The sequence below is a fragment of the Pinus tabuliformis genome, chromosome J (assembly GCF_031772625.1).
Source record: "Pinus tabuliformis cultivar Carrire ecotype Pingquan chromosome J, CPIR1, whole genome shotgun sequence".
Lineage (NCBI taxonomy): Eukaryota > Viridiplantae > Streptophyta > Pinopsida > Pinales > Pinaceae > Pinus > Pinus tabuliformis.
Genome location: NC_142295.1, coordinates 310,371,313 through 310,515,491, shown reverse-complemented (window position 1 = coordinate 310,515,491; position 144,179 = coordinate 310,371,313). Strand labels below are relative to the sequence as shown.

Here is a 144,179-nt window from a genome sequence, read left to right as displayed (position 1 = left end):
TAGCTAATTTTCTAGCTAACCTTGGCAAACCATATCAGGGTTTGAATGAGCTAATAATGCTCTGATACCAACTTGATCTAAATGTTTCAAAAACATGTTAATGCTATGAAATATCCCTCATCAATATAAAAAAAAATGTGTTTAGGATCATCTCAAATTAACCAAAATGACTATCCAATCTTTATAATTGGACTTCAGCTGATCTAGGCTTGATCTCATCTCTTGATGGCCCTAGGCTTCCTTAAACTTCAACATAGAAAAATTCCATACAAAAGTGCATTTTTTGCCTCTGCGGCCTATTCCATTGTGTTTAGAACATCCAAATCATCTAGGAATGACTCTTTCTGGGCCAAAATTGGTCAAATTTTTCAAAATTTATGTTCTCTTCAGCTTTCCCTAGGAAAATGCCACCAAATCTGGAGAAACATGAGTTAGCCCTGCCAAAATTGGAGCAGTGTCAGATTTATTAGGCCTACTAAAACCACCACCAACTTAATCCATGATTCATTAAGGGATAAGTATGTTTTAATTAGTGCTAATCCCCACTTATTGCGTTAAATGTGTGGTTATCATTAAGCGCTGGCCTTTGGTTTTGAGGTGCCGGTCATATGCGGAGGTGGTTGACCCACGGGGCTGGCCCTCTCCTCCCCCAGCCACCATGTGCTACCTCTTTAAAAAAATGTCGCACCCATTGTTTGTTAAGTCATATGGTTGGGGTATAGCGCTAAAGCATGGGGATTGTGTGGGCAAGGTCACGGGTTCGACTCTACCGACCTACCAAATAACATTTTACACGACGTTTGAGAGGGCACGTGGTGGTCTCTAGGCTTTCAACGTGTTAGCCTCTCATTGGTCCACCTCAAATGCCTTTAACGAATAACATGCTGACACTTGTCACAATACAATTGAGTCACCTGTTAGAATATTCTGGGAACATTCTAAGGAGTATTCCTTGGAATATTCTTTTTGCTAGCTAGGCTATAAGGATGCTTGGTTAGCATCCTAGTCAACTCTCTACCCAAAATTTTGCATGTTTGACAAAGCAGGTAGAAGTCTCTATCTTTCTCATACTGGCTCCGTTTTGAGTGAAACGAGTTGCGTTAGGATCATATCACTGAGACAGATGCGGTTGTTCATTTTTTGAGTGATTATGAGAACTTTGATTTTTGAGCAAATTTTTGCCCCTAATCCAGATTCCGATCAGACGACATGCTCTTGCCTCAAGGTCTAATGTTGAAGCTTCACTTTAATGGTTTTCATCTTCTTCTCTATCTCAGACGATACATTAGCATCATAACATACCAATATCATCATGATGGCCTAGTTTCATACAATGACTTCACAATGCATGTCTGACCTACCTTACTTGCATAACCATAACCATGACAATTCATGCATAACAACATATAGACACTAACATGCATAAAAAATGCATATAAAACCATACACTCATGATGACACATTCCACAACAACACCATCAACCTTCACATGACAACATCACTACAACCATGATCAAAACCATGGAAATGCAACAAGAACATGGACTATAAGCATAAGGAACACATATGGAACCGATGTGAATGCATGACAAACACACTGCCCATCCAGTCCGAGGGGTGAACCATGCTCTGATACCACTTTGTAACACCATCCTCCCACATCTACCCAAGTAACTGGCCAACTGGGGTAAACATGTGATGAGAAGTTACTATGATATGATTCGACCTCCTAAGTCAGATTTAGGAAGTGGAACTGATGGAAACACACAATAGCGACCTTCCACACCAATAATAGGACTCCTAAGAGCCATCCAAACCACTCAAGTAACCAGCCTATGAGACAAGCTAAAGTTTGAGACAACTAAACCTCCAGACACTCCCCTGATATGGGCAAGCAGGTGTCCAAGGGGCTCTAGGTGTTCCAACAACATGGGTTTGCATACATACATGGACTTTTCTTCCCAGTGTTGTGCCTGAGTCTCCAGGATTTGAGCCACCTTTTGAGGCCCAGAGCCCAAGTCACTACCCATTACTCAATGACACTTTAGGAAATGAATTTACGACATAACAATGACCAATTTGCAAAAACAAGGACAAGGTCTAGACTGGACCCCTACTAGCCATGATAGGCATTTCGTTAAACATATCACCAAGATGAAATCTATAGGCTTGAACAATAGATCTGAGAATAGGGGTCTCATACTTATATGAGAATAGCTAGAAGCATTGATGCGTTAAATATTAGTCACAATTTCCTCTATTAGGCCATAGATAGATTGTTCAGTCATTTACAAGTAAGAACATGATTAGATCCAACATAGCCATTGTCATAATACATGCTCATAGCCAACATAAGAATAACAAAAATACCAAGGAAATCACAACCATATCATCCACATATATAACAATATAATACTCATGAAATAACAAGGAAAAATAACCTCATATTAATGATGCAAACGCCAAACAATTGTGGGACTTCCACGAACTACCTGACCGTAGACATGGCTGAGCCAATTCCATCTTCAGCTAGTCACCCCGGTGCCATATTCCTAGCATGAATGTGGGATCCCATGAAACACATTAATCAAAAACATCCAAGGCTTCTAGAGCCCAAACCACCTCAACCCATCAAACAGTGATTCCATCTCACAGTTGGGCATCACAAAACCATCATCATATTGGTCTCTAACCAAGCCTTCCAGGGCTCCAGAGCGTTTTTTCCAACCAAGGCTTGAGGACTAGTAAGTCAATGCACAAATGTTGTTAGGATCTAGAGTGTTTATCCAACCAAGGCTCCAGGACTAGTAACTCAGCGCAGCAAGGGCTCCAAAATGTTTGTCCAACGAAGACTCCAAGACTAGTAACTCAACCCAAGGTGTTACAGGGCTCCAAAGCATTTGTCTAACCAAGGCTCCAAGAAATAGTAACTCAACCCAAGATGAAGGAAACATGAGAACCAACCACAAAATAGAGAAATTAGCCCACAACACCATGGTTATCCAGTAAATGGAAAGACTAGGAAAATCCACTTTCAATCTAGGAAATCCTCCATGCTAGTGACCGATCATGACCAATAAACCACATGCATATGCCATGCATGCCAAAACTAGTGAGGAAAACATACATGCAAGTGAGTACCTACAAGAGAAACCTAATTTATCTATTGATCCTGATGTCCTCTTGTGCTTTCATGCTCTTCCTTTACATTCTTGCTCCAAACTCCAAGTATGCCACAGTCCTCCAAGGGTGCTCCAACAAAAATATAAGTGTCCAAGAGAATGATAGAGAGAGAATAGAAGAGAGCTCCACCAAAACTTGTCAAAATATTGCCAACTAATCCTCAGAAGCCTTTTTATCAATGAGGCCTCTATTTTCTTCAATTTCAATTATTTTCCTTCAATTTCCTCCTCACATGCAACCTATGACCTTTCACCTTCCTTTTCTCATAATTTCCATTATTTTCATAAATAAATGTGCTAAAATTCCATTTACCTTTCTGAAGCCTTTTCCATTGCCTTTGCCAATTTTCTTTAGCTATAATAACTTAAATGAACACCCACTAGGATTTTTTTCTCACCATTGAGCTTGGAATACGTGTCCCATGACCGTGTTCTTATATATTTTTACATCGATGTTTAACGAGGGTTGTTACACGTACAAAGAGACTTTCAGTTGTTGTGGCTGATGAATATTACACCAAAATGTCAGATTAATAGGTGGCTTTCGAGAAGATGAATCAATGTCCAACTCCAGATAAAATTCGTTGGGAAATATGTGAAACTTTACCCTAGCAAGCTACAACTGAAGTTGAGGAACCATGTGTTGAACCCTAAGGGAAAAATTATGTTGCCCATTTGAATTACTAAAGGATGAAAAACTTGTATTTTCTAATAATGTATAAGTTTTAGTTAAGAGATATTTAGACAGGTAGATGCCTAGATAGTTCAATAGTGATATAACATTTCTTTAGTGTAATATTTCTTTAAAAAGAGGGGAAGAACCAATCTAAGGGGGTCCAATTTTTTTCCTCAAATACCTTTTTTTAAGCTTTTTTTTGTGTAATTTTGGGATCTCTTTTGGAAGATTAATGAAGTTTCAAAGTGAGTCCAGATGTTTGTTGGTTATAGTATGTGATTCTCGTCTTTATAATTCTTTCATGGTGTATGTTATTCTTTGAAATTCATGTATGTAGTTGTTGGTTTCTTTATTGATTAAACAAATTTATCAATGTTGTGAGAGTAGTAAAGGATACATGTAAATATTTATTTAAATAAGCCTTATTGAAGTGCTCCACAATTCCATCATCTCGTCCCCTTTTTTCATGGTTTCTACTAATATTTGGTACATAGGGTTTCATTTAGCCCTATACATTTGATATTTATTCTCAGGAATTCTTCTCACCGTACTACAACTTCATAAAATACTATAACCATAGATATGCCCCTTTTGAAGTAGTTTGTATATTCTTCCAAAATTTAAAATGCATTACTTATCAAGGGTTGCCCCTTGGAGAAAATAGAAAATAAAATGTATATATCTTTCTTTGAACTGCATGGATGTCCTAGGAACTGACCTCCTTTCAACTAGAGATGGTATATATGGTTACATATTTTGGCATTGTTGTTGGGGAATGGATTTGAACATTTATACCTGGGAATATTTTATAGCATTTCTTTGATTGGTGAGAAAAGAAAGTGTGGGCTGAGATCACTCACTAGAGGGAGTTAATAATCAGTAATCATTGCCCCAAGAAGACCTCACACCCTCTCTGATACCTCATAGAAGAATACACCATTTTTTTCTAATCCAAATAAACTTCTTTCAAAGAGATTTTGGGGAGAAATATCTCCAAAACCCCCAGTTTTACCATATCTACTCTCGGGGATTTAAGTTCCATTTCCCAAAAGGCTAAAGTAAATATCCCTAAATTTTCTCCAAAGACTTTAGGCCTTTCATAAGAAGAGTTTCCCTCTCTTACCTTTCCTTTCTCTTAACCTAAATTAGAGAAATAATATTTTGAATCATCTTATTTCTCCTTTAAAGTCTTCCTAGAAGTTGAAGAGATTAAAGATATTGTTATATATCGCTCACATCTCAAGTTCTGGCAGTCACATCACAACATGTTCCAACAACTACAATCCCTCTTGTTTCATCTACATACCAAACAATGAATATTCCTCCATCCCCACTTCGAAATATCGAAATAACAGGGTGTGTTCTTAATAGATATGCCCCTTTAACTATTCCACAACCAATGAATGATATTCCATAATATTATTTGAAACTCTTACCTTGTTTCATAGGACAAGATGAAATAACAATTGAGAAGCATGTGCCAATGTCCTATGCATTTGTTGAGAATCTTAATGTTGAGCATATTGATGTTGTTATGAGGATGTTTGTAAAATATTTAAATGGGGAATCAAGAAAATGATTTAAAACCTTACATGATAATGGAATTAATACATGGGAGGAATTAGAAAATGTTTTCATGTAGAAATGGGGAGGGAAGGAAGATCACGAGTACCTTTTAACAAAATTTAATGGAATAAAGAAAGAGGATAATGAAGATGTTATTGAATTCATAAAAGGATTTAATAAACTTTACAATACTCTACCAGTAAAACTAAAGTCTCCATAAAAAACTTCAAAGGTAGTCTTTGCAGGGGCCTTTGACTCTAATTTCGGCTTTACTTTGAGAGAATGAAAGTCACCTACCCTTGAGTAAATTTACTTTGATGCTTTAGAGGTGGAAGAAAATACAGAAACAACAAGAAACAAAAAATAGAAGACAAATCATGTTGATAGGAGAAAGGATAAATAAGAGGTTCGTCCTACAAGGATGCAGAGAGATATACAAGAGAAAAAGTTCGGTGACATGACTAAAGTGATTATAAATATTTCAAATAAGTTGGTAAAGTGAGAGTTGCAAAATAAAAATCCTCCAAGACAAATTAAACAAGGCCGAAAAAGTAATTTCAACCCCGAGTTCAGGAGGCCCCCTCTATATATTCTATAAAGGGAGAGGAAATATCAACATGATCAGGTTCAACCAGCTTTCTATATAGAGGACGAACCATAGGAAAATTTGGGAGAAGCACTAGAATTTCAAGAGAATCAATATTCTACATTGTCAAAAGAGGAAGTTGAGGCATAGGAAGAGTGTATATTTGGATCCTCAAACCCTTTTACATATAGCTCTGAAAGTTAGATGCAAAGATCATTTTTTCCTAGATTTTTTGCATGCGCATCATGAGCCTCAAAATTATTTATTTGATGCTTTAGAGCTCATTCTTCACATCAAACTTGGAGCTATGACATCCCACAACACATCCAGGTGTCTTCGACACATCTAGCTCAGTTATTTCCGGGTAAGTTCACTTAACTTGTAGTTTGCAGCATTTCTGATGCTTTTTGTGTTTTGGCTTCTGTGAGTGATGTCTACTTGCTTTTTGTGAATTCTTCTTGTCATTTGCATGCATGTTAGCATGTACAACCACGATTTTAGTTTTCATTAGCTTCTCACTGTTGTCGCATACATGACACTATTTTGCACAAACAATCACTGTTTTGGTGAATCGTTTCATACACGTGCATGTTGTTCCATTTTCTGAATCTTACATTCATTGTTTGCATGCATGATCATTCACCTATGCTTAGACTCAGTTTCACCATGCATTCACATCTTCATTTGCTTCCAGTCACCCATTAGTGGGTTTGGGCAACCTTTGCCCAAACTTTGCCTCACCTGGATAGCATTGTGCAATTCTGAGAGGAAAGGCTTTGCCTCCCTCCCCAAAAATGCAGAAATATGGCCAGTCACTATCCTCCAATCTAGATTTGTGCAATTCTGAGAGGCAGTGGCTGTTGGCTGAGAAAATTGCACAATTCAATCCCTAGGCCTGCATCACTTGCCAGTTGAAACTGCGCATTGCACAATCTCAACACCTAGCAGGCTAGTCTGGATTGTGCATTCCACAATTCCAACAATCAACCAACCTCATGACGGTCTGGACTACCTTTTGTACAGTTCCAGCAGTCAGTCTCCCAACCTCCGAGTGAAAATTTCGTAATCCTTACCAGCAGTTCCCTAGGTATGTTGCATGTCATCCCTCATTTGCTTTGTTTTTAACTAACAGATTTCTTGGCATGCATGTCTCCATGTCTCCAGGTATAGCAGGTGTTCATCCATATCTCAGAAGTTCAAGATCAATGGCCTCCAAGAGAGTAGGGTCAAACGACACTGATGAAAGCATAACTGGAGGAGTAGTTGAGTGAGTGTTTGCAGGTTTGTCGATCTATGAAGACACCAAGATGATCATAGACAAAGACATCAACCTGAAATGGAAAGAGGTCAATGATGCATTCTTAGACACATTTGGGGAAGATTTCAAAGACCTCCAAGTCTATGTGAATATTCACAAGTCTAGCTTGTACCAAATTGCATGGAGGTATCATGCGTTCCCATGTGCGGACATGATACGATCATCTTGTACACCGGTCTCGAGACAGTGACATTGAGCAGTGTCAGTGGGATAGAGATTGGTACCTTCAGGGCACAAGATTATCACCAGATGTACCACTTTCTGAAGCCAGTGATCACCATTGAGACACCCTTCAGCATACCCAATAGCAATGCCAACTCTCGAGATGTCTTAAAGAATTGGGTGAAGGATCCAGCCAAAATTAGGATGACACCCAACCACATTTACAAGATGAAGATACTGTGGAAGGCGTATCAATACTTGGTCATCTTTTCATGTCACTTGTATGGCCAAGAGAGCATGGAGACCTTCCCTCAAAGTTGGGTGATCATGTTGGATGAACTGGACAGTGAGAGAAAATCATGCAACTGGTATGACATGTTGGCTCATAGGCTGAAGGAATAGCTAACAGGAGCTTGAGAGCCACCAAAAGGTCAGTAAGCAGAAATCTACATGTCCACCTACATCTTGGATGCAATCTGTTCCCATTAGGAGTTCCTAGGCATGAAGTGGGCATGGACATCAACAGAAACCTTTGTCATTATTTATTGTAAATTGTTTTTCGAATGTAGCTTCAGAGGGGTTATCACACAACTATCGGATCATTTTGTCACCCCGGTGTATAAGATGATATTTGAGCAGGATCCACCTTGCATGTCAAAGGCAGCGAAGGAGGCACTGATCGACATACCAGATTGGTATGCCTCACTATCTGACACCTTCATACGAATGTACATCGCGGAGAAGCCTTCGAATGTTTTTTTGAAGTTTTCCATGGACAAGCTCGTCATGCAAGAAGTGTCATACCACATCTCGACTGGATTGTCAACTAGGCTACACCGGAAGAATAAGGCACCTTGGCCCACTCTTCCGTTGTGGGTCAGATTGTACGAGATATGAAATCTCAAGCATGCAGATGCCGAAACAGAGGAGATCAAGAAATATCTTTTCGACACCCGCAGCTATAATCCATATGACCCGCATTGTTTGGTGAAGGATCACTATGTGAGAGTACAGTTTCTATGGATCCATGGGGCATGTCATTGGGTCGAGGAAGACTGGTGGAGATATTATTACAGCTTCTCTAGGCCGAATTTTTATAGACATATTTGGGCACATCAACCCCAACTCATATGTCGATGATATTAGGGTTCATCAACCCATAAAATGGTTGTTTTATGCCCTAAAGAAACTTAGTCAACTGAATGTCTCATTCCCCAAAATTTCGATCTCAAAAATCATCTAGAAAGTGCTTGAAATGAATCATTGCTGAAACCGTTGTGTTAGGGTGAGATGAATCTCAGGTGCTGCACTGTCAAAGTGAGATGCCCTGAGTTAGGGTGAGATGCATCTCAGGTGCTGCACTATCAAAGTGAGATGCATCGTAGTTTGACCTTCTAGAATGTGTGATGGGCGAGGTTGGAAAAATGTTGGGAGAGTTTGAGAGTTGGTTGCTCATGGAACCTTCTAGAAACTTCTCCTATGCCACCTACCTCTGTGAATGCGCCCAAGGATGACCAAGGGAACTAGGAAACCATCTCGAATTCCCCTCTTTTATGGAACCAATTTCAAGAAATGGAATGGCGTTCATCATCCCCCATTGATGACTCATCCTCCTGCAATCATCTATAAAAGGATCTCTCATCCAAGAGATCAGAAGGCTGAATTATTCTGAGTTGTAAGGAAGTACTGCTAGTTTCAGTATTGAGGTGAGAGCATTGTGTTATTGTTGGTGTGTTGCTGATCCATGAGGTGAAGAAGGATTGAAGCTGGGAGGATGGTGCTGGATCAGACTTCTTATGGGTTGTAATTCTCCTTGTTATCAATAAAGTTCTTCAATATTTTTCCCAATTGATTGTGTTAACTGTAAATGCATTCATTTGTTTATCATATTTCCGATTCTATGATGTTTATGCTATGATGGATTGTTTCTGTAGTTGTGAAGGTACTCCCCAAGCGTGTTAAGTATGGGGAGGAGTTATGGGATCGGCCAAAGGAGAGGGAGATCAAGCGATGATTCAAGAAAAAGTTACAGGTTGGTCCTTCATAATCTCTTTCTTATATATCACTCATAGGAAAGATAGTGAATTGCTTTGATTGTTGTTTCTAGGTTAGCTACCAAACCTACATCAACTGATGATCAATTCACTGATGTTGTTCATCATGTAATGGGGGCATTGGAAACAACTCTCTCTTTCATGACCTCTTCTGAGTTGTGATTGAATATGAGGATAGTTCATTGTCTTTTGTCAACCTCGTTAAAAAATGAAACAAGGATATGAGGATAGTTCTATTGCTATTTCAACCTCGTTAAAAATGAAACAGGTATGAGGATAGTTCTTTTACTATGTCAATCTCATTAAAAAAATGAAACAGGTATGAGGATAGTTCTTGGCCTTGTGTTAACCTAGTTAGAAAATGAAACAAGTAATCTGAGCAAAGTTCCTTGTCCTCTGTCAAGCTCATTAAAAAATGAAATAAGTTCCCCGGAAGCAAATTTCCAAGTCGAGTCTTTGAGTAGATCTCGTAAAATCCTAGTCAAGTCTTTCACTTTATCTTGTAAATGAACCTTCATTCCATCCACCTAATAGCCACGAGTAGTCTACTTATGTGAATGTAATGAAGCTTGGGGGCCATGCACCTAGGGGTAAAGTTAAGTTTCCCTATAGGTTATCTGAAGGGAATCACCCCATTCACCTTTGTCGCTATTTAGACGAAGCCAAAAGGTGTTGGATAACTATCCTGCTTCACTGAAGCGACTTCCATCTGGTTACAGGAGACTCTCCCTTTCATCATGCTGGGGGCATGTAAACAAATTTCAAGCATAGTTTTTCGTTCAAGCATAGCTTGTGTAAACATGAAATTGAATCCAAACATAGTTCCCTATGGTTCAAACTTGTCTAAACATGAAGCCATTTCGACTTTTAACCCTCGTGATTGCCATTCTATCAGCCTTTTCAATCAGATGAGCCCTGGTTGTTTCATTCCATCACTACCATCCCTTTGGCCGATCATACGCTTTCACTTGGTTGTTTTACCCTTTTTTGAGGAACAGTTGCAATGAGTGGTCTTATTAGCCAGCCTCTTCACATAAATGAACATGTCTTGAGAAGTTCCAAGATCACCGGAATCAGTTGCTATCTTAGACACCACTCATTCCTCAAATTAGAGTCCTCTTTAAACTCTTTTCAGGCTCTCTAAATAAGAAAAGATAGTCGAGTGCTTGTTTTTTTTCCAGCTTGTTAAAGTATTGGAAATGACATCTCTCTTGTATTATTTTATCCTTTTTTGGACATGAGGGATTATTTTATGAAAAAGAGCTTTTGGATTTTTCTTTTCATCTCTTTTCAAACTCTCTAAACATGAAAAGTAACGAGTTATCTTTGTTGTTAAACTCGTTAAAATAATAGCAATAAACTCATCCATCTAGACGAGACCGAGTTTCACCATTGCTAGACTCGTTAAAGCATCAAATAACAATGGGTTTGCCTGAAGGGCGAATTATAGAACAAGCATATGTTATCCTCCTCAAGCTTGATAAAAAATAAAGAGGTACTGGTTAGCAATGATAGGGGAAAAAGGGGAAAATCTTGAAAACTAATGGTAGCAATTTGCTCTTGAACATGACACTTTCACTTCATCTCTCTGATCCAGTTGGGTTGGGATATTCCATTTACTAGTCATCATACCATTGGTCTATCATACCATCCATATTTTTGGGTTAATGCTACCAATTCATCTCAGTGTCACCGATATGTTCAAGAGAAGTGATCCAGTTGAGAAGTCATCCAGTTAAGAAGTCAACCAGTTAAAGTCTCATCCATTGCAATACCATAAACCTTCATTTTCATGACCGCCATTCCTGAACCTTGTGTCGACAGCTCTTTTTCATCTCCAAAATCATTTGCTCCTTTTCATGTCATAGATGTGGGATACATCAAGGCCCTCCTACGACGAGTCCCTTCTTGTCAAAATCAACTCATTATCCAAGAAGTTGACTTAGAAACACCCTTTCAGTGCTTTGAAGCTTGCATACATCAAAGGCAATTTTCTCTCTTCCGGCGACAGGTTGACATCAATGGTCTTTGACCGAAAGATTTTGCATGGTGTTCGACATTGAATCATATTTTCACACCACGTAAAATGTATTGTTGTACCTTGAGGGTCATCTTCATTATCAGTGATCCCTCGCACGTCTGTTAACAACTTACATCATTGGCTAGTAATCAGACAATGTCTCTCCATGTTCGACATCAAAACATATTTTTGCATGGTTTGACTTATACGTTGAGTGAATATTGAATGAGTTTGAAGACCTCGGATCTAGTTTCATCAATCTGGGTTGTGATATATTCAGGAGTACAAAAGCATCAAATGTAGACATGCTTTACATAGATGGTCATCCAATCATGGATTACAAGTCTATATCTGCAGACGACTGTCTGATCTATGTACATATAATGAAAGTTTATAAAGCTGAGCATAGGGATGCCTCCCTCGGCTAAATCATGAAAATTCATATTATCATGTATTGTATTGTAATTGATGCAGGTCAATTTCTAGTTCAAAACTTCTGATCCTCATGATAAAGCATTTCACCCGACATAGATATTTACGACCTCATGCTTTAGGGGGCAATTGTTATAGACATATTTGGGCACATGAACCACAACTCATATGTTGATGATATTAGGGTTCGTCAACCCATAAAATGGTTGTTTTCTGCCCTAAAGAAACTTAGTCATCTAAATGCCTCATTCCCCAAAATTTCCATCTCAAAAATCATCCAGAAAGTGCCTGAAATGAATCATTGTTGAAACCCCTACGTTAGGGTGAGATGCATCTCAGGTGTTGCACTGTCAAAGTGAGATTCATCTTAGGTGCTACACTGTCAAAGTGAGATGCATCTCAGTTTTTCCTTCTAGAAAGTGCGATGGGCGAGGTTGGACAAAATGCTGGGAGAGTTTGAGAGTTGGTTGCTCATGGAACCTTCTAGAAACTTCTCTTATGCCAGCTGCCTCTCTGAATTTGCCCAAGGATGACCAAGGGAACTAGGAAACCATCTCCAATTTCCCTCTTTTATGGAACCAATTTCAAGAAATGGAATGGCATTCATCATCCCCCATTGATGACCCATCCTCCTGCAATCATCTATAAAAGGATCTCTCATCCAAGAGATCAGAAGGTTGAATTATTCTGAGTTGTAAGGAAGTGTTGCTAGTTTTAGTATTGAGGTGAGAGCATTGTGTTATTTTTGGTTTGTTCTTGTTGATTCATGAGGTGAATAAGCCTTGAAGCTGGGAGGATGGCACTGGATCAGACTTCTTCTGGGTTGTAATTCTCCTTGTTATCAATAAAGTTCTTCAAGATTTTTCCCAATTGATTGTGTTAACTGTAAATGCATTCATTTGTTTATCATATTTCTGATTCTATGATGTTTATGTTGTGATGGATCATTATGCTTTGATAGGTATTTGTTTCTGTAGCTATGCAGGTATTCTCCAAGCGTGTTAAGTATGGGGAGGAGTTACGAGATCCGCCAAAGGAGAGGGAGATCAAGTGAGGATTCAAGCGGAAGTTACAGGTTGGTCCTTCATAATCTCTTTCTTATCTATCACTCATAGGAAAGAGAGTGAATTGCTTTGACTATTGTTTCTAGGTTAGCTACCAAACCTAGAGGGCTAGAATTTCTTAAAAATAATAGTTTTCCCATAAACACCAATGAACTGGTCAGCATCGTTGTGGAATGGTTAGTGAAGCAGCGTGAAGCAGCATCCAGGCTAGCACTAGAAACAACAACAACAGAGGTAAACATACTAGTGCACGAAAAAGGCAAGAGAAATATTATCAACAATGCGGAGGCAGAGCAAAGATGCAATTTCATAACATACCCAAATGTGCAAAAAGGAGCTTTTTCCATAGAGATGAAGAGGCAACAATGCGATAGGAGGAATGCACAAAGGAAGAGAGTAAAACATGGGATGGAGGAAACAATGAGGGTGTTGCGTGAGTTGAAGGAGCAACTCTGGAAGGAATAGGAGCTGCACAGAAAGGAGAAGGAAGTGTAGCAAGAATAGGTACAATAGGGGGCACAACATGTGCAAACATATGAAACTACACATGTACAGGTAGTATACTCATCCAAACAACTGGCACAAAGCAGACAGGGTGAGAAGTTGTAGGAGGAGGACTTTGCTCAAGAGATTGAACGAGAACTTGAGAAAATGGATATGGATATGGAGCAACAAGAGTTAGAGCAAGAGATCGACCTCATGCCTTTCCACCAAGAGGTTGACCCACCAGCTTCATCGGATCTGGAAGCAGAGCAAGTCCCAACCAACCAAGGAGACATTGTTATCCTTGGAGACAATCCGGAAGAAGAGATGCACAACATATTAGTCAACGAGTCGCAACATAGAGTTGTGCAATCACACAGAGTGTCTACTCCAGATGACAACACATCTCCTACGTAGTTTGAAGAACAAGTGATCACATCTGACATGTGCAAGAATCCAGTAGCATTGGCCGATGCTACCAGAGCATATGTTAAAGCCACTAGCTCGAGTGTTCACTTTTTGATAGTTGAGAATGAGCCAATGGCTAAGGAGTTAAAGACGACCAAGTAGGGAGAAGAATTGGTTACAACATCTGCCAAGCAGAGTTGAAGAAGGCGATAATGGATGAAGTATCATCCCTTGAGACATTCATGTAGGCATTGTATTCCAAGTTTGGTACTATGCATGTGGTAGTTGTCCATCCCAATGGTTGGCAATAGTGATGTGCTACGAGAGCATGTATCTTGTTAAATGTGCATACTGCTATTGACTACATGCAAACATGGGCAATGAGATACAAGGGAGCCCATTACACTTGTCTAAGATGATGAAGCTGAGAGTGGTCAAGTTGAAGGCATGCATCTAGAGTCAGATCTAGAACTATGAAGAACTCCCATAGCTCATCACTAGTTTGCAAGCTTCCCATGCACGGGTATTCAGAAGCATGGATGTTTTTGTGCATGCACATGTAATCCCATCTATTGGGAAACTCACCAAGGCAAAGAAAAAGGCACAAGTCCGACTGGAGCTTGACTCGTACTTTGATGAGTTGATAACCATAGCCACTAGTACATAATTAGCGATTAATGCAGATACCATGCATCTATATGTCGCTAGTCTGGCCGCAATCAAGGCAATGATGTGCATGATATTAGACGAGTTGGATAGAGGAGTGAGAGAAGTGTACCTAGATGCAACAGAGGCAGGAGTTCGTTTCCAGAAAGATGTCACTATAGAGTACACAGACACCATTGCGGACTACCAAGCTTGGCATCAGTTCGCCACCATCGACCATTGTGAGGATGTTGAAGAGCTAGTCTTTCCATAGTTGTACAAGTAATAGTGATGCCTTGCATGGCTTTCTCAAGCCTATTTTGTCTCACATGGGTACATGTGCAGATTATATGTAACATCTTGTCAAGTGGAAGTTGAAGTGTTGATAAGTGAATGTAACAGTCGTATAGTAGTTGAAGAGTCATGAGGGTAGATGAAAGGTCACAAAGGGGAATGTCAAGTGTCACCCCACCCTTTGCTATATATAGTCCCTCATAACTCATTGTAGAGGCTTTTGGTCAACCAAGTTTCCAATAGGAGTATCTTAGAGAAAGCTTGGAGACTATTGTAACGAGCCTTGGCTTCTCCATAGTGGAAAGCTAGTACATCTCTTTGGAGGAGCAAGTGACAATGACTATAACGTTTTGTTATTAGGACTAGTGGGTTGGTAATTGTTGTGATGTATGATTGGAACTTTCGCTTCTTAATATAACAGAGCCAACACGTTTACTCTAATATTTCAGTTAACTTGTTTACTCTAATGATATATGTATATGTTTTCTTATGCATGTATGTATGGAGTCTTTCTGTATATGTATGTATGAATCTTACTGAAATGTGTTGTTGGTTTAACCATCACTTTGTATTTTTGGTTCACCTTCCTTCGAGCTTGTGATGCATCTTTGCTCGTGTGTTCCCTTTAAAACTACATGTTTACAGAGGTTTCCAAGGGGCGCATTCACCTTACTCTCAGTGTGTTAGAACCGTTGATGCACTTTCCTTGACTTTTTGCATAAGTCACACCCTTGCTACCAACAAGGACATCTTACTTGCCTCTATGGGAAACTGTGGTCAAGGCGATACCATATGACCCACTGCTCAGACTTCTTCACCAAATGGTCTGAGGTATAGTTGGGAATTCTTATCGGGGAGATCCCTTGACATGTTGGTGGGCCCAACACCATCAACACTTAGTTAATCATTTAATTTATATACTATTAAATTTATTGTTACCATACTATTGATGGTGTTGGACTTGCCAACATGGAAAGGGATCCCCCTGATAAGAAGTCCCAATTAGACCTCAGACCATTTGGTGTAGGAGTCCCAGCAGTGGGTCGTACGATAATGCCTTGACTGTGATTTCACACAGAGGCAAGTAGGATAACTCTGCTGGTAATAAGGGTGTGACAGCTGCAGTGATCCAATGAAGGTGCATGAGAGGTTCTAACACACGGGGGCTGAGATGATTGCACCCCTTGGAAACCTGTGATAGCACACAGTTAAGAATGGAACACACAAGTGAAGATGCATCACAACATGGAAGGCAAGTTAGCAAGCAATCCAAAGTGATGGTTAAACCAACAATACATTTTAGAAAGATTCATACATACATACATACATAGCTATACATTCATGCGTAAGAAAACCAATATATATATCATTTAGAGTAAACCAGATAGCATAGAATACAATACAACATATGCATGAAATGTGTCGGCTCTTGTTATATTAAGAAGTGTAAGTTCCAGCCATATAATACATCCATGTCCAACCACTAGTTCCAATAGCGGAACGTTACAAACACAACCGCTTGATCCTCCAAAGAGATGTACTAGCTCTGCGCAGTGGAGAAGCCAATACTCATTACAATACTATCCAAGCTTTCTCTAATATACCATATCGAAACTTAGCTGACCAAAAGCCTTTACAATGAGTTATGAGGTCCTACTTATAGCAAAGGGTGGGGTGACCCTTGACATCCCCCTTTGTGATAGTTCATCTACCGTCATGACTCTTCATCTACTCTATGGATATTACATCCAACTATCAACACTTGAACATCCACTTGACAAGACATTACATTACAATGCACATGTGCCCATTTGAGACAAAATGGCTTGAGCAAGCCATGTAAGACATCACTGACACTTGGTCTGTTGTGTTGAGACCAACTCTTTGACATGCTTGTGATGGTGAAGGTGGTGAGATAATGCCAAGCTTGGTCGTCCATGATGGTGTGCATGCACTCCTTGGTGATAGCTTTCTGAAGCGAACTCTTGCCTCAGTTGCATCTAGATGAATTGGTGTGGCTCCTCCATTCAACTCGTCTGCTAACATGCATATGGTCTTCTTGGGTGTGACTGAACTGGAAACACATTGATGCATAGTGTTCATGTTGATATTCTAGTGTGTGCTGGAAGTCATGCACATCAACTGTCAACTACCTGTTCAGCTCCAATTGGACTTGCTTCTTGTCTTTGCCTCGGTGAGTGTGTTGAATCAGTGGGATTGCATGTGTGCACACGATGACATGCACGCTGCTGAATTCTCTTGCATGTGATCAACAACACTGCTCACCATGTTTGTTCCATGCCAGCTACTAAGATGGATCTTTAACTTTTATGGGTGCAACTTCATCCATGAGTGCATGTTGAGCCTGCTATTGTACCTATTCTTGCTACAATGTATTCTCTTGTCTATGCATCTCTTGTTCTTCCTTGAGTTGCTGCTTGAGCAGTTGCAACTCCTTCTCTATTTCATTTTCTGACTTCGCGTCATCTTCATGTCGTGCTGTCACCTCGTAGCCCGAGTTTCCAAATTTTCTTTCACCACAAGTGGATCTGCTTGAGCTTGCAACTTTGTTCCACCTCTGTGTTGTCAACAACCTTCCTCTTGCATTCATTACATCTTGTATGTTGCATTTAATTGTTGTTCATGGTGCTACTTGTGTGATGCTCCTATCGTCATATATTGATGTCCTTGTCTACGAACAACTTGATGTCTTTGTGGGTAGGCAAGTTCATAGACACTTGATTGACTGCATCCACAAGTGTGCTTTGAACGTTGTCTTCGACTCTACTCTCCTAAAACCATTATACCTGTGTTGCAATGAGGGAGATGAAGACCTTTGATACGTGGAGACATGGAAACACTCATGGCAAGCAATCTGTCAGTCAAAAACCAAAATGACGTGGAGAATTGACTTGCAACATACCTGTGTGACTAGTCATGAAGGTTGCACAATTTCCGCCAGGAGGTCGGGAGATTGACTGCCAAGACTACGCAAGTCACAATATGGGCTATCATGGGGTTGATTGGCTACTGGAGCTACACAATGCATAGACCAGCTCGGTTATTGACTGCTTGAATTGTGCACAGCACAATCTCAGTTAGCAATGACTATAGGCCCAGTGACTGCATTGCGCAATTTTCTGGACCAGCAGTCAATGTCCCTGAGAATTGCACAATGCAAGACTAGAGGATAGTCACTGGTCAAAAATGCGCATTTTCTAAGAGGAAGATAGAGAGTTAATATTCAATAATCATTACCCCAAGAAGACCTTACACCCACTCTGATAACTCCTAGCAGAATACCCCATTTGTTTCTAATCCAAACAAACTTCTTTCAAAGAGAGTTTGGGGAGAAATATCTCCAAAACCCCTAGTTTTACCATATCTACTCCTAGCGATTTAAGTTCTATCTCCCAAAAGGCTGAAGTAAATACCCCTAAAGTTTCTCTAAATACTTTAGGCCTTTCAGAAGAAGAGTTTCCCCCTCCTATCTTTCCTTTCACTTAACCTAAATTAGAGAAATAATATTTTGAATTATCTTATTTCTCTTTTTGAGTCTTCTTAGAAGTTGAAGAGATTAAAGATATTTTTATACCGCTCACATCTCAAGTTCTTGCAATCACATCACAAAATGTTCCAACGACTACAGTCCCTCTTGTTTCATCCACATAGCAAACAATAAATATTCCTCCATCCCCACTTTGAAATATGGAAATAACAGGGTTTGTTCTTAATAGATATGCCCCTTTAAATATTCCACAATCAATGAATGATATTTCATAATATTATTTGAAACTCTTACCTCGTTTCACAAGAGAAGATGAAATAACAATTGAAAAACATGTGCCAACATCCTGTGCATTTGTTGAGAATCTTAATGTTGAGCATCTTGATGTTGTTATGAGGATGTTTGTACAATATTTAAATGGGGAATCAAGAAAATGATTTAAAACCTTACTTGATACTGGAATTAATACATGGGAGGAATTAGAAAATGTTTTCATGTAGAAATGGGGAGGGAAGGAAGATCACGGGTACCTTTTAACAAAATAATAATAATGGAATAAAGAAAGAGGGCAATGAAGATGTTATTGAATTCATAAAAAGATTTAATAAACTTTATAATAGTCTATCAGTAAAACTAACGTCTCCATAAAAAACGTCAAAGTTAGTCTTTGCAGGGGCCTTTGACTCTAATTTTGGCTTTACTTTGAGAGAGAAAATCACCTACCCTTGACTAAATATAGACTGATGCTTTAGAGGTGGAAGAAAATATAGAAACAACAAGAAACATAAAATTGAAGACAAATCATGTTGATAGAAGAAATGAGAAAGAAGAGGTTGGTCCTACAAGGATGTAGAGAGATATACAGGAGAAAAAGTTCGATGAAATGACTAAAGTGATCAGAAATATTTCAAATAACTTGGTAAATAAAATTCCTCTAAGACAAGTTAAACAAGGCCCAAAAAGTAATTTCAACCTCAAGTTCAAGAGGTCCCCTCTGTATATTCTATAAAGGGAGAGGAAATATCAACATGATTAGGTTCAACCAGCTTTCTATATAGAGGACGAAGCATAGGAAAATTTGGGAGAAGCACTATAATTTCAAAAGAATTAATATTCTACATTGTCAAAAGAAGAAGTTGAGGCATAGGAAGAGTGTGTAGATTTGGATCCTCAAACCCTTTTACATCTAGGAAAAAGCGATCTTTGCATCTAGGAAAAAGATTGGATCATTTATTAGTAATTAGTACTTAGTGAATGATAAGGTTCATTGGCAATTGGGAGAGTCCTTAAGCCTTTCATGTAAATACTTTTCCAATTTTGTAGATGCCCAATCATTCATTAACATCTAGCAAAAAGTTCAAACTTTACAATATTCTACAGTGTTTTGATGGTCCATCAATCCCAATGGATTTGCTGATCTTATCACTGGCCTTCAACATAAGTGTGTTATTGACATTTTTAGGAATTCTCCATTCACATCATGACTTAACAATAATTCAATATTTTTCAACCTTTTCCTTTTTTTGTTGGTGTTGATGGTTCACTGTGATTTCCTAGTAAAGTTTCCATTAGCATTGACATTCTGGGAAAACTATTTTCTTACTTATTTCGCCCAAAATTCAACAAGTTCATCGGCATTTTGGATTGACATTTTTGAGTTTGTTCCCTTTTTCAATTTTTTTGGGTTTTTGTACTTCTTAAGCAAAAGATGAGATTATTTTTATGGGTTTCACAATTTTCTGAATTATGAAACGTGAAGGAAGAAATGTGCATCAAATTGCTAAGGGAAAAAAAATGAATATGCATACTATGGGAAGCAAAACAGAAAAATATGAAAAATGCTCAAAGAAAATGGTACCTAAAATTTAAATGAAAATTTAAAGGGTGTGTTTTGTACTCAACACCCCCTATTACTTATATATTTTGGGCTACTTTCATGTGGACTTTCAAAATATTTTAAAAGGTCCAAAACCTTATCACAATTGAGGGTTGAGAAAGGAAAAACCCTAACCCTAGATGGCTATGCATTATGTTGAATACCTAACCACTAGGAGAAGAAGGGAATTCAATTCCTTATCATTGTATCTTGCTGCATAGTTGAGAAAAAAAATCTAAGAGTGGCATTTTGTGACCATAATAGAGGAGGTTAGGGGTTGGGGTGGGGGAACATTCTCTAGCACTTGTTCAGGCCACAATTTCAAAAGGTAACTCCATAGTGTTGTTTTTGTGACACTAGTATTATAGGGACCTAACACATAGTGAGTTAACATTGCTTTGAATCTACATTTTCAAAACTAAAGCAAAGATAGAAGAGCATAGGCCTCACCTTATAGCTAGGTTTTCTCTTGTATTGGGTTTCTTATGATAAATCTAGTGTTCATTGGAGTGAATGTTGCATTTATGTGCTTCTTGTATCATTTCTATGTCAATTATTTCATAAACTGAAGCATTGGTAATATTTAATCAATCTAAGATCTAAGGAAAATTCATTTGCATAGTCTAAGCTTCCAAAACATTATAATATTTTTTGTGAATAATGATTTGAGTGCAATATCCATGAAATTTTACACATAAGTTTGTGTCTTCAATTCATTTTTTTCCAAAGCCTAGTGGGTTAGTTCAAATGGTTAATATTATTGGGCCTAACTTGAAGAAAATATGGTCATGAGTCAAGTCCTCTTCATTGCCTTTCAATTGGCATTACATTTGAGATCATTAATTTGATTTCAAGTCATTAATATCTCGATAGACTTCATTTCAAGAAAATATGGTCATGGGTCAAGTCCTCTTCATTGCTTTTCAATTGGCATTGGATTTGAAATTATTAATTTGATTTCAAATCATTAATATCCAGTTATCAATTCTTATTTGTAGTATTTTATTATTCAGTTTTCATATATATGTTAAGTAACATGAGAAAACCTAAGGCTCTTTAACACCATCAATAGTAATGTTGGGTAAACTTATCTATCTAATTCTTATTTATCCTGTAAATGGTTTCTGAAATGAAAATATGTTTTGTTGTTTTGTATTATAAGCTACACTAATTGCTTAGCATTCAGTTATTTAATTAAACATTATTGTTATTAAAAGCAACATTATTGCAATATTTAAATTTTATTATTAAATATTAAAAAAAAAAAATTATATATTTTAATTTTAAAATATATATATATATATATATATATATATAATAATTAAAAACAAAAACACTATAAATAAATAAATTAAATAAATAAATTAACATATTAACGTAGAATACATTGCATCAAACTAGTGGGGAGTAATAACTTTCTTTGATTCCTATTCAAGCTAATATTTCTAGGCCAGCCATTAGAAAAGTCTAAGAAATAATCCAATAATTTTTTGTTTCAGATAGAAAAAAGAGGGATTATCTGTACATACCTTATCTGTTCATGGTATGTAGGAGAGTATATCATGCACCCTCACCCAAAAGTATCAGGAAATAATTATCTTTATTTATGCATAAGTATCTTTATTAATGCATAATATTAGACTCCTTTATAATTTTCAAGAACTGTACTAATCAGCAGCTTGGATAGCTATGGTGTGTAGCTGGTTGGACAGCTTGTTGGAATGACAAAATATCAACTTATAATAGGCATTCTAACGACACCATGGCTGGACGAATCTGTTGACGTCGAGGTTATATATGGTAGATTTTGGAAATATGACGACATTAAATAATTCATTTTTTTAATATTTAAATTGTGAAATATTTTCTTGAAATCTGACAATATTAAACCATTGATCTTTTTCCTTATGAAATATTTCCAGAATCTACCATCTACTTAAACATCCTTATAAGTCACACCCAAAAATAAATAAAAAATAAAAACTAAGAAATCATTAAATAAAAAATAAAAACTAAGAAATCATTAAAGGATAATTTTAGATATGTAAGGAGTAATCAGTAGCTTGGACGGCCATGTTCGGTAATTTCTGTGTTTGAATGACTGCCAAGAAAAGAATCACATTAAACTTTACTCACACGAAAACAACTTCAGAATCAGATTGCATTCAGAGGTTTTTCATGGAGGTTTTTCATGGAGGTTTTTCGTGGAACCACCCTCTCAACTCGCCCAACATCATATAAACTCACCCTTGGATCATTCAATTTTCATTTCACACAAGTCCTTCGCACGGTGGAGTCGCCCTGCCCGTCACACGGGTCGCAGGTTCTTACGTCCTCCCCCACTTGAAGTCATTTTCATCCTTGACAATATCTCATCATAGCAACTATCTATCACTAAGATATCCATACTAAGGCATATACCCCATCGGTATGTCAAACATAAGAAATCATCTCAATCCATGATCATTAACCACCCTGTCACAATCTCCACATGTTGCTCTCCATCGTGGAAGGTTGGCCCCTCCATCTCAAGCTACATGCCCACTGCAACATATCGTGTTGACCTCATCATGTATCGTCCTCATGTGAATTGTTGCCATGATACTCCAACATCTAACACATCTCTGTACATGTCGACCCTCATGTTTGAACTAGTCGGGTGATCGGTCCAACTGTCACACTCAAACCATGAGAATGCACATCATCATACCACTATCAGTCATATCTCAGAACATCCCGTCACATCCTCAACTCAATCAAGAATCCATCTCCAGATAAGTATAAGCCATGCTCAAGTCCATGAAGTAGTCTCCATCCCATCTGCAACATGTTTTCCATGATGTTCTCTATCCAACATCATCATCCATCTGCAAAACATCCATCTCCTCAAGGTGAAGAGATCATCTCCCAACTCTCGATGTACCACATCCAGGTCCATGAAGCAACCTTCATCATATCTACAATGTGCCATCCCTCAAGTCTGCCATAGAAACAAGTATACACCTATCTCATCTCTCCATGTGCTACACAAGATCATAGATCAATCAGCTTCCATGTGTCAAAGTGGTTAAGTCTCAGCTCCACCCGTGCCCAAGTGTTGCCACCAAGGCATCATCATCATTGCAACTCCATCACTCCAAAGTGTCTCATATCGATTCTCCACATCAAGTCACTCTTCCAAGCCACACCCATACATATAATCGAAAGTATGCATCACATTCTGCATTAAAGTCTCTGAACTCAGCTTCTCAATGCATCAGATCTTCCAAGTCCACCATATATGAAGTCCCCAAAAGTCACAACCTCATGTCATCATGAGCTCCATGCACCATCTCCAACCAACATCTTGGCCAGCATACAAGTCTCAGCCTAAAGGTCTCTGCAAGATGCCTCAACTCTCCATGTAGTAAGAATGCTCCATAATCTACTCACAACTCCATCCAAGTCCATGGCTTTGTTGTACAAGAGTGCATAACCTCTCCATCGGTTCATAAAAAAAAATCTCCATGTCACACTAGCAAATCCACCTGCACAACATCTCTGCCTTGGCACTCCTCATTGGATGCCCATAAGTGACACCTCTACAAGTGCTCCTACATAATTTCCTTGCATAGACTCCCATGCTCCATGTCTCCAACCTAATGTCCATGACTAAGTTGCCCATGTAGTCCAACCAAGTAGATCCATCACAACAATTGGTCATCCTCATCCAAGTTTGCAATCTTCGGTTTAGTGAACTTGGTCATCCAACCATATCATCATCATGAGTCCCTTCCATCATAGCTCCCCCACTAAAGGTTCCACCAATACTTGCTCTTGGTTTCGGCCATGAGAATTCCACCCAAGCATCATTATCCAAGTGTGTGCCCTTGAATCTGTCCATGAGTCATGCCGGGCACTTAGCCAATTCTCCATGTGGCTAAAGCATGACCCAATCCTCTACAATGATCATCATGTTCCTCCCTTGTCACGGCCCTTCGTACCTTCTACCATAAGGTCACAAAGAACCCTAACAAGTCCTACAACAATCAACAATCCTTGCTTCTCCATACAAGGTCTCATCATAGACATCCATGGTAAGATACTCCCTTGCATTGTCAAACTAATTTTGCCCTTCCCTGCATACGGTCCACCTACCAAATGCTCAAATGAAACACAAGTATCAATAGTACTTACATCATCATCATGATCATGAGGCTCCTTCATGTGAGTATCCCCATCCATCCATGTCTACAAACCACACGATCTTGGTCCAACTTGATCAAACTCAAGTTCATCCTCCATTGTTGTCACATCTGCAACATCCTCAATCATCACGACTTCCTCTTCCTTGTTAGCACAATCTGCAACTTCATCCTACTCCATTGTCCAACCAAGTTGAAGAAGTTCGTCTTCAACATTCTTTTCCAAGACTTCAAGTTTATCTCGAATCAGGGGATTCTCTTCTTTCAACCACTTCAACCTGTATAAGGTAAACGAGAGCTTCCCTTCACATTCTTCCAAACCTGCCATGCCTTGTGGTTCACCTTGGCCTAAGCACTAAGCTTCACCTCTGCTAAACCTGTTTCACCCTTCACCTGAATCACCCTGATAATCCACCTGTCACCTATAAAACTTGAACTTCCTTTCAAGTATTCGGTCTTCGTAGAATCAGCTCCTTGATTCAGTTCACCAGCTTTGATACCACCTGTCAAGAAGTGCAGGTGTGTATCAGCTTCAATGCTTCAACACCAGCACCAACTCCCCGACTCTAGCTCTGATAACACCTGTCACGCCCCTACACTGGCGGTATTCTTCCAACCGCACTATAGTGAGGTGCAGCAATACCAATCGTTTTCTTTTCACCAATACTTACGATTGTAGACTATGCCTAACATTTCATACTTAGTTTATTTTTCATTACCAAGTATTATCTTTGTCCTTTATACAGTGAAAGCCCATAACATTCACATAAACAACATTATACAATAGAAATGCACAACAGTATAAAGAGAGGAGAAACTCCCTGCAATATGAGTTTGCTCAAATCAATATATATAATCTTCTTTTATAAATACAAGTTAAATATTGGGAAACCCAAAATTTACACTTAGCCAAATTTCCAACTTCAGCAAACTCGGTTGCCCAGCTTGTCTGCGCCTCCACATGGTCGCCGCACGATTCACAAACCCTTCGTCCACCTCATCGCACGATTGTGTTATTTTCCCAACTTGGGTGCGCCTCGTCGTAACAAAGTCGTCACATATGGCTGCCTCCACACGAGTCACACCTCCGTTCACAACTCTAACACTTCACCGTTTCCATCGTTTCATCGTGCATGGCGTGCCCTACCCAAGTTTCCCATCCGCACGATTCTTTGTTTCATCATGCATGATGCGCCCTCACCCAGCTACCCGTCCGCACGTCCACCCATTCACCCAAACTTGTTCATCCGAACAACTTCACCTAAGTCGCCAAACAACTTCACCCAGGTCGCCACACGACTTCACCTAGTTCGCCTGAACGACTTCACCTAGGTCACCACATGACTTCACCCGGCTCACCCGAACGACTTCACCTGGGTCGCCCAACGACCTCACCCGGCTCACCTGAACGACTTCACCCAGGTTGCCCGACGACCTCCCCCAGGTCGCCCGAACGACCTTTCCCGGTTTTCCCAAATGACCTTGCCCAATTTTCCTGCCCGACAACCTCGCCTGAGTTTTGCCTAAATGACCTCGCCCGAGTCCTGCCTGAATGACCTCACCTGAGTTCTGCCTGAATGACCTTGCCCAAGTTTTCTGCACGAGTTTTTCGCCCGAGTTTTCTGCACAAGTTTTTCGCCCAAGATTCTCACCCGACCTTTTTGTACGAGTTTTTCACCCGAGTTCTGCCTGTCGTGCGGGCTCATTCATGCACTTCAGAACTCCTCAGCCGAACTCGTGATGATCGAATGATGATTTTCCTCCACAAACCATCCACTAATATATACAGGTGGGTGGTGAGTTATGTCACCCGGCCGACCCACGCCCAACGCCCAAAGTCGACTCGTTCAACATGTTGCCTTCGCCCGAGTGGAGGGTTAGTGCGCCCAACTTGTGGGACTGCTCTCTCAACTCGCCCAACATCGTATAAACTTACCCTTGGATCGTTCAATTCACATTTTGCACAAGTCCTTCATACGATGGAGTCGCCTTGCCCATCGCACAGACCGCAGGTCCTTAGAGTGCCCATTTCAATGGAGAAGAAAATAATATAGAGAACCAGGCCAACGGTAGCCAGGAAACCCAAGTGTGGGAATCTTGGAGTGAAGCACGAATTATACCAATCCATAGATAAATTTATACTTGAGAAAATCTATATAGGAAACATATAAACATATATAGAAGAGGAAATTAGTGAAGAATAAAATCCATTAGTGCTATGGTGTCATGAAATTCACTTAATTTTATAAATTGTTTGATGATAATAAAAAATTTGGATTTTGATAAGGCTCACGGGGATTCACTCAAATTATACCTTTAATTTGATTACATATTGGAAAATCCCTCTAAAAATTACATTATTTAACCCCCTACAAATATGAACCCAATACAACTTTCCAATTTAAAAAACCCCTGCTTTCACTAGATATTGTAGGTATCTATTTTTTCATTAACATTTTTTATACCCTTTTATATTTTTTCATTAATTTTAAGTTCAATTTTTTATATTTTTCAATACAAAAACCCTTTACTCCCTATATATCTCCTAATATATTGTCATTTTTTCCTTAATATATATCCTCCAATATGAACCTACATGGTATGATATTTCCCCAATAAAACCTCGTGATAAAGCTATGGCTAAAATTGTATTATAAAATTCATAACAAAAAATTTTAGATTCTAAAATTTATCCACCAAAACTAATGTCATACTTATTAAACAATCATTTTCAACATTTTCTTATACTATGCTTAGGAAATACTTCTCACCAACTCTCATTTATACAAATGGAGACTAGCTAAAATTTGCCCTCTCATATTATATTTTCTTATGATAAAAAAATGTAATATATATATATATATATATATATATAAATAATTTTACTTTTCCTGTAATTATACTATAGGTTAATACATATATATCTCATTTTACTTTTACTATTAATTTACCAGTGACCAGTGTGAAGTAAAAGAACGCCCATGGGTGATTATTTCTATTTTTTCTTCCATCTCTATTTATTACTGGAGCATCATGTAATAGGTAATGGAAAATGGTTTAATGGTTTATATCAGGTAAGACTATAATTAGTAAATTTAATTAAATTTTTAATTGGTATATAGAAATACATACCTATAAAGTAATATGGTTATGGTTTATCTTAGGTAAGACCATAATTAATAAATTTAATTAAATTTTTAATTAATATATAGAAATACATATATATAAATTAATTGATTTTAGTTTACACTTAATTTATAGAGATTAGGAAAATATTGTAAATGAAAAAATTAAAAAATAAAAAGATATGAATTTTTCAATAGATATATCAATAATTTTTTTAATAAAAATTTAAATTTTTAATTAATATATAAAAATACATATATAAAAATTAATTGCTTTTGGTTCACAGTTAATTTATAGGGATTAAGAAAACATTGTAATTATTATAAATAAGGAAATGAAAAAGTGAAAAGATACTGAATATGAATTCCAGGAGTCTTTCAATATTTACATTGATAAGTTTTCCTAATAAAAATACATCATTTATAGAGTTAAAGTTTGGCATGACATGTTATCAGAACTACAAATTCCATTTAATCTTCTCTACTCAATAACTCCTCTACTTTCCTCAAATAATTTGGAACGTTAATTATCTGTTGAATGCGTTGAACAGTCTTGAGCTCTGCGTTGAAGCAGCATATGGTAACAGTGACTTTTGCCTTGGCCGTAACAGTGAGATTATATGTGCACTGGTTACAAGTCGAAATGTCCCTTCTCTGCGTCGATTAAAGCAGCTAACTGGTGTAGCAGTGTATGAATGAAGCAGCTAGCTGGTGTAGCAGTGTATGAATGTATGCATTGGGTTATTTCAGCATGCAGCCACCATATTGACAATTCATTTCGGTCTCCATACGATTGTCTCTTTCAAAGCAATTCAATTCATTTCTGGAATGGGAATGGTGTTAGAATGATAGTTACCAAGTTTAAATTTGAATTTGGATAGAAATTCAACTAGCATTTGTATCGAAAGTTGCAAAGGAAACGCCGTAAGTAGATAGCACATGGAAAAAGAGAATAGCACATATAGAAAAAGAGAATAGATGAAGAAAGAAGTGATATGTTATGTAATCTAACTATAGCTCAATTTGAGTGAAAATAATTGTTAATGCTAAATATAATACAATAAAACAAAAGAGCCATATGCAAGTATCTCACTTTGTCTATCTTTTACAAGTCAAACAATTTAAATTATTTTAAATTTGAGGGAAAATATCTACGATAACAACAACCATGATATTGGGGATGACAATAACAATGTTGATGATGATGACCATAACAATGTCAACCAGCATGATACAATTACAATGATTATAATAATAACAACAATGATTATAATAATAACAATTTTCGGCATATTACTTTATATTTTAAGAAATATCAATCCCACAAAATATTGTATTACTTGACTTTGGGAAAAAAGAAAAGAAGACTACACCTTTTTAAAATTATCACAAGTTTAATAAATTAAAACCATAAAATTATATATTAAAAAATATAATGATGCAATGTGGCTATGGAGATTGTGAATGGTGTGTGAGATTTGGTTTTCTTTATCATGGGTTCTAGATAAATGTTGTCTTATAAATAGAATGATTGATTTAAATGTTATCATGGAGAGATGATGCAACTCTAAAGTCTCTCGAGACATGACTGTTATACCACTTAGAAGATATTCTCACATGTCCAGGTGGGATTCTTAAAGTTGACTATCCTATAGAGAAAGTCCTACTGCAACTGTTATACCACATAGAAGATATTCTCACATGTCCAAGTGGGATTCTTAAAGTTGACTATTGTATAGAGAAAGTCCTGTTGCAACTGTTATACCAGGTAAAAAATATTCTCGCATGTCCAAGTGGGATTCTTACAGTTGACTATCTTGTAGAGAAGGTCTCTTACTACTTGTATAATTAAGCAAATTGCTTGATTTGAAATTCCACTACTTTTAATCACATACTAACTATATTTAATCATTTAACAACTTAAATGATTAACAATGTATACAATCACTCTTTATTCAAAAAACTCTTTATTTAAAACTTCATGAATTTATTTTTAATGCTTTATCATAAATGTTAATTAAGCATCATTATATAAATTACAATATTACTAGGTACAAAATTAATCTAGGCCTTTCATACACAATGAAAAAATTTATACAGAAAAAATTTCGTGCATACATTTTATTTTGGCAAAAACGGATTTAAAGAAAATTTTAGGCTAATTTAGTTAAAGAAAGTTCATAAATTCACCATTTTCTGATCGTTCACTCATGCTGAGGGCTTAAAACAAATATTTTATTTTAGCAAGAACAAATTTAAAGAAAAAATAGGCTAATTTAACTAAATAAAATTCTTAAATTCACCATTTCGTGATCGGTTATTGATGCTGAGAGCATAAAACAAAGATTTTATTTTAGCAATAACAGATCTAAAGAAAAATTTAGGCTAACTTAGCGACATAAAATTCATAAATTCACCATTTCGTGATCAGTGACTGATTCTGAGAGCTTACGATTTCTTTTACCTTTATGCCATTACTGTCATTCAACCGCATCGATGATTGTCCTGCAGGTCGATGATTGTCAAATGAATTGCAGGTCAATAATTACATAGCTCCAAGGATCTTGCCACAAAAAAGAAACTCGTTACAACGTAATCAAATATGGAATTGGGTGTTCTGTTTTGTATGCGAAAAGGGAAAATGGGGAACCGAGATGAGATGAGGGCATGAAAATGCCAGCGTAACTAATGGAATACCATGGTGGAGATGTCAAATGAGACATTCCCTGGACAGGAAATCCTCTTTGGCAGGGATACCCAGGAAACTTGCTAGACAGGGACGGAACAACAAGAGGTTTCATGGATGGATAAGATAGAGGAGGACGCCTCTTTGGCAGGGATACCCAGGAAACTTGCTAGACAGGGACGGAACAACAAGAGGTTTCATGGATGGATAAGATAGAGGAGGACGATATTCTGCGAGGCAAGCCATGGCCATCTACCTTCTCTCAATCATTCGCTGCTCCAAGAGGGTTCGCCGCTCCAAGAAAAGGATCATTCGCTGCTCCAAGAGGGTTCGCCCCTCCAAGAAAAGGATCATTCGCTGCCCCAAGAAAAGGATGAATTTTCGACTGTTATTTTTAATTATAACAATATTTTTGATTAACGGTGGAAAACAGTTTAATCGTCTAACATAAGATCGGACGGATCATGGTAAGACACGTAAGACAAGAGGAGAGTCGATTTCAGAGGGAACGCCTTACGGCGTAATTAATATTTTAGATTATATTTTATATTAAAATTAATTAATAATCATATTAATGTATTTAAAATTTTTAATATTTAAATATTTAATTATTATTATTTAAAATATATTTATGTATTAAATAGTTATTTTAGATCATAAAACCACCCATGCTCCTACCAAGCTCTTGTGGTCTGTAACCAAAACCAGCTCACGAGGAAGGGCCTTCAGATGAATTGGGAAAGAATACGAACTATATCATAGAACCACCTTTCCTTTCTTTGAAGTAACAAGAACCACCTTTCCTCTCTTTCAAGCAACAATAGCCCGTAGCCCGTGTATATGTCTATGAGAGGGAAACAATTCGATCATTATAGGAGGAACAAGTATCTCATTCCCATCAAAGCCACCAATTCAAATAACTTAGTTTAAGTGTCCTTTAATTTACTTGTCTTACACCTTTTATGTTTTAGTTATGTAACTTTCAATTTAAAAATGGTTTTTATGTTTTAGTTATATAACTTTCAATTTAAAAATGGTTTTTATGTTTTAGTTATATAATGAAGGTAAAGAAAGAAAAAATAATAATGAATTAACAATAAGGTTAAACAAAAAAAACTGTATTTTTTTTAACTTTTTTCTGATAATAACAGTTTAGATAAGAAAATATAGTTGTTTCATTAACCCACAACTATACTTAAAAGTTTACAAAGCTACAATAATGTTTATCAAGGTATTATAGCTCATCGTGTTATTAGCAGGGATCTGAACCTAGGTGGAGGGCTAGAGTGAGGCATTATAGCTGATCATGTCATTAGCAGGATCTGAACCTAGGTGGAGGGCTAGAGTGAGACATTATAGTTCATCGTTTCATTAGCAAGTATTTGAACATGGGTGGAGGCTTGAGTGAGGCATTATAGCTCATCATGTCACTAGTAGTGAGTAGCATGGAATTGAACCTAGGAATCCATTTCACCAAACCACCCAAGATAACCCCAATTGACTAATTTTTTTGGGCATTTGGGACTACCTTGGGAAGAAAGTCGATAATATACCCAAGTATAGACTCACTTAAGAGTGCAACATAGTTACTCTATTAGAGAACATAAACATATCAGCGTATATGACTTGAAACTAGGTAGGGAAGACAACAAACTCAATTTAGTAACTTTTTTTTAGATTATCTACATTTCAAAAAAAAATAAAGAAATGTTTTATTAATATAAGATTATAAAAAAATATTTAAAAAAATAACCAATATTTTTAAATATTTACTAAAATATTTGAAATACTCATATTTACTCACATTTATTAATAATATTATTTATTAATAGAAATAATAAAGACATTTTAAAATATATTTTTGATAAAAATGATAAATAATAGTTAAAATTAAATAAACAATAAATAATACCTATAATTATTAAATTTATTTTTTTTTAACCCAAATGAACGTGCTATATTACATTATCATAAAATATTCTTTGTTATATTACATTATCATAAAATATTCTTTGTTATATTACATTATCATAAAATAAAAAGGAATAGCATTAAATGGATCTTCTATGTATATTGGTTTGGTTTATTATAGGAAACCAAACTAATAACATAGTATAATTGTTTTGACCAAATAAAGAGCCTAAAACTAATATAATGATTACTTATATTTTATTTGTTTATTAAAGAGTATTTTCTATCAATTTTTTTTCTAAAAAATTTGAAATCAAATTTCTAAATTTAAGTGAGTATGTTATATTACATTATCATAAAATATTTCTAGTTATATTACATTATTCTAAAATAAAAAGGAATAATATTAGATGGATCCTCTATGTATATTGGTTTTCTATAGAAAACCACACTAATAATATAGTATAATTGTTTTTGACCAAATAAAGAGCCTAAAACTAATATAATTACTTAATATACTAACTAATATAATTACTTAATATACTATGTTTTATTTTCTCATTCGAAGGTATTTTCTATCAATTTTATTTCTCAAAAAATTACAAAGAATGATAACAGAACATTTTATAATGAAAACTATTTATTGGGAGAATTCAGCTAGCTTGATGATAATAGGAGTGTTGGTGTCTTTCTTATGAACTCCATATTTTTGAGTTTGCATATTGATATGTAGCTTCTTAATTGGTTTCTCATCCACCTTTGTTATTCCTCTAATATTTTGAGGAACACCTTTTTATGGATATTGATTTACTATTGAAAACCACACTAATAACATAGTATAATTGTTTTTGAGCACATAAAAAGCCTCGAACTAATATAATGATTACCTAGTATACTATGTTTTATTCGCTCATTAGGGAGTATTTTCTTTCCATCTTATTTCTCAAAAAATTACAAGAATTATAACGGAACATCTCATAATGAAAACTATTCATTGGGGAAATTCACCTTGATGATAATAGGTGTGTTGGTGTCTTTCGTATGAACTCCAAATTTTTCAGTTTGTTGGTCAACCTTTTATCTTGATATCTAGTTTCTTTATCGGTTTCTCATCCACCTAGAGAATAACTTCTTACTATTCCTCAAATATTTTGACCATATTTTCTATAGTTGTCTTTAATTATTAGTAAATGTTTATTGTCTACATATAATTGGTGTTCCTTGTCCTCCTAGTGTCTGTATCCAAAATCCAATTACAAACCTGCTCCAAAACTTCTTCATTTAATATGATCCAGTGCCTCCCTCTCACAATATTCAATGTCTGGTTGAATTGTTGGAGGAGTATTGTTCAAATAAACAGGGAATTAGTTTTGTGAAGTGACCTAGACCCTAGAGGACGATGGTCTTGCGCTATTACGGTGACCTCTTACGTTACATGCTCCTCTACCATGAGGCAAAATTGTTCTCTATTAACAATACATGCTCCTCTACCATGACACTGATTTTAACAATATTTAATCATACTTAACATCAATTTAAATATATTTAAAAAAACGCATGCTCATAAATTTTTTTACGCAAACTCCTTACTGTTTTTAAATAAACTCATTTCGCAATAATACAATTGTTTCACATCCGAAGAAAATCAACCCTTGCTAATTTAACCACATGAAAGCAATGCACCACTACATTGCACCGCAGTGTCAAATCCAAAACCAAACAGCTACAAAAAAAGATGTCGTAATTTGGGAAGAATATAATTCAGAAACTTAATTTGTATTTACATGAGCCCTGTAACACTTCCAAATCCAAATCCAAATGAGCGACTCTTCAATTCTCATGCAAAGTACTTAACAGACAAGGAATTTATCTCTCTTCTTCACATTATCAGGATAAACTACATATATACTCAGCTAAAGCTCAAACAATATATGTTTGCGATTAGCTCTGATAGGACTTACTCACCTCTCCAGTAGAAAATTTAATATGAACGCTAAAAGCTGTGGGTGCGCATTGTAACCAATAGTAGCTAATATCATCTTTGAAAAAAATCAAATATTAAAAACCTAATGACACATTCATACGTTCAATATTTTCTTATTTCTTCTGCCTACTAGCTGATGACTGGACTTTCGTAGTTTTATTTCGCTTACTCACTGGGGACTGGCCTTTCATCGTTGTTCCTGGTGATTGCCCTTGCGCAGACGTTGCAGTCGCCTTTTGCCCTATTTCCTCCTCCTCAATGACTACGGGAAGTTTTTGACACCCACCAACTTGAGAAATAGGAGATGTGAGAGAAGACGCCGAAAACATTCTTTCACGACCGATGGGCCAAACTGATCCCCTTCGTGAAATTTGAGTTCCATCGAGGAATGTCGTCTCCAGATCAATTATTTGCGTCTCGATGGCGGAAGTTTCATCACGATGCTTCTTTTGGTGTGCATGGAGTTAATCCAAGCGATTCTGCAGACGATGACTAAGTGCAGACTTTTGGTCCTCCACCTCACGAAGTGCACATTCTCGATCCTCCGCCATTGCAACTCCGGGATAAATATCGATCAACCTCACCTCACGGCCAACTGTCAAGCCCCTCCAAGAAAAGGATCATTCGCTGCCCATTCGCTGCCCCAAGAAAAGGATGAATTTTCGACTGTTATTTTTAATATAACAATATTTTTGATTAACGGTGGAAAACAGTTTAATCGTCTAACATAAGATCAGATGGATCATGGTAAGACACGTAAGACAAGAGGAGAGTCGATTTCAGAGGGAACGCCTTACGGCGTAATAAGAAAAAATTTATATGAAAAAAATTTAATTGGGAAAATATTTAGTAATATATATCTTAAATATTTAGAAGTATACAATTTTCTTTTTATAACCGCAAGGGTTTTTGCTCCTTGCTTATTTTCTTTTTTATTGATTTTGAAATTTAAATAATTTCTATTAGTTTTGACTAATATAAACAATTTTAAAATTACAGTTAAAAAAATTCACTTTCCTCCATAATTTTTTTTATTTTCAAAACTCAAAACTTCAATATAAAATTCATCCCTAATTTTAAAATCTTTCTAAATTCATTAAGTAAATAATATGTATTTAAAAATGGTTTAATCATGAAATGGCCTTTTTCATAATCTCGTTAATTTTAATCAAAACAAAGATTTTTAAAAATTTGAGTTTAAATTGTTTAATCTGCATAATTAGAGTGGTCCATGCTTAATCCATTTGTGCATTCAAAAATGTATTTTGAACCAGAAGTAATCTTGAAATTGTATTTGATTAATTTTAGTGAATTCCTGTGAAAAATGATATTTTGTCTATAAGTTAGACTAGGTCTTTAAAAATTAAATATTAAAAAACAAAGAAATTGGAAAACAAACATTGTGGACTGGTTCATCAAATCAATTCGTATATTACTCACAAAGCCAAATTATAAGTCACATAAATAGTGCTCATGAGTTCCAACAGATTTCAAACAAGAGGAGAATATTCTTGAGAAAATCTCTCAACAAAACTCTAACAACCAACAACACAATCCTACCTATATACTAATGTAAGCATTATTCCAAGTCTCCCCTTAATGCTTGCATTACATCATTACAAAGATTAATACAAAAATAACAAATACAATTCACATGTCAAGTCTGTTTGGTCTTTCTCAACACTTATCCCCACTCTGAAGTCTCCCAAAAAATTTTCTTTTCACCACCACAATATACTAGTTTCCCATTCAATTCATTTAAAACATAATAATCTCTAACCATCTTTGATGAACTTTATATAATTAAAGCTTATCAATCTCCCTAAAAACAATCTCAATATTACACTATATCTAACCATCAAATAAATTGTACAAGTGGCATTTCTACACTCAAGGATATCATAACATAAAGGATCTCATAACATAAAGTGTAACGGATAGTATTGTGGCATCGAATTTGTAGGGCTCATTCAACCTGAAACTAAGGAGTGTTGCTCTGCCACAAACGATGACTTGCAGATCACACAACCCTTTAATCCAATACACGATCTTTTCTTTTCATGGAAAATCTCTCCAAGTCTATGGCTCTCCAACATTAATGGTGTCCCACTTATGGCATAAGCGTGCGCACAGCAGACTCCTCTACAAATACATCGTTCAGTCAACGGCACAAGTCGAAGGCACTCCAATACCGAATCACAGTTCCTTTATGTGGCTCTGCGCAGGTCCCACGGAGGATTCTTCAACTCCATTGTCTGCTCAGATTTTACAGAGCTTAACTCTATCAGTCTACGTTTGCTACTTCAAATTGTTGGTTGTCAGCACTGTTGGGTCAACACGACCCACGTTGCGGAGCTTTCCCAATCCAGAGGCAAAGTCTTACTGAGATCGAGACATATGAACATCGTGTTGTTGTTGGCTGGTTTTTAGATCGTGGGAAACACAGTTATATAAATAGTGCTGATCATATTTAACAGATTCTAAACAAAATTCTAACCATCAATAACCTAATCTTAGGTATATAATCTTACTCATATAGGAAAGTAAATATTATTCCAAATAAAAATTTATATAAAATTTCTCTTTATATAAACACATTTTAAAATTCAGTTATAGATAAAATTCACTAACTTCATAGGCCAAATAATTTCTTTTCTTTTTGTTCCCGATTTTCAACTTTCTAAACCCTTAAACGAAACAATGAAATTGAAAAGTACGAATTTTCCTCTATAGTTATAGTTAATTTTGGGTTTAGAGGACACCACTCTACGCATTCATGTGAACATTAACAATTAACAAATCCGTGTGGATATACCTTATAGTGCAAACCTGATTTCCTTTCATGCAGACAATTAGCTACTTACCATATAAACCACATCGAATAATCTAATGGTCGAATTTTCATATTTTTTACTCCAATTTGAGCGAACTTGGTAGTTATGTGTTAAACTCTCGATGCGTTAAATTTTGTTGACTGTCATGTCTTGGTGTCTCCTCACTTTGCAATAATTAAAATCTTGTGAGTGCATTGAAATGTGCTGATATATATCGGTTGTACATTAATTAAAATCTTGTGAGTGCATTGAAATGTGCTGTATATATTGGTTGTACATTGGTCGAAGGAAATTGAACTTTCCATGCATAATTTTGTGGTATGTTTTGGTATTATATGCTGGCCAAACACCGAGTTTGCTTTTGTATGATATGTTTATATATAATGTATTCACTGGCCTCGATAGTTGGAGAAGTTTTCTTTGGTAAAGAGAATTATCACGAATATGTTTTGGTATTATATGGCCAAACACCAAGTTTGCTTTTGTTTGCTTTTGGATGATATGTTTATATATAACGTATTCCCTCGCCTCGATAGTTGGAGAAGTTTTCTTTGGTAAAGAGAACTATCACGAATGGTCTAAAAAGATAAAACCCAATCTCGCTTTCAAAGAATTGTGGAAAGGAGTATCTAAGTAGAAGTTGGAAATCCACTTGAGAAACTCACACTTGACAAAAAGCTTGTCTTATGGGAAAACAAGAACAACAAGGCCTATCCCTTAATTACAACATCAGTCAATGAAGAGTTGAGTCATCACATTTCACCATTTACAAATTCCTTTGAAGCTTTAAAGAAGGTAAAAGACGGATATGGCTCACAATCTAAGGTTGAAGTAGTCCAATTAGTGATCAAATTACTCAATCTAGAATTAAAAGATGATGATCCCCTTGCTCTAGTCTCTGAAACTAGATCTATTATGCATGATATAGAAGCTACCAGAGTTAAAATAGATGTTCCTCTCATAGATTTTGTTAAGGCACTATATCCCACACATTCTATTTATCTTAAGTCATTACAAGTGAGTGGAAAAACTAAGGAGATTTCCTTTGACTCTCCTGTAGAGAAGTTTATTGAAAGAGAGAAATTTTGGGAAGAATAAGACAACTACTGAGTCTTCTAAAGAAGTTGTGTGCCTCGTATAGAAAGAGAAGAACCATACACATAATTATTCCAGAGGAAGAGGTGGCAGAAGAGGACGTGGAAAGAAGAATGATAGAAGCAGGGGGCAGACATTACCAAGGAGGAAGACATGATCTTCATTGTATATAGTGCAACAGAAATGGACATGATGCTTCCAAATCTAAGCTCTCTGGGACAAAATTAGATAAGAAAGGAATGAAGAGAAAGGAAAATCACCAGATCTAGGGAAAGGTAAAGAACTCGAATTTTCTCATTATATTGTGGCACATTGTAATATTGGATTAATTGAAGACTTGTTTAATGCTTTACTTGCTTCCTAGAGAGATGCATGGTTTCTTGACTCATGAGAAACATGCCACATGACCTTTCAAAGATATTTATTTGAAGAATTCAGTGATAACGTAGATGGAGTAGTCTACTTTGCAGACAAGTCAAAACTCAAGCCATCCAAACTTGGCACCATCAGGCTCAAACTGTTTGCTCTCCCGGACTTTCTTCTAGATCATGTTCTCTAGCTCCAAAGTTGCGAAGAAACTTGTTTTCCTTGGTTCACATCGACAAAAGGAAATAAATTTTAGGATGCAACAAGGTATAGACACCTCGTAGGAAGTTTGAACTACCTAAATACTACCAGACCAAAAATTTCATTTGCTGCTGGAATCCTCTCCAAGTTTATGCAAAAACCTTGAGAGGGTCATTGGTCTGCTACAAAAAGAGTTCTATGGTACTTGAAGGGAACTCAGGATTTTGGAGTCAAGTATACATAGATGAATGGCTTTAGATTTATTGGATACTTTTATTCAAATTTTGATGGAGAAAAATAAAATGGAGTATCTACTTCATGTTATGTTATGATTATTGGATTAGGATTTGTCTCCTAGTGGTCATACAAACAATCATTTCTAGCATATTCCACAATAGATGACGAATATGTGGTAGTTGGAGAAGAAACAAATGAAATTGTGTGGCTTAGGAAAATTATAGATGATTTTCAAGTGAAATAAGTGCATTCTACTTCTCTTTTGGTTAATAATACTTCTCCAATAAAATTGGCCAAGAATCCAAAGTTCCATGATCGAACGAAGCATATCAACACAAAGTATCATTTGATTCAACATCATGTTGAGTCCAAGACTATTCACCTATGCCATTGTTCCAAAAATGAGCAGATTGCATACATCTTCACCAAAGTGTTTACAAGAGAAATGTTTGAAAGATTCAGAATGATGCTTAGACTCACCAACATCCCTTCAAATTAATGGGGGGAAATGTTGAAAACTAATATTTAGGGATTAAGAAAATATTGTAAAGAAAATGAGAAGGTGAAGAGACACTGGAATATGAATTTCAAAAGTCTCTCTCTCAATATATATATCAATATTCTTTCTTAATGGAAATGGGTCATTCGTGGAGTTAACAATGTCCAGCCTAATAATTTCAATATGATAATAATAAATTTAACAGTACAGAAATATAAATGATTAACAAAGCATTTATGATAAATTAAGCTAATTTTATTTAGAAGAGGTTTGGAACAATGGCATAGGCCTACCTGACTCCCTTCCATTACAAATTGATTGTAAAAGGAGTATATATAATTACTATAATGAATAATAACAAAAATGAAATGGGGTTTTCCTATTTCTTAAAAGTCATGACTATGTTATTATAATTCGTGAGTAGTTTATTGTAGGGAGTAGCATACCAATTTTTTTGTGATAATGGTAGAGAAAATGAAACTTTATAAAAAAATAAAGCTAGAGTGTTTTATATTAATTTTCTCATCCTTCTATATTAATCTAATGTGAGAAGAATAAACCAATGGTCAATGAGTACCATGTATTTAAAGAAACTTACTTTTGTCCTAGCTTAGTGCATTCAATGTGAGGTTGTTGATGCCATAGTGATGTCACCACTTAACAAGGAAGATTCATACTATTAACAAAAACCTAGAAGGAAATTTAACCATCATTATATGATGGCCATGTCATTAACAAATATTAATAGTTCAATATATTAATGGATGAAGGTTTTACCAACACTTCCTCCAATATAAATTCTCATCGTTGGTAAATTTAAGCAAGTGTCAACCAATCGTTCCTATAGAAAAATTATTTTTGGTAAAGGGGGCTTAAGAAAGGGTTAATTAACCCTTCCTCATGATCAATATTCCTACCAAGAGGGATCCAAAGGAAGGTTTAGTTGACCCTTCCTCCACATTAGTATTCTCATTGAACTGGGTCTTGGCAAAGAACAAATCTACCCTTTACCAAGTATAATATCCCCTTTAAGAAAGACCCCAGAGAAGGGTTAGTGGACTCATCCTCCACAGTAGCATTCTTATTAAAGGTGTTGCAGTAAATTCTACAGACAAGGAGCCATTGTTTCGTAATCCTATGTCCTATGACAATCACTAGACAAAAAAAAGGATGGCTAAATCAAGACAACAAAAATCCCCCAATCAAATGATCATGCAAGAAAACATTCATGCAGTTCCTAATGTTACAAGGTTTTAACTAATACCTACCCTCCTCAAAGGTTGGTGAAGGGTTTTGGGTCTAATGCAAAATTCTCTCGCTCAAACCAGGAGATATCTCTCCTCCACTATCGATCCCAAGCCTACATATAAGCACAAATAAACAAAGATGATAAATAGTATTTTGCAGAAGACATTAGCTCAAAACATCAAGAAACACATGAATATAAATTACTACAACCACTAGTGTAAAGGAAGGGAACATGAATATTTATTAACCATAAATCAAATGTAGATCAATACCTTCAATTTTGGTGTTCCTCTCCTAATTTAGACAAAGCCTCCCAACTATGATGAACAAGGACTCAAGGCAACATGTAGCTCTTAAAAACTGAATCACGATAGAAATATATGATTCTCTATAGCTCAAATTGTTTGACCATAGCTTTCAGATTTTGACTTGCACGACCATCTATGATAACATAGTATAAATAGGTTGAAGAAGACTTCCTGGAGGATAAATGAAAACTCCTAAAATGAAGATAAGTTGAATAAGCTTCTCAATAATGTGCCCTAGCTAGCTTGAATATATGAGATAAGGTGATGAGTCGAACTGATCTCTTAGAAACGTAATCATCTAGGATAAGTTCCCCAACCACAAGCACAAACCTAGTGAATCTCAGTTATAACAGCAAGGAAGACTTGTCCTGTGTGTTTTTGGAAGGTTCCAACCAAACTCCTAAGTTGCTTTGCCCGTGGTTGGGGATAAATACTAGGGAAAAGAGTATTCAAAGCCAAGGTAAAGTGTCAATGGTGTAGTGACTCAAAAATACTAACCCTAGGAAATAAAGTAGGCTGATAACAAAAGGAAGGTAGGGGAAGGATCATCCGACCCTTCAATCATATTATTCCTATTCAAGATGACTCAAAATAAGGGCTGGACAACTATTTTTCCAACATATACAAATTTTGTGCTCAAGGAATGATTGCCCAACCTTGTCTTAAGCATGTTATTCTTATAGAGGGTGAATTGGAAAAAGGGTTGGATAACAATTCTTCCAACATAGAATTCATATATAGGTGTAGCTTGTGGAATGGTTAGTTGACTCATCAACCAACATAGCATTTCCATTAATGTGTAATGATATAGATTGGATCATTATATTCTTTGTCATCCATGTTAAATTTAGAGTGGAAAATTTTGGAGAAATTACTTGATATGGCCATTTTTAAGAGTGGATTCCTCTTTGGCAAATTGGTTTTTGAAACTTCTAGAAGAAGTAGTTTGAGGCATCAAACAAAATATTTTGGGGGTAACCTTTTTCCACTTAAGTGTGCACTCCTAGTAAAATTTATGCCACCCAAAACTTGACCTTCTCTTTTTTGACCACCATGATTCAAGATGATGCCTTGTCAGCCCCCATTATTCATGTAAAACGGGATAGATACATAATCATGATGAAAAAGGCTCTAGAAGATTCAATATTATAATTCTAGTTGAGTTGAACAAGTCAAACTTAACCATTTACAACTTGGGCACTAGGAGGAAAAGGGGTTCCACGCTATTGGAGTGCATTTTATACCATAGATGAATAGAGTATCTGAGAGTGGATAGACATAGATAAAAAAATATTTATGTGTTGTAGTATCCCATAGGGCGCAAGTCCCATTCCTTTGTACTTGCATCCATTTCCATTGAGACAAAGAGAGGGTAGAACAACCTCACTTTCTAGGTGGGTTTTCTCCAATAAGGGTTTCCCAAATCATATCTTCTATTCATTTTGGGTTTTCAGTTTTATTTCGTTGTTCTATATTTTCGATATTTTATCCATTAGATGCATAAGCATAACACAATAATTATCAAATACGAAAGTATTAGAAAATATTAACCCTCATAGTATGCATTTTGGATATTCAAATATATTTAAGTAGATCTATTATGATGATATTTCCAGTGGAATACTATGACAACTTATAGATCACTTAACTAGTGATCTAGGTGGATATTAGTGGCCACCTACCTATCCACTTGGACCCCCAACATCATTTATTTCATTTTCCTTAATTGTAGCTCAATTTTCTATTTTTGGCAGTTTTTTGGATCTTAAACTTCTAAAACCGTTTTGAGGTCCAAATTTTTTTTTTTTTGAGAAAACGAAGAAACCAAAAAAGTGCCAAAATATTTTTTACAAAATATTTTTTTGAATCCTCGTGGATATATTTGAAACAAGGTATTATTATATCCAAAAAAAGATCATATGCCAAATTTACGAACCTCGGAAGTTGGTGATCCAACCTACCCCAACGGGGCCCAAAACCTTTGGCACTTCATCTCTGGTTAGGGTTTCACACTTCTTATTTATGATAAAAATGCATCTATGCATCATTGTCATAGAGTTTAGAGGCATGTAGACATCAGACCACTTCTCAGGGATAAGTTACCATTGCTCAATCTAGTTTATTTCCATTCTGCATGTAAACAATTTTTAGTATTGTATTAATTAATTGAAGTTCATTTTTCATTGTAGCTCTTTGTTTTTGTTTAAATTTGTGGTTCATTTCATTCCTGAATAAACCCATATCAACCGAGGAAAGGTTTATTTGAGCCCTCTTAAGAAAAATGGAACTTCTATTATTGCGGAGCTCATGTAAGTGTAAGACATCACATCTTATAGAATAATATTCTCATTGAATAGGTTCCTTAGGAAGGGTTAATTTGACCTTCCTCTCGCATAAAATTCTTATCAAGGGGAAGCCTAAGGATGTATTGGCCAACCCTTCCTCATGCAAGGTAATCTCATCTAAAATGTAATGAAGAATGGACAATCAATTATTTCTTCAAACTAGTATTCTCATCAGGGTAGAGAGAAGGTAAAGGTCAATCAACACTTACAAATCAATATTTTCATTAGAGGGTCCATTGACTCTTCTTGGTGCATAGTATTATGATTTAGGGATAATCTAGGAAAGGGTCTATCAACTATTCCTTCACATTAGTATTATTAACAAAGAAATACCTAAGAGATGATTGGATACTAATTCCTCAAGCCTAGTATTCATGCTAAGAGCACTACTAGAAAATGAGCAATTAGTGACTAAGTGACTAAAAAAGTTAGTCACCACAGCTTTTCCAAGAGAAATACTACCAAAAATGAGAAATCTTAAGTGACCGAACTAAAAATGACTAACATAAATCACTAATTTAGTCACGGGTTAAAATATGTGACTACTAATAAGTAATACAACTAAAAATGGATGAATGAAATTAAATGAAGTTTTTTTGTGCAATGGCGGGTGGTAGCAGGGAAGAACCTGAACTACGGTTTTTAGTTAGGGTTTTTTCGCTAGTCACCATGGCGGGGCATGGAGGAGGGAGTTCAGCTCCCTCCTACAGACAAGTGGTTGTGGACAGGAGCAAGGGATCTGGATCGCATAGCTTCAAGAAACCAATGGAGGTGGCCTGAGAGGCTATGAATATAGAAAAAGCGGAAAATATTAAACCTCATGGATAGGAGGAGAATCATGAGGAAGCTAGTAAGGAGAAGAGGACAGAGGTTAGCAGTCAAAAAGTTGCTCCTATGAGTAAAACAGGGGTCTGTAATCCCAAGTTGACCACTATTCCTCGGGTTGTTTTAAGTGATCCAGCGCTATATGTGCACAAAGATCACATGGCGGAATATGCGATTATCTGCAAATTTATGGGGATTTGGCCAATAGAGAAGGCCCTACAAGCATGGATAAGGAACCACTGGAAACCAAAGGGGGAAATCAGCCTTCACCTTGGGTCCAAGGGTTTCTTTACAGTGGTGTTCACAAGCTTAGAGGATAAAGATAGAGTGTTCGAGGGAGGACCCTATTTTTACGCTTTTGCAGGCCTTTACATGCGACCATGGGTGATGAATTTTCTCCCAGAACGAGAAACTTTCACATCGGTACTGGTATGGATAAGACTCTACTCCTTTCCTTTAGATTATTGGCTATTGGAGTCTCTAAAGGCTATCAGAAACAAGCTAGGGCATTTTATAAAGATCTCTCTTTCTACTCTAAAAGGAAAATATAACTACTTCGCTCAGATATGTGTGGAAATGGACTTATCTGGGGCACTTCTAGAAGCAATCATTTAGAGATGTATGATGAGGAATGGGTGCAGGCGATGGACTATGAACATGTCCCATTTATGTGCCGTAAGTGCCATGAACACAGGCACCTATACAAGGACTACCCATTAAACACCTTGGGATATTAATAATCTTCTCCAAAAATGTTCTAATTACAAAAACAACAAAAAAAAAGAAATTTATGGAGGATACTCCTACACAAGAGTGCCTTCTCATTTGTACTTTGAATAATTTCCATTGCAAATAAAAGAGAGAAAATCAACAACACCTTTGAACTTCGTTTTCTCCTGTAAGGATTTCCCATAACACATCTTGCTGTTTGTTTTCGTATTTTTTTTTATTGTATTTACATATTATGTATTTTCTACATATTATCTATTCCATACATAAACAACAAAACAATAATAACAAAACTTAAATCTAAAAATAGTTAACCATTCATAGTATGGATTTCTGTTTTTTTTATAGATTTTTGTGACATACTATCCAATGGAATATCCATGGGAGTTATATATCATATCTTTCACTAATGTCATATTGGAAAAACACATAACATGCTGGTAATATATTTCACTTCTAACCAATCTATTTGAGTCATAGATTAGCACGGGATGGGTTTGATTGGTTACTCCACAAATTTGGAGATATGTATGTCCTTCCTCAAAATAATAGGTATCTATGTACCCGAGGATTTTCATAACATGTTTAGATAGTCTATGGCATTCTTGTCTAGATATGAGTGTACAAAAAATTCCATAAAGAGGTGATCAATCAAAGCATGAGAAAATTGATACTTTTTCTCCCATAAGATGTCAAAGTGGACATGTCTAGTGGAATCTCTGACATTATATCTAAGAGATGAACCAAAAAAAATATTCCTTTCCCACACCACATCAATATAATAAGTAGCCATGTATAATGAGTTTAGAATACTTAGCTTTCTTTCATGAGGCTACTCAATTTTGGCATCAATCCATTTATAAATAATGGACCTCAATTTGGATATCTTCCCATGCATAGCTATTGTGTATGTTAGTGGCACTCATGCTTATATGAATTTGGATAATTATTTTTCTCCATAAAATCTATAAATAAAAATCACGATGCACCTATATGAATACCATAAATCCGTCATAGGTATCCCACCTCTAGAATTGTTGAATAATTTTTAATCATCTTTCCACTAGTTGGCTAAGATTTTTCTCACATCATGTTTATGTTAAAAAGAAACCAAAATGTTGTTACTAAATATTTCCTTAGCATCATGGGATTTGTAATATTTGTTGACTTCATGTGGGAGAAAATCCTAAATAAAATCCCCTTTTTAGTATTAATAGATTATTTTCCACAATTAATGTGGTTGATGATCAATTTTATCACTTTAACGCAAAGAAAAACTAGCATCCCTGTTGTGGATGAGTGTAATCAAGAAGATTTTATATTTAGTAAAAACTAGGTCACCTACCTCGTTGAGGTTAGGGTCATTATGTGGTATGGAATGAAAATGCTCTTCATTCTTAAGCTTAAAGAATATAACATTCCAACCTAAGAGAAGAAATTATGTCTTGGTGCTTAGATTAGGGTCTCCATAGAGAGGTGTTTGTGAGACTAATTTCCTTGGGGGTAGTGATATGATTGATTCACTACCCTTTGCTAAATATGGATATACCCCTTGCATTATCATTGGGATGTATGTCTTGGATGATTCTCTTCCCTTGCTCTCTTACCAAAGGTATTGTTGTAGTTTAAGTCTTGGTTTCTTCCAAAAATATTAAAAATACAAATATAAAGGAGAAAAGGAATTTGTAGAAGGGTTAGAACCTATCTTTATTATTTTTATTATCAGCACTAACCATTCAGGCTTGCTGCATAATACAAAAAGGGTGGACCCACGACAATTAAAACCAACCGTTAACCATAGTGCACTTCCGATGATAGATCACGTTCCTTTCAATGAGAGTCACATCACACTCAATTGTGATGGAGCAAGGTGCATGAATTTTAAAAATTAGAAGGGGTGGTGCAAACTTGATTTAATATACTACTCATCAAGCGATTAATAGCCAAGATTCATTACGCCACCCACAACCTATTTTTTAAAAACCACTAGAGAGGGGGTTGCAAAGCATTGAATGGTTTCTTTAAACCACTTTCAATTTCATCACATCACGTGACCACATCACCCGTTAAATGAGCCTACTTGCTTTTCTCACCCTACCACCTCATCCACCCACATCATTGTCCACGTTCCTCATCTATCATATCATCCTATGTCATCCATATTCGTCTTTCAGTTTATTTTCCTACTCAACAAGAAGGGTTAAAAGGGTTCATTTGACCATTCCTCCTATTAGTTTCTTGTCTTTTTCATGCTCAGATAGCTCTACTAACCATCGTCTAGGTCAGACAACGACCAGTACACCTCAACGTCTACTGTTTTTCTCAAGTACAATGTATTTACACTATGTTCCAGACCTAAATTTCTTGTAATGATTAACTTAAAAAGAGCTCCAAAGTTGACCCCAAAATGTAAAAAAACCAATCCCACCTCTAAGGAGCCCTTAATGGACATCGAGGCCGAAATTCATGATTCTTTTTATCCTATAGACTTTGAAGAATTTTAGTTTGAGTCTTTTGGCCTTTTTTGAATAATGAAGATTATTTTAGCTCTATTTAGCATGGTGTATATTACATCATAATTCCAACCACATACCACTTCTCTGAATTTGTAACCTAGCTAAAGTCTTCCTATATTTCCCAAAGAGATTATGTTGCTTCATCCAAGCGATAAAATGTCCTTGAGGTTACATCTAAACTTATCTGAAAGGCCTTCTATTTCCCCAACTTTCCAAACTCACAACCATTCACTAACACTTAATTACTTTTGAGTTTCACTTAGTTGTCAAAGGAAAACAAACAAGCCTTCTTCAATCAAATTTTACTTCCATGGTGATAGCCTCCACCAGCACCTAATTTTTACCCCATGTTTGTGGTTTTTGAAGATGCATAGAAAATTTTGGCCACAATTTTGCTATTACTTGGTGTGGATGATACAAGAAATGCCACCAAACCAACTTTAGGGTTCCTAATTCAAAGTCTACACCTAGATGCGGTGTTGTACATACATTTCTACCTAGCTCAATCCATCAATTTCCAATTTAAGAACTTCTACTTGGCCAATTGCTTTAGAGATCTTTCCATTCTAGTCTGTCTTTTCCTGTACACTCATATTGATAAATTTGATTCTCTAGGTCAAAGAATTTTTTATTCCAAGAAGAAGAGGAAGTCAATAGTTGAATGGACAAATGCAGTCAAAAGAAAGGCTGACAATGAAGGTTTTTCTCAATTTTTGACCACATATATGGCAAGTACCTACACTATTCTAAATGGTGCACCACCTCCAAGAATTATACCAAAGAAGAAGTTGTTACAACTCAGTAAAGATACCAAGGTTGGGGATTGGTACCTCTTTAAGAAATTAACAAAAATAAGACTATATGGATGTCAAGTGCAACCTTACAGATTACCAATTTTCATATCTATGATAATATTCTCCCTAGATTTCATAAGACGAAGCCTACATGTAGAGGAAGTTAATTTTATTCCTAGTTGCAGGGGGTATCTATTTAAATTGGAGAATGATATTGGTCTATTCTTAGTGAATTCAAGATAGACCCTTACTCAGATATAATAAATGATGAAGGAATTTCACTTTGAATTGGTAGAGAAATGGAAATATGACCCACATTGTTATTTCTGACCGAATAAGAAGTGTCAAGTCAACTCTGCATTCTCATGAAAGGAGGCCTGAAAATGAATGGAAATAAAATCAAGAAGTTTGGCCTATTAATTTAGAATTGGAAATTGAAACTCCTACAACCAAATAGAAGTCTCTAAACAGAAATATTGTTGAAGCAATGGATGTCGATGTAAATGTAGAGGAGATAAAACCATCCAAGAAAGCCAAAATAAAGTGTGAAGGTGAGGAGGAAATGCTAGTGAATTTGATAGAATAGACCTTCGGTTAACTAGGTTTTCAAATGAATCTAGAAAACCCTGAGCTTATCATTCCCTCCACTTCCACAAATTTTACAGTGCTCATAGTTGGAGGAAGTTCTTATGTGATTGATACAATAGTAAAGAACTAGCAAGCTAGTAAATAAAATAGTCAAAAGGTGAAAGGTGAGATGATGTCTTGATTGACCATGTAGGAATATTGTTCTTTCCAAACTAGGTTGCTTTCATTAATGGACCTAAAAAGGAGCCAAATTAAACTATCTTTGTTGCATCCTACTGTTTAGTCTCTTCCTTCAGGTGTTAAGTTTAAGAAAATAGATTTATCCATCAACATTATTGACGTTACTTTACCTGATAACATTAATTTGCATTGGAAAATAGGTGAGATGCTATATAATGAATTGATTAGAGCTTCATTGATAGTTAGTAAAGCAAAGAAGCCCTTAGAAAACGTCTCAAACAGAATCAAACAAGAAAAGGCCAATTCTAGAGCTCTATATTTATAGAATGATGGTTACAAGGAATTGATTATAAATTTGGGTGTTGACCCAAATGATAGAGAAGCTATAAAGATATGATACAGGGAAGAAAAATTGAAATGCAGTCAATGTGCCACAAGTTGAAAATTCCCGTGATAAAGCATGTGCAAACTGCTAAACTGACTTTTGTAGAGGAAGAAAAGGAACAATTGATAATTCAACTCACAAACATAAATAAGGAGGTTATAGACTTAAAAGATATCGTCCAAGACCTAGAGAATACTATCAAAAATCATTTGTGAACAATTGTAGTGCCCAATGAGTTTGAAGACCCTTCAGAAAAACCAACACAAGTAATGATTGAACTCACATTTCCAAGGGAAAATATGAAAAATTTCTAGGATAATATGACATTTTCTCAGGCATAATTCAGAAACAGTGAGAAACAATTGAAGTCTGTAGAGATATTAAAATAGAAAATCTCTAAGAAATACAAGTAATCTTGAGATTAAATAAAGGAGCTGAAGATAAAATTGAAGGGAAACATGTCCTTAATTGAAGCCATGTAGGTCGTTTAGGATAACATAATTCAATAGGTGTGTTCAACTTAGGGATTCTTTCAAAAAAAAAAATTAGGAAAGGGCTACTATCACTAGTATCACAAAAGTTGTAGCTTCATGTAAGAGGGACATGCAGATAGAAGCTCAAAGAGCCATGGAGATCATCAAGTTTCTGAATGAAAAGTCCATAGAAACTTTGAAAACAATGCATATTGTTAACAAGGCTATATTTATTTTGGATATTAGCAAATCCATTGAGGGAAACTACCTTTGCATCCAAACTTAGGGTAAATTGGAGATGGTAAGAACATTTGAGCTACTTTTGATTCTAGGTTTGATTAGAGACAGAGAATTAGGTTGCCAGGATGTTGAAGCATTGATAGAAGATTTCTACCTTGGGAAAAATATGAACAAGAACTCATAGCTACGACATGTAGACTAGATTCATCACTTCAGAAGACCGTAGTTCTGAAGGGAAAAATAATGGCCAATTTCTTCATTAGGGGAATTTTGAGGTCTAAAATGGGCCTCCTATGAAAAATGTACAACCAAAATATAAAATTTATAAGAACCAATAGGATTCAAGATGTTGATGTCAACCATGGGGAATGATTCACCATTTTTGGAGTAAAAAATAAAAATAATAAAATAATAAACTACTATTTCAACTCGTATTTTCAACTTATCTCCTTTTCGTGGATTGAAATCACATTTTTCATGTATTTCTGATTTTTTATGTAGTAGGGTCCATCGAAAGTATGCAACATGGGTACTCCTTGGACGAAGAATCAAATTCTGCATCCAATGATTGTTACCACTCGAAATTTGAGTAAACCCATTGGGAGATAAGTTGAAAATACGAGTTGAAAAAATAGTTTTATCTTTTTTCCCACTAAAATTTGATGATGTAATCTAATATTATTTTATTATTTATGCTATTATTTTATAATTTCCTTAGGAGGCCCATTTTACACCAAACAATTCCCCTAATGATTGTAACACCCTCCTCCCACATCTACCCAAGTAACCGGCCGACCGGGGTAAACATGTGACGAGAAGTTACTTTGATCTCCTAAGTCACCTTAAGGAAGTGCAACCAATGGAAAGACAGCATACATAGCTTCCACATAAGAAACAAGACTCTCAAGAGCCATTCCAACCACTCACATAACCAGCCCCTAAGACTAAATGAAGTTTTAGACCACTAAACCTCCGGAAGCTCACTTGATATGGGAAAGCATATGTCCAGGAGGCTCTAGATGCTCCCACAACATGGGTATGCATGCATCTAGGGAATGTTTTCCTAGTGGTGTGCCTACATCTCTAGGGTTTGAGCCACTATTTTATGTCCATATCCCAGGTCACTGCCCAAAACTCAATGACACTTTCGGAAATGAATTTACACAACATAACAATGATGCATTTGCAAAAACAAGGACAATGTCTAGACTGAACCCCTACTAGCTATGACAGGTATTTCATCAACCATATCACAAAGATGCAATCTATAGGTTTAAATAACATAGCTGAGAATAGGGGTCTCATACTTATCTGAGAATCACTATGAAGCATTTATTCCTTAACATATTAGCTGTAATTTTCTCTATTAGGCCATAGATACATTGTTAATTCATTTACAAGTAAAAGCATTATGAGAGCCATACATAGCCACTATCATAATACATGTTCATAGCCATCATAATAACAACAAAAATACCATGGAAATCACAACCATGTCATCCACATATAAACTAGTATAATACTCATGAAGTAACAAGGAGAAATAACCTCATATGAATGATGCAAAGGCGAACCAATTGTGGGACTTCCATGAACCACTTGACTGCAGACATGGCTGAGCTAATTCTCTATTTAGCTTGTCACCCCCATGCCATATTCCAAGCATGGATGTGGGATTTCATGAAGCACATCAAAAAAAACCATTCAGGGCTTCCAAATGCCAAACCACCTCAACCCATCAAACAATGATTCCACCTCACTGTCAAACATCACAAAACCATCATCAAATTTCTCTCTACCCAAGCCTTCTAAGGTTCTAGAGCATTTGTTCCAACCAAGGCTCCAACACTAGTAACTCAACCCACAACTGTCACTAGGCTCCAAATCATTTTTCCAACCAAGGCTCCAAGACTAGTAACTCAACCCACCAAGGGCACTAAAGCATTTGTCCAACCAAGGCTCCAGGAAAACATAAAATCCAAGAACATGAAGCAAACAAGAGAAAAGCAATAATAATACGACACTACAAATAAGGTAGTATGGCCATACACCAGACATAAACAAAGTCAATCAAGAATAACAAATCAAAAAAGACCAAAATGACAAGAATAGAAACAAAAAACATGACTCAATCACCATGGTTCCCAAAGCCTCCAAGGGAAAGCCCAAGTTGAGCCTTCTTCACAAATACATGGCAATTCCCTTTTCCATGAAATTACTTACATCATACTGACATAAACACATAACTTCCAGTGCATAAATAAACATAACAATAAACCAAGTACCTTATCTTGTTGCGCCAATAACACTTCCTTGTAATCGAACACATTTGTTCTATGTCGCAAGGGACTCCAATTCCCTTGATAGAACTAGCTATAATTAGACACTAGTTGTTATACTTGTCAAATACATGTCCATGAATATAGCACATATCCACATAATTTCAGATAAATTATGGTTAAGAAGACTTCCTGTATGCAATTCACTCATTTGATTGGAATTTCAATTTCCAAACATAACCAAAGGAATTCTCACACAATTCCTTTCTTTTACCTTTACCTTTTTGCAACTAAGTCTTACTATGTACTGTCACATCACCTAATGGATAGTTATATAAACAAATTAACTATTACCTTTTCATACTATTTGTGGAGTACCAAAAAGGTATGTTTTGATGATCATTTGAATAGATTTTCAGTAGAATTTGTAAACCGTTTTGCATTATGAATCTAGAAAACAATAAAGAATTATAATAAAACATGTGAATTATATGCAAGACTTAATCACTGATAATTGTTATTCTTCTGCGCAGGAAAGGGTGAAAACGAAGAGTTGTCATTCCGAAGGAAAAGATAAAGACAAGATAACTGTTGTCCCTTTGAAGGGAAACCGAATGCAAACAAGGCTAAACAGATCAAAGCAAATCGACCCGGAAAAGGAGGAGAAGACACCAGCTCGGCGGAAAAAGAAAAGAAAAGATTAAGGATTGATAGTTTGGCGAATCCCTCAGGATCTTTGATCCTGAGGGATCGCTGCTTTATTTATTTTGTTACTTAGACATCTCCGTCGTCACCTTTATATAAGGGGAGAGCACTATTAACCAAAGGGGATATATACTTTTATGTAATTTTCTGTAAAAGATCAACTTTGATCATCGAGTCTCGTTAAGAACTGATTCATTGTACTTTTGTCTTATGTGTTAATATAAACTTGGTGATTACCGTATCTCTGCATCTGGATTAATTCAAAGCGGTGTACCCTTGAGGCTAAGGGCCCGGCCCCGAAGGACACTTGCTTCTGTACCACTACAATTTGATTTTTGTGTGGTTTGCTTATTGTTGTTATCTGGTAATCTGATATGCTTTATGAATCACCATTACATGCTCCGTTAAGATTAATTCATTGAGGTTTTTACAGATAGAATTGTGTATTGACTCTGCATTACATTACTGATCCTTTCAGAGTTGATTGAATGATTATCAGTCTTGGCCGAATATTATTACTGTCTCGTTACAGAGCTCTTGTACTGAACATTTATGTCATAGATTCATTCGAAGTTGTATGTAGAAATAAAGCCGTTAAAATTGATCAGATTACTATTCCGGTGTGTTACGTGTGATCTATTGGTGTTGTTCTATAATTTATCCATAGTTAGTGCTGTTCCATTAGTGAATTCTGCTTGATTTGCTTTAAGAGTGAGAGATTGATATTTGGTTGTGAAGAGTGCATTTGGGTTAATAGATTAAGTTTGGTTATGACTCGCGAGACTTAGTTGTTCAATTGTTGTTCCAGTTTATTATTGTTGTTCCATTTCAGATTTGCCGTTCAATTCTTTATTTGTTGTTCCATTTTGCTATTTGTCGTTCCATTTACTTGCATTCATTATTTTGGTGTGAGAGACGATCCAAGGCTGTAGTGAGCTTCGGCATTCACTGCCTCGCTCCCAGACCCATGATCCATGCTCTAATTTCCCTTCCACTAGTTTCCAAAGGGATGGGCTATTGCTGCCAAACCCTTGACTGGTAAGTTACTTGGTTTTCTGAATTTGTGATTTTCCCTACTTTTATTTCCTTTCTGTCAGTTTCCAAAGGGATGGGTTATCGTCACCGAACCCTTGACTGATCAGTTGCCTAGCTTTAAGAGTGTGTGCTTTAGTCACTTGAAGTAACTTAGTTATAGGCAAGCATCTGTTTACTCTTGTATTTTTGTAGAACGCTGTACTACTAGCATTACTCTGACAAATAGCCTCGGATTGAGTCACTCTTTGTAATAACCAAACGCTCCCGGATTGATATATTAATGTGAGATAATTAGAGGTGAAAGAGACCCTTTTTATAGCTCCACATTTTGGCGTCGTTGCCGGGGAAAGAGTGTAGCCAATTGTTTCTTTTCAGAGTAGTGTACAAACCTGCTAGGGAAGAGTTAGATTTTAAAAACGGAAGGTAAGAACCTGCGTGCAGAGCATGTAAAAGCCCTGCTCCACTTTCCGCTTTCCTAACAAATTTAATTTTTTTGCTTTGTTTGAATAGAATCTGGTAGTTTATTTGAGTGCATGACTAAGAAGAAAAAAATAGAAAAGAATATCAAACCTCCATCCAAACCCGAAAAAGCTAAGGGGCTGGTGACCCTTGGCCTGACGACCTTCATAGACGAAATCTATAGGAAAACAGAATCTCAGCCGTTAGTAGGCCCTAGGAAAATCATTTCTAAACAACCTACTAGTTCCCTTCAGGCCACAAGATCACCATCTATAGCCTTTGCTGAGGTGCATAGTCAAACTGAAGAGCAGGACTTTCAAGAAATTGAAAATTCTACTCCAAAACTATTGCAGGAAGGGAATTTCAGCAACTTTTGTGAAGGAGAAGGAGAAACAGGGGAAACTAAGGAACCAAAATCTCCTATTGAAACAAATCAGCCATTAAATAGCCTAGATAAGGGGAGTGCTGCAAAAATCATTGTTGAAGGAATCCAATCTCCTCAGACATCAGGTATTCTCATTATCCTAGATAAAGGAAGTGCTATTAAAAATACCCCTGTCAAAACTGTTCCCTCTCAACCTAAGAACACCCTCCTAGATATCCCAGAAGACTATTGGCATATATTCGATCCTATGGCTCAGAATCAGCCAAATGCTCAAACCTCTACCTTACAATATCCTATATTGGATTCCGTAGCAAATGCGCCCATGAAAGCTATTCCTCTTCAGCATATCCCTACCTTTCATGGTCTCACATCAGAAGATCTGGATGCATTTTTATTCGAATTCGATGTGTTATGCAGGGGATATGATTACACCACCGATCCCCAGAAATTGAAACTATTTCCCTCTACATTAAAAGGGGCTGCTTTAAGATGGTTCATGGGACTAGGTGGTGGGGTTATCAACAATTGGGATCAAATGAAAGAATCCTTCCTAAGGAAATATCAGGATTATTGTAGGTCCAGAGAATTAAAAGACGAAATATTTCAAATGACAGCCAAACCGAATGAGACATTAGAGGAATATGTGGAACGCTTTCAATACAATCTACAAAGATCTCCTTATGCATCACTACCTTTACCTGATAATGTATTAAAAACTGCATTGATAAGGGGTATGAAGGAACAATGGATAGAAACATTAAACATCATGGGAAAAGGGGATATTTATCAAGAGAATTTTGCTGACATCATTGACTTATGTATCAGGAGTTCGAGAGGCAGCATAAGAATAAGACCGACATAATATGATCGGTTTGCAAGAGATAACAAAGTATCAACAGAAGGAGTAACACGTGTAGAAATTCGAAATTTATTAGAAAATTTTTAAAACTGATATTCTGGGGACACTAACTACACAACTTGATATTGTGCAGGCTAGACAGAAGCAGAACAGAATTTGGCGATCTTCTGTCCCCGATGCAGAAAAAAACATAGCCATAAATAATGTTTGTTGGATACAGTTCAAACATGCGCCATCTGTACAAAAGATCACCTTACAGAGAGTTGCCCCTCACTCCCTAGATTGAAAGAGGTATATAAGGAAGCAGAAGAAGAACCAGAATCGGTGTACTTGATCAACCAGCGTCGCCAGTGGCAGCCGAGACAATCTGGTATGTTTCCAGACCCAACCTCTTCTTTTCAGCCTCCACGGTATAATGCTCAACAATATGGTATGTGGCAAAACCAATCTCAACCCCCATTTTCAAACTGGTCACCACAATCATTTCCTTCTTCAAACCCATGGCTAAATCAGACAAGCCAATCTGGTTGGCCGAATTTTCCTTACACTCCACCATACTGGCAAAATGGCCCATATCCTCCACAATGGACTCCCCCTACTTCACAAAGTTCACCCTGGCAGACAAATTGGCAAAGACCGATGCACCAACCAGCAGGAACTATTCCGCTCCCTCAACCTACTCTACCAGCCTTACAACAAAATCCCCAGTCTAATTTAAGACCGCAACTCCCAGCTCAACCCAATCCCAATCCAAATAATAGACCGGTCCAATTTCTCCAAATCATCAAATCACCAAAAATAGGACCCGACCTGAGGGAGTGCAATGATATTCAGTTAAGATCTGGACGTATAATTGGAACTGAGGGAGATAAAACAGTTCATATTGAAGATCAGTTACCTAGAGAACAATAGTCACAACAAGAGGATGTAAACAAGCAGCAGACTTATAATCAGGTAACCACATCCTCTCCTCCATTCCTAGAATGATTAGTCATACCTCGACCCATACAATATCCCGACTGTGACATTCTGGGAGAATTACAAAATCTGTACATAAAAATCCCATTCCTCCAAGCCATTCAAGACATTCCTATATATGCAAAAACTATCAAAGAATTGTGCATCAAGAAACCGAGGAGGAATATAACAACTAATCCAAGGGTCCAAGTAGTCGGTACTTTATCTGATTTACTGTCCGAGAAAGAAACACCTATTAAATATGAAGACCCAGGAAATCCAATTGTAACTGTTCAAATTTATGGTCAGACTCTGTCTAATGCCTTAGTCTATCTAGGAGTTGCAATTAATATTTTAACAACCGCTACTTGCCAAAAGCTTGGCATTACATCTGTAGAACCCACTTCTACTCTGTTAGAATTAGCTGGCCGATCTGTGGTGAGACCAGAGGGAACTCTACATGATGTCATGGTCTCTGTAGACTCCTAGGAATATCCATCTGATTTCCTGATAATCAATCCAAAAACCCGACGTGATGGACACCCGCTAATTCTAGGTAGACCTTGGCTCGCCACTGCCGATGCTTACATTGGCTGCCAGCAGGGAAATATGATTATAACCAGAGGACCGAATATCAAAAATTTAGTTTTATATCCTCTAGCGTAGCCAAGTTTCACGGTAATCAAAACTAATAAACACCCTGTATCATACCTTACTGATAACATTAGATCTCCATTGACTATACAAGAGGCACTTGGTTTTAAAGATCAAACAGAAGATGATGCCATTAATAATTTTATCAGTCAAACTGAATCTAGATCCCACGCACAGTGTCACATGATAGAAGCAGCATTTGATAATGAATTAGAAGAAGATCCTCTGAAAGATACACAGGACCAAACGATACCCGTTACTTCTGTTACAAATAGTAAAATTGTGGAAATTGAACCGGGAAAAACATTAAATATTAATGCCAACCTCACACCTGAACAAGAAACGAAGCTCATCCATCTGTTAAGAAAATATCAAGAAGCATTTGCATGGGATTACTATGATATGAAAGGAATTGATCCCCAATTATGTACACACCACATTTATATAGAAAAAGATGCCAGACCTGTTCGTCAGCCGCAAAGAAGACTTAATCCTCATCTAAAGGGTGTGGTAAAAGCTGAACTTCAGAAACTTTTAGATGTCAATTTTATCTATCCTATTTCTGATAGTAAATGGGTCTCTCGTCTTGTGGTGGTACCAAAAAAGAATGGAAAATGGAGAATTTGTGTGGATTACAGGGAACTAAATAAAGCAACACAAAAAGATCATTTTCCTCTCCCATTCATAGACCAAGTATTAGATACTTTAGCAGGAAAGAAATTCTTTTCTTTCCTGGATGGCTTCAGTGGATACAATCAGATTCAGATTGCCCCTGAAGACCAGGACAAAACTACTTTTACTTGTCCTTGGGGAGCATTTGCCTATAGAGTTCTACCCTTTGGCCTATGTAATGCTCCTACCACATTCCAAAGGGCTATCCTTAGCATTTTTGCAGATTTAATAAATGGACTTGAAGTATATATGGATGATTTTACACCATATGGAGATGATTTTGATCCAACACTCGACACCCTAGAAAAGGTCCTACAGCGCTGCATTGCTACCAGGCTTTGTTTAAGCCACGAAAAATGCTACATGATGATGACCGAAGGACTTATCCTAAGACACTATGTTTCAGCAGATGGCATTCAGGTAGACCTGGCTAAAATTCAAATACTTTTGCTTATTCCCACTCCTACTACTCAAACAGAGGTACGCAGCTTTCTTGGATTTTCTGGTTATTATAGATGATTTATAGAACATTATTCGCACATTGTTGCACCTTTATATGCACTAACTGGTAACGTTGATTTTCTTTGGACAGAAAAATGTGACCGTGATTTTGAGGATCTAAAGAAGCTCGTATCTACAGCCCCAGTCCTTCGAGGACCAAACTGGGATTTACCATTCCAGATATCATCTGATGCCTCAGATACAACCATTGGCGCAGTCCTTGGGCAGGAAGAGGATAAAAAACCATATGCCATCTATTACATCAGCAAAAAATTATCCCTTGTTGAATTAAATTATACTGTTACTGAAAAAGAATTCCTAGCTGTGATACATGCTGTCAATAAGTTTAGACATTATATTACAGGCTATCCTGTTATTTTATATACAGATCATTCTGCTATCAAATATTTAGCAAATAAGCCTGTCACAAATGCTAGAGTAACTAGATGGTTGATTTTATTGCAGGAATTCGACATCACAATCAAGGACCGGCCCGGCAAAGAAAACCCTGTAGCTGATTTTCTCTCAAGAATACCAAAGCCAATCGATGTAGCAGCAGTTGAAGATCAATTTCGAGATGAGCACCTGTTTGCTGTTGCTGTTCAAACACCCTGGTATGCTGATGTTGCCAATTACCTTGCAGTAGGTAAGCTACCAAAACATTTAACCCCTAATGAGTGCAAGCAGATTGTTCAGAAGAGTACTCGATTTTCGTGGATTGGGGGCTATTTGTTTCACACAGGGGCAGACATGCATATCAGGAGATGTGTTTGAGAAGATGGAATCTTCAACATCCTAAAATCCTGTCATGATGGACCGTGTGGTGGACACTTTGCTAAGCATAGAACTGGACATAAAGTATTGCAGACAGGATACTACTGGCCCACGATTTTCAAAGATGCAAAGAAATTTGTCCAAGCCTGTGACAGCTACCAGTGAGCAGGATGACTTGGTCAAGCTGACGAGATGCCTCTGAAGCCACAATTAGTCATTGAACCATTCGAGCGATGGGCTCTTGATTTCGTTGGCCCCATCAACCCATCATCAAATCAGAAAACATATATCTTGGTGGCAACAAAATATGTCACCAAATGGGTGGAGGCAGAAGCACTACCAAGAGCCACAAAGGATTCTGTAATATAGTTCTTGTTCCATCTATTTGTACGTTATGGCCTTCCAAGAGAAATAATTACAGATGGAGGATCACAATTTGTTGGAAATAAATTAGCTGCAACACTCAATAATTATCACGTCCAGCATAAAATTACTACTCCATATCACCCACAGGCGAATGGGCAGGTAGAAAGCAGCAATAAGATAATAGAATCAATCCTAACGAAAACTATTGTGTCACATAGGCGTGATTGGGCTGCTAGACTACCCGAAGCACTGTGGGCGTACAGAACAACATGGAGAAGCACCACTGGTTACTCACCTTATCAATTAGTGTTTGGAAAACAACCTATTTTTCCCATAGAATTTGAAATCCAGACCTTACGAACCACATAGGAAGTTGGCCTAGATCTAAGCGAGGCACAAATTAATCGACTACAGTAGATCAACGAATTGGATGAAATTAGACTCTCTGCACTACAAAATATAGCACTAATTCAACAGCAGCGGGCTAAATGGCATGATGCGCTCATCAAAAACAAAGTCTTTCACGAGGGAGACTGGGCTCTATTATACGACTCTCGATTTCAGGACTTCCCTGGGAAACTCCAGACTCATTGGTTGGGACCATATGAAATCCAGAAGGTGCATGACAATGGGACCATCACGTTAATCACCATTGACGGTTCTGGATACACCTTAAAAGTGAACGGCCACCGAGTTCGTCTTTATCGCAAACCACTTACTCGGGAGTCCTTCTGCCAGTAGCTACGTCGAGACACTGATATGGAGATTTTAGGAAAGGAAGAGAAATCTTCCTCACCTGTAATTCATTAAGGAATTCAGTCTTTTCTTTACAGTTTGTACATAAGTTTTTTTCGAGACGTTCTTGTATATATGTTTGAACTCAATGATTTTTGCTTTCTCAAAATTTTGATTTTTGAACGACGTTTGCATGTTTTGCTATTCCTTTTCAAAAGGAACAACATTCTTGATTTTCTGATTTCTGTTGTTCCTTTTCCAAAGGAACATCATGTTTGATTTTCTACTGTTCCTTTTCCAAAGGAACACCATCTTTGATTTTCTGTTGTTCCTTTTCCAAAGGAACAACATTTTTTATTTTTTGCTGTTCCTTTTCCAAAGGAACGGCATTTTTGATTTTTTGTTGTTCCTTTTCCAAAGGAACAACATCTTTGATTTTCTGCTGTTCCTTTTCCAAAGGAACAACATTTTTTATTTTCTGTTGTTCCTTTTCCAAAGGAACAACATTTTTGATTTTCTGCTGTTCCTTTTCCAAAGGAACATCATTTTTTATTTTCTGTTGTTCCTTTTCCAAAGGAACAACATCTTTGATTTCTGCTGTTCCTTTTCTAAAAGGAACGGCTTTGCTTGTTCTGCTGTTCCTTTTCTAAAGGAACAACATTTTGGATTTTTGTTGTTCCTTTTTCAAAAGGAATGGCGCTGCGGTGTGTTTTCTGTCCCTTTTCTAAAGGTACAACATATTTTGATTTCTGCTGTTCCTTTTCCAAAGGAACGACATTTTTCCCTCTTTTGCTGTTCCTTTTCCGAAGGAACAACACTTTTGGTCGCTGCTGTTCCTTTTTCAAAGGAACGACATTTTGAGTGTTTTTCATAGCATTTTTTATTTTTGTTGTTCATTTTTTTAAAAGGAACGGCATTTGCATTCGCATTCTTCATCTTTTTTCAAGAGGAACACCGCTAGCATACTTTTGCTCTCCTTGTGAAACAGCTTGCTCCTTTTGTTGATCTCAATAAGAGGATGCTTCTTGCCCACATTCTTTCAAGTCTTTAAAATACAGCTATGCACTTATGCAATGAATATAAAATCACAACATACCGAAATCTGCAAATCATAAATCGCTATATTTATAAGGCTCTGCATTAGTAAGAGGACAAAAGGAAAGATATACTTATTTCTTATCTTTTGTTGTCATGGTTTTACTAATTTTGCTCTGGGATCTCTACTTGAATGGTTCATGAGGCACAATACTTGCTAAGGTTTTGAAAATGGGGTAGCAAGCTAAGTGGGCTTGATTGTGGGGAAAACTCCATAGTTAAGCATGCTTGAGCCAGAGGAGATCTGGGATGGGTGACCTCCTGGGAAGTCCTGGTTACTGGGTGCAAGCCCCAGAAGTGATGATTGATGCTATGTGATTCATTTCGCTAGTTTCAATCCCACTTCTTCACCCCTGTGAGCATCACCCGATGCAATGAGTGCTAAGTGAACTATCCAAAAATCATGAGAAATTAGTCAGTTACGACTACCTCTCATGGAAATGGTCATACGTGAATGACTTACTTAACGCAGTTGAATATAATGCACTGCGTAAACCCCCATACTTAAATTCAAAAAGAGTGATGGGATCTCTACTTGAATGGTTCATGAGGCACAATACTTGCCAAGGTTTTGCAAATGGGGTAGCAAGATAAGTGGGCTTGATTATGGGGAAAACTCCACAGTTAAGCGCGCTTGAGCCAGAGGAGATCTGGGATGGGTGACCTCCTGGGAAGTCCTGGTTACCGGGTGCAAGCCCTAGAAGTGATGATTGATTCTATGTGATTCATTTTGCTAGTTTCAATCCCACTTCTTCACCCCTATGAGCATCACCCGATGTAATGAGTGCTAAGTGAACTATTCAAAAACCATGAGAAATTAGTCAGTTACAACTACCTCTCATGGAAATGGTCATACGTGAATGACTTACTTAACGTAGTTGAATCCCAAAATGATATCTAATATAATGCACTGCGTAAACCCCCATACTTAAATTCAAAAAGAGTGAGGGGATCTCTACTTGAATGGTTCATGAGGCACAATACTTGCTAAGGTTTTGCAAATGGGGTAGCAAGCTAAGTGGGCTTGATTGTGGGGAAAACTCCACAGTTAAGCGCGCTTGAGCCAAAGGAGATCTGGGATGGGTGACCTCCTGGGAAGTCCTGGTTACTGGGTGCAAGCCCCGGAAGTGATGATTGATGCTATGTGATTCATTTCGCTAGTTTCAATCCCACTTCTTCACCCCTGTGAGCATCACCCGATGCAATGAGTGCTAAGCGAACTATTCAAAAATCATGAGAAATTAGTCAGTTACGACTACCTCTCATGGAAGTGGTCATACGTGAATGACTTACTTAACGCAGCTGAATCCCAAAATGATATCTAATTTTTCTCTGATTGGTTATTTTTATCATGTTGATCCCTTTAACCCTCTTTGATTATTATTTATGAATAAGAGCAAAGGGCTTATATCTTCCTATTGAGATGATAAGACTTCTTCCACCATTCCTACTCTTAAGGAGTGTTGAACCACCCTTTGTGTATAAATAGGGAAAAGACTCTATGAAAAAGAAAAAATGTGCGGGAACATGATTTATGAGATGTCAGATGCAGGATAGGGGGTCTCATCAAGAGCCAGCCTACCATGATCATGAGGATGAAAGTGAAGTGGCATTCCCACTATGGCCACCACACTAGGGATATGGTCCAAAAGGTATATAAAAAATCGAACCTTGGAACAGGAGGTCTCATCACGAGCCGGCCTGTCCACGTTTCACTCCTCCCTCGTGAATGGCATTATGGTTAACTGGTCATCAAGCCAGCATAATGGTCTACATTTTGACATAACAACATTCCTAAGTATACACAAAGGATCATGGTTCCAGGGGCGAAAGAAACAACTCTACCAAGGTTGGACACCTGTCGGCAGCAGAGCACTGTTAATGGTATTGAAGTGACATTAGTTATTCCAATGGGTAAGGTACTAATACTCTTTTGTTTCTTATATCCTAAGGAACTAATCATATATTATTTCCCGATTTATACATCGCATGAACATTTATTACCACCAATCATGGCAAAGGAAGTGACAATGACCACTTGAGATTTGGCAAGTACGACAGACGTCCTATCCCCCAGCCTCATATCATATCACAACAGCCTCTTACGTAATATGCGATCAACTCTCCGCCTCGATTTCGGTAATTCATTGTCTTTCTAAACATGGCATAATTTCATACGTTGTTCCTTTATGACTTGGTTGCAGATCGGGTGCTGCTCCTTTATTTGACGGCTGGGACAGCCTATCACATTGCGGGGGGGAGGTTAACCTCATTATTCCCTAAACTACATGTCGGCTCACTATTCAGGAAAGATAGTGTACGACGGTATGGCATGGCTTAACGGCATGACATTTCTATTTTTACGCAATCCATTTCTGTTGCATACTCTGTGTTTTTTTCCGAAGCTTGTGATTAGCACCCTATCTGTGTTTCAAACAACACAAGCAGTTGTTGTTCCATTAAGGATCTATAGTGAAACCATGGGAGGAAGTGCAATTAGAAGCGAACCTCAGAAGTTGACAGTCTCCGCTGCTGCCCGGGAGATCCTGGAAAAAGCAGGGTGACTGAATTATCTTAGTCGCCTGCAGGAGTCTAATGAAACAGTAGCGATGGAATTTTTGCAGAACCTGCAGGAGAACCACTCCACAGTAAGGGGGAAGCGGATAGCGGTCACCGACGATATAATTGCAGAAGTCTCGGGACTACCAGCCACCGGACCAGTATGGACACTAAAGAAGGAAAGATTACAGAAGATCATCGAAATTTTCCAGGACGAAGGCCAGAGCTTGACAATCAAGGGGAAGGGAGTTCTGCCAGCAACCCTTGGAGAACCCTGGATCGAATTAGCAAAGACAGTTCAGAGTTACATTACCTGCGAGGGGAGGAAAGACGTGGTAAGGCCACGACATCTTAAACTCTTAGCTGTTTTAAAACAAAAATGCTCTGTAAATCTACCTGCACTTCTGAATTCATTACTGCATGATGTTGCACGAAGCCTAAAAAAGGCACAGCATGTAGAGTCAGTCATCAGTCACCATGGACTAATTCGATTAGTAGTTAGTCATAGTCTTACCCAGCAACAGAGCAGATGGGATGAACTGATTGCAATGATTGAGGGGGGAGTGACAGCACCATCCCCAAAACGTAAACATTCTACAAGCACACCAGAGTGTCCGGAAAAACGCAGAGAATTGGTAAAACAAAAACATGTTGCTAGTGCATCTAAACCACCAGAAATACACCAAAAATCGGCAAAGCGTAAGCATGCCACCGATACACCCGAGCAGCCAGAAAGGCCCAGAAAATCAGTCCGGTTAGCTCGAAAAAGAGGAAGTCTAGAAAAGCTTCAGGAAAGCACCAGCCAGCCAGTGGTAATTGAGGACGAGCAACCCTCACAACTAGAAGTAGAAATAGAACAGTCTGAAAAGGAGGTTGAGCAATTTGAAGAGAGAGCCGAGCACTCCGAAGAAGAAGATGATGAAGCAAGCCCAACAAGAAGCTGAACAACTTAGAGAGCAAATGGTCCCTCGTGAGAAATATGAAGAGTTACAACAGCAACTAAGGAATGTCAATAAATCCGAAAGCTAGGCCTTTGAAGCGTGGCGAAAGGAACAAGAGAACGCTGCAAAGGTAACCCGTAGGCTAGATACTGTTATCAAGTAGATGGATACCTTGTGTTCTTTATACAGTGACGTTTTAGCATGTAGGGCCCCTGCCAAAAACTATGCTTTGTTTTTACTAGAACGATATTTACAATTAAAAATAAAAGTTGTTAAAGCAGGCTCCCCTATACAAATCAACACTGTCAATGACTTTATAGACTGTTGTAAACATTATGGGGTGAAGGTCCAGATATTGATGTGTGAATTTTATTTGCATAACCTCGTGCTAGATCAGGAGACTGAATTGAACCCTGGTCCTTTTGTTGGGGACATTCAGTTGCAAGCATTCATCTCATTCGGGGTTAATCAGATTAAATGGCTCAAAGCCTATAACACTTTCAAGAGGCAGGAAAATGGCCTAGACTTATGGGTAAGGGCTGAACCTAGGGACCCAGTGCGGTTATGGAAAGCACATAGAAACCTTATGAGAACTCCGGGTGTCATTGAAACGTTAGGACCTATGCATGAGGCACTCATTCGACAAAGTTTAGAGTATTTTCTTTCCATCAAAGACCTCGCCATTGATGCAACCAAATTTTGGTACTGAATCTCTAATCCAAACATCCAGCTCAGGGAACCGTTTAAGTATGAGAATTTTGAATTAGCTGCCAACCGTTTGAACCTCTATGGGGAGAGCATTTTGAAAGCAGGGCCATCCTGGTTAGGATATAGATTCCGCAGTCCAATTATTTGGCACCCTGCACCCGGATATCAAGCCTTGTATGAGATGCCTGAGGGTCAAACAGGTCATGTCTTTGACTATCTAGTCACTCATCATGGCTGTAGGCCTCTGCATGAGATTCCTTCTCCAGCCTATTCTCTCACTGCCTTGCATGTCAACTACAATGTTTTCATGAGGGCATGAAACAACATAAGCAGGGGGGTCTATGGAGTACCAAAAAGGTATGTTTTGATGATCATTTGAATAGCTTTTCAGTAGAATTTGTAAACCTTTTTGCATTGTGAATCTAGAAAACAATAAAGAATTATAATAAAACATGTGAATTATATGCAAGACTTAATCACTGACAATTGTTACTCTTCTGCGCAGGAAAGGGTGAAAACGAAGAGTTGTCGTTCCGAAGGAAAAGATAAAGACAAGATAACTGTTGTCCCTTTGAAGGGAAACCGAATGCAAACAAGGCTAAGCAGATCAGAGCAAATCGGCCCGAAAAAGAAGGAGAAGACACCAGCTGTTATAGAAATTTTTGTGCCTTACAGCATTGAGCATGAAATGTCCATAATATAAGGGATCCAAAGTCCCTAAACATGTTGTTCCTACCCCTAGAGGAACAAGGCCAACAAACCACAGCAATTCACAGAAGTTCTCCACCAAAAACTACTCAAAACAAGTCAATTCAGGATCATTTTAGTGGCTACACTAGCTGTTTGCGCTGAATGTCAAAGCCAACACTGGCTACCTGCGTTGAATGTCAACTGGAACAAAGGCTACCTGCGTTGAACGAGAGTGAACAAGTGGCAGGTTCATTTCTCAAGGTGTCAAAACCCAGGAAGCTTCCAAAATGACACTTGCCTCAGGGAATTCGACTGGTGATGAGTAAGAGGTTCCAAATCTCCAAGTGGAAGCAAGAACCTCCAAGTGGACTCAAGAACTGACAGAGGGAGAGGACACTAGTCAGATCTCAAGCTGACTCATCCTCTCTCCAAACATCTATATATGGATCTCTCCTCCATGAGATCTAGAGGCTGGAATTTTGTTATTGCAAAGAATTGTTGTTGGTTTGAGACTGGAATCATTGGGTGCTTAATGCTTTGAAGGGGGAAAAGGGAGGAATTCCATTTTCTGGGAAGGAGATGCTGGATTGGAGCCCTCTGGGTTGTATCTCTTCCTGAACCTTGTTATTTATCAACAAAGCCATCTTGGTTTCTCCTATATGCTGATGTATTTTGATGTGTGAATGTATTAGTGTATTTGGTTTATTTCTAATCCTAAACTAGTTATGAATGTGAATATCTGCCTTTGTGTAGTGTTCTTCTCTTATCGCAAGTAGTTGTTCTCTTGTCGCAAGTAGCTGTTCTCTTGTGATCTTGCAGGAAGTGAAGTTGGATAAGAAAGAAGGCAAGTAGCTGTGAACACCCAAAGAGAAGAGATACTGGATCGAGGGACAAACGGAAGACACTGGTAAGTCTATTGATCGCTCTTCTTTCACATTTTATAAAGGAAGAAACCAGAATAGTTGTACTCGTTTGTTGCTAAGGCACTGTCACACCTTAGGTCGATAGGATCGTCCTACATAGGCATTTTTCCCCACAACACCAGCTCGGCGGAAAAAGAAAAGAAAAGATTAAGGATTGATAGTTTGGTAAATCCCTCGGGATCTTTGATCCTGAGGGATCGCTGCTTTATTTATTTTGTTAGTTAGACATCTCCGCCGTCACCTTTATATAAGGGGGCAGCACTGTTAACCAAAGGGGATATATACTTTTATGTAATTTTCTGTAAAAGATCAACTTTGATCATCGAGTCTTGTTAAAAACTGATTCATTGTACTTTTGTCTTATGTGTTAATATAAACTTGGTGATTACCGTATCTCTGCATCTGGATTAATTCAAAGCGGTGTACCCTTGAGGCTAAGGGCCCGACCTCGGAGGACACTTGCTTCTGTACCACTACAATTTGATTTCTGCATGGTTTGCTTATTGTTGTTATCTGGTAATCTGATATGCTTTATGAATCGCCATTACATGCTCTGTTAAGATTAATTCATTAAGGTTTTTACAGATAGAATTGTGTATTGACTCTGCATTACATTACTGATCCTTTCAGAGTTGATTGAATGATTATCAGTCTTGGCCGAATATTATTACTATCTCGTTACAGAGCTCTTGTACTGAACATTTATGTCATAGATTCATTCGAAGTTGTATGTAGAAATAAAGTCGTTAAAATTGATCAGATTACTATTCCAGTGTGTTACGTGTGATCTATTGGTGCTATTCCATAATTTATCAATAGTTAGTGTTGTTCCATTAGTGAATTCTGCTTGATTTGATTTAAGAGTGAGAGATTGATATTTGGTTGTGAAGAGTGCATTTGGGTTAATAGATTAAGTTTGGTTATGACTCGCGAGACTTAGTTGTTCAATTGTTGTTCCAGTTTATTATTGTTGTTCCATTTCAGATTTGTCATTCAATTCTTTATTTGTTGTTCCATTTTGCTATTTGCTGTTCCATTTAATTGCATTCCTTATTTTGGTGTGAGAGACGATCCAAGGCTGTAGTAAGCTTCGGCATTCACTGCCTCGCTCCCAGACCCGTGATCCATGCTCTAATTTCCCTTCCATCAGTTTCCAAAGGGATGGGATATTGTTGTCGAACCCTTGACTGGTAAGTTACTTGGTTTTCTGAATGTGTGATTTTCCCTGCTTTTATTTCCTTTCTGTCAGTTTCCAAAGGGATGGGTTATCGTCACCGAACCTTTGACTGATCAGTTGCCTAACTATAAGAGTGTGTGCTTTAGTCACTTGAAGTAACTTAGTTATAGGCAAGCATCTGTTTACTCTTGTATTTTCGTAGAACGTTGTACTACTAGCATTACTCTCACAAATAGCCTCGAATTGAGTCACTCTTTGTAATAACCAAATGCTCCCGGATTGATATATTAATGTGAGATAATTAGAGGTGAAAGAGACCCTTTTTATAGCTCCACACTAATGTCAAGCATGTTACCTTGCAACTGCTCAGACATGTCAGACACATGTTCCAAATATCAAGAAAATCATATCTATCAATTGGAAATCAACCTTTACCAATACTACAATCATGTCATAATCCATAGTCAACTCATAGTCATTAGACATAATTCTACAACTGTCATCTATTACAATCAAGTACATGTCATATATCTCAACACATATGTGTGAGTAAAACCATCTTAAAATAAGACCATTTATTCATGCAACCTTATAGACACATACTCATATCATGCGATTAATCTGAAACATTCAAAAGGAGATAGAAGACATAATAGACACCAACACTCAAACACCAAATAGATGGAATAATCAAACATTCAAGCACAAAGTAGACAACATAAGAAATCCCATACCTTAATGTATCTTAGAGGAGGCTATCTTGTCTGCACAATCAATCTAGTTAGCATGATATAACTTCACAACACATCACCACAAACACAAATAAGATCATGATATCCATAATAGTCACTAACTAACATGTTAACATCATAAAATCATAAATAATTACCATTCATACGTAATAATCACATATACACATTCATTCTAGATTAGTATGACATAATATCACAACATATTAACTCATACCTGAATGTCATAACCCTAACCATCAAGTTACTAGCATATAACAACAACAACATATAACCTAATCATTAAGTTAACTATCATATAACAACAACAAGTTAACCTATAACATACTCATCAACAACATATAACATAATAATCAAGTTATCTAACATTAAACAACAATAGAAATGAATACAACCAAAGGTTACTATCATTCATGACTATCTGACACATGTACATATGATTACAATAATCAACTAGCATCTATCATGTATGTAACCATAAAATAAATAGAATGAAAGGCATAAACATAACCATAATGCATATAACAATCCTTAGCCTACATACCTACGTGCCTAACATACAAACTTGTATGATGATGATTTGAATGTTGGGAAAACTTGTTAATGCTATGCACACTCCCTCATCAATATTAAAAAGAAATGTGTCTAGGATCGTCTCAAATTAACCAAAATGTGAGGAATTATGTGTCAAGTGTTGATTGTATTTTATGAGCAATTTATGAGGTTAATTAGCTATTTAAAACACATATACAACAAGTAAATTGCAAAGAAGTAAAACAAAGCAACTCATAACACAAAGATGATAAAGGAGTTCACCCCTCTTGGGCTACATCTCCTTGGACCTGCTTCAATGGCTAGGCCCTCTTTTTATTAATGGTAAATTCTCTAACTACATGCACTTGTTGTGCTCCAATGGCTTTGAAACTTGCTCCATTATATTCAGAAGACCCAAAAACCCCAAAAATGACTATCCAAGCTTTGCAATTGGACTTCAACTGATATAGGCTTAATCGCATCTCCTAGTGGCCATATGCTTCCTTAAACCTCAACATAGAAGAATCATGTACAGAAGTTCCTGTTTTTGCCTCTGCAACCTATTCCATTGTGTTTAGAACGGAAAAATCATCTAATAATGACTCTTTTTGAGCCAAAATTGGTCGAATTTTGCAAACACCCACCAAAATTGGAGCAATGCCGAATTTATCGGGCCTGCTAAAACTGCCGCCAACTTAATTTGTGATTAATTAAGGGATAATTATGTTTTAATTATTTCTAATCCACACTTAGCATGTTAAACGCATGGTTAGCATTAAGTGTTGGCCTTCGATTTGGAGGTGTCATTCATATGCGGAGGGGGCTGGCCCTCTCCTCCCCCAACCGCCACGTGCTACCTCTTTAAATAAAAATCGCGTTCATTGTTTGTTAAGTCATATGGTTGTGGTATATTGGTAAATTATGGGGCTTCTGTGGGTGAGCTTTCCAGTTCGACTCTGTTGGCCTGCCAAATAACATTTTACACAACCTTTGAGAGGGCCTGTGGTGGCCTCCGGGCTTGCCATGTGTTAGCCTCTCATTGGTCCACCTCAAATGCCTTTGACCAATAACATGCTGACACTTGTCACATTCCGATTGAGCCACCTGTCAAAATATTCCAAGGAATATTCCTTTTGCTAACTGGGCTTTACGAATGCCTAGTCAACATCCTAATCAGCCTTATACCCAAAATTTTTCTTGTTTGACAAAGCGAACAAAAGTCTCTATCTTTCTCATATGGGCTCCGTTTTGAGTGAAATGAGTTGCATTGGAATCATATCCTCGAGATGAATGTGGTTGTTCAGCTTTTGAGTGATTCTAAGCACTTTGATTTTTGAGAAAATTTTTACCTCTAATCCAGATTCCAATCACTCCTTGCCACAGATAGGATTTTGGACCCACAAAAGCTAGCTATCTGATGAGAGATGATGCTCTTCTCCTTCCAAAGTTTATCAATTGATTATACTTGGAAAAATCTCCATGAAAACCACTTGGGTTCACTGACATGCCTTGCCTTGCAAATGGATTGGTACTTCATCCAATGTTCTCTTTTGTTGTTTACCTAATCCAACACTTGTTGGCTGCTTACTAATTAAACACCCTATTGTACCAAAGCCACCCCTCGGTGCTTGGAAATCTGACTGATGGCCTTCCCATTGAGAATCCTGTTCCTCCTTTGCAACACATACATTCGATGCAAGCTTCTCCTTGGACACCACTTTTCCAAGTTAAGCCCATCTGAGTGAACTACAACAATGAGTTCCAATATAATAACAAGAAAATAAATGACCATTCTTTTACCTCCATGGTTCCAAATTCCACATATGGAAGAATGCATTCCCCATCTCTTTTGATTCTTGGTGTCAACACATCAAATGGTCTACAATGGCTACAAATTGTTTTTAGCATTCTTGTCCACTTCTACTTCTTGATTCCATCATCCTCTAGTATTAACATGTTGCGCATGTCATTATTTGAGAATGAAGGCTAATCATGAGCCTCTTTCTCAAGTGTGAACCTTCCAAAATCCTGCGACATCTTGTCACAATAAACACCATTAACCTTGAAAAAATCTCATGCAAGAATATAACTTGAAAACCTCTTCCTTTTGCTTCTTCAAAGCAAAAAATGCCACATGATGTGAACATCACCATGTAATCTTACATCTTGGTGTATAAACCAAACACAAGTCAACAGAACATGCTTCTTCAAACAACTGACTTTCAAGTCAAACAAAATCATGTACAACAACTTGACGATTTACAACAAGAATTCCACATTCTCATGAAACAATTCGTCACATCTCCCTTTCACCTTTGGAGACAAAATCAACTCTTCCAAGTCAATAAAACATTTTTGTAACAATCAATGGACCACACAAGCTGACACTCAGGCATGTGCAAATGATCAACATTCTCAAGTTGACAACATACATGTTAACAAATTAATCAACCAACACAAGTCAATCACTCATGCATGTTCAACCACAATGAAACTATTAAAAATTCCACTGTTCACACACAAAAACTCTCATGCATGTATAACAATTCTCAACTCTCTCACAAGCACAAGAATCTCATTGGTATGTATGAGTACTTAAAGAGATGAAATGACCAAATTTGTTGCAATAAAGTGAGTCAACATACTCCACATTCAAACACCTTCTTGGCATGAACATGCAAGTTCAAGAATGCAACATGCATGCAAATTTGTAGTTGAAAATTTCCATCTTTGCTACATCTAAGTGAGTCAACATAGCTCTAATTTTCCAACATCTTGCTTCATGCAATATGCAGCAACCTTTCAGGATGAAAAAAATGCATCAAAATAACAAGGAAATGCATCAATAAGGCAAGATTTTCATCACTTATCAAAAGAAATGTAAGGCCTTAATTGGTTAAGAAAACTAACCATGTCTTTCCAAAATTTTCAATGGCGCTTCCTTCAACTGCACTTCATCATCTGTATCATCCTGACCCACATCAATTATGTAATCCCTTTTTCCATCCTTTCCAAAATCTCTCTCTACCTTCTTTAAATGTCGTGGATGACTTGTTATATGCAAAGTCCAACACTTGTCTACAAGATGACCCTGCTTATGGAAATGAGTGCAAAATAATTGTATCTTCTTTTCAACATGGTTTCCATTATCCAATGGACCTTTGGATTTCTGTCTCTTTTGTTTTGAAAGTTTGCCGTGTATGGCTATCCTCTTCCAACACCTCGAAACAATATGGGTATTCAAACCACAAAAGGAACTTGTAAATTTTCTCCAAATCTTATGTGAAGGTTTATCATGTTTATCATAATCAAAGGAAACTTGATTAAAGGAAGAATTATACCTTGCACATTCACCCTTGTCACCTTCTTGAAGAGGTGAATTTGATGACGTAGTGGCTCTCTATAGAATACCAACAATGTTTTCAATGAGCTTAGAGCTATCAACATCCTCTTGTTTGCCATTTCCACTAGTTGCATGCTTATGAGCATCTTCTTGCAAAGTGGGTATAAAAATTTTGTATTCCTCATGAACACAAACTTCACAAGCTTGAGGTAATGAACATGTAATGAAATTCCTTCTTGGAACACCTTTATGTGCATCCTTGGCTTTGGAGCATTCTCCATCATGTTCTCCATAACCAAGTCCCAAATACCTAGGCATTTCCTCAACAACAATTGGTTCAACTATGCCTTGTGCATGTTTGCCTAACTCTTTACCTTCATAACCCATATTCATCAATAATTTGGACCCTATTCCTCTAGTGCGTCTTTCAAAAGCACCAAAAAATTTATCTTCAGAGGAAATTGAAGATAAACTTGAATTTCATGGCTGATGTTCCTTGGTGTTCCAGAAGGGGAGCCATGTCAGAAGAGGATCAAGTTTTGAAATCTGTTATGGGGATACTTAACAAATTGACTCCGGAAAAGTTTTATTTTCTCAAAGATCAAATTGCAAATTTGATGATTAACTCAGCAACATTCTGTTGAGAGTAATGTTTCTTATTTTTGATAAGGCAGTGATGGAACCAACATTTTTTCTAATCTATGCTGAGTTTTGCTAGTACCTCATTGTTATGGAAATACCTAGCTAGGGTTTCCTTGGCATCATGGAGTTGAATCTCCATCTCTTCCATCTTTTCAACAAGCTCTTGCTTCTCCTCCTTCATGGCCATCAACTCCTCTTGAATTATAGTTTCCCCCTTCATATATTCATTCATTTATTACACCATACCTCTCGTGATGATAAGCTCTTGCAACATCTCTTTATCAAAGAGTCTTGCTAAGGAAGAAGGATTAGAAAGATCACTTTTTGAAGATGCAATTGTAATGCATCAAAAAGTTTCACAAAGATTCAAAAAGTTTCTCAACAAAGAAGCATCTCAAACCATCTCCCTTCTTCAGCTTACACACATAAAATTGCACACAGTTAAATTCTCCTTCCATAAATACAAAACCAATAGCTAATTTTCTAGCTAACCTTGGCAAACCATCTCAGGGTTTGAATGAGCTAACAATGCTCTAGTACCAACTTGATCTAAATGTTGCGAAAACCTGTTAATGCTATGAAATATCCCTCATAAATATAAAAAAAGAATGTGTTTAGGATCATCTCAAATTAACCGAAATGACTATCCAAGCTCTATAATTGGACTTCAGTTGATCTAGGCTTGACTGAGATGATGGCCCTAGGCTTCCTTAAACTTCAACATAGAAAAATCACATACAAAAGTGCATTTTTTGCCTCTGCGGCCTATTCCGTTGTGTTTATAACATCCAAATCATCTAGGAATGACTATTTCTGAGCCAAAATTGGTCGAATTTTTCAAAATTTATGGCCTCTTCAGCTTTCCCTAGGAAAGCGCCACCAAATCTGGAGAAATGTGAGTTATCCCCACCAAAATTGGAGCAGTGTCAGATTTATTAGGCCTGCTAAAACCGCCACGAACTTAATTCATGATTCATTAAGGGATAGGTATGTTTTAATTAGTGCTAATCCCCACGTATTTCATTAAATGTGTGGTTAGCATTAAACATTGGCCTTCGATTTTGAGGTGTTGGTCATATGCGGAGAGGGTTGACCCACAGGGCTGGCCCTCTCCTCCCCCAACCACCATGTGCTACCTCTTTAAATAAATGTTGCACCCATTGTTTGTTAAGTCATATGGTTATGGTATAGTGCTAAAGCATGGGGATTGTGTGGGCAAGGTCATGGGTTCAACTCTGCCGGCCTACCAAATAACATTTTACACGACCTTTGAGAGGGTATGTGGTGGCCTCTAGGATTTCAATGTGTCAGCCTCTCATTGGTCCACCTCAAATGCCTTTAACGAATAACATGCTGAAACTTGTCACAATAAGATTGAGCCACCTGTTAGAATATTCTAGGAATATTCTAAGGAATATTCCTTGGAATATTCTTTTTACTAATTGGGTTGTATGGATGCCTAGTCAGCATCCCAGTCAACCTTGTACCCAAAATTTTGCATCTTTGACAAAGCAAGTAGAAGTCTCTATCTTTCTCATACTGGCTCCGTTTTGAGTGAAACGAGTTTCTTTAGGATCGTGTCACTGAGACGAATGCGGTTGTTCATTTTTTGAGTGATTATGAGAACTTTGATTTTTGAGAAAATTTTTGCCCCTAATCCAAATTCTGATCAAACGACATGCTCTTGCCTCAAGGTATAATGTTGAAACTTCACTTTAATGGTCTGCATCTCCTGCTCTATCTCAGTCAATACATTAGCATCATAACATACCAATATCATCATGATGGCCTAATTTCATACAATGACTTCACAATGCATGTTTGACCTACCATACATGCATAACCATAACCATGAAAATGCATTAATAACAACATATAGACACTAACATGCATAAAAAATGCATATAAAACCATACACTCATGATGACACATTCCACAACAACACCATCAACCTTCACATGACAACATCACTACAACCATGATCAAAACCATGGAAATGCAACAAGAACATGGACTATAAGCATAAGGAACACATATGGAACCGATGTGAATCCATGACAAACACACCACCCATCCAGTCCGAGGGGTGAACCATGCTCTGATACCACTTTGTAACACCATCCTCCCACATCTACCCAAGTAACTGGCCAACTGGGGTAAACATGTGATGAGAAGTTACTATGATATGATTCGACCTCCTAAGTACGATTTAGGAAGTGGAACTAATGGAAACACACAATAGAGACCTTCCACACCAATAATAGGACTCCCAAGAGCCATCCAAACCACTCAAGTAACTAGCCTATGAGACAAACTAAAGTTTGAGACCACTAAACCTCTAGACACTCCCCTGATATGGGCAAGCAGGTGTCCAATAGGCTCTAGGTGTTCCAACAACATGGGTTTGCATACATACATGGACTTTTCTTCCCACTGTTGTGCCTGAGTCTCCAAGATTTGAGCCACCTTTTGAGGCCCAGAGCCCAGGTCATTGGCCATAACTTAATGACACTTTAGGAAATGAATTTACACAACATAACAATGACACATTTTCAAAAACAAGGACAAGGTCTAGATTGGACCCCTACTAGCCATGATAGGCATTTTGTCAAACATATCACCAAGATGAAATCTATAGGTTTTAATAATAGATCTGAGAATAGGGGTCTCATACTTATCTGAGAATAGATAGAAGCATTGATGCGTTAAAATATTAGCCACAATTTCCTCTATTAGGCCATATATATGATTTTCAGTCATTTACAAGTAAGAACATGATTATATCCAACATAGCCATTGTCATAATACATGTTCATAGCCAACATAAGAACAACAAAAATACCAAGGAAATCACAACCATATCATCCACATATAGAACAATATAATACTCATGAAATAACAAGGAGAAATAACCTCATATTAATGATGCAAAGGCCAAACAATTGTGGGACTTCCACGAACTACCTGACTGTAGACATGGCTGAGCCAATTCTATCTTTAGCCAGTCACCCCGGTGCCATATTCCTAACATGAATGTGGGATCTCATGAAACACATTAATCGAAAATATCCGAGGCTTCCAGAGCCCAAACCACCTCAACCCATCAAACAGTTATTCCACCTCACGGTTGGGCATCACAAAATCATCATCATATTGGTCTCTAACCAAGCCTTCCATGGCTTCAGAGCGTTTTTTCCAAACAAGGCTCGAGGACTAGTAAGTCAATGCACAAATGTTGTTAGGATCTAGAGCGTTTGTCCAACCAAGGCTCCGGAACTAGTAACTCAGTGCACCAAGGGCTCCAAAATGTTTGTCCAATGAAGGCTCCAAGACTAGTAACTCAACCCAAGGTGTTACAAGGCTCCAAAGAATTTGTCTAACCAGGGCTCCAAGAAATAGTAACTCGACCCAAGATGAAGGAAACATGAGAACCAACTAGAAAACAGAGAAATTAGCCCACAACACCATGGTTATCTAGTAAATGGAAAGACTAGGAAAATCCACTTTCAATCTAGGAAATCCTCCATTCGAGTGACCGATCATGAGCAATAAACCACATGCATATGCCATGCATGCCAAAACTAGTGAGGAAAGCATACATGCAACTCAATACCTACAAGAGAAACCCAATGTATCTATTGATCCTGATGTCCTCTTGTGCTTTCGTGCTCTTCCTTTACATTCTTGCTCCAAACTCCAAGTATGCCACACTCCTCCAAGGGTGCTCCAACAAAAATCTAAGTGTCCAAGAGAATGAGAGAGAGAGAATAGAAGAGAGCTCCACCAAAACTTGTCAAAATATTGCCAACTGATCCTCATAAACCTTTTTATCAATGAGCCCTCTATTTTCTTCAATTTCAATTATTTTCCTTCAATTTCCTCCTCACATGCAACCTATGACCTTTCACCTTCTAAAATTACATTTACCTTTCTGAAGCCTTTTCCATTGCCTTTGCCAATTTTCTTTAGCCATAATAACTTAAATGAACACCCACTACGATTTTTTTCCCACCATTCTTCTTGGAATACATGTCCCATGACCGTGTTCTTATATATTTTTACATGGATGTTTAACCAGGTTTGTTACACTTACAAAGAGACTTTCAGCTGTTGTGGCTGATGAAGATTACACCAAAATGGAAGATTAATAGGTGGCTTCCGAGAAGATGAATCAATGTCCAGCTCCAGATAAAATTCGTTGGGAAATATGTGAAACTTTACCCTAGCAAGCTACAACTAAAGTTGAGGAACCATGTGTTGAACCCCAAGGGACAAATTATGTTGCCCATTTGAATTATTAAAGGATGAAAAACTTGTATTTTGTAATAATGTATAAGTTTTAGTTAAGAGATATTTAGACAGTTAGATGCCTAGATAGTTCAATAGTGATATGTAACATTTCTTTAGTGTAATATTTCTTTAAAAAGAGGGGAAGAACCAATCTAAGGGGGTCCAAATTTTTTTCCTCAAATACCTTTTTTTAAACTTTTTTTGGTGTGTAATTTTGGGAGCTCTTTTGGAATATTAATGAACTTTCAAAGTGAGTCCAGATGTTTGTTGGTTATAGTATGTGATTCTCGTCTTGATAATTCTTTCATGGTGTATGTTATTCTTTGAAATTCATGTATGTAGTTGTTTCTTTCTTTATTCATTAAACAAATTTATCAATGTTGTGAGAGTAGTAAAGGATACCTATAAATATTTATTTAAAGAAGCCTTATTGAAGTGCTCCACAATACCATCATTGTGTCCCCTTTTTTCATGGTTTCTACTAATTTTTGTTACATAGGGTTATGTTTAGCCCTATACATTTGATATTTATTCTCAGGAATTCTTCTCACCATACTACAACTTCATAAAATACTATAACCATAGATACACCCCTTTTGAAGTAGTTTGTATATTCTTCCAAAATTTAAAATGCATTACTTATCAAGGGTTGGCCCTTGGAAAAAATAGAAAATAAAATGTATATATCTTTGTTTGAACTACATGGATGTCCTAGGCACTGACCTCCTTTCAACCATAGATGGTATATAGGGTTACATATTTTGGCACTGTTGTTGGGGAATGGATTTGAAAATTTTTACGTGGGAATATTTTTTAGCATTTCTTTGATTGGTGAGAAAAGAAAGTGTGGGTTGAGATCACTCACTAGAGGGAGTTAATAATCAGTAATCATTGCCCCAAGAAGACCTCACACCCTCTCTAATACCTCATAGCAGAATACACCATTTTTCTAATCCAAATAAACTTCTTTCAAAGATATTTTGGGGAGAAATATCTCCAAAACCCCCAGTTTTATCATATCTACTCCCGGGGATTTAAGTTCCATTTCCAAAAAGGCTAAAGTAAATACCCCTAAAGTTTCTCCAAAGACTTTAGGCCTTTCAGAAGAAGATTTTCCCTCTCCTTTCTTTCCTTTATCTTAACCTAAATTAGAGAAATAATATTTTGAATCATCTTATTTCTCTTTTCGAGTCTTCCTAGAAGTTGAAGAGATTAAATATATTGTTATACAACTCACATCTCAAGTTCTGCAGTCACGTCACAAAATGTTCCAACAACTACAGTCCCTCTTGTTTCATCTACATACCAAACAATAAATATTCCTCCATCCCCACTTCGAAATATGGAAATAACAAGGTGTGTTCTTAATAGATATGCCCCTTTAGATATTCCACAACCAAAGAATGATATTCCATAATATTATTTGAAACTCTTACCTTGTTTCATAGGACAAGATGAAATAACAATTGAGAAACATGTGCCAACATCCTCTGCATTTGTTGAGAATCTTAATGTTGAGCATCTTGATTTTGTTATGAGGATGTTTGTACAATATTAAATGGGGAATCAAGAAAATGATTTAAAACCTTACTTGATAATGGAATTAATACATGGGAGGAATTAGAAAATGTTTTCATGTAGAAATGGGGAGGGAAGGAAGATCACGGGTACCTTTTAACAAAATCTAATGGAATAAATAAAGAGGCTAATGAAGATGTTATTGAATTCATAAAAAGATTTAATAAAATTTACAATAGTCTACCAGTAAAACTAAAGTCTCCATAAAAAACTTCAAAGGTAGTCTTTGCAGGGGCCTTTGACTCTAATTTTGGCTTTACTTTGAGAGAATGAAAATGACCTACCCTTTACTAAATTTACACTGATGCTTTAGAGGCGGAAGAAAATATAGAAACAACAAGAAACATAAAATCAAAGACAAATCATGTTGATAGGAGAAAGGATAAAGAAGAGGTTCGTCCTACAAGGATACAGAGAGATATACAAGAGAAAAAATTCAGTGACATGACTAAAGTGATTAGAAATATTTCAAATATGTTGGTAAAGTGAGAGTTGCAAAATAAAAATCCTCCAAGACAAATTAAACAAGGCCCAAAAAGTAATTTCAACCCCGAGTTCACGAGGCCCCCTTTATATATTCTATAAAGGGAGAGGAAATATCAACATGATTAGGTTCAACCATCTTTCTATATAGAGGATGAACCATAGGAAAATTTGGGAGAAGCACTAGAATTTCAAGAGAATCAATATTCTACATTGTCAAAAGAGGAAGTTGAGGCATAGGAAGAGTGTGTAGATTTGGATCCTCAAACCCTTTTACATCTAGCTCTAGAGGTTAGATGCAAAGATTGCTTTTTCCTAGATTTTTTTCATGCGCATCATGAGCCTCAAAATTATTTATTTGATGCTTCAGAGCTCATTCTTCACATCGAACTTGGAGCTTTGACATCCCACAACACATCTAGGTGTCTTCGACACATCTAGCTCAACTATTTCTGGGTAAGTTCACTTAACTTGTAGTTTGCAACATTTCTGAAGATTTTTGTGTTTGGCTTTTGCTAGTGATGTCTACTTGCTTTCTGTGAATTTTTGTTGTCATTTTCATGCATGTTAGCATGTACAAGCACCATTTTAGTTTTCGTTAGCTTCTCACTGTTGTCGCATGCATGACACTATTTTGCACAAACAATCACTGTTTTGGTGAGTCATTTCTTACACGTGCATGATGTTCCGTTTTCCGAATCTTGCATTCATTGTTTGCATGCATGATCATTCACCTATGTTTACACTCAGTTTCACCATGCATTCACATCTTCATTTGCTTCCAGTCTCCCGTTAGCTGCCTCACCCAGATAGCATTGCGCAATTCTGAGAGGAAAGGCTCTGCCTCCCTCCCAGAAAATGCACAAATATCGCCAGTCACTGCCCTCCAGTCTAGCTTTGCGTAATTCTGAGAGGCAGTGGTTGTTGGCCCAGAAAATTGCACAATGCAATCCCTAGGCCTGCATCACTTGCCAGCTGAAACTGTGCATTGCATAATCTCGACACCTAGCAGGCTAGTCTGGATTGTGCATTCTGCAATTACAAGATTCAACCAACCTCCTGACAGTCTGGACTACCTTTTGCACAGTTCTGGCAGTCAGGCTCCCGACCTCCTAGTGAAAATTTCATAATCCTTACCAGCAGTTCCCTAGGTATGTTGCATGTCATCCCTCATTTTCTTTGTTTTTAACTGATAGATTTCTTGGCATGCATGTCGCTATGTCTCTAGATATAGTAGGTGTTCATCCATATCTTGGAAGTTCAAGATCAATGGCCTCCAAGAGAGTAGGGTCAAACGACATCGACGAAAGCGCAACTGGAGGAGTAGTTGAGTGAGTGTCTACAAGTTTGTCGATCTATGAAGACACCAAGATAATCGTAGACAAAGACATCAAGCTAAAATAGAAATAGGTCAATGATGCATTCTTAGACACATTTGGGGAAGATTTCGAAGACCGCCAAGTCTATGTGAATATTCACAAGTCTAACTTTTACCGAATTGCATGGAGGTATCCCACGTTCCCATGCGCGAACATGATATATTGGATCATCTTGTACAATGGTCTTGAGATGATGACATTGAGCAGTGTCAGTGGGATAGAGATTGGTACCTTTAGGGCACAAGATTATCAGCAGATGTACCACTTGCTGAAGCCAGTGATCACCATGGAGACACCCTTCAGCATACCCAACAACAATGCCAACCCTAGGGATGTCTTAAAGAACTAGGTGAAGGATCTAGCCAAATTCATGATGACATCCAACCACATTTACAAGATGAAGATACTGTGGAAGGCATATCAATACTTGGTCATCTTTTCATGTCGCTTGTACAGCCAAGAGAACACGGAGACCTTCCATCAAATTTGGGTGATCGTGTTGGACGAATTGGATAGTGAGGGAAAATCATGCAATTGGTCTGACATATTGGCTCACAAGCTGAAGGAATAGCTAACAGGAGCCTGAGAGCTGCCAAAAGGTTAGCAAACAGAAATCTACATGTCCACCTACATCTGGGATGCAATCTATTCCCGTTAGGAGTTACTGGGCATGAAGTGGGCATGGACATCAACGGAAACCTCTGTCATTATTTATTGTAAATTGTTTTTCGAATGTAGCTTCAGAGAGGTTATCACACAACTATCGGATCATTTTGTCACCCCGATGTATAAGATGATATTTGAGCAGGATCCACCTTGTGTGTCAAAGGCGGTGAGGGAGGCATTGATCAACATACCGGATTGGTATGCCTCACCATCCGACACCTTCATACGAATGTACATCGCGGAGAAGCCTCCAAATGTTTTGTTGAAATTTTCCATGGAGAATCTCATCATGCAAGAAGTGTCATACCACATCTCGACTAGACTATTAGCTAGGCTGCACCAAAAGAATAAGGCACCTTGGCCCACTCTTCCATTGCGGGTCGAGTTGTAGGAGATATGAAATCTCAAGCATGTGGATGCCAAAACAGAGGAGATCAAGAAATATCTTTTTGACACCCAAAGCTATAATCCGTATGACCCACATTGTTTCGTGAAGGATCACTATGTGAGAGTACAGTTTCTGTAGATCCACGGGGCATGTCATTGGGTGGAGGAAGACTGGTGGAGATATTGTTACAACTTCTCAAGGCCCAATTTTTATAGACATATTTGGGCACATCAACCCCAACTCATATGTCAATGATATTAGGGTTCATCAACCCCTAAAATGGTTGTTTTATGCCCTAAATAAACTTAGTCATCTGAATGTCTCATTCCCCAAAAGTTCCATCTCAAAAATCATCTAGAAAGTGCCAGAAATGAATCATTACTGAAACACCTGTGTTAGGGTGAGATGCATCTCAGGTGCTGCACTATCAAAGTGAGATGCCCTAAGTTAGTGTGAGATGCATCTCAGGTGTTGCACTATCAAAGTGAGATGCATCGCAGTTTGGCCTTCTAGAAAGTATGATGGGTGAGGTTGCACAAATGCTGGGAGAGTTTGAGAGTTGGTTGCTCACGGAACCTTCTAGAAACTTCTCCTATGCCACCTGCCTCTTTGAATTTGCCCAAGGATGACCAAGGGAACTAGGAAACCATATCCAATTCCCCTCTTTTATGGAACCAATTTCAAAAAATGGAATGGCATTCATCATCCCCCATTGATGACTCAACCTCCTGCAATCATCTATAAAATGATCTCTCATCCAAGAGATCGGAAGGCTGAATTATTTTGAGTTGTAAGGAAGTGTCGCTAGTTTCAGTATTGAGGTGAGAGCATTGTGTTATTGTTGGTGTGTTCTTGCTAATTCATGAGGTGAAGAAGGCTTGAATCTGGGAGGATGGAACTGGATCATACTTCTTATGGGTTGTAATTATCCTTGTTAGCAATAAAGTTCTTCAAGATTTTTCCCAATTGATTGTGTTAATTGTAAATGCATTCATTTGTTTATCATATTTCTGATTCTATGATGTTTATGTTGTGATGGATCATTATGCTTTGATAGGTCTTTGTTTCTGTAGCTATGCAGGTACTCTCCAAGCGTGTTAAGTATGGGGAGGAGTTACGGGATTAGCCAAAGGAGAGGGAGATTAAGCGAGGATTCAAGAGAAAGTTACAGGTTGGTCCTTCATAATCTCTTTCTTATATATCACTCATAGGAAAGATATTGAATTGCTTTGATTGTTGTTTCTAGGTTAGCTACCAAACCTACATCAACTGACGATCAATTCATTGATGTTGTACATCATGTACTGGGGACATTGGAACCAGATCTCTCTTTCATGACCTCTTATGAGTTGTGATTGAATATGAGGGTAGTTCGTTGTCTTATGTCAACCACGTTAAAAAATGAAACAAGGGTATGGGGATAGTTCTATTACTGTGTCAACCTCGTTAAAAATGAAACAGGTATGAGGATAGTTATTTTACTATGTCAATGTTGTTAAAAAATGAAACAAGTATGAGGATAGTTCTTGGCGTTGTGTTAACCTCGTTAAAAAATGAAACAAGTAATCTGAGCAAAGTTCCTTGTCCTCTGTCAAGCTCATTAAAAAATGAAATAAGGTCCCCGGAAGCAAAGTTATAAGGCGAATCTTTGAGTAGATCTCGTAAAATCCTAGTCAAGTCTTTCACTTGATCTCGTAAATGAACCTTCATTCCATCCACCTAATAGCCACGAGTAGTCTACTTAGGTGAATGTAATGAAGCTTGGGAGGCATGCACCTAGGGGTAAAGTTAAGTTTCCCTGTAGGTTATGTGAAGGGAATCACCCCATTCAACTTTGTCCCTATTTGGACAAAGCCAAAAGGTGTTGGATAACCATCCTGCTTCTCCGAAGCGACTTCCATATAGTTACAGGAGACTCTCCCTTTCATCATGCTTGGGGCATGTAAACGAATTTCAAGCATATGTTTTTCGTTCAAGCATAGCTTGTGTAAACATGAAATTGAATCCAAGCATAGTTCCCTAAGGTTCAAGCTTGTCTAAAAATGAACCCATTTCAAATTTTAACCCTCGTGATTTCCATTCTATCAGCCTTTTCAATAAGATGAGCCTTGGTTGTTTCATTCCATCACTACCATCCCTTTGGCTGATCATACGCTTTCACTTGGTTGTTTTATCCTTTTTTGATGAGTGGCCTTATTAGCCAGCCTCTTCACATAAATCAACATGTCTTGAGAATTTCCAACATCACCAGAATCAGTTGCTATCCTAGACACCATTCGTTCCTGAAATTAGAGTCCTCTTTAAACTCTTTTCAGACTCTCTAAATAAGAAAAGATAGTCGACCACTTATTTTTTTCCAGCTTGTTAAAGTATTGGAAACGACATCTCTCTTGTATTATTTTATCCCTTTTCGGAAATGAGGGATTATTTTATGAAAAAGAGCTTTTGGAGTTTTCTTTTCGTCTCTTTTCAAACTCTCTAAACATGAAAAGAAACGAGCTATCTTTGTCGTTAAACTTGTTAAAATAATAGAAACAAACTCGTCCATCTAGACGAGACCGAGCTTCATCGTCACTAGACTCGTTAAAGCATCAAATAACAATGGGTTTGTTCGAAGGGTGAATTATAGAACAAGCATATGTTATCCTCCTCAAGCTTCATAAAAAATAAAGAAGTACTGGTCAACAATGACTAGGGAAAAAGGGGGAAATCTGGAAAAACTAATGGTAGCAAGTCGCTCTTGAACATGACACTTTCACTTCATCTCCGTGATCCAGTTGGGTTGGGTTATTCCATTTACTAGTCGTCATAACATTAGTCTTTCATACCATCCATATTTTTGGGCTAACACTACCAATTCATCTTAGTGTCACCGATATGTTTAAGAGAAGTCATCCAGTTAAGGTCTCATCTGTTGCAATACCATAAACCTTCATTTTCATGACCGCTATTCCTGAACCTTGTGTCCACAGCTAGTTTTCATCTCCAAAATCATTTTCTCCCTTTCATGTTGTAGATGTGGGATACATTAAGGCCCTCCTATGATGAGTCACTTATTGTCGAAATCAACTCATTATCCAAGAAGTTGACTTAGAAACACCCTTTCAGTGCTTTGAAGCTTGCATGCATCAAAGACAATTTTCTCTCTTCCGGTGACAGGTTGACATCAATGGTCTTCAACCAAAAGATTTTGTGTGGTGTTCGACATCGAATCATCTTTTCACACCACATAAAATGTATTGTCGTACCTTGAGGATCATCTTCATTATCAGTGATCCCTCTCACGTCTGTTAACAACTTACATCATTGGCTGGTAATCAGACGATGTCTCTCCATGTTCGACCTCAGAACATCTTTTTGCATGGTTTGACTTATATGTTGAGTGAATATTGAACGAGTTTGAAGACCTTAGATCTAGTTTCATCCATTTGGGTTGTGATATATTCAGGAGTACAAAAGCATCAAATGTGCACATGATTTACATAGATGGTCATCCAATCATGGATTACAAGTCTATATCTGCAGACGACTGTCTGATCTATGTACATATAGTGAAATTTTATAAAGCTGAGGATAGGGATGCCTCCCTTAGCTAAATCATGAAAATTCATATTATCATGTATTATATTGTAATTGATGCAAGTCAATTTCTAGTTCAAAACTTTCGATCCTCATGATAAAGCATTTCACCCGACATAGATATTTATGACCTCATGCTTTAGGGGGCAACTGTTATAGACATATTTGGGCCATCAACCACAACTCATATGTCGTTGATATTAGGGTTCATCAACCCATAAAATGGTTGTTTTATGCCCTATAGAAACTTAGTCATCTGAATGCCTCATTCCCCAAAAGTTCCATCTCAAAAATAATCTAGAAAGTCCTTGAAATGAATCATTGTTGAAACCCCTGTGTTAGGGTGAGATGCATCTCAAGTATTGCACTGTCAAAGTGAGATGCATCTCAAGTGCTACACTATCAAAGTGAGATGCATCGCAGTTTGGCCTTCTAGAAAGTGCGATGGGCGAGGTTGGACAAAATGTTGGGAGAGTTTGAGAGTTGGTTGCTCATGGAACCTTCTAGAAACTTCTCCTATGCCAACTGCCTCTCTGAATTCGCCCAAGGATGACCAAGGGAACTAGGAAACCATCTCCAATTTCCCTCTTTTATGGAACCAATTTCAAAAAATGGAATGGCATTCATCATCCCCCATTGATGACTCATCCTCCTGCAATCATCTATAGAAGGATCTCTCATCCAAGAGATCAGAAGGCTAAATTATTCTGAGTTGTAAGGAAGTGTTGCTAGTTTTATATTGAGGTGAGAGCATTGTGTTATTGTTGGTGTGTTCTTGCTGATTCATGAGGTGAAGAAGGCTTGAAGCTGGGAGGATGGCACTGGATCAAACTTCTTATGGGTTGTAATTCTCCTTGTTATCAATAAAGTTCTTCAAGTTTTTTCCCAATTGATTGTGTTAATTGTAAATGAATTCATTTGTTTATCATATTTCTGATTCTATGATGTTTATGCTGTGATAATCATTATGCTTTGATAGGTCTTTGTTTCTCTAGCTGTGCAAGTATTCTCAAAGTGTGTTAATTATGGGGAGGAGTTACGAGATCTGCCAAAGGAGAGGGAGATCAAGCAAGGATTCAAGCGAAAGTTACAGGTTGGTCCTCCATAATCTCTTTATCATCTACCACTCATAGGAAAGATAGTGAATTGCTTTGACTATTGTTTCTAGGTTAGCTACCAAACCTAGAGGGCTAGCATTTCTTAGAAATACTAGTTTTTTCCATAAACACCAATGAACTGGTTGGCATCGCTATGGAATGGTTGGTGAAGCAGCATCCAGGAGAGCACTAGCAACAACAACAACAAAGGTAAACATACCAATTCACAACAAAGGAAAGAGAAATATTATCAACAATGCGGAGGCAGAGCAAAGATGCAAGTTCATAACATACCCAAATGTGCAAAAAGTAGCTTTGGCCATAGAGGCGAAGAGGCAATAATGTGACAGGAGGAATGCACAAAGGAAGGGAGAAAAACATGGGATGGAGGAAACAATTAGGGAGTTGCGTGAGTTGAAGGAGCAACTCTGGAAGGAACAAGCGCTGCATAGAAAGGAGAAGGAAGCATAGCAAGAATAGGTACAATAGGGGTGCAACATGTGCAAATAGATGAAACTGCACATGTACAAGTAGTAGACTCATCCGAACAACTGACACAAAGTAGAAAGGGTAAGAAGTTGTAGGAGCAGGACCTTGCTCAAGGGATTGAACGAGAACTTGAGAAAATGGATATGGATATGAAGCAACAAGAGTTAGAGCAAGAGATCAACCTCATGCCTTTCCACCAAGAGGTTGACCCACCAACTTCACTGAATCCAGAAGCAGAGCAAGTCCCAAACAACCAAGGAGACACTGATATCCTTGGAGACAATCCGAAAGAAGAGATGCACAACATATTAGTCGACGAGTCGCAACGTAGAGTTTTGAAATCACACAGAGTGTTTACTCCAGATGACAACACATCTCCTATGTAGTTTGAAGAACAAGTGATCACATCTGACGTGTGCAAGCATCCAGTAGCATTGGTCGATGCTAGTAGAGCATATGTCGAAGCCACTAGCTCGAGTGTTCACTTTTTGATAGTTGAGAATGATCCAATGGATAAGGAGTTACAAATGAACAAGTAGGGAGAAGAATTGGTTACAAAATCTGCTTGAGCAGACTTGAAGAAGGCGATAATGGATGAAGTATAATCCCTTGAGACATTCATGTGGGCATTGTATTCCAAGTTTGGTACTGTGCATAAGGCAGTTGTCCATCTCAACGGTTGGCAATAGTGATGTGCTAGGAGAGCATGTATCTTGTCAAATGTGCATACTGTTGTTGACTACATGCAAACATGGACAATGAGATACAAGGGAGCCTCGTTACACTTTTCTAAGATGATGAAGTCGAGATTGGTCGAGTTGAAGGCACGCATCCAGAGTAAGATCCAGAGCTATGAAGTACTCCCATAGCTCATCACTAGTTTGGAAGCTTCCCATGCATGAGTATTCAGAAGCATGGATGTTTTTGTGCATGCACATGTGATCACATCTATTGGGACACTCACCAAGGCAAATAAAAAGGCACAAGTCCGACTGGAGCTTGACTTGTACTTTGATGAGCTGATAACCATAGCCAGCAGTACATAATTAGCGATTAGTGTAGACAACATGCATTTATATGTCGCTAGTTCGGCCACAATCAAGGCAATGATGTGCATGATATTAGACGAGTTGGACAGAGGAGTGAGAGCAGTGTACCTAGATGCAACAGAGGCAAGAGTTCGTTTCCAGAAATATGTCACTACAGAGTACATGGACACCATTGCAGAATACCGAGCTTGGCATTAGTTCACCACCATCGACCATCGTGAGGATGTCGAAGAGCTGGTCTGCCCATAGTTGTACAAGTCATAGTGATGCCTTGCATGGCTTGCTCAAGCCTATTTTGTCTCACATGGGTACATGTGCAAATTATATGTAACATCTTGTCAAGTGGAAGTTGAAGTGTCGATAAGTGAATGTGACAGTCGTACAGTAGTTGAAGAGTCATGAGGGTAGACGAATGATCACAAAGGGGAATGTCAAGGGTCACCCCACCCTTTGCTATATATACTCCCTCATAACTCATTGTAGAGGCTTTTGGTCAACCAGGTTTTCGATAGGAGTATCTTAGAGAAAGCTTGGAGACTATTGTAATGAGCCTTGGCTTCTCCATAGTGGAGAGCTAGTACATCTCTTTGGAGGAGCACGTAACAATGATTATAACGTTTTGTTATTAGGACTAGTGGGTTGGTAATTGTTGTGTTGTATGATTGGAACTTTCGCTTCTTAATATAACAAAGCCAACACGCTTACTCTAATATTTCAGTTAACTTGTTTACTCTAATGATATATGTATATGTTTGCTTACGCATGTATGTATGGACTCTTTCTGTATATGTATGTATGAATCTTACTGAAATGTGTTGTTGTTTTAACCATCACTTTGGATTTTTGGTTCACCTTCCTTCCAGCTTGTGATGCATCTTTGCTCATGTGTTCCCTTTAAAACTACATGTTTACAGAGGTTTCCAAGGGGCGCACTCACCTTACTCTCAATGTGTTAGAACTGTTGATGCACTTTCCTTGACTTTTTGCATAAGTCACACCCTTGCTACCAACAGGGACATCTTACTTGCCTCTATGGGAAACTGTGGTCAAGGAAATACCATATGACCCACTGCTCATAATTCTTCACCAAATGGTTTGAGGTCTAGTTGGGACTTCTTATCGGGGAGATCCCTTGACATGTTGGCAGGTCCAACACCGTCAACACTTAGTTAATCATTTATATTTATATACTATTAAATTTATTGTTACCATACTATTAACGGTGTTGGACTTGCCAGCATGTAAAGGGATCGCCCCGATAAGAAGTCCCAATTAGACCTCAGAGCATTTGGTGTAGGAGTGCCAGTAGTGGGTCATACAACAATGCCTTGATTGTGATTTCACACAGAGGCAAGCAGGATAACTTTGTTAGTAGCAAGGGTGTGACAGCTGTAGTGAGCCAATGAAGGTGCATGAGAGGTTATAACACATGGGGTTGAGATGATTACGCCCCTTGGAAACCTGTGATAGCACACAGTTAAGAATGGATCACACAAGAGAAGATGCATCACAACATGGAAGGAAATTTAGCAAGCAATCCAAAGCGATGGTTAAACCAACAACATATTTTAGAAAGATTCATACATACATACACAGATAGCTATACATTCATGCATAAGCAAACCAATATATATCATTTAGAGTAAACCAGATAGCATAGAATACAATACAACATATGCATGAAACGTGGCGGCTTTTGTTATATTAAGAAGTGTAAGTTCCAGCCGTACAATACATCCATGTCCAACCACTAGTTCCAATAGCGGAACGTTACAACCACAACCGCTTGATCCTCCAAAGAGATGTACTAGCTCTGCGCAGTGGAGAAGCCAAGGCTCGTTACAATACTATCCAAGCTTTTTATAATATACTCCTATCAAAGCTTAGCTTAACAAAAGCCTTTACAATGAGTTATGAGGTTCTACTTATAGCAAAAGGTGGGGTAACCCTTGACATTCCCCTTTGTGACAGTTCATCTACCCTCATGACCCTTCATCTACTCTATGGCTATTACATCCAACTATCGACACTTGAAATTCCACTTGACAAGACATTACATTACAATACACATGTGCCCATTTGAGACAAAATGGCTTGAGCAAGCCATGTAAGACATCACTGACACTCAGTCTGTTGTGTTGAGACCAACTCTTTGACATGCTTGTGATGGTGAAGGTGGTGAGATGATGCCAGGCTTGGTCGTCCGTGATGGTGTGCATGCACTCCTTGGGGACAGCTTGTTGAAGCAAACTCTTGCCTCAGTTGCATCCAAATGCATTGGTGTGTCTCCTCCATTCAACTTGTCTGCTAACATGCATATAATCTTCTTGGGTGTGACCGAACTGGAAACACATTGATGCATGGTGTTCATGTTGATATTCCAGTGTGTGCTGGTAGTCATGCACATCAACTGTCAACTACATGTTCATCTCCAGTTGGACTTGCTTCTTTTCTTTGCCTTGGTGAATGTGCTGAATGGGTGGGATCGCATGTGTGCACATGATGACATGCATGCTGCTGAATTCCCTTGCATGTGATCGACAACACTGCTCACCATGTTTGTTCCATGCCAGCTACTGGGATGGATCTTTAACTTTTACAGGCACAAATTCATCCATGAGTGCATGTTGAGCCCGCTATTGTACCTATTCTTGCTGCAACGTATTCTCTTGTCTATGCATCTCTTGTTCTTCCTTGAGTTGCCGCTTGAGCACTTGAAACTCCTTCTCTGTTTCGTTTTCTGCCTTCGTGTCATCTTCATGTCGCACTGTCACCTCATAGCGTGAGTTTCCAAATTTTCTTTCACCACAAGTGGATCTGCTTGAGCTTGCAACTTTTTTCCACCTCTATGTGTTCAACAACCTTCCTCTTGCATTCATTGCATTTGGTATGTTGCCTTCAACTATTGTTCATGGTGCTACTTGTTGTGATGCTTCTATTGTGATATATTGATGTCCTTGTCTACGAACAACTTGATGTCTTCATGGGTAGGCAAGTTCATAGACAGTTGATCGACTACATCCACAAATGTGATTTGAACGTTGTCTTCGACTCTGATCTCCTGAAGCAATTATACCTGTGTTGCTAAGAGGGAGATGAACACCTTTGATACCTGGAGACATGGCAAACTCATGACAAGCAATCTGTCAGTCAAAAATGAAAATGAACTGGAGAACTGACTTGCAACATACCTGTCTGACTAGTCATGAAGGTTGCATAATTTCCGCCAGGAGGTCAGGAGGCTAACTGCCAAGACTACGCAAGGCACAATAAATGCTATCAGGAGGTTTATTGGCTGCTAGAACTACGCAATGCATAGTCCATCTTAGTTGTTGACTGCTGGAATTATGCAATGCACAATCTCAGCTAGCAATGGTTGCAGGCCCAGTGACTGCATTTCGCAATTTTCTGGGCCAGCAGTCAATGTCCCTAAAAATTGCACAATGCAAGACTAGAGGATAGTCACTAGTCAAAAATGTGCATTTCCTAAGAGGAAGATAGAGAGTTAATAATCAGTAATCATTGCCCCAAGAAGACCTCACACCCACTCTGATACCTCCTAGCAAAATACCCATTTGTTTCTAATCCAAACAAACTTCTTTCAAAGAGAGTTTGGGGAGAAATATCTCCAAAACCCCTATTTTTACCATATCTACTCTTGGGGATTTAAGTTCTATTTCCCAAAAGGTTGAAGTAAATACCCCTAAAGTTTCTCCAAAGACTTTAGGCCTTTCAAAAGAAGAGTTTCCCCCTCCTATCTTTCCTTTCACTTAACCTAAATTAGAGAAATAATATTTTGAATCATCTTATTTCTCTTTTTGAGTCTTCTTAGAAGTTGAAGAGATTAAAGATATTGTTATACTGCTCACATCTCAAGTTCTTGCAGTCACGTCACAACATGTTCCAACAACTACAGTCCCTCTTGTTTCATTCACTTAGAAAACAATAAATATTCCTCCATCCCCACTTCGAAATATGGAAATAACAGGGTGTGTTTTTAATAGATATGCCCCTTTAAATATTCCACAATCAATGAATGATATTTCATAATATTATTTGAAACTCTTACCTTGTTTCACAGGAGAAGATGAAATAACAATTGAAAAACATGTGCCAACATCCTATGCATTTGTTGACAATCTTAATGTTGAGCATCTTGATGTTATTATGAGGATGTTTGTACAATATTTAAATGGGGAATCAAGAAAATGATTTAAAACCTTATCTGATAATGGAATTAATACATGGGAGGAATTAGAAAATGTTTTCATGTAGAAATGGGGAGGGAAGGAAGATCACGGGTACCTTTTAACAAAATATAATGGAATAAAGAAAGAGGGTAATGAAGAAGTTATTGAATTCATAAAAAGATTTAATAAACTTTACAATAGTCTACCAATAAAACTAAAGTCTCCATAAAAAATTTCAAAGTTAGTCTTTGCAGGGGCCTTTGATTCTAATTTTGGCTTTACTTTGAGAGAAAGAAAATCATTTACCCTTGACTAAATTTAGACTGATGCTTTAGAGGTGGAAGAAAATATAGAAACAACAAGAAACATAAAATCAAAGACAAATCATGTTGATAGGAGAAAGGAGAAAGAAGAGGTTGGTCCTACAAGGATGCAAAGAGATATACAAGAGAAAAAGTTCGATGAAATGACTAAAGTGATCAGAAATATTTCAAATAAGTTGGTAAAGTGAGAGTTGCAAAATAAAATTCCTCCAAGGCAAATTAAACAAGGCCCAAAAAGTAATTTCAACCTCGAGTTCAAGAGGCCCCCTCTGTATATTCTATAAAGGGAGAGGAAATATCAACATGATTAGGTTCAACCAGCTTTCTTTAAAGAGGACGAACCATAGGAAAATTTGGGAGAAGCACTATAATTGCAAGAGAATTAATATTCTACATTGTCAAAAGAAGAAGTTGAGGCATAGGAAGAGTGTGTAGATTTGGATCCTCAAACCCTTTTACATCTAGGAAAAAGTGATCTTTTCATCTAGGAAAAAGATTGGATCATTTATTCGTAATTAGTATTTGGTGAATGATAAGGTTCATTGGCAATTGGGAGAGTCCTTAAGCCTTTCATGTAAATACTTTTCCAATTTTGTTGACGCCCAATCATTCATCGACATCTAACAAAAAGTTCAAACTTTACAATATTCTACAGTGTTTTGATGGTCCATCAATCCCAATGGATTTGTTGATCTTATCACTGGCCTTCAACGTAAGTGTGTTATTGACATTTTTAGGAATTCTCCATTCACATCGTCACTTAACAATAATTCAATATTTTTCAACCTTTTCCTTTTTTTGTTGGTGTTGATGGTTCATTGTGATTTCCTAGTAAAGTTTCCATTAGCATTGACATTTTGGGAAAACTATTTTCTTACTTATTTCGCCCAAACTTCAACAAGTTCATCGGAATTTTGGATTGACATTTTTGAGTTTGCTCCCTTTTTCAAATTTTTTGGGTTTTTTTACTTCTTAAGCAAAATATGAGATTCTTTTTATGGGTTTCACAATTTTTTGAATTATGAAATGTGAAGGAAGAAATGTGCATCAAATTTCTAAGGGGAAAAAAAAAATGAATATGCATACTATGGGAAGAAAAACGGAAAAATATGAAAAATGCTCAAAGAAAATGATACCTAAAATTTAAATGAAAATTTAAAGGGTGTGTTTTGTACTCAACACCCCCTATTACTTATATATTTTGGGCTACTTTCATGTGGGCTTTCAAAATATTTTAAAAGGTCCAAAACCTTATCACAATTGAGGGTTGAGAAAGGAAAAACCCTAACCGTAGATGGCTATGCATTATGTTGAATACCTAACCACTAGGAGAAGAAGGGAATCGATTCCTTATCATTGTATCTTGTTGCATAGTTGAGAAAAAAAAAATCTAAAAGTGGCATTTTGTGACCATAATAGAGGCGGTTGGGTGTTCGGGTGGGGGAACATTCTCTAGCACTTGTTCAGGCCACAGTTTCAAAAGGTAACTCCATAGTGTTGTTTTTGTGACACTAGTATTATAGGGACCTAACACATAGTGACTTAACATTGCTTTGTATCTACATTTTCAGAACTAAAGCAAAGATAGAAGAGCATAGGTCTCACCTTATAGCTAGGTTTTCTTTGGTATTGGGTGTCTTATGATAAATCTAGTGTTCATTGGAGTGAATGTTGCATTTATGTGCTTCTTGTATCATTTCTATGTCAATTATTTCATAAATTGAAGCATTGATAATATTTAATCAATCTAAGATCTAAGGAAAATTAATTTGCATAGTCTAAAATTCCAAAACATTATAATATTTTTTGTGAATAACGATTTGAGTGGAATATCCATGACAATTTACACATAAGTTTGTGTCTTCAATTCATTTTTTTCCAAAGCCTAGTGGGTTAGTTCAAATGGTTAATATTATTGGGCCTAAGTTGAAGAAAATATGGTCATGAGTCAAGTCGTCTTCATTGCCTTTCAATTGGCATTAGATTTGAGATCATTAATTTGATTTCAAGTCATTAATATCTCGGTAGACTTCATTTCAAGAAAATATGGTCATGGGTCAAGTCCTCTTCATTGCTTTTCAATTGGCATTGGATTTGAAATTATTAATTTTATTTCAAATCATTAATATCCAGTTATCAATTCTTATATGTAGTATTTTATTTTTCATTTTTCATATATATGTTAAGTAACATGAGAAAACCTAAGGCTTTCTAACACCATCAATAGTAATGTTGGGTACATTTATATATCTAATTCTTATTTATGGTGTAAATGGTTTCTGATATGAAAATCTGTTTTATTGTTTTGTATTATAAGTTACACTAATTACTTAGCATTGAGTTATTTAATTGAACATTATTGTTATTAAAAACAATATTATTGTAATATTTAAATTTTATTATTAAATATTAAAAAAAATTAATGATATATTTTAATGGTAAACAAATAAATAAATATATATATATATAAACCTTTATATTTAAATTTATAAAATAATTAAAAACAAAAACACCATAAAGAAATAAATTAACCTACTAAGGTAGAATAACTTTCTTTGATTCCTATCCAAGCTAATATTTCTATGCCAGCAATTAGAAAAGTCTAAGAAATAATCAATTAATTTTAAATTTTTTTTTGTTTAACAAACAAAAAAAGCATGATTATGTGTTCCTAAAATATAGAGACATGTTCATCCACATCAATTATGGTATGTAGGAGAGTATATCATGCATCCTCACCCAAAAGTATTAGGAAATAATTATCTTTATTTATGCATAATATTAGACATTCAAGTTTTAAGATAACTCATTTATAATTTTCAAGAACTGTACTAATCAGCAGGTTGGACAGCTATGGTGTGTAGCTTGTTGTTACATGCAGATGTAATTGTAGTGACAGCTAATTCTGTGTTGGAATGACTGGTGCGTTCTTGTTTTTATCAACCACTTGCAAAGCAGATATCTGATACATACACACTTTATCTAGAATCTACATCTACTTAAACATCCTTACAAGTCACACCCAAAAATAAATAAAAAATAAAAACAAGTAAGAAATCATTAAATGATGATTTTTTTATTTAAGGATAATTTTAGATATTCAAGTTCTGCAAGTTGGAATAATCAGTAGCTTGGACCGCCATGTTCAGTAACTGGTTGTGACATACCGATGTAGTTGCAGTGACTGTAATTTGTGTGTTGAAATGACTGCCACATTCTTGTTTTTACTGACATTAAAGAATCACATTAAACTTTACTCACACGAAAACAACTGCATATTTCTATTATGGGATAGAATCAGATTGCATTCAGAGGTTTTTCATGGCGGTTGATACTCCATACAAAATGCCAAATGACCTTTAGAGATCATGGATAAGTGTTTCAATTATTTAGTTTCTTGGCCTTTGTGGCCTGTTCCCTGCAAGTGTTCCTCTTCCAGAACTTGAATCTGACAGCCTCACCCTCTCCTGTAACGTCACCTCCATTTGCTCACACGAGAGTTGGTTTCAGGCCTGAAGATCAGGGTGAAAAATAGACCAGTCACAGTCTAACAAATGTATTTACTATATATTCAAAGTGTATTCTATATTTAATATAAAAAATATAGTATTTTTTTCCGAAGGTGGTAAAACCTATCAACTCAGGTGTCAAACCAACAGTGAGGACAGCCATCTCTGGCTGCTATCCGCGAATGCTGGGTTTGACTCATCACTGTTAAATAGGAAAACCACGCCACCTGGCATAACCCTGCTGGTGGTCCGTAATCGGGAGCAGGCTCTCACTCCTGCCAGATGCCTCTGGGTCTTGGGCCGTTAACCTGTTTCCTTACGTCCGAGGAAGACGAGCTCTTAGCCAAGCAGAAGCAGTTTTACGGCATACTCCAGGCCGAATAAAAAATATAGTATTATAATCAAGTGCAGATTTTAAAAATATTTGTAAATTTAATAAATAAAAACTATATTTTTTAAATATTAAATTTTATAATAACCAACACATTGTTACCGTAGTTTTTGCACACAAGACTCTACACTTAACCAGATGTATCTTAGAATTGACTACCCATGGGATCGTGCCCATTCCAGAGAGCCAGGCCAACGGTAGCCAGGAAACCCAAGTGTGGGAATCTTGGAGTGAAGCACAAATTATACCAATCCATAGACAGATTTATACTCGAGAAAATCTATATAGGAAACATATAAACATATATAGAAGAGGAAATTATGGAAGAATAAAATCCATGAGTGCTATGGTGTCATGAAATTCACTTATTTTATAAATTGTTTGATAATAACAAAAAAATTTGGATTTTGATAAGGCTCACGGGGATTCACTCAAATTATATCTTTAATTTGATTATATATTCGAAAATCCCTCTAAAAATTACATTATTTAACTTTTTCCATTATGAATCCAATACTTTCCAATTTAAAAAAATCCCTACTTTCACTAGATATTGTAGGTATCTATTTTTTCATTAACATTTTTAATACCCTTTTATATTTTTTCATTAACTTTAAGCTCCATTTTTTATATTTCTCAATATAAAAACCCTTTACCCCTTTACCTCTTATATATCCCCCAATATCTTATATCATTTTTTCCTCTATATATATCCCCCAATATGAACTCACCTAGTATAAGGTTATGACTATAACTATATTATAAAAGTCATAAAATAAAAAATATTAAATTTTAAAGTTTATCCACCTAAACTAATTATGCAGCCACCATATTGACAATTGATTTGCAGCCACCATATTGACAATTGATTTCGGACTCCATATGATGGTCTCTTTCAAAGCAATTCAATTCATTTCTATTCATTTCTATCTAGGTGCATTGAAATGGGAATGGTGTTGAATGATAATTACCAAGTTTTTGGATATAAATTTGATAAGGAAAAATTTATATGAAAAAATTTTAATTGGGAAAATATTTGATAATATATATCTTAAATATTTAGAAGTATACGATTTTCTTTCTATAACAACAAGGGTTTTTGTTCATTTTCTTTCATTGATTTTGAAATTTAAATAATTTCTATTAGTTTTGACTAATGTAAACAATTTTAAAATTACAATTAAAAAAATAGCTTTCTTTCATAATTTTTATTATTTTCAAAACTCAAAACTTTAATATAAAATTCATCCCTAATTTTAAAATCTTTCTATATTATTTAAAAATGGTTTAGTCATGAAATAACCTTTTTCATGACCTGGTTAATTTTAATCAAAACAAATATTTTTAAAAACTTGACTTTAAATTGTTTAATCTCCATAATTCGAGTGGCCCATGCTTAATCCATTTGTGCATTCAAAAATGTATTTTGAACAAGAAGTAATCTTGAAATTGTGTTTGATTAATTTTAGTGAATTCCTGTGAAAAAGGCTATTTTGTCTATAAGTTAGACTAGGTCTTTAAAAATTAAATATTAAAAAACAAAGAAATTGGAAAACAAACATCATGCACAGGTTCATCAAATCAATTCTTATATTACTCACAAAGCCAAATTACAAGTCACATAAATAGTGCTCAGGAGATCCAACAGAGTTCAAACAAGAGGAGAATATTCTTGAGAAAATCTCTCAACAAAACTCCAACAACCAACAACACAATCCTCCAACTCCATTGTCTGTTCAGATCTTACAGAGCTTAACTCCAGTCTGCGTTGGCTACTTCAAACTGTTAGTTGTTAGCACTGTTGGGTCAACACGACCCACGTTGCGGAGCTTTCCCAATCCAGAGGCAAAGTCCTACTGAGATCGAGACATATGAACATGGTGTTGTTGTTGGCTGGTTTTTAGATCGTTGGAAACACAGCTATATAAATAGTAAAATTATAACCATCAATAATCTAATCCTATGTATATAATCTTACTTATATATGAATGTAAATATTATTCCAAATAAATATTTATATAAAATTTCTCTTTTATATAAACACATTTTAAAATTCAATTACAGATAAAATTCATAACTTCATTGCCCAAATAATTTCTTTTCTTTTTATTCCCGATTTTCAACTTTCTAAACCCTTAAAGGAAACAATGAAATTGAAAAGTACGAATTTTCCTTACTGAGCTATAGTTTATTTTGGGTTTAGAGGACACCACTCTACGCATTCATGTGGACATTAACAATTAACAAGTGCGTGTGGATATTCCTTATAGTGTAAACCTGATTTCCTTTCATGCAGACAATTAGCTGCTTACCATATAAACCACATCGAATAATCTAATGGTCGAATTTTCATATTTTTTACTCCAATTTGAGCGAACTTGGTAACTATGTGTTGAACTCTCGATGCATTAAACTTGGTTGACTGTCATGTCTTGGTGTCTCCTCACTTTGCAATAATTAAAATCTTGTGAGTGCATTGAAATGTGCTGGTATATATTGGTTGTACATTAATTAAAATCTTGTGAGTGCATTGAAATGTGCTAGTATATATTGGTTGTACGTTGGTCAAAGGAAATTGAACTTTCCATGCGTAATTCTGTGGTATGTTTTGGTATTATATGCTTTTGTAGGATATGTGTATATATAATGTATTCACTCCCCTCGATAGTTGGAGAAGTTTTTTTTGGTAAAGAGAACTATCACGAATGGTCTAAAAAGATAAAGTATAATTTCACTTTCAATGAATTGTGGAAAGGAGTATCTAAGTAGAAATTGGAAATCCACTTGAGAAACCCACACTTAACAAAGAGCTTGTCTTATGGGAAAACAACAACAACAAGGGCTATCCCTTAATTACAACATCAGTCAATGAAGAGTTGAGTCATCACATTGCACCATTTACAAATTCCTTTGAAGCTTTAAAGAAGGTAAAAGACGGACATGACTCACACTCTAAGCTTGAAGTAGTCCAATTAGTGATCAAATTGCTCAATCTAGAATTAAAAGATGATGATCCCCTTGCTCTATTCCCTGAAACTAGATCTATTATGCATGATATAGAAGCTATCAGAGTTAAAATAGATGTTCCTCTCATAGATTTTGTTAAGGCACCATATCACACACATTCTATTTATCTTGAGTCATTACAAGCAAGTGGAAAAATTAAGGAGATTTCCTTTGACTCTCTTGTAAAGAAGTTTATTGAAAGAGAGAAATTTTGGGAAGAATAAGACAACTACTCAGTATTCTGAAGAAGTTGTGTACCTAGTATAGAAAGAGAAGAACCATACACATAATTCTTCTAGAGGAAGAGGTGGCAGAAGAGGACGTGGAAAGAAGAATGATAGAAGCAGGGGGGTAGACATTACCAAGGAGGAAGACATGATCTTCATTGTATATGGTGCAACAGAAATGGACATGATGCTTCCACATCTAAGCCCTCTTGGGACAAAATTAGATAAGAAAGGAATGAAGAAAAAGGAAAATCACCAGATCTAGGGAAAGGTAAAGAACTCGAATTTTCTCATTACATTGTGGCACATTGCAATATTGGATTAATTGAAGACTTGTTTAATGCTTTACTTGCTTCCTAGAGAGATGCATGGTTTCTTGACTCATGAGAAACATGCCACATGACCGTTTGAAGAGATTTATTTGAAGAATTCAGTGATAACGTAGATTGAGCAGTCTACTTTGCAGACAAGTCAAAACTCAAGCCATCTAAACTTGGCACCATCAGGGTCAAATTGTCTTCTCTCCCAGACTTTCTTCTACACCATGTTCTCTAGCTCTAGAGTTGCGAAGAAACTTGTTTTCCTTGGTTCACATCCACAAAAGGAAATAAATTTTAGGACGCAACAAGGTATAGACACCTCGTAGGAATTTTGAACTACCTAAATAATAGTAGACCAAAAATTTCATTTTCTGTTGGAATCCTCTCCAAGTTTATGCAAAAACATTGTGAGGGTCATTAGTCTGCTACAAAAAGAGTTCTATGGTACTTGAAGGGAACTCAAGATTCTGGAGTCAAGTATACATAGATGAATGGCTTTAGATTTATTAGATACTTTTATTCTGATTTTGATGGAGAAAAATAAAATGGAGTATCTACTTCATGTTATGTTATGATTATTGGATTAGGATTTGTCTCCTAGTGGTCACACAAACAATCAATTCTACCATATTCCACGATAGACGACGAATATGTGGTAGTTGGAGAAGAAACAAATGAAATTGTGTGGCTTAGGAAAATTATAGAAGATTTTCAAGTGAGATAAGTGCATTCTACTTCTCTTTCGGTTAATAATACTTCTCCACTAAAATTGGCCAAGAATCCAAATTTCCATGATCGAACCAAGTATATCAACACAAAGTATCATTTGATTCATCATCATGTTGAGTCCAAGACTTTTCACCTATGCCATTGTTCCAAAAATGAGAAGATTGCATACATCTTCACCAAAGTGTTTACAAGAGAAAAGTTTGAAAGATTTAGAACGATGCTTGGACTCACCAACATCCCTTCAAATTAAGGGGGGGAAATGTTGAAAAGTAATATTTAGGGATTAAGAAAATATTGTAAAGAAAATGAGAAGGTGAAGAGACACTGGAATATGAATTTCAAAAGTCTCTCTCAATGTATATATCAATATTCTTTCTTAATGGAAATGGATCATTCATGGAGTCAACAATGTTTGGCCTAATAATTTCAATATGGTAATAATAAATTTAACAGTATAGAAATATAAATGATTAACAAAGCATTTATGATAAATTAAGCTAATTTTCTTTAGAAGAGGTTTGGAATAATGGCATAGTCCTATCTGACTCCCTTCCATTACAAATTGATTGTAAAAGGAGTATATATAATTACTATAATGAATAATAACAAAAAAGAAATGGGGTTTTCCTATTTCTTAAAAGTCATGAATATGTTATTATTATTCATGAGTAGTTTATTGTAGGGAGTAGCATACCCATTTTTTTGTGATAATGGTAGAAAAAATGAAACTTTATAAAAATAAAATAAAGCTAGAGTGTTTTATATCAATTTTCTCATCCTTCTATATTAATCTAATGTGAGAAGAATAAACCAATGGTCAATGAGTACCATGTATTTAAAGAATATTACTTTTGTCCTAGCTTAGTGCATTCAATGTGAGGTTGGTTGGTGCCATAGTGATGTCACCACTAACCAAGGAAGGTTCATAATATTAACAAAAACCTAGAAGGAAATTTAACCATCATTATATGGTGGTCATGTCATTAACAAATATTAATAGTTCAATATATTAATGGATGAAGGATTTGTCAACACTTCTTCCAATATAAATTCTCATCGTTGGGAAATTTAAGGAAGTGTCAACCAATCGTTCCTATAGAAAAAATATTTTTGGTAAAGGGGGCTTAAGAAAGGGTTAGTTAACCCTTCCTCATGATCAATATTCCTACCGAGAGGGAGCCAAAGGAAGGTTTAGTTGACCCTTCCTCCACATTAGTATTCTCATTAAACTGGGTCTTGGAAAAGCACAAAGCTACACTTTACCAAGTATAGTATCCCCTTTAAGAAATACCCTAGAGAAGGGTTAGTGGACTCATCCTCCATAGTAGCATTCTTATTAAAGGTGTTGCAGTAAATTCTATAGAGAAGGAGCCATTGTTTTGTAATCCTATGCCCTATTACGATCACTAGACAAAAAAAAGGATGGCTAAATCAAGACAACAAAAATCCCCCAATCAAATGATCATGCAAGAAAACATTCATGTAGTTCCTAATGTTACAGGGTTTGAACTGATACCTACCCTCCTCAAAGGTAGGTGAAGGGTTTTGGGTATGATGCAAAATTCTCTCACTCCAACCAGGAGATATCTCTCTTCCTCTATCAATCCCAAGCCTACATATAAGCACAAATAAACAAAGATGATAAGTAGTCTTTTGTAGAAGACGTTAGCTCAAAACATCAAGAAACACGTGAATATAAATTACTGCAACCACTGGAGTAAAGGAAGGGAACATGAATCTTTATTAACCATAAATCAAATGTACATCAATGCCTTCAAATTTGGTGTTCCTCTCATAATTTCGACAAAGTCTCCCAACTATGATGAACAAGGACTCAAGGCAACATGTAGCTCTCAAAAAATGAATCACGATAGAAACATATGATTCTCTATAGCTCAAATTATTTGACCATAGCTTTCAGATTCTGACTTGGGTGAAAGCATGTTAATGTGTATCACTTTTTCCCTTTTTGTGGCAAAGAAGTTTTATAAAAATAAATGGAGCTGGAATGTTTACTCTTAAAATTACAAAATCATCAAAAACTAGGTGGTGGTAAAAGAAGACAAAACATGTCAATTTAAATTCAATTTCATGTCATATTTTTTCTAAAATTTAATATATAATTTTTATCTAATTTATTCATTTTCTTTAAAAGGTATCATTAATATTTTACATAAATTTTAAGTAGTGACAAAACCGCGACCCCCCATTTCTCTATTGATTTATGTTTTTTAATTCCAATTTCTTTAAGAGATGTGTTGTAAACATTCTAAAGATTGCTAAACAAATTTAAAAATAAAAAATAAGCATATTTTTTAACTATTATTAAAATACTAGTAAAAATGATCATATTTTCGTATATATAAAACCGTGACCCAAGAAACTACCCTTTCATGTTTATAAAATCAAATTTTTTTAATAGAAATTTGAAAATAACATATAACAAAATGTTAAAATTATTTTTTAAAAAATTTTAAAATATATTTTATATTTTTTATAATAAATTTTTTATTTATGATTATAATAACGTATTTTATATTATTCAAAATATAATATAGAAAATTATTTGTTTAGAAATTCTACTTCTATTTTTATATATATTTTTAAAAAGTTTTAGCATTTCATTTAACTTTACATAAAGTTATTTATATTTTGTGAGTGATTAACCATAGCTTTTACCAATATTTACTATTAGTTGACTTATTTGCAAATTTAGTATTTACTTTTTATAACATTATTTATATTTTCTAAACCCAATAAATAGGTTCCCTATAGCTTTTACCAAAATTTATTGTGAGTTAGCTTTGTTACAAATTTAGCATTTATTTTTTATAATTAACAAGTATGAAACTCAACTCATTTAATTGATATTTTTATATTATTTTTTTTTATCTTTTTTCATTTGAGTACTTTTTTGCTTTTGCCATATAATGAGATACATTAACATGCTTTTACCCACTTACATGACCATCTATGATAACACTGTGTAAATAGGAGGAAGAAGACTTCCTGGAGGATAAATGAAAAAACCTAGAATGAAGATAAGTTGAATAAGCTTCTCAATAATGTGTCCTAGCTAGCCTGAATAGATGAGATAAGGTGATGAGTTGAATTGATCTCTTAGAAACATAATCATCTATAATAAGTTCCCCAACCACAAGCACAAAACTAGTGAATCTCAGTTATAACAGCAAGGAAGATGTGTCCTGTGTGTCGTTGGAAGGTTCCAACCACACTCATAAGTCGCTCTGCCTGTGGTTGGGGATAAATACTAGGGAAAAGAGTATTCAAAGCCAAGGTAAAGTATCAATGGTGTAGTGACTCAAAAATACTAACCCTAGGAAATAAAATAGGTTGATAACAAAAGGAAGGTAGGGGAAGGATCATCCGACCCTTCAATCATATTATTCCTATTCAAGATGACTCAAAATAAGGGTTGGACAACTATTTTTCCAATATATAAGAATTTTATGCTCAAGGAATGATTGCCCAACCTTGACTTATGCATGTTATTCTTATAGATGGTGAATCGAAAAAAGGGTTGGATAACAATTCCTCCAACATAGAATTCATATATAGGTGTAACTTGTGGAATGGTTAGTTGACTCATCAACCAACATAGCATTTCCATTAATGTGTAATGATATAGATTGGATCATTATATTCTTTGTCATCCATGTTAAATTTAGAGTGTAAAATTTTGGAGAAATTAGTTGATATGACAATTTTTAAGAGTGGATTCCTATTTGGCAAATTGGTTTTTGAAACTTCTAGAAGAAGTAGTTTGAGGCATCAAACAAAATATTTTGGGGGTAAACTTTTTCCACTTAAGTGTGCACTCCTAGTAAAATTTATGCCACCCAGAACTTGACCTTCTCTTTTTTGACCACCATGATTCAAGAGGATGCCTTGTCATCACCCATTATTCATGTAAAATGGGATAGATACATAATCACGATGAAACAGGCTCTAGAAGATTCATTATTATAATTCTAGTTGAGTTGAATCAGTCAAACTTAACCATTTAAAACTTGGGCACTAGGAGGAAAAGGGGTTCCACTCTATTGGAGTGCATTTTGTTCCATAGATGAATAGAGTATTTGAGAGTGGATAGATATAGATAAAAAATATTTATGTATTGTAGTATCCCATAGGGCGCAAGTATCATTCCTTTGTACTTGCATCCATTTCCATTGAGACAAAAAGAGGGTAGAACAACCTCACTTTCTAAGTGGGTTTTCTCCAATAAGGATTTCCCAAATCATATCTTCTATTCAATTTGGTTTCTGAGTTTTATTTTGTTGTTCTATATTTTCCATATTTTATCCATTACATGCATAAGCATAACACAATAATTATCAAATACGAAAGTCTAAGAAAATATTAACCCTCATAGTATACATTTTGGATATTCAAATATATTTAAGTAGATCTATTATGATGAAATCTCCAGTGGAATACTATGACAGCTTATAGATCACTTAACTAGTGATATAGGTGGATATTAGTGGTCACCTACCTACTCCACTTAGACCCCCAAAATTTTTTATTTCATTTTCCTTAATTGTAGCTCAATTTTCTATTTTTGACAGTTTTTTGGATCTTAAACTTCTGAAACTGTTTTGAGGTCCAAAAAGACATTTTCTGAGAAAATGAAGAAACCAAAAAAGTGCCAAAATATTTTTCACAAATTATTCTTTTGAATCCTCATGGATATATTTGAAATAAGTTATTATTATATCCAAAAAAAGATCATATGCCAAAGTTACGAACATCAGAAGTTGGTGATCCAACCTACCCCAACGGGGCCCAAAACCTTTGGCACTTCATCTCCTAGGGTTAGGGTTTCACGCTTCTTCTTTATGATAAAAATGCCTCTGAGCATCATTGTAACATAGTTCAAAGGCATGTAGACATCATACCACTTCTCAGAGATAGGTTACCATCGCCCGATCTAGTTTATTTCCATTCTGCATGTAAACAATTTTTAGTATTTGTATTAATTAATTGAAGTTCATTTTTCATTGTAGCTCTCTATTTCTTTTTAAATTTATGGTTCATTTCATTCCTAAATAAACCCATATCAATTGAGGAAAGGTTTATTTGAGCCCTCATAAGAAAAATGGAACTTCCATTATTGGGGAGCTCATGTAAGTGTAAGATAACACATCTTACAGAATGATATTCTCATCAAATAGGTGCCTTAGGAAGAGTTAATTTAAACTTCCATTCACATAAAATTCTTATCAAGGGGAAGCATAAGGATGTATTGGCCAACCCTTCCTCATGCAAGGTAATCTCATCTAAAATGTCATGAAGAATGGCCAATCAATTCTTTCTTCAAACTAGTATTCTCATCAAGGTAGAGAGAAGGTAAAGGTCAATCAACACTTACACATCAATATTTTCGTTAGAGGGCCCATTGACTCTTCTTGGTGCATAGTATTATGATTTAGGGATAATCTAGGAAAGGGTCTACCAACTATTCCTTCACATTAGTATTATTAACAAAGAAATACATAAGAGATGATTGAATACTAATTCCTCAAGCCTAGTATTCATGCTAAGAGCACTAGTAGAAAATGAGAAACTAGTGACTAGGTGACTAAAATAACTTTTCCAAGTGAAATATTACCAAAAATGAGAAATCTTAAGTGACTGAACTAAAAATGACTAACATAAATGACTAATTTAGTCACGAGTTAAAATATGTGACTAGCTAATAAGTAATACAACTAAAAATGGATCAATGAAATTAAATAAAGTTTTTGTGTGCAACGGGGGATGGTAGCAGGGAAGAACCTAAACTAGGGTTTTGAGTTAGGGTTTTGTTGCTGATCACCATGGCGAGGCGCGGAGGAGGGAGTTCAACTCCCTCCTACAGACAAGTGGTTGCGGACATGAGCAAGGGATCTAGATTGCATAGCTTCAAGAAACCAATGGAGGTGGCCTTAGAGGCTACGAATATAGAAAAAGTGGAAAATATCAGACCTCATGGATAGGAGGAGAATCATGAGGAAGCTAGTAAGGGGAAGAGGATAGAGGTTAGCAGTAAAAAAATTTCTCTAATGAGTAAAACAGGGGTCTGTAAACCCAAGTTGACACTATTCCTCGGGTCATTTTAAGTGATCCAACGCTACAGGTGCACAGAGATCACATGGCGGAATATGCAGTTATCTACAACTTTATGGGGATTTGACCGACGGAGAAGGCCCTGCAAGCATGGATAAGGAAACACTGGAAACCAAAGGGGGAAATAATCGTTCACCTTGGTCCCAAGGGTTTCTTCACAGTGGTGTTCACAAGCTTAGAGGATAAAGACAGAGTGTTCAAGGGAGGACTCTATTTTTACGCTTCTGCAGGCCTTTACATGCGACCATGGGTGATGAACTTTGTCCCGGAATAAGAAACTTTCACATCAGTACTGGTATGGATAAGACTCTACTCCCTTCCTTTAGATTATTAGCTGTCGGAGTCTCTAAAGGCTATTGGCAACAAGATAGGGCATTTTATAAAGATCTCCGATGCTCCTCTAAGAGGCAAATATAACTATTTGACCTAGATATGTGAGGAAATGGACTTATCTGGGGCACTTCTGGAAGCAATCATTTTAGAGGTGTATGACGAGGAATGGGTGCAAGTGATCAACTATGAACACGTCCCATTTATGTGTCGTAAGTGCCATGAACACGGGTACCTATATAGGGACTGCCCATTGAACAGGCTGGAGAGCAAGACAAAAGACACTATAGGCAAAGATCTCGAGAGTTTTACTAAGGTGGGGGGTAAAGGGAAAGGAGGCAAGAGGTACCAAAATAAAATTAATGAAGACAAAAAACCAAGCCACAATAGTTTCAAGATATTAGAAGAAGAAGTTGGAAACAATGGGACAAACCAAGAATCAAAGAATATTCCCACTGAGAAGGAAAGGGATGCCAATATGGAGGATATACCAAAGAACAAAAAACAAAAGGATGATATGCCGAGCATGATGGAGCTCAGTAGGGACCATGAGATGACCCCAAGTGAGGCTGGAACGGAAGACCATGAACTGCAGGAGATTCTAGAGATGGAGAAGTTAGTTTTAGAAAATTTTCTGAAGTAGGGAATCACTAAAGGGTTAGACTCTCTGCCAGAAGAGGAGTTAGACAGAGTTCAACAACTCTTCCTCTAGAGATAACAAATGAAGGGTTCTAGAGTCAAAAGAAACCATGATAGCCAGGAGAACAGAGGAGCGAAAATGATGGAGGATACATCGATGCATTCTTCCAAGAACCCGTGTAGGAAAAGAGGAAGGAAAAAACAGAATGAGATGCTGAAAATTTGTGGGAAACTTATGATCAACTCAGGTGAGATGAGGGATCTTACCAGTTACTCCTTTACAAACCTTTCTTAATGAAGCTTACAACCTAGAATATTAGGGGTTTAGGAAGTAAAAGGAAACAAAGAAATCTTAGCAATAGAATAAGAGAAGAAAAATCTAATATGGTTTTTATTCAGGAAACAAAATGTTTTATGGACAAGATCAAAGAGATACACAACAAATGGTTAATCAAGTATGAGTATCTAGAGGTTAAAGCTGAAAAGTCAGCAGGTGGGATTCTTAGGCTATGGGATCCTCAGAAACTTGGAATCCTGGATGTTGAAGCTTCTAGGAACTATCTATCGCTGGTGATTCAACCTTTGGGTGATAAGGAGATCTACATGATCACTAACGTATATGGTTCTCAAAAACTAGAAGACAAACTTAAGCTTCTCACCTGACTTGAGGAGATGAGAGAGAGATATCCTGATGTGCCCTGGATTATGGCAGGCGATTTCAATATGATCAGATCTCTTACAGAGAAAAAAGGTGGTACTAAAAAACTAGGCAAAGACTCCATTGCCTTCCAGAACTTTATAAATAACATGGGGCTAGTGGACATTGAAACAATGGATGGCACTTTTACTTGGAACAATAAGAGGGGAGGGCTTTCTCAAGTCGCCTCTAAACTACATAGATTCATAATCTTAGAGGACCTCCTTCTAGCAGGCCTTGATGTGTTAGTTGTAATTCTTCCCTTCGAAGGCTCAGACTACTGGCCTGTCTAGCTTGAAGCTACTTTTATGGGTACATGAAGGAACATAACTTTTAGGTTTGAAAATGTTTGGATCTCTCACCCTGACTTCACCTGCAATGTTGAGAAATGGTGGAAGGAAGATATGCTCGTTCAAGGCACTAAAATGTTCATGTTACAACAGAGACTTAAACACATCAAATATAGGCTTAAAGATTGGAAAGCAGAAGAGTTTGGTAATATTTTTAAAGCCAAAAAAGAAGTTGAGTAGAAACTCTAGGAGATTAATCAGATCATCATCACAAAAGTTTTTATTGAGGAATAGAAAATTTAGGTTGACTCTCTTAAGAATGAACGGGAAGATCAGTGCATGAAAGAGGAGATTTTCTAGAGATAGAAATCGAAGGTGAAGTGGATTAGAGAAGGAGAAAGAAACACGAAGTGTTTTCATATATCAACCTTGGATCACAAGTCGCATAATAGGATTTCAAAACATAAATATTCTCAAGGGAAAGAACTCGTCTCTCACAAAGAAATGGAATTTGTCCTAGTTCAACACTTCCTTAGCATAGCAGAGGAGCCCCTCGTCGACAGATCTCGGTTCATTAACAACTTCAAAAAGTTCATTCCTAAGATTGTAACCAGGGAAGACAACCACAATATTTACATGCCAGTGTCTGAAGAGGAAGTCATTGAAGTTATCAATGAGATGCAAAATGGGAAAGCTCCTGGCCCCGATGGTTTCAATGCGGACTTCTTCAAATCTTGTTGGAAAACAATCAAACAAGATATCCTAGATGTTGTGGAGGACTCTAGAAGATCAAAAATAGTCCTAAAGGCTTTTAATGCCTCTTTCATAGCTTTGATTTTGAAGTAGGAAAAATCTATGACTCTAGACAGATTCAGACCCATAGCCCTATGTAATGTGGTGTACAAAATTATTTCCAAAGTGATCGCTAACAGACTCAAGCCCCTTCTTCCTGCTCTCGTCTCAGAGGAGCAAACTGGATTTGTGGAATGGAGACAGATTCTCAACAACATTATACAAGCTCATGAGGAGGTACACTCTCTTAAGAGTAATAAGCAAGCTGGTATGATCATGCAGCTTGAGCTAGCAAAATCTTATGATAAGCTAAGCTGGTCTTACATTAAGGCAGTGCTAAGAGCTTATGGCTTCGACCACAACTGGATAAGATGGGTTATGGCCCTTGTATCCATGGCTAGCTTCTCCATTCTACTTAATGGCTCTCCCTATGGAACCTTTAAGCCTTCCAGGTGTCTCAGATAAGGGGTTCTGCTCTCCCCCTTCCTCTTTGTTCTCATGATGGAAGGGATAGGCAGAGCGATCAAGATGGAAAATGTTGAAGGAAGAATCCGGGGTATGAAACTTACCTTGGAGGGTGATGCTTCTATTCATCAACAATTTGTGGATAACACAATGCTGCAGGGCATTCCCATGGTCAAGGAAGCCAGAGCTTTCAAATAGATCCTGAATGACTTTGCTTTGGCCACTGGTACAGAGGTAAGCCTTGACAAATCAAAGGTTTTTTTTTTTAACATTGACATTGCTATTCAGAGGGACCTCACTAGAATTCTTGGGTTTCAAAGCGATTAGTTACCTTCCAAGTACCTTAGAATGCCTCTTATGGACAAACCTCTAAGTAAGGGAGTGTGGGAGCTGGTAACTAATAAACTACAGGACAAATTTAGGAAATGGACTTGCAGGTATTTGAATTTGGTGGGGCGTCTTGTGCTTACAATGGTTGTCCTGCAAGCTATTCCCATTTTCATGTTTTCAGCTCTTCCTACTCCTAAAGGAGTTATGCAACAAATCAAGAGTATTCAACGAGATTTTCTTTGGTGCAAAGGGGAAGAGAAAAAGAAGTGGGATTTGGTAACTTGGGAAAAGCTTTGAAAACCTAAGGCCCATGGTGGTTTGGGGCTTACTGACCCTAAAACCCTCAGCAGATTATTATGAGCAAAACTTTGGTGGAGGTTGTTCAAGGAATCGGCAACCCCTTGGGCCAAGCTTTGGAAACAAAAATATGCATATAATTGGCAAGAGATGGATCATATCTAGATGTTTGGGCTCATCAAGGGCTCCCACTTTTGGAATCTTTCTTGGGAGAATAGAGCCATTGTATACCAACATAGTTTTTGGGAGATCCAAGCTGGGAACCTTGCACAGTTTTGGGAGGATAACTAGCAGTAGGAACCAAATTGTTTTAGAGAAGAACTAACCGCTCTAAAAATTGACACTAACAACAAAGGTTTACTTATGGTAAGTGACTTCTGGGATTAGGTAAGGGAAAATGGTAAATGGAGAATGTGGAAGGATATTGGTTATAGTGAAGTGAGTCCTCTAAAGGCCCAATCGGATTCCATAGCTCTTGATATGGAACAGAGGAATATTTTAGTGTCATCCTCGTCTGACCAACTGAGATGGGGCAGAAATACTGAAGGCACCTTTAACCTCAGAGAAGCTAAATGCAAGGCCCTAGGTTTTGATCATCCAAACCCTGATCGAGTGTGGAATGACCTATGGCAGAACCCGCAATGGATGAAAATCAAGTTGTTTATGTGGTTGGTTCACCAAAAGAAAATTCTCACATGGGAGAATCTTCTGGAACGGGGTATTTTTGGCCCATCCAAATTCCATCTATGTGGCTTACAGGAGGAGACGATGGAACATTTACTAAACCTCTGCCCCTTCACCTCAACCTTGTGGGATTGGGGAGCTTCAATCTTTAGGTACACTGACAGGGACAGACTCAGCATCACCAACACTTTGAAGAATTGGAGGAAAGACTTCTCAAGTAATGAAATTATTAACAAGGCTTGGACTTTGGTTCCAAGCTTTATTATCCGGGAGGCCTGGAAAGAATACAATGGTAGGATTTTCAAGAACAAAATAGGCTCAACCCAGAACATAATTGTCCAAATTTTACGATAGCTCAAAGATATAGTGGGAGCATTAATTTGGAACATTCCTAAGGACCCTCCATCGCCCTAGGATGCTAGCATAATACTACAGTTGGGTCTCCATTCTCTATTTCCCCAAGGCACTAACAAGGGTGTAAGCAAAACAACTACTGGTAAAGATATTTGGAAGCCTCCTGCTCATGGTTTTTTGAAAATCAATATAGACGAAGCTTCTAAGGGAAACCTAGGGATGACTGGATTTGGTGGTGTCATAAGAGATGAGCAGGGGCGCATAAAGGATATCTTTCACAATCATTTGGCGAATTCCACTAATAACATGGCCGAGCTCATGGCATTAGAGCAATGCCTGGAAATCCTAGTGGAGTCAAATTTACACAATGCCATCATTGAAGCTGATTCTGAATTGGTCATTAATGCGGACAAGAAAATGTGTAATGGAACGACACTTGGAAAAGTGTTGAAACATTGGAGGCTATCACAGGTCTTTCAGCGTATTCATTCCCACTTGCGAACCTTGAGAACTATCAGCTTCGTCCATGTGAGAAGAAAAGCCAATATGTTAGATGATCATCTAGCAAATGAAGGAGTGCTATGTAAGGAAAGCTATATTCGGCACGATTGGGAGTCTGTACCCTATGGAAAACTATGTAATGATTGTCAATATCAAGCTGCCAAAGATATGGAGCACTTCCAGACCATTAGCAGTGAGCACGAGGAAGACTAGTAGAAGGAGGAGAGAGCGGAGGCCCTTGAGCCGCAGTCACTCCTAATCATAAAAACTCAAATGAAGAGAAGTGAGAAATAGTGAAGTGGATACACAGTAACTGTTGGATCTCGATGATCAGAAGATGAGATGTGTTCGAGATGGGCAACCAGGATTAAGTGGCATAAGGTGGAGCTTAGAAATGAACAACGGAGTTTCAATCTAAGTACTAGTGGATGTTGAACAGCGAGAATCGATCTAGACTATCAGATTGACAAGGTGGATCGAAGGTGCTCAGTAGATTAGCGAGAGTAGGAGAGAGAGGAATTCTTGGAGCCTAGTTGAAATGCTCTAGTAAATCCTAACCATCGATCTCGCAGTCAATGCTTACGTCTTAGTCAACTACAGGGGTCGAGAGCTGGTTAACTTATTTGCTAGATGAAGGGCCACAGATCGTGGGATTAAATGGCCTTAGTAATCCAACAGATATTGGGCTGGAAAGGGACCGAACGTTAACCACAAGGATGGACCCGAACATTTATAGATTAAAGTGTTTTAATCTTTATCGGCTCCGTAAGGATGTTAATTGTCGTGTAAGTGGTCTGAGGCGATGTCAGTGTAGACTTTCAGATCAAATGGGTTTTGATCGATGACGCTGGATCATCAAGCATCTCTTTTGATCGGAGGAAGTATCGACTGTCAGATGGAAGGTAAGTTCGACGGTGGTGATTAAGAGTTTAGGCTTGGGCAAGCGGACCCGGGAAGATTATTGACGCGGTTTCAATTTATTTGAAGTCTGGTGGTTTTCGCATTTCACATGCGAGAACGGTGAAATCACACAGTGGTGTGTTGCAATGAGATCTTGCGACAACCGTTGATCTGGTGGATTAGAACAATGGTGGAAAAAGGAATTCGCATATCGCAAGTCAGCAATCCTATGTGCATTTTCTTTTGAGTCTTTGTAACTCCGTGATGCGATTTGTTGACCCTGTTGTTTGTTAACTAGCAACGGTATGTCTTGAGCTGGTATTTATGCTAGTAAAGATGTGTACCATATGTAATCCCCTTTTTCAGTTAATTGAAGGTTCCACTCTCACTTGAACAAAAAAAAATACAACTAAAAATTACTAACATGACTGACTAATTTAGTCTAAGAAAAAAAGTACAACTACCTAACAAGTACTACAATAATATGAATTAGTTTTCTATGTTAGTCATCTTAATTGTTTCAAGCAATCTAAACTTACAAGTGATAGGGGATTAAAAGGTTGTTAAAGATTGCTTGAAAGGTTATCCTTCCTTAAACACTTCTTCATCCTCACATGGTGTATAGGTGAGCCAACTTTGCACTATGTATCTCTAATAATTTGTAATTTAAAAAATATATTTTTTAGTCAAAAAAAAATTATTTTATGTATTTTTTAAAAATCTACTCATTGAATCTAATTGGATCTAGTTCTAATTTGAAATTAATTTAAAGAGAAATTTTAATTTTTAACACTAGAATATCAAATAAAAGCTACTTTAGTTTCACATTAACCGACCTACATCCATCTTAACCTGGATCTATCAGTTGAGAGGGGTCCAATCTCTTGAGGTGAATTTTTTTTTTTCTAGTGAAAAACTTGAGGAAATGTTTTCACCTCGAGAGATTGAATCATTCTTGGCACTTGATAGTTATAGGGTTAATATGGATCTAGGTTGGTTATATAATACTATATAATATCTATATTTTTAGTTGTGTCTCTTAGTTATTCCCTCTCTCCATCTCACCCGCCAAACATACAGACACACTCTCTCCCTCTCTTCCCCTTCTCTCCCTCTATCTATATCCTTCTCTCTATTCCCTCCCACTCTCCTCTCTCCCTCACTCTCTCTCCATGACTCCCTTGTCACCCCCTCTCTCTCTCCACCTTTCTCTCTCTATGTTTTCTATGTTTCCTCCCTCTCCTACCCCCTCCAATTCCATCTCTCTCTCCTCATCTCTATCCCTCATCTCCCATCTCTCTCTCCTCATCTCTATATTCCTTCCTCTCTATCCCTCATCTCCCACCTCCCTCTATCTCTCCCCCCCAAATCACTCTCCCTCTTTCTCTCTCTTCCATCCAACTCTATCATTATTTCACCCCCTCGCTGTCCTTCTCCATATTTATGTATCCATCTCTCTCCCTTCCCCTTCTCTCCCTATCTCTATCCTCTCCTCTTATTTCTCTTCCCTCCTCTCCTCTCTCCCTCACTCTCTCTCCATCTCTCCCTTCTCACTCCTCTCTCTCTCCACCTCTATATCTCTATGTCTTTATTCTTTCCTCCCTCTCTCTCCCACTCCTACTCCATCTCTCTCTCTCTCCTCTCTCTTCCTTCCTCTCACTCCCTCTCTCCCACCTCACTCTCTCTCCCCCCAATCACTCTCTCTTTCTCTCTCTCTATCCGCCAACTTTTTCATCGTCTCGCTCCCTCTCTTCACCCCCTCCCCAACTCTCTCTTAAATTTGATCACATTGTATTGTGTTTAAGAAATTATCTAAATGAGAAAAACTTAACTCATTGTAAAATATTAAACCTATATTTTGGATCAATCATGTCAAAGAAAATAAAATAATGAAAAACTTAAAAAAAATCATGCACTATATTTAATATATTATAATCAGTCAATTTGCTTGCTCTCATTCCTTGGATCCTTAGCTATGATGGATATATATATATATATATATATATATATATATATATATATATATATATATATATATATATATATATATATATAAAGAACCGACATAATTTTATTAAAACCTTATTTTAATTTTGATGGGAATTATTTTAGTAGTCGTGAGGATAGAGGGTTTAGATATATCCCAAATTGTAACATTTTCCCTTTTAGATTAAATTAAAAAAATGTTGTGAAATTAAATTAAAATAAATTATTTTTACTATGAAATAAGTTATGGTTTTTTTTTCATGTTGTATTGATAAGCCATGGTATTGGCCCATGGTATTGTAACAAAGCGGATTTACAAGTTAATATCCATGGTAAAGTGAGGGTGAATATCCATGGTTAATAATCTTTTCATATTGTTATAAAATATTTGATTGTGAAATAATTTATGTTTTTTAGGCATGTGCTATTGATAATCCATGGTATTGACCCATGGTGTTGTAACAGAGGCTATTTTTACAAGTTAATAATATCTACCATAATGTGGGGGTGAATATCCATGGTTAAGAATCTTGTTATATTGTTGTAAAATATTTTAGTTGTGAAATAAGTTATTTTTTGGACTTGTAGTATTGATAAGCCATGGTATTGGCCCATGGTATTGTAACAAAGCCTATTCACAAGTTAATAATAAAATCAAAATATAACAAATTAAATTTTATTATTTTTATTAATCTAACTTTTTATTATTAATTGAGGTCATATTTAAATGTTTACACTCATCCCAATATCATTTTTAACTTTTTCTTCTTCTTTTTAGTTCAGCTTCTTAAGAAAAAATAACAAATTATTATTAAAAATAAATCATTTAACACAGTTGCAATTTATATGATTTATTTTATATTATAAGTATTTCTTTTGTTTTTTCTATTATAAATATTTCTTTTATTTTTCTCTCCCTTGTCTATATCTGTGTGGAAATTCCAAAAGAAGGAAGACCATCAACATGATCTATGAATTTCATGGGATTCGAACCCTAGATGGAGTTTGCATGGGAAACACCTTAGGAGAGCAACAACAACAAGGGCAAGGTCACTGGATGTGGATATTTTGGTAATTTGTACATGGGTATGAATTTGGACTCTGTTCTTCCTTTTTACTAAAGAGGATTTTTGTTCTTATAGGTAAATAATTTAAATGGTTTATATGATCAAAGCATAAATTTTAGTTAGAGCTGAGGGTTTAATGATTATGATATTCTGGTAATTTGTATGTGGGTATGAATTTGGACTTTGTTCTTCCTTTTTACTAAAGAGGATTTTTGTTCTTATGGGTAAATAATGTTGATGGTTTATATGATCAAATCATAAATTTTATTTAGAGTTGAGATTTTAATGATTATGATAATGCAGATTTTGATTGCAGCCAAAAATTCATCAAAAGACAATGCAGAAGTAAGCATTTTGCATGTCCTTATTGTACAAAGGGTTTAATGACTATGATAGACAATACACCAGTAAGAATTTCGCATTTCCTTATTATACAAAGTGTTTAATGATTATGATAATGCAGATCTTGATTGTGACCAACAATTCATCAAAAGAAAATGGACAAGTAAGCATTTTGCATGTCTTTATTGTACAGATCAGTTTGTTCCTCCCTAGCTTTTCTAGGGTCAGAATGCATGAAATTTATTTTTTCTTTTCACCTCTTTTTTAGTGGTTGATTATATGTGTAATGGACTCTACCATGCCCAAATTAAAAGGGCTCAAGTGATGCAAGAAAAATTTCTGGTAGGATGCAATTGCTAGGCCTTCCTCAAACTTTGTTACATGAAATTAAAATTTCTTGTAATCATGAAAATACAATATTTTATGTTTCATCCTTAGATTTTGATCTCAATGCCTACAGTTTTAAACCATGTTACTATATTTTAAGTAGAATATACTTAGATCCATTAAACCTTACAACTTTCCAAAGCTTAGGTTAATTTCAGCTAAAAACAAGGAACCTGAATGACTTTTGCAATTTAGATTCAATTCTTACAGACAATGATTAAAAATGGAAGAACTCAATGGTCTCATAAATTTTACCCACCCATCAATTTCAAAGACCTTTGGTATTATTCTGAACTTAAACAGAGAGAGTAGAAGAAGAAGAGCCTGGATGAGGTGGACCGTGACCTGCTTGATACTTTTCAAAAGTTGGGCATGCCCTTGACTAGAAGAAGAGATTGACCAATTTTGTTGTAGATGTTGCTTTCAATAGTGTTTTCATTGCTACCATGCATAGGTAGACTCTATACGTAGTTGAGGTTATCTTTTGTTCGTTATAAGAGTCAATTCAGGAGTATCTTTATATAGTTAGGAAGTATCTTGGTAGGGTTGTTGCTCCTACTAATAACTATTATGCTGCATTGTATTTTTACTTTTTTAGAGATAGCTCCTTTTATTAAATCTCCAAACAGACTTTGTCACCCATGGAAATATCCACTTATTTTAGGATGAATGAGATGGAGACCAGGCATTTTGAGAGGACTCTTATTTTTGTAGATGAGAGGAGTTCTGTGAGGTGAGAGGAGTTCTCTGACATATATTGAAGGATGAACTATACCATTTTATGACACCAATCATCTCCATGCCATAGTAGTGGATCTCTATTGCTCTGAGGGATCAATGATAAAGTATTCCACTTTAAAAAATTGGTATGTTGGGGACAAGGAATGCAAATGTGGAATTTATAATTTTATTACAAAAAAGTGGTTTTTGCGATGAAGACAAATCAAGGATTTCATGGACTTGAGTAGAGACTGGTTCAAAAATCACCTGGAAATACTCAAGCATTATTTTGAAAGGCAATGATGCAATTGGAGAGTTCTATTATGTTGCCTTGAAAAATAATTATCAATAGGGGTGACAAAGATGATCCATATAGGGAAGAATTGCAGGAGTAGGATTGTTTCTAAAATTATATCTATAGACAAGTCAAGGGACTTCTATAGAGGATTAGTGCAGGTGCAACCAAATTATCATAATGCAAGGAATTTTTCATAGTGTGATTTGATGCTCATTTGTGACGAAGAAGATGCAAATACTTATTGTTACATTCACGTACAATTGAGTTACATTCTAAAGTCTCTAATTTCATTTATTGATAGTCCTTCTTGTGTCTTTGTCTCTCTTAATTTTATTTTGGTAGGATTGGATTGGGTTAAAAAATCAAGCATATCATTGAATCAAATAGACACCCACATGTATCTACATGTCATTGTGCATAGTCTTTGTTTTTTATACAATTAGAATTGAGCAATATGATGTGTGCACACACAAAAAATCCTAGCATGCATGACGAATCCCCCTCCAATTCCATTTTCTATAGTGACATTTTATTTTCTTTGTTTATACAAGTCATCTAGCCACATAGTGGCCACTATCAAATGTTAAGGTATATTTCATATAAATCTTTTATAGTCTACTTTATTTATATTCAAATATTCATCGTATTTCATGTCTTATACTTTGCATTGTATCTTCTTTCATTTTCAGGAGAGTAACTCAATATTGATGGTAAGAAGCAACAATTGAAGAAAGAGGAGAACAATAACACTGGAGCAACAAATGCAAAATGAGAGAGAGAAGAGAATATGTCTAGTGATACCCTTAGAGCCAATATCTTGCATAAGACACACTCATAGAGATTGATGGTCAAGCCTTCAGAGTTGGTGAATTCACTTGCAATGCTTTGGCAACACAGTGATAATGTTTTGAAATGATAAAACAATATTTCATGTGTAAATTGTAGTCCAACCCATATTAAGTTGGAAACTCATATTGTAATACTTGATATTTTATATGATAAAATTTATATGTTTGAAATTATTTTTATTTGCACTTAATATTATTTAGTTTTGTAATTAACATATGTAACTTTGCGTTATCATATTAGATAAACATGCACATTGTATGACATTTTCTTAAAATTTAGTCGCAAAATCATACTAATTAATTTATGGTGATTAATAATAAACACATAAAATCAATATAAAACTACTAAATTAGTAGTTTATATTAATTAATGATGAACATGAATAAATGAAATGAATAGAAACTACTAAATCAGTCATTTATATAATGAATATGAAAATACCAAAAAATGATAAATGACTACTGCAAATGATAATTTTTTTATTATTAAATGATGACTAAATTTTGCATATATATGACTATTAGTAGCTAATTTACAACATCTTATAACACAACTAAAATTTAGTCATATTTATTTGGTCATTAATTGGTTTTAAATGATGACTAAAATTTGCATATATATGACTATTAGTAGCTAATTTACAGTATCTTATAACACAACCAACATTTTGGTCATATTTCTTTCGTCATTAATTGGTTTTCTCGAGGATTCATATAGTAATATATTTGGTCATTAATTGCGACAATTAATGACTAAACCAATGAAAAATTTATGACCAAATTTATGACTAAATATACTACTAGATGGTAAAATTGAGGAAACCAATTAATGACTAAAATTTGGTCGCATTATAAGATACTGTAAATTAGCTACTATTGGTCACCAACCGAAAAAGGTTATTTATATGTGAATTTTAGTTTTTTTTAAATAACTAATTAGTCATTTTGTACTAGTGGAGTGACTTAGGGAAATGGTTGGTTAACCTTTCTTCCAACGTAGAATTATCATAGAGGGGCATCCTAGGAAAGGGAAAATTGAACCTTACTCTATAACAACATTCATATCAAGGCTAGGAAGAAAGAAAGGGATGATCAACCCTTTATCCAACATGGAATTTTCATTGAGGTAGTCCTCATGAAGGGACATTGAACCTTTTCTCTAGAGTAATGCTCTTGTTGAAGGTGGTGGGGTGGGGAAGGGTAAAGTGATATTTCCTCCATCATAGAATTATCATTCTCATTGAAGAGGGACCAAACAAAGGATGACTCAAACTTTCCTATAGTATAATACGATCATTTAACACTAGTACAAAATGGCGAATTAGTTACTGAAACAACAACTAAAATATGCATATAAATAACCACTTTTTAGTTGGTGACCAGTAATATCTAATTTATGGTGTAACCAACTTTTAGGTGTTTTTAGCTTACTCATTAATTGGTTGTCCAATTTTATCAATTAGTAGTATATTTAGTCATTAATTTAGTCATTAATTTAATGATTGATTTAGTTATTAATTGCCACAATTAATGACCAAAGAAATATGACTAAATTTTTGTCATGTTATAAGATACTGTAAATTAGCTACTAATAATCATATATATGCAAAATTTAGTTATCATTTGTAATCACAAATTAATCATTTGCAATAGTCATTTATCCTTTTTTGGTAGTTTCATATTCATTATATAAACTACTAATTTAGTAGGTAGTTTATATTCATTTCATTTATTTTTATTAATAATTATTATAAATGACTAATTTAGTCATATATTCATTTTATTTGTGTTCATCATTAATCAATATAAACTACTAATTTAGTAGTTTTATATTGATTTTATGTGTTCATTATTAATCAACTAAATTAATTACTATGATTTTGTGACCAAATTAAAAAAAAATGTATACAATGTGCAATGGTTCATCTAATATGAAAATGCAAAGTTACACATGTTAATTAAAGTACTAAACAATATCAAGTGAAACTATAAATAATTTTAACCACATAAATTATATTATATTAAATGTCAAGTATTACAATATGAGTTTCCAACTATACATTGGTTGGACTACAATTTACACATGAAATGTTGTTTCATCACTACAAAAAATTATCATTGTGTTGCCAAGTCATTGCGGGTGAATTCACCAATTCTGAAGACTTGAACATCAATCTCTATGTGTGTGCCTTATGCGGGATATTGGTTTTAAAAGTATCACTAGACTAGTTTTCTTCTCTCTCTTTTTGCATTTGTTGCTCGATCGTTAGTGCTCTCTTCTTTCTTCAAATCTTGCTACTTACCATCAATACTGAGCTCATTTTTTGGAAACAAAAGAAGGCACAGTTTAGAGTGTAAGGCATGAAAGATGATGAATTCTAGAATATAAACTAAAATAGACTATAAAGGATTTATATGACATATACGTTAACATCAACAATGTTAAAGCCATTCTTCCCCATAAAATCAAGAAACCCAAGCAAGTTTTCTTTAGTTAAGTGATAGTGGAAAATATGTGGCCAGATGACCTGTATAAACAAATAAACATCACCATAGAAAATAACACTTTGGTAACTTAGTATTCAACCTTTGGGGAAATATTAGGCACAATCATGCCAACTAAGTTACATGCTAAAACTATCAAGCTATAAATAACTTATGAAAACAAATAATCTGTGTCATATCTAAACCTTATTGTTTTATTCGCAACAACATTTTCTTCTCTAACGCATGAACCTCTTCAAGTATATAAACAACATGTACTCAAATAACAACATGAAATTAATCTTTTCTAATATTCATGAAAATATTTCAACACAAAATAGTTAAAAGGATTTCAATCAATATCGTGTAATACTAATTTCATCTTCAAGATTTGGTTGTTGTTTAAATGGAAATGATACCAAATATTTCAATTTCATAGTTCAAATACAAAGCAATATCAAAATAAACGTTCAAAATACAATCAAATAATAAAGATAGGATATCATGGAATGGACATTGCAATTATAAAAAATCTATTTACCTATCCATCGATATCTTATCAAGCATTCCTAAAACATTTTCTTGCCCAAAATAACCATGAGGTGAAAAAATCACAACATTAAAAACCATAGGAATACCTACTATAAACATTTCCAAAGTTGATGGCTTAGGAGCCTGAAGGATATCCAACAACAAACAAATCATATCCAAGAAAGTATCTACATTGTCTCTGCATCCTTTTTCCAATAAAATTTCATGTAACCTTCCCACACCAGAGTGAAGCAACAATCAAATGAAGGAATTGACATTTGTTTTTATCTTTTATATCTATAATATTTGAATCTAATTTGTTTTGGGAACATATTAATTCGTATTTAAATCCTTCCTATCATGAAAAGGTATCAATCAAGTAGGACATCAGAAAAATCGACCTCAATGAGGTCCTCTAACAATTTCTACAATATCAATATTTTTCTTGCTGTGATATCTTGGATAGAAAAAATAACCTATCTGCAAAATAAAAAGCCATATATTACTTATGTTCAAACTCTATGTATGGTGTATTCTTAGGTAGTATTTTAAGATGTCCCTATACCTTTACCAAAGCTTATTGTAGCTTGGTTAAACTCTGTGTCCTTTCATTCAACATCAATTTTTTGTTAGCTAAATGTCACACATTATTCTTTCCCATTTCTCAACATGCTACATGTGATAAGTTGAAAGTCACATAAAAGCAAGGGAAAACCATTTTCTAACTAAGACAAACAAACAAACAGTGTCTCTAATAAAACTTCACACCTCATAAATTACTCTGCCACATGCTTAGACTAAAGATGATATAGTCCAAAGGATTTTCAACTCTAAATCTCAACATTGTACATGTAGCTTTGATTGCTCCAGTTTGGTATACATTGGTTTTTGTTGGCCTACATACAATTAACATTTAGGTGCTTTATGATTCCATAGAAATGGACCCATCCTAAAGGTAGGCTAAAACTTTACCTTTTAAAGAAATCACTCCCTCAAATCTTTGTAACATGATTTGTTTCATGCTTGTGAAAAAAATATGGAGCTTTCACTGCAAGCAATAAATCTTATAGAAATATTTCCACAAAAATCTTGCTTACCAATTTGGAATATGTCTAAGTTCCCCCACTTATGCAATTAAATATGAACATGTGCATGAGCATGATAAAACCTCAACTGCAACTTACACTGCTAGAAGGACCAAGAGAGTGGATCACAAACGTACCTTAACAAAGGGCCAAAGAGATTAATTTGAGGACATTCTTCGTGGTTTAACCTTGGAGAGAAATCATATAAAAGAAGAAATGGGGTTTTATCTAGATAATTTCTATGCAACCGACGAGGTAGTTGAGGTACTTACAAAGTCTTTGACTCTAAAGGAGATGCCTATTCCAACTAAATTTGCAAGTCTTATGTTAGTTTCTGATATTCTTCACAATAGTAGTGCTCCTTTGAAAAATTCTTTTGCATATTGTACAAAGTTTGAAGCAACATTTCCTGATATTACTTTAATGACTTATACTAAAACATCATTGGTCGGATTATTGTAGAAGCTTTGAGGGAGAGAGTGATGAAAGCTGTCCAGGTTTGGTCATATTGGTATGTGAATGGACTGAGAGCTACCTTTCTTCATTCTGGAAATTTAGGTGCCCCTCATTTTCATTCAATATGTGGAGATGCCCCATGATTGAAGGACCTTGATAGTTCTGAAGAAAATCTTACAAATATAACAGAGGGATTTGTTCCAAATCAAGATGTTTCTATAGAAATTGGAGAGGGAGAAACATCTCTAGAATTGTTTATTATTCCTCTTATCGATCTTGAAAGACAATGTAGTAAAAATGGTTTATCTATTCATGGTGTTAGGGAGGTAACAATTTCCTGATTTCTTAGCTTAGAATAAACAGAGAAGCATAAGAACCAATATCAAGACGAGGATGTCAGGTATGGGTATAAATTTGCAATTGGAGGGAAGCATGCAAGAGAAACTAATTCTTATTTAAAATTCAGAGGGGGAAGGTGGAGCACAGGCGAAGAAAGAAAATCCATACTTCATGATGATAAGGACTATATTTCTAGATCTAGGAAAAATGTTCAGGAAGAATCATATTTATGGTCACGGGCTGAGGAATGTGAATCAGTGGATGCCTCTTGTAGTGGAACTTTACCAAAAAATGCTGGTGTGGTGGGGACCTCAAAGTCATCAATCCCACAACTAGATCTAAAACCTTTAACAGGCAATTCTATGAAAACACATCATGTATTATAGGCTTCAAAGTGGACTTGTGAGGATGGTGGAACTAATATAGAGGACAAGGCAGAGCTTAAGGGACTTGGTTTGAATTACTCTTCTTCTGGTAGTGATGACATATTTGGGGGTTCTGGGAAAGAAGACAAACAAGAAGTCATAATGGAAAACATTGCTTCTACTCTTAATGACAGTGGAATGGATGAAGGTCGCAGGTGATTCTCCTTGCCTCTAGGATGCTAATTTATTTTGTTCCTTTATATATATACCATCTGGTTTGATACTGTAAATGTGTAATATCAGGAAAAATCTACGTCAATTGGAGGTAACACTCACAGATTATCGCCAGTCTCTTGAAGAACGTGTCACTAAGAATGTCTAATAAATTGAAAGAAAAGTCTCTTCCCATAGAAAGATATTAGAATCTGAATATGGGTTAATAGATCTCGTGACTAATAAAGACACTAGATCAGATTCTAGATACTACAAGCATTCATCTCACATGATATGTAATGCATAAAATTGTATATCTACTAGATTGCATTTGATTGAAGTGGGTTCCATATGAAGTCTTTGGGGCTTTGAAACTGTAGCTCATTTTATGTCATATTTATAACAACTGGTATCTACATGATTAATATCTTTGTGGCTTACTTATTTTACTTTTTGATGGGTGCTACTAGAGAGATTTTCTCTGGAACAAAAGGAAAGACAAGATGATAATAGGGATTCATCTTCCAAAAAGAGCAGTCACAGTGGGAATCGTAGCAAGAGTCCCTTACATAGATTAATGAAAGACAGGGAAAGAGAGGACAAGGAGAATGGCTTTTATGGGGATGGGGAACAAGATCCTGGTACTATTTTCATTCATAATGAAAGATATGGTAATAGAGATAGGCTTTGTGATTTTGATGCTGGAAGGGGGAGAGGGAGGAGCGACAATAGAGAACATGACAATCATGATAGGGATAGGGATAAACACAGGGAGAAGGGAAAGGGAAGAGAGAGGGATAGGGATCATAATAGAGAAAGAGAGAGGGAAAAGGAAAGGGATAGAGATAGGGAAAAAGTAAGCAGAAGAATTTAGTCATTTATTTTAGTGTCTTTTGGTGCTAATATGTCCTCTTAACATTGTCATTCAAGTTGTGACATCTATACAAGTAGGTGGTTTTCTTTCATTTATAGTTTTAAAGAAATGTTTCTTTGACTTGGAGGTTTTGGATTCAAGTAATATTTTACAGCCTGCATGATTAGTATTGAACTCCATTATTGAAATTCAGTTTGATGAAAAGTTGTCCCATAAGCATACTAAGGTGGTTTCAAAGTATAGAAGGTGACTTCTAAGAATGTTTCTTTTCTCATGTTATAAAATTCATAGCACCCATAAATTGATGGAAAACTTTGGAATCTGAAGTTTATCTACCTAAACTAATATCATACTTATTATTAACTCATTTTACACATTCTCTTATACTATCTTTAGGAAACACTCATGTCCTAGATTCTCACCAGCTAATTTTTTCCTTCTTATATTATATTTTCTTATCATAATAAAATGTAATAACATCCGTAATTATACTATATGTAAATACATATATATCTCATCTTACTTTCACTATTGATTTTGACATGTATTTACATTTTCCATTTACTAGTCATCACTGGGAAGTAAAAGAATGCTAATGGGTGATTATTTCTACTTTTTCTTTCATCTCTATTTATTACTCTAGCATAATGTAATAGATAATGGAACATTAATGGAAAATGGAAAATGGTTTATATCAGGTAAGACTATAATTAATAAATTGAATTAAATTTTTAATTGGTATATAGAATTACATATATATAAATTAATTCATTTTGGTTGTTATTTAATTTTTAATAATTAAAAAACATTGTAAATATTGTAGAAATATGTTTTTTTATTAATTATATTATTAAGATTAAGATTAGGATTAATAAAGTGATTAGTGTGAAAAATACATTTCTATATTATAAATCACAAAAATCTTAGATCTAACATTGTAAATAAAAAAAATGAAAAAATATTGGAATATGAATTCTAAAATTCTTTCCATATATATATCATGGATACATCATTTGTAGAGTTAAAGCTTGTCCTAACATGGCATCAGAACTACAAATTCCATTTAATCTTCTCTACTCAGTAACTCCTATCTCCCTTGATAAAAATTCAATCTAGTTTCCCTACTCATTCCTTTGCTAATTTGGAACGTTAATTCTCTGTTGGTGTGTACGCTAACTTATCTCTTCGGATTCCCTGTGCATTCATTATCTGTCGAATGTGTTGAACAGTCTTGAGCTTTACGTTGAAGCAACATATGGTAACAGTGATTTTTTCCTTGGCCGTTAACAGTGAGAATATATGTGCACTACAAGTCGAAATGTCCCTTCTCTGCGTTGATTAAAGAAGCTATATCTATCTGTGTATGTATGTATGAATCTTTCTGAAATGTGTTGTTTATTTAACCATCACTTTGGATTGCTTGCTAACTTCCCTTCCATGTTGTGAGGCATCTTCGCTTATGTGTTCCATTCTTAACTGTGTTCTATCACGGGTTTCCAACGGGTGCAATCATATCAGCCCCCGTGTGTTAGAACCTCTCATGCACCTTCCTTGGCTCACTGCAGCTGTCATACCATTGCTACCAACAGATTTATCCTACTTGCTTCTGTGTGAAATCACAATCAAGGCATTCTCGTACAACACACTACTGGGACTCCTACACCAAATAGTCTGAGGTCTAATTGGGACTTATTACCAGGGAGATCCCCTTACATGTTGGTGGGTCTAGAGCTGTCAACATTTTTGCACTAGAGGGAGGGCTAGATGACAAGTTGAGTCCTCACATCTGTTTTTAATCTCTACATATCTATCATGACTAACTACCGAGTTTCTCTTCCAAAGTGTATGTCTTATGGAAACGATTTCATTATCTCAGAAAATATCTCAGATAACTTGTCTCATAAAACATATGATGGTGGAGGCCAAGTAGCCTTGGTTAGGCGCATGGTCGGCGTTGTAGGCTCATGTGAAAGGAATGGAATCTTTGAAGAATACATGACCTATGCATTGTTTACCTACATGCTTTGAGGGCACCCAATGCACTGGTGTGCCACACTGCCCGAAAAATCTATTCATTCTCTTTCTCATATGGTTGCAGAGATAGACCATGATTTCAATCACTTTAACTATAAAGCACTCAACAAAGAAATTCTAGAATTACAAAAAGCACCCGAGGAATCCGTTGAACAGTTTTACACATGCTTTTGTAATCTTTCATACTGATTCCCTAAAGATGATATTCATTAGGAATTTCTTGATGGAAGATTTGAGTATCTTCTTCACATATCTGAACCCCGCTCAACACACTTTGGTGATGGAGCTGCGCAATCATACGAAGGTACAGTTGCTGTCACAAGCGACTGTCTACCTTCACCTCATCAAACAACTCCACCACTGCAGAGTGGTGTGGGAGATCTTGCACACACATCTATTGAACTATCACATCCTCCCACCCCACCTGCTCTTGATATCTACGCAGATTTGGCTTGCAAGCTTGTTGGTTGTCACGTCGATTCGTTCCCTCGACCTCTTTCCTTGCACTCTATCGATCCTTCGGATTGTATTGTCTTTTGTTCTCCCATTTCGGACTCCTCACCTGATGTGAATGAGGATCAAGTTCTCGACGGAGTTGTTGTTATGTAGCCAACCTACACCATCAATCATGATGAGTGTGTGCGGGAATATAAAGAAGAACCCACGTTGAAGGATGACTCCCTTCTAGTTGCACCTCATCCGCTTTATCCTGACATCCCTTGTGATTCTGCCACTACTCATTTCTCCTCTTAAAACCCATTTTTGGATGTTTCTACTTCTGATCATTCATGGGACACGCCCAACGCCAGTCTGTCATTATGGTGCGAAGAGGACGCATCTTCCTTAGAAAATTCATCCAATCTATCATCTATCTTTCCTGAAAACACAAAGGGTGAACATCTTTGCTTCCCATCTACCCCTCTACCCGATTCATCAAATCAGGAGGATGTTGATAAACATCCTAAATTTTCTGATCTTGGTTGTCATGATCTATCCACTTCCTCATCTGATCACGATATTGATTCAATCATTGTTAATTTATCTATGACACTCGTCTACGATGATCTATCTGTCGATGAAGTCGGAACCTCGTAGACTGTCGAGGCACTTCAGCCCGAGCTGATGGTAATGTTAGGCCCTCACTACCTTGAGGTTGGTTTCACTTCTGGTCACAAAATTATTGAAACACTCAAGGCTCCTCACCAATCTCTACTTTTCATTGAAGATCAACCAAACACCCAGATTTCACTTCCTCCACTCAAACTACACGATCTCATCGCTCATGCATTGGAGGAATCTTACATAGCAAACACACATGCACAACGTAAGTGGTCTACCTTTCTCACGTTTTCTTTCTTTTCATAATCAAGAGAATGCATACACTCAACATCTGCACGCAGTGCATCACAACACCATGGCAAGTCCACAGAGTGCATGTCATGCACGTTCACTCATTTTTGTTTTGTGGGTGCTTTTGTTACACAGCAATTTGTCACTGTCTCCCTGTCAGTCACCCTACTGTGTCAGGAGTTCACAATAATCAAGTTCATGCCTTCTGAACTGGCCAAAAACCCACTTTCCTAAAGTTTTCCTCATCAGCGCGTCTGTTTCTAAAATATCCGCGATGACTGGCGCTTCATAACAGACCGCGTGCGCTGCCAGCGCAGAAGCACACGACTTTCCCGCGCTGATCGAATTTCATGACCAGCGCAACCTCTGTTTGTATTTACCCGCGCTGACATGGCCCTTTCCATTATGGCTTTGCGACGTCAGTGCGCCAGACCAGTTATGCACCCGCGCTGATCTAGTTTGGGCGAATTTGTTCCAACAGCCAGCCTTCCAGATAACTCCAAACCTGGTTGTTGGCCTTGAGAGTACCGACTCCCTTCTATGGCATGTCTGTTCGACCCTTTGCAACTACTTCCCTTAAAGATAAGCTCATCCTTCCACCATTCAAGGAGACTCCTTCTCCTATATAAACCTCTACCACTACCATGAGAAGCTAGTTTGGAATAGCTTGGATTGTGTGGAGCTTATAGTGCTCAGATTGCTGCTACTATAGGTAGTTGGTGTGATAAGTGTGGAAGTGCTTGATAGCTTAGGGAAGGTTGTTTTGTGTTGCTTGTGTGAGAGAGAGAGAGTTTCTTGTCTTGGGAGAATCATTTCCAAAGGTGAATGCTTAAGAGACTTGCTGACTGGCCCCTCCTGAGAAGGATACCGAAGTCAGAACATTTGGTTGTACTCTTCTCTGCTTGATTAATAATAGATGACTACTATTATTGTTCCATTCTCATTTGTCTATGCAATGGTTAATGTGAATTACATCCTTTCTGACTGATGTATAGTTGCTTTTATTAGATTTCACGCTTGTGTTTGTTTCCGCTTCGTGTGTGCAGGTATCTATTCGCGGAGATCGCGGAGGATCGTGACCAGCCAGAGCGAAGGAGTGAGGGTGGAATCTCTTCATCAAACAACAACACTGGAATCCAAGTAGGTGTCCTTTGCCTACCTTTTAATTGCAATTAGGAACTTGCATAGTAGCATTGACTGATTGTTGTTAGACCCACTCTGGGCTAGTAGGGATCGCCTCTATCCGTAGAGGGGATTTGCCTCTCCAACAATTTGGCGACTCCGCTGGGGAGTTCAGCCTTTTGTCTCTTGTGTCCATTCTTGTGTTTGAATTCGATTGTTCTCTCTTTTCGAGTTTGGGGATTAGTTCTCTTTTTTTATACTTCCTGGGTCAGTCTGGGAGGTGTATGAATTGTTTAAAGAGTTATGGCCTTGGTTTGGGAGTTCTTGGCTTGATTTTGCCTCTTTTTTGAACTCAGCGCGGTTTATATCAAAACAGTTGCACTGACAGCGCTTAGCTATTTCTTTAAACCTGTTGTCATCGCGCTTGTACGTAAAACAGTCACGACGGTTCTGAAATCGAACCAACGCGCTTAATCCGTGTCCTTCCGCGCTGACAGCGCCAAGTTGCTGCGTGTGACCTAGTTTCAGCGCACAGTTGCTGAAGGCTACCCGCGCTGATCCTGTAAAATTGAAATTGTCTCAGTTTTACCTCCTAAACCTGTTGGTTTGGCCATCTCCAGCTCTTTCCACTTGGTTTGTGACTTGATATTCATTGTTTGAACTGTTACACACTTGCTTGCAGAGCCTTGTCGAACGAATCTCATTTTTGCGCCCCGTGACCTAGTGCCATCGTCCAGTTTTCACTGCACCAACCTTGTTTTGTTCGCTTGTTCACTTGTTCACAAAAGTTCGTTGCTGCTTGCCTTTGCTACTGCGTAAACCTTCCTTTTCGCATTCTTTGCTTGGTTGTTTAGGTGACTGTCCTCGAACCAGCCCTTCGGTTGTTTCGGCTGCTCTTCGCCACCCAGACATAGATTACAATTACTTGGGTTCAACCAACTCTTTTCACGCTTGTTGTGTGTTCCATTGAGTGATTTTTGTTTTCTTTGCTCGGTGTTGTTGTCTCTCAAAATTCATTGTAAGTGCATTATGTCATTGAAAAGAGAATCGAACTAAAATCTTTTGCATTCAATAGTTAATCGAAAGAAAGAGCATTTTTGTTGATTTGCATTATCAAAAGAAAAGTCTCATTTCTTTGTCATTAGCTGCATTAGATTGTTTGATTGATTGTTTTCGTTTTGTTTGATTGAAAGCTCTTAACCTTCTCATAGTTAGAATTCATCGAACAGAATGATGTTCTTTGTCATATAGCTTGCATCTAGGAAATTGTGAGAGACCATACGATAGGGCCTGAAATCGAAACTTAATTTCAAGATCAACCATAAAATGAACTGAATTAACCTAAAAACGCATTGGAACTAAACGCAAACATCTAGAGGTCTAGGTTAGAGACGTGTTCCGACATCTTTAAACATAGTCACTATTGTTTCACATTACGGTTGGGTGATTCCTCCTTCTGTGACTCAATAGTGGTCTAACACGGATTGTGCTCCCACGTACCGTCGCGTATATAGGGAGACCCCACTAGGCTTTTATCCTTTATCCATAGGAAGCCGAGTCTACCGCCTTGTGAACCGTAACGCACCGAACACAGCATTCGGGAAGATTGACTACAGTACGGAAAGTCCTTGGCTCTCATATGATTGCTAAGGTGTATAAGAAGTTTTACGGATCGCTTGGTAAACCCTTTACCTAGAGTCTCCAGAGCAGTCACTTTTGATCCTTTTCGGACTCCCTAAATGAAAAGGTGCCTGTGAGCGTCTTGTCACTTCGTGCTCATTAAACATTCGAAGGAGACTGGAGTCATCTTTTCGTCCTTTTCTCGACTCTTGAAACATGAAAAGGTCAAGTTTGGTTCCTGTGTCTTAAAAATTTATTCGGCCACGATAACATCACCTGGTTAGATCTTGTGTGCGTTAGCTTGAGTAGGGTCTTTATCGTTAGTTTTCTTTAGGTTTTCTAAGGGGTCTTGTCATCTTGGCTGACCCGTCAACTCCCGGTCCGAGTGATCAAGGTTCTCCATCTTCTGTTGCTCCAGAGGTACCAGTTGTAAGCGATACTCTTCCCATTGTTCCGAGTATCCAACCTATCAACGTACGTGCCCCGGGCGACGAAGATTACATAGAAGATTGGAATCCTATCTGGGAACCTGACAGCGACTATACCCCTCGTACTCCTCTCGGTATGTCATCTCCGATGTATACTTCCCCCATGGATGAGACATCTTCCAGCACAGGTGAGACACCCGTGGTGACAGATATTGAAACTCCGATCCCAGCTACCTCTCCACTCCCTCCACGATATCAGTCAGTGAGGGATAGGATAGCTGCTAGAACTACTTCTACGACTATATGGGATCCTAGTCTTATTGCCACCACGGGGCCCTTTATTTCGCGACCTCCTAATACGCCTGTTACTTCAGGTCTTAATACGCCTGTTACCTCAGTTCCCACAAATCTGACCGTTTGTGTAGCGCACTCGACTCCGGTCGTCAGTGCTGTGACAGCATCCCCATCTACAAACCCTGGAGCTGGTCCCTCTTACAGTCAGGGCCAGCCAGGGGTTTCATCTGGAGTCATCGATCCTGCACAAAGTGCTCAGCCCTCTTCTGGTGGTGTTCCAGGAGCAGGGCCGTATGATGCCGATGGGCAGCCCATTGTGGATCCAGATTACCAAGGTCCACTCTTTTATTATGATGCTAACGGTCAATACCTCGAGAACATTTCATCCCTGCCTCGTCAACCTTTCGTTGAAAACTCGGCACCATTGGACATTACGTATGATCCCGTTACTCATACTTTCCGAGGGCGCCGGAATCCTCCCAGACAGCCCCAAGGACCGCCAAATCAAGGCCAGCCACCTTATGTGCAAACCCCTCAAGGGAAACCACTTTATGGCCCGCCTTACCCAGGACAATCTGGGGGCCCGCAGGGACAACCCTACCCAAGACAACCCTCGGTCATTGGGGGTATGTCGTTTTCATATCAGAGTCAACCTTCTGGATATCCAGGGCAACCTGGTACCCAGCAAGTTTACCCAACTGGACAACCAGGGCAACCTTCCATTCAACAAGGCCAACCCGGTTTCCAGCAGGGGTACCCATCTGGACAAGCTGGGCAAGTTTATACTCCTCAAAGTCAACCAGCAGTCCAGCAGGGATATCCTCTTAGGTAGGTGGGGCAACCCTACTTACACCAGGGCCAACCTACTACCCAGTCTGGTCATCTTTCTGGGCAAGGTGGGCAACCCTACGTTCAGCAGGGTCAACCCACTGCTCAATCCATGCATCCTTCTGGGCAAGGGGGGCAGCCTGCTATACAGCAAGGCTAACCCACTGCTCAGCCTATGCACCAAGAGGGGCAGCCTGCTATACAGCAATGCCAACCCTCTACTCAGTCTGTGCACCTTGGGGGGTATACGGGCCAACCTTCTATGCAGCAAGTTCAACCCGCTGTCCGCCCTAATCATCCATCTGGACAAGCTGGCCAACCTCAGGGTCAACCAGCTGTTCAGCCGGCTCAGTCATCTGTTCCGCAAGGACGACCCTTGGTGGTCCACGGACAACCTGGCACCCAGCAAGTTCATCCTGCTGGCCAGCCAGGTCCATCCCAAATCCAACCAAGTCAACCTTCGGGCCAGATGATCCAAGCCCAGCCGGTTCAAGGACATTACTCTAGGCCTCAAACTCAGATGGGCTATCAAATGCAACGTGGGCCACAGCCTCAACCTTCTTACCAGATACAGCCTCCCTATCAGGCTCAGTATGGGGCCCAACAGTCATATGGCTACCAGCAACCCCAGGGGCAAACTCAGTTTGCTCCTTATCAAAATTATCAACAGCCACAGGTCACTCCTTACCAAAATTATCAGTATGCCGCACCTGTACGGCAAGTTGCTAATACATGGGGAGCTGGGGGGCAGACACAGGGACAACTGTTCGCATATGGCCAGAATCCGTATGGACAGAACTCCTATGGGCAAGGTCCCTATGCACCAGGCCCTTTCGGGCCGGGTCCATCTGGACAGAGCCCATGGGGGCAACCACCACCTGGTTGGAACCCTAATGTTGCCTCGAATCCACAGCCACAATTGTCCTTTAACCCTCAGTTACCATTCTTAGCAACGTTGGAACTGCCTGATGTGTCCAAGTTAACAAATGATCCTATTTTGAATAATCCATATTGGCCACCGGTTCCAACCAAAATACCAGGTGATTGTTCAAAGTTTGATGGCAAAGCTGGTGAAGACCCTCAAGCCCACGTAATGACTTATCACCTTTGGTGTTCATCGAACTCATGGCTTGACGATTCTATCCGGCTCCGCCTCTTTCAGAGAACTCTCACTGGTTCAGCCGCTAAGTGGTACATCGAGCTGAATCGCGGCATGTTTCAAGATTTCAACTCGTTGGCTATGGCCTTCTTGACTCATTTTCAGTTACCTATTCGGTACGAGACTGGGACACATCTCCTCACGTCTCTCAAACAGGATATGGCTACGCACATCTCTGATCATATACATGAATGGAGAAGGCGTCATCGCTTGATCAAATTTTGGATTCCTGATCAACTCCTAACCGATTGGTTCACGACTTCCTTTGTCGCTAAGATTGCAAAAGACATCGCAATGGGAGCGTGTGTAACTGAAGAGAAAGCAATCGCGCGAGCTCAGTACCTCGACTTAGTGTACTCTCAGTCAGGTACTTTGTATGAGTATTTGCTGGATGCCCCGAGGCCTGGACAGCCCAAGGCTCCACCAAAGCCTTCTGTTGATGGAGTCATTGGTTCTGTGAATTCGTCATCAAAGAAATCGGCCGCGAACCCTAGGAAGCAGAAAAAGAACGCCTCTAACGAAAATGCTTCTCAGGGCCAATCAATTTCTGGGAGTACCTCCGAGGTAAACACCGTTCAGTCCACCACAGTGGACAAATCCTCAAAAGGGAAAAAGAAAGGGAAAGCTAAAGATAAATCTGGACAGCCCAAGCAGGATCCCCCTAAGCCTCCCTCCGAGGAAGGAGCTAAACGAAAACCTAAGTATCATTGTCTCATCTGCGATGAGGATCACTATACCAAGGATTGCCCAAGGTGGTCCGAAGTTAGTCGACTTTTGAAAGGTGCTCCGGGGCCTCCTGCTGTGCTTAAAGAGCCTTTCCCTTCCCAGTAGACCCAAATGGTGGCAGATCCGTCTCAATCCTCTTCGTCATTCGGTTCCCAAGTTTTCATGGCTGGAACGATCCCCATCCATGTTTCAACTCGAGCGAAAGATTATCCATCTCAAGCCGGGAAAGAGCCGGAGGTTCCCTCCAGCGCTCCTCCGTTCAGTTCTGGCCCCCTTCACATCGAACGGCATAGCACTGAGACGATCCCCCGACCCCCTCCCAAAGGTGTACTGAGGAAGTCATCTTATAACCCCAATGCTTGTGCTGCCCAGCACTATAGCATTGTCGAGGACTTAGCTTAGGCTCCGTCTGCTATGTCCGCGTTAGAAGTCCTCCAGAGCTCCCCCTCCCAGAGGAAGTCCTTGCTATCAGCCATTGGTGGCATCGACCCGGCAGATTCGGATTTAATTTCTTTTGATCTCGAGGGTTTCGCCCAGAGACTGCCTCACCAAGTGGCTTTCCTTATACAGGTCCTCATCAATGGCAAAACGATCCATCGTACAGTCATTGATGAGGGTGCCTCAACCTGCATCATGTATGTTGCTTGCTGGAAGGCTATTGGTTCTCCTGCTTTGAGCCAGTCTCCTACGACCCTGGAAGCCTTCGATGGAAGAGAATCTCATCCATATGGTATCCTCCCACGATTGCCTATCTCTTTAGAAGGGAAAACCGTAGAGGTAGAGGTTGAAGTTATCGACGCTAATCTCACTTACAACCTCCTCCTTGGATGAAGCTGGACATATGCCATGCAAGTCGTGGCTTCCTCCTTGTTCCGTGTCATTCGCTTCCCTCATCAAGGGAGAATCGTCACGGTGGACCAGCTGTCCTTTTTTGCTTCTTCTTCTGAAGGTAATGTGTCGTTCGTGGAGCATACCTCCAAGTCATTAGTGAGTGTGCGTGCAGGACTGTTCAAAGATCCCTCCTTAATGTGAGTCTTTCCCCTCCCACCTCTGAATCTCGCCCCTGTTAACATGATTTCAGTACGTTCTGATCCATGGGTTCTTCCTCCCTTGAATTAGGAAGACTCTTGGGGTGATATGATGCCGTCGAGTCCTGTCGAGCTCAACTACATCGAGATTGTCGCTGCATCAGCTCCCCCTCCTGAACCTGCTTTTCTAAGCAGTGTTCCCGATTCATATGATCATTTCCCTTGGCTGGGAGATGAGGCCACTTCAGATCCCCTGAAGGAAACATTTCCCTCCGATGAGGCCATCATAGAGACTATGTCTCTCGAAGAGCTCCCTTGGTCAGATCACCACCATCGGTCTTTGTTTCTCCCTCCACATTCGGAAATGGTCGCATGTCTCGAGCGGTTTGCTTCATGTGTCCCATCTCCGCCCCTCCAAACACCTGTTCAGCTATATCAAGTGTCTTCGGAGGGCAATATGGGTAACATCACGCAGACCCAGCCTATCGACATCTCTATCAAACCAGGGATTTTCGAGAATATTTTCATTGGAGTCACATGCACTCCTGAGGAAGTTCAACTCTATACTTCTTTATTCCGTGAGTTCCGTGATGTCTTCGCAAGGTCTTACGAGGAAATGCCCGGCATTGACCCTAGTATTGTGGTGCACGAAATACCTACTTATCCAGATGCTAAGCCTGTTCATCAGCGCTTACGCCCAGTGCACCCTCGAAAGGCTGCAGCCATCAAGGCCGAAGTAGAAAAACTTCTTCGAGCTGGTTTCATCTATGCCATTCCCCTCACGGAGTGGGTATCCAATATAGTCCCTGTGAATAAAAAGTAGGGCACTATCAGGGTCTGTGTTGACTACTGCGATATCAATCGTGCCTATCCAAAAGATAACTTTCCCACGCCTTTCATTGATCAGCTTATTGATGACTACGCAGGAAGTGAGATTTATTCGTTTATGGACGGCTTCTCTGGTTATAACCAGATCAACATAGCCCCTGCAGACTAGCATAAGACAACTTTCATTTGTCCTTGGGGCACCTTCGCTTATAAGAAGCTTCCTTTCGGTCTCAAAAATGTCGGTGCCACTTTCCAGCGTGTGATGTCATATGCTTTTCACGATATTTGACACATCGTACAGCCTTACGTGGATGACCTCCCAGCTCATTCAACTAAACGTCAGGACCATCCATCTCATCTACGCGAAATTTTTCTCCGCTGTTGACACTACCATATTCAACTCAATCCGCATAAGTGTGTCTTCTGCGTAGAATCTGGCCGACTACTCGGGTTCATCGTCTCCCAGGAAGGCATCCGTTTGGATCCCCTCAAAGTCGAGGCCATCTTGAATCTTCCCCCCCCTGCCTCTTTGCAGCAATTGCAGAGCTTGCAGGGTAAAGCTAATTTTCTCAGACGATTCATTCCAAATTATGCCGAGGTGGCTAAGGGTCACACGGTTATTAAAGGGAGACACACCCTTTCGTTGGGATGCTATCGCCCAGGAGTCTTTTGCACGCCTTAAATACCTTCTTGTCTCAGCTCCGCTCTTAAGACCTCCGAACTACCACCGTGATTACACTCTCTATATAGCTGCCGCTGACACTACCATCGGCATGGTTCTGGTGCAAGATGATGATGCCGACATCGAGCACGTTATCTATTATCTTAGTCGCAACCTTCTGGATACGGAAACTCGCTACGCATATGTCGAGAAGTCGGCATTGGCAGCGGTCTGTGCCGTCCAACGAGTCCGGCAATATATCCTGTTGCGCACAACGACCGTGATCTCTGACTGCAACCCCATGACCTACATTTTGTCGCGTCAACTGCTGGGGGGCAAATACTCGAAGTGGATTGTAATCCTCCAAGAGTTCGACTTGGAATTCATTGCGGCCAAGTCTAAGAAATCTCTGGTCTTTGCTGAACTGCTCTGTTCCTTACCATCTCACTCTGCACCATCTCGTCCAGAGGAGCATATCCCGGATGAAACATCGTTTCTCATCAGCACCCTCGACCAGTGGTACGGGGACATTATCGTATCTTTGCAGACGTCTTCCTTCCGTCCAAATGTATTGAAAGATGCTCGACGGCGAATTCGTCACCAATCTCAACCCTATCACATTTTGGGCGATACCCTGTACCGCCTCGGCATTGATTCTGTTCTCTGCCGATGTTTGACTCTCGAGGAGGCTGAGCGGGTGTTGAATGACTGCCACTCTGGTGCTTGTGGCGGTCACATGTTCGGATATGCTACCGCCTAGAAAATTCTCCGTGCTGGTTACTTCTGGCCCTCTATTTTCAAAGATTGCATTCTTGCCGTTCGCGCATGCCATGAATGCCAAGTATACCACCGGAAAACGCGTGCTCCGCCTGGACCACTGCACCCTGTTGTCACCGTAGGTCCATTTGCCAAATGGGGCATCGATTATACGTCCTGTAACCCTCGTTCGGCCGGGGGGAATGGGTATATCATCGTCGCCGTGGATTATTTCACCAAGTGGGCCGAAGCGATGCCTACACTGAACGAAGACGGTTACACAGCGGCGCAATTTTTATTTAATCATGTCATTACTCGTTTCGGAGTCCCTCATGCTATTGTCACGGATCACGGAAAGCATTTTCGTAATCACATGATGACGGAACTAACGACCCAACTAGGCTTGCGTCAAGATAGTTCGACACCGTACTATCCACAATCCAACGGTCAAGTCGAGGCCGTGAACAAAGTTTTGATCACTATGCTTCAACGCACCGTCAATACACACAAGTCTAATTGGCATCTGATGTTGTTCCCAGCCTTGTGGGCCTACCAGACTTCTGTGAAGGACGCCACCGGTTTCACTCCGTTTCAGTTGGTTTACGGACTGGAGGCCACCCTTCCCGTCGAGTGTGAGATTCCTTCGTTGAAATTAGCTGTCGAGTTGCTTCCCAACACCACTCCGGTGGAGGAACGGATTCTTTACCTAGAACGGTTGGATGAGACTCGTTGTTTAGCTTCTCTGGCTATCGAAGCGCAAAAGAAGACAGTCAAGGCTCACTTTGACCAGAACATTCATCCTCGTTCCTTCGTTGAGGGAGATCTAGTACTGCTCTATGATCAAGCTAAAGATAAGCTGGGGGCAGGAAAACTCGAATCCATGTGGCTAGGTCCCTATATCGTGAAGAGAGTTTTACAAAAGGGCGCATATGAGTTGATTGATACGAAGGAAATCCTCTTGACAAGCCCCGCAACGGGCTTTATTTGAAGAAATATTATGCATGACTTTGTGCACTCAGTTTGTACATATGCGTGTTTAGTGTGTTTTGTGTGCATGATTTCATGTTTTGCTTTGGTGTGAAGGCGTTTTTGCCTCTTATTGTGTTTTCTCCTTCTTGTGCAGATGTCTAGTGCACCTTATGTTGGTTTCGCTGATGGTGCCTGCCGTAGTACTTGCAATTTGTCCTCTGCGGCGTGGGCAATCTATGATCCTCATGGAGAGTTACTAGATCGTCAAGGAGTCTGCCTCCACTAATAATGTTGCCGAATACAGTGTCGTAATTGAGCTACTAGCTGAGGCAGCTGATCTCGGCATTCGTGCAATGATGGTAAACCTGGACTCCCAGCTTGTCGTTCAGCAACTCAAGGGGCGATATTCCGTCAGAGACCAACGCATCCTAAGGTTGTATCTACGTGTCAGATTGTTAGAAAGGAATTTTGACTATATCACATATCAACATATTCCGAGACGATTAAACACGTTGACTGATGCATTGGCAAATCATGTGTTAGACAGACATTTGCGAAATAGATAAACATCATACAAGAAAACATAGAAAGCATAATAAGACCTTAGAGTAAAGCATATGTAAATAAGATATTTCCCAAGCATAGTTTGCATGCGTGCCGTGTGTGCTTTTAAGCTTGCATTTAAAAAATTAAAATACATGGGTCATGTGTTGTGCGATAGATGCATAAGATCACGATTGTATCGAACATTTGTGTAACATAAACAAAACATCATCACATGTAACAAGATCCATCCAAAAATCGGTATGTATATATATATATATATATATATATATATATATATATATATATATATATATATATATATATATATATCTATATATATATATATATATATATATATATATATATATATATATATATATATATATATATATATCGTGTGGCGCACTAAGGCGCTCAAAAATAAGTGTATATTTCAAAAATGGAATCACTGTCCTTAGTACATCAGAGACATATGTCTCTCAAAACATCAGTGGAAGTAAATCTAGGCGACTACTGTGCTGGGTTATGCTCTTTGTAGCATATAGCTGCTCGTGCCACCCGCCTCAAAAGGCGGTGCATCCTGGGTACCACCCCCACTGTGTGGATCTGATGCTCTAAAGGGCCTCCTCGACCCCCTGGTAATCTGGCACTCCCTCCAGCAAACTCTCAAGGTTGCGAGCCACCGTCTCCGACGTATCAACTCCTGGAGGAACTAGGGCCAAGGCTCCAGCTCCTTGCCCCTCCCTCCGTGCCATTGGGACTAGGCCAATGGGTCTCACGGGTCCCACATCTACATACAGTGACATCTATTAAGACATGTACATGAAAAATAAAAAAATATTAAAAAATATTGAAAAAGATCAAGTATCATACCTCCGTCGTCCCAATGCTCTCCTGCAGGCAGTGGCATGTCAGGATCGTTGCGGAAGTCCATGCCAGCATATGGCCAGTCCTCCACAATGACAACCTGGCGGTCCAGCCACTCTCTGAAATACACTCCCCAAGATACTGGGTGGCCTCCACCTCCACGTGGCATGACACGGGCCCATCGGCTAGCCGTCGTCTCCCGGAGACCCCTAGGTGGATCCACAGCCATCGTCTGTAGCTGTAGAGCTGGCACCCGCTCCAGCATGAGCGGAAGAAGAAGTGACCCGTACGCAAACTGCTTCGTCTCTCTGCGACGGCAGTTGTTTAGTTGCCTCTTCATGCTGTTAGTCACAGCTGTCGCCCAGTTGAAAATAGTGGGCTGTAGGCACTCCAAAGCTAGTAGTAGTTGGTTCTTCGAAGCCCCATGATTGGCCAAAGAACCCGCTGCTCGTGTCACTACGAAGAGTATAGTGCGAAGAGGCATGTCTCGCACTGTCGGGATACCAACCTTCCCACTCCGTGTTTTCGCGGCTCCTGGGCATACTCGAGCCATTAGCTGGTCCAATGTCTCACCGCTGGGTCGCTGCCCCTCCAGAATGGGCATTTGACCCCGGCGTGACAATCCAGTCAAAAAGTAAATGTCCGTGGATTCAAACTCGATATCCTCGCCACGGATTCTGAATTTCCCATCTACGGGGTTCCAAGCTCTGATTAGGAACTCCAGTAAGTCAGGTTGCGCCCTCAGGCGCGGAGTCAGGAAGAATTTCAGGAAACCGCATGCCCGCATTGCATATCCTCGTCATCATGGGATCTCTCTTGCCACACAAAAGACATTTTTCCCTGCAAGACCATGAAAAAACATTAGAGTGCTAATTGTGGAAGTTTGAACGTTCATTTTATTAAAAATCAAATTTTTCCGTGCCAGCGCGACTGTTTTTAAAACAGTCGCGCTGAAAATGGCGCCCCTTTGTTTTTTCCTTGGGTCAGCACGGAAGCACACGTGTTTTCCGCGCTGACCCAAGAGGTGGTACGTGTAAAAATAAGTCGATCAGCGCGGTCCCGCGCGGGAAACCCACGCTGACCGAGAGCACACCAACGCTCAAAGAATTTTCCCAAATGGCCACATTCCACCATGGAATTGCTTAAAAAAATGCTCAAAATGAAACGCAGGGAGAGGAGAACCTACCTGGAAGAAGCTACCGGATGAATGGTGTCCACACGGGCTGGAAATTGCTCCGTCAACTTTACAGCTCCTCAACGTTCTTCACGATCCAAAATGGTAACAATGGTAAAAATGACTTTTACCCCCCTATTGATGGTAAAAAACTCATAATTTGCTATAATTTCTTATCAATGTCGGTTTTGGTCGTATTTTTACCATGGATTTGGCTCTAATGTCGCTTAATTATGCCTTTATGCATGTTTTACTATGTTTTTATGCATATCGAACGGATTTATGCGGGTGGTGTTCTTTTGCAGGTTTAGGTAACCGGCGTGGTCGTAAATAGTCTTTCGTATACTTGGTCCCAAAAAATGTCGTCTTTGAGCTCTTTTCCGACATAAATCAAGAAAAGATTGCCGAGCTTTCTTTTGGCTCATTAAAGGGAATGAGAGGCGGTCGTTTTAAGCTCTTTTTCCGACCGTGTAACTTAAAAAGATTGCCGGGTGTTTGTCGTTTCGCACTCGTTATTGGCTCTAAAACGTCGTGTTTCCGGCCGCTTTTTTACTTTTTCGGGTCGAAGGCACTATTTACGAAAAGTACTCCTCGATCGTAATGGTCGGGCGGTTCTTTCAAGCATTGTTTTATACTTTTTCGGGCTCGAGAGACACAACTTTACGAAAAAGGACCCCCCTGGAGTTTCCTTTTCCGCTATCTTTTTAGACTCTCTAAATAAGAAAAGGCGTCGAGTTTTTCCTTTGTCAGGCTCGTTAAACATTTGATGACATCGGGCATCGTCGAAACGACACTCTTCAAGCATATGCTATTCCCGTCAAGCTTGTCATCCAAAAATAACCGGGGTACCTGCCAGAAATGGTAGGGAAAATGAAACTGCAATTGTCACGTCGGCAGTATGTCGCTCTTGAACATGGCACTGGTCTGCATTCGTGTCGGGTGGGAATTTCTCATTTTGTTTCACAACTGACCTCCGTGGGTACGGGTTATCCTATTTGACCTCTCATTTGCTCATTGTCGTCGTCATTATACCCTCTGCTCATTTGATGTCAAATACTGCCAAATCCACTGTCGTGCCGCCGATATGTTCAAGAGAAGTTGACCTCTGCAATAATACAACCTCATCTGCTATCTTACACAAATCATTTTACCTCTGTCTCGTGTCGATGATGTGGGAAACATTATGGCCCACCTTCGATCAAGGTCACTTCCTGTCGACTTCAGCTCATTATCCAGGAAGGTGACTTAGAGACTCCCTTTAGGTGCCTTAGAGCCTGCATGCCTCAATGGCAGGTTCTTTGTGTTCGACGCGAGGTTTTCATTATTGGCCTCCGATCGAATGATTTTGCGGGTGTTCGACACCAGCTCATTGATTCACACGCTGCAGATTGTGCCTATAGTACCTTGAGGACCATTGTCATTATTGGTGGTACCTCTTGCATCTGTTAACAGTTCTCATCATTGACTGGTAATCAGATGATGTCCATGCATGTTCGACTTCAGCTCATGTATTCACATGCTTGGACTTGTACTTTGTTCGGGTCGGGATGGAGCGCAAGACCCCGGATCTCTGTCTGTTATAGTCCAGGTTGCGATTTTGTGGATGATCATTACATGACTCATTGATGGATGGCTGCGCCCATACCTGAGTCTTCATGGATGGCTGCGACCATACCTTATCATTATTCTGGTCTCTTTAGCTGGGTGGCTGCGTCCATTCCACAGACCTTTTCGCATGTCTTTCGGATGGCTGTGCCCATGCCTAGAGTGCATGTACTTGATTATCAAAGATATTCGGTCCTTCCTGTTGGTGTTCCAGTTCGGCGAGTTTTGTAAAGCATTTCACCCCTCCCACTCCCTCGGTCTTCATGCTTTAGGGGGCATTTGTTACACAGTAATTTGTCACTGTCTCCCTGTCAGT

General features: G+C 37.6%; 1 pseudogene; it reads left to right on the top strand.

Moving 5' to 3' along the window:
* The first annotated feature begins 27,503 nt into the window (after nt 1-27,503).
* LOC149226976 (protein RRC1-like) lies at nt 27,504-125,868 on the top strand (annotated as a pseudogene).
* The last annotated feature ends 18,311 nt before the right edge of the window (nt 125,869-144,179 follow it).